General features: G+C 42.3%; 1 protein-coding gene across 1 annotated transcript; it reads right to left on the reverse strand.

The window, feature by feature from the left end:
• Positions 1–34714: 34714 nt before the first annotated feature.
• On the reverse strand, positions 34715–91548 carry LOC128685278 (uncharacterized). The gene is made up of 3 exons (XM_070083056.1): positions 91215–91548; positions 53490–53691; positions 34715–34947 (listed from the first exon to the last, which is right to left on the reverse strand). Exons 1-3 carry the CDS (start codon positions 91475–91477, stop codon positions 34732–34734), a joined length of 681 nt encoding a protein of 226 aa, XP_069939157.1. The 5' UTR covers positions 91478–91548; the 3' UTR covers positions 34715–34731.
• Positions 91549–121148: the final 29600 nt, after the last annotated feature.

The following is a 121148-nucleotide window of genomic DNA, read 5'->3' on the forward strand; positions in this document are numbered from 1 at the left end:
GGGTGGTGGGAAGGCAGTGTGGGTGGTGGGGAAGGCAGCATGGGTTTGTGTAAACATGATTTGTGAACAATCTAATGATAACATTGTTTGTGCGTTATTGTGTTGCATACAACGAGTGGATATATATACATGTACATTACGTATTATATTGGTCTCACAGGCCACAAAAGTTATTTGAAAAAATAAAATATTAGAAAAGAAAAGAAAAAAATAGAATGGTAAAAATAATATTACCAAGTGAGCAGCAGTCACTGATGTTGCCGTAAGCAGTTCACTTTCTGTCAACTTTACGCCTCTATATCTCGGTAAGTACTGATCGCAAAATTTTTTTTTCCTTTAAAACAATAAGAAAAATATTCTCAAGATTTTGGCAAGAAAAAATTTTTTTTTTTCCGAATAATTTTTGACACTGAGGGCAACTTTGTGATCAGGGGCTTCAACAGTGAAAGGGGTAAAGTGCAGGCACTGTACTTCCCACCTCTAGGACTCAAGTCTGGCTAACTGGTTTTCCTGAATCCTTTCACAAAATAATACCCTGCTCACACTCCAACAGCTCATCAAGTTCCAAAAACCATTTGTCTCCACTCACTCCTATCTTAACATGCTCACACATGCCTGCTGTTATGCCCAAGCTCCTTGCACACAAAACCTCTTTTAACCACTCCCTCCATCCCTTCCTAGGACAACCCCTTATTCCTTCCCTCCACTACATATTTATTCACCTTCCTAGTCATCCTATTTTCCTCCATCCTCTCTAAATGACTAAACTGCCTCAACAACCCATCCTCAGCCCTCTGAATAATACTTTTAGTAACTCCACACCTCCTAATTTCTACATTACGGATTCTTGGCATAATATTTACGGCACACATTGCCCTTAGACACAACATCTCCACTGGCTCCAGCTTCCTCCTCGCTGCAACATTCGCAACCCATTTTTCACACCCATGTAAGAGTGTTAGGTAAGACACATATGCAACAGTTAGGTATCTTTATTTCGAAACGTTTCGCCTACACAGTAGGCTTCTTCAGTCGAGTACAGAAAAGTTGATAGAAGCAGAAGATACTTGAAGACGATGTAATCAGTCCATCACCCTTAAAGTTTTGAGGTGGTCAGTCCCTCAGTCTGGAGAAGAGCATTGTTCCGTTGTCTGAAACAATATGAAGTTGAAGTGACAGAATGGGGCCTTATATAGTGCCAGGAGGTGAGACGTAGGTTGCTATGGGAGGGCAGGTCCCTCTCAAACCCAGCCGTTCTCACCCAGCCGTCTCACCTCCTGGCACTATATAAGGCCCCATTCTGTCACTTCAACTTCATATTGTTTCAGACAACGGAACAATGCTCTTCTCCAGACTGAGGGACTGACCACCTCAAAACTTTAAGGGTGATGGACTGATTACATCGTCTTCAAGTATCTTCTGCTTCTATCAACTTTTCTGTACTCGACTGAAGAAGCCTACTGTGTAGGCGAAACGTTTCGAAATAAAGATACCTAACTGTTGCATATGTGTCTTACCTAACAATCTGTCGGTATTTTATACCATTTTAATGTTCATTCTGTCAGACACTGCAACACAAGGGTATCTTGGTACAGACAATCAACTTCGACAACCTCTACTAGTGAGAACGGCTGGGTTTGAGAGGGACCTGCCCTCCCAAAGCAACCTACGTCTCACCTCCTGGCACTATATAAGGCCCCATTCTGTCACTTCAACTTCATATTGTTTCAGACAACGGAACAATGCACTTCTCCAGACTGAGGGACTGACCACCTCAAAACTTTAAGGGTGATGGACTGATTACATCGTCTTCAAGTATCTTCTGCTTCTATCAACTTTTCTGTACTCGACTGAAGAAGCCTACTGTGTAGGCGAAACGTTTCGAAATAAAGATACCTAACTGTTGCATATGTGTCTTACCTAACAATCTGTCGGTATTTTATACCATTTTAATGTCCATGTAAGAGTGTTGGTACTGCTATACTCTCACACATTCCCTTCTTTGCCTCAATAGATAATGGATAACAGATACCTCAATGCACCACCCATCTTTTTACTTCATCAATTTTATGGTTTACCTCAGCCTTCATAAACCCATCTGAACACATTCACTTCTTTCATATTCCCTCCCTCCAATCTGACATCCAATTTTTCCTTGTCTAATTTGTTTGATACCTTCATCACCTTACTCTTATCTCTGTTCGCTTTCAACTTTCTGCCTTTACATACCCTCCCAAACTCATCCACTAACAACTGAAACTTCTTTTCAGAATCTCCCAAAAACACAGTATCATCAGCAAAAAGTAACTGTGTCAACTCCCATTTTGTATTTGAATCTGCATAATTTAATCCCACCCTCTCCCCAAGACCCTAGCATTTACTTCTTTTACAACCCTATCCATAAACCACCATGGTGACATTACACATCCCTGTCTAAGACCTACTTTTACTGGAAAGTAATCTCAGTCTCTCCTTTATTACCTCATCAGAGTTATTTATATAGATTGTGAACAACAAAGAAGGTGAGACTGCAAGACATTATTTTCAATGCTATTTATGTAGATATGGTTTGACAAGTTCTATGGAGCTTAACTCATTTTCTTAGCTAAGTCTTATTTCTCCCACTCCCTCCCTCAGCCTTATATAATAACTGTTTTCCTTCATCTCTCTCTCCATTAACATATACTGATATTGACCTCAATGAACACCACTATACCACTCAACAAGAGATCCATATCTGTTAAGAACATATGAATTTCTTTTAATTTCCTAATTAGAAAAATTAATAAGAATTAGATACAGATCATCATCATCCTAGTCTGCTTTTCAAGATATAACAAGTTTCTATGTTGTTTAGCTCCTCGAGGAAGGTTTCCTGATGGTGGTGAGGGACTCATGAGCCAGTGAACTGGACTTGTCCTCCCCTTCCATTGCCTCGTATTCCCCAAGCATAATACGATCTCTATGCATTTATAGATTCCCCTATATAAAATAATACTCTTATGAGTTGAAGCTCTAGTGTAATATACTATACAATTAACATTACAAACATATTTCACTATGGAATAAATGTTAAATACCATACTACACTAAACAATAAACATTATGTTAATATTATATTTTTCTGTCTCATAAACATGCTAGATAACAGGGATATCTTGCTACTCCTACTTACACTTTGGTCACACTTCACAGACACGCACATGCATATATATATATATATATATATATATATATATATATATATATATATATATATATATATATATATATATATATATATATATGCATATATATATATATGCATATATATATGCATATATATATTATTTTTTTTTTTTATTATCACACCGGCCGATTCCCACCAAGGCAGGGTGGCCCGAAAAAGAAAAACTTTCACCATCATTCACTCCATCACTGTCTTGCCAGAAGGGTGCTTTACACTACAGTTTTTAAACTGCAACATTAACACCCCTCCTTCAGAGTGCAGGCACTGTACTTCCCATCTCCAGGACTCAAGTCCGGCCTGCCGGTTTCCCTGAATCCCTTCATAAATGTTACTTTTCTCACACTCCAACAGCACGTCAAGTATTAAAAACCATTTGTCTCCATTCACTCCTATCAAACACGCTCACGCATGCCTGCTGGAAGTCCAAGCCCTTCGCACACAAAACCTCCTTTACCCCCTCCCTCCAACCCTTCCTAGGCCGACCCCTACCCCGCCTTCCTTCCACTACAGACTGATACACTCTTGAAGTCATTCTGTTTCGCTCCATTCTCTCTACATGTCCGAACCACCTCAACAACCCTTCCTCAGCCCTCTGGACAACAGTTTTGGTAATCCCGCACCTCCTCCTAACTTCCAAACTACGAATTCTCTGCATTATATTCACACCACACATTGCCCTCAGACATGACATCTCCACTGCCTCCAGCCTTCTCCTCGCTGCAACATTCATCACCCATGCTTCACACCCATATAAGAGCGTTGGTAAAACTATACTCTCATACATTCCCCTCTTTGCCTCCAAGGACAAAGTTCTTTGTCTCCACAGACTCCTAAGTGCACCACTCACTCTTTTTCCCTCATCAATTCTATGATTCACCTCATCTTTCATAGACCCATCCGCTGACACGTCCACTCCCAAATATCTGAATACGTTCACCTCCTCCATACTCTCTCCCTCCAATCTGATATTCAATCTTTCATCACCTAATCTTTTTGTTATCCTCATAACCTTACTCTTTCCTGTATTCACCTTTAATTTTCTTCTTTTGCACACCCTACCAAATTCATCCACCAATCTCTGCAACTTCTCTTCAGAATCTCCCAAGAGCACAGTGTCATCAGCAAAGAGCAGCTGTGACAACTCCCACTTTGTGTGTGATTCTTTATCTTTTAACTCCACGCCTCTTGCCAAGACCCTCGCATTTACTTCTCTTACAACCCCATCTATAAATATATTAAACAACCACGGTGACATCACACATCCTTGTCTAAGGCCTACTTTTACTGGGAAAAAATTTCCCTCTTTCCTACATACTCTAACTTGAGCCTCACTATCCTCGTAAAAACTCTTCACTGCTTTCAGTAACCTACCTCCTACACCATACACTTGCAACATCTGCCACATTGCCCCCCTATCCACCCTGTCATACGCCTTTTCCAAATCCATAAATGCCACAAAGACCTCTTTAGCCTTATCTAAATACTGTTCACTTATATGTTTCACTGTAAACACCTGGTCCACACACCCCCTACCTTTCCTAAAGCCTCCTTGTTCATCTGCTATCCTATTCTCCGTCTTACTCTTAATTCTTTCAATTATAACTCTACCATACACTTTACCAGGTACACTCAACAGACTTATCCCCCTATAATTTTTGCACTCTCTTTTATCCCCTTTGCCTTTATACAAAGGAACTATGCATGCTCTCTGCCAATCCCTAGGTACCTTACCCTCTTCCATACATTTATTAAATAATTGCACCAACCACTCCAAAACTATATCCCCACCTGCTTTTAACATTTCTATCTTTATCCCATCAATCCCGGCTGCCTTACCCCCTTTCATTTTACCTACTGCCTCACGAACTTCCCCCACACTCACAACTGGCTCTTCCTCACTCCTACAAGATGTTATTCCTCCTTGCCCTATACACGAAATCACAGCTTCCCTATCTTCATCAACATTTAACAATTCCTCAAAATATTCCTTCCATCTTCCCAATACCTCTAACTCTCCATTTAATAACTCTCCTCTCCTATTTTTAACTGACAAATCCATTTGTTCTCTAGGCTTTCTTAACTTGTTAATCTCACTCCAAAACTTTTTCTTATTTTCAACAAAATTTGTTGATAACATCTCACCCGCTCTCTCATTTGCTCTCTTTTTACATTGCTTCACCACTCTCTTAACTTCTCTCTTTTTCTCCATATACTCTTCCCTCCTTGCATCACTTCTACTTTGTAAAAACTTCTCATATGCTAACTTTTTCTCCCTTACTACTCTCTTTACATCATCATTCCACCAATCGCTCCTCTTCCCTCCTGCACCCACTTTCCTGTAACCACAAACTTCTGCTGAACACACTAACACTACATTTTTAAACCTACCCCATACCTCTTTGACCCCATTGCCTATGCTCTCATTAGCCCATCTATCCTCCAATAGCTGTTTATATCTTACCCTAACTGCCTCCTCTTTTAGTTTATAAACCTTCACCTCTCTCTTCCCTGATGCTTCTATTCTCCTTGTATCCCATCTACCTTTTACTCTCAGTGTAGCTACAACTAGAAAGTGATCTGATATATCTGTGGCCCCTCTATAAACATGTACATCCTGAAGTCTACTCAACAGTCTTTTATCTACCAATACATAATCCAACAAACTACTGTCATTTCGCCCTACATCATATCGTGTATACTTATTTATCCTCTTTTTCTTAAAATATGTATTACCTATAACTAAACCCCTTTCTATACAAAGTTCAATCAAAGGGCTCCCATTATCATTTACACCTGGCACCCCAAACTTACCTACCACACCCTCTTTAAAAGTTTCTCCTACTTTAGCATTCAAGTCCCCTACCACAATTACTCTCTCACTTGGTTCAAAGGCTCCTATACATTCACTTAACATCTCCCAAAATCTCTCTCTCTCCTCTGCATTCCTCTCTTCTCCAGGTGCATACACGCTTATTATGACCCACTTCTCGCATCCAACCTTTACTTTAATCCACATAATTCTTGAATTTACACATTCATATTCTCTTTTCTCCTTCCATAACTGATCATTTAACATTACTGCTACCCCTTCCTTTGCTCTAACTCTCTCAGATACTCTAGATTTAATCCCATTTATTTCCCCCCAGTGGACCCCCGCATAACGATGGCATCACATAGCGATTTTTTCGCATACCGCTTACTTTAATCGCAAAATTTTTGCCGCGCATACCGATTAAAAACCCGCTCACCGATTTTCGTCCGAGACGCGTCCAATGTGCGCCCTCACTCAGCCTCACATGTGCCGCCCGTGCCATTGTTTACCAGGCAGCCTCCGCGCTAACATCCAAGCATACACTCGGAATATTTCGTATTATTACAGTGTTTTCGGTGGTGTTTCTGGAAAATAAGTGACCATGGGCCCCAAGAAAGCTTCTAGTGCCAACCGTACACCAATAAGGGTAAGGATACCCATTGAAATTAAGAAAGAGATCATTGATAAGTATGAAAGTGGAGTGCGTATTGCCGACCTAGTCAAGTTGTACAAGAAACCCCAATCAACCATCGCTACTATTGTGGGCACCAAAAAGACAATCAAGGAAGCTGTTCTTGCCAAAGGTTTAACTGTGTTTTCGAAACAAAGATCGCAAGTGATGGAAGATGTTGAGAGACTCTTATTGGTGTGGATAAATGAAAAACAGCTAGCAGGAGATAGCGTCTCTCAAGCGATCATATGTGAAAAGGCTAGGAAGTTGCATGAGGATTTAATTAAAAAAAGGCCTGCAACTAGTGATGATGTGAGTGAATTTAAGGCCAGCAAAGGTTGGTTTGAGAGATTTAAGAAGCGTAGTGGCATCCATAGTGTGATAAGGCATGGTGAGGCTGCCAGTTCGGACCACAAAGCAGCTGAAAAATATGTGCAGGAATTCAAGGAGTATATAGAAACTGAAGGACTGAAACCTGAACAAGTGTTTAATTGTGATGAAACAGGCCTGTTCTGGAAGAAAATGCCAAGCAGGACCTACATTACTCAGGAGGAAAAGGCACTCCCAGGACATAAGCCTATGAAAGACAGGCTTACTTTGTTGATGTGTGCCAATGCTACTGGTGATTGCAAAGTGAAGCCTTTATTAGTGTATCACTCTGAAACTCCCAGAGCGTTCAGGCAAAAGAATGTCCTCAAGGATAATTTGTGTGTGCTGTGGAGGGCAAACAGTAAGGCATGGGTCACTAGGGAATTTTTCTATAACTGGTTACACCATGCATTTGCCCCCAATGTGAAAGATTACCTAACTGAAAAGAAATTAGAACTTAAGTGCCTCCTGGTGTTAGACAATGCCCCTGGTCATCCTACAGACGTGGCAGAGCGACTTTATGGGGACATGAAATTCATTAACATCAAGTTTTTGCCTCCTAATACCACTCCTCTCCTGCAGCCCATGGACCAGCAGGTTATTTCCAACTTCAAGAAACTGTACACAAAAGCTCTGTTTGAAAGGTGCTTTGTAATGACCTCAGAAACTCAACTGACTCTAAGAGAGTTTTGGAGAGAGCACTTTAATATCCTCAATTGTGTAAACCTTATAGGTAAGGCTTGGGAGGGAGTGACTAAGAGGACCTTGAACTCTGCTTGGAAGAAACTGTGGCCAGAATGTGTAGACAAAAGGGATTTTGAAGGGTTTGAGGCTAACCCTGAGAGGATTATGCCAGTTGAGGAATCCATTGTGGCATTGGGAAAGTCCTTGGGGTTGGAGGTTAGTGGGGAGGATGTGGAAGAGTTGGTGGAGGAGGACAATGAAGAACTAACCACTGATGAGCTGATAGATCAACTTCAAGAGCAAGAGGCCAGACCTGGGGAAACTGGTTCAGAGGAGGGGAGAGAGAAATTGAAGAAGTTGCCTACTACAAAGATAAAGGAAATCTGTGCAAAGTGGCTTGAAGTGCAAACCTTCATGGATGAAACTCACCCTCACACAGCTATTGCAAGCCGTGCTGGTGACTATTACACTGACAATGTTGTGAAACACTTTAGGGAAGTGATAAAGGAACGAGAGGTACAGGCCACTATGGACAGATATCTTGTGCGAAAGAAGTCCAGTGACTCTGAAGCTGGCCCTAGTGGCATTAAAAAAAGAAGGGAAGTAACCCCAGAAAAGGACTTACTACCTCAAGTCCTAATGGAAGGGGATTCCCCTTCTAAACACTAACACACTCTCTCCCCTCCTCCCATCCCATCAATCATCACCAGATCTTCAATAAAAGTAAGTGTCATGTAAGTGTGCATGCCTTTTTCAGTTTGTGTGTATTAAAATTAATATTTCATGTGGTAAAAAAAATTTTTTTTTCATACTTTTGGGTGTCTTACACGGATTAATTTTATTTCCATTATTTCTTATGGGGAAAATTCATTCACATAACGATTATTTCGCATAACAATTACCCCTCTTGCACGGATTAAAATCGTTAACCGGGGGTCCACTGTATATATATATATATGTATTTATAATATATATATATATATATATATATATATATATATATATATGTATATATATATATATATATATATATATATATACATACATACATACATACATATATTGGCAGTTTGGAGGGATATGTTGTGTATCTTTATACGTATATGCTTCTAAACTGTTGTATTCTGAGCACCTCTGCAAAAACAGTGATAATGTGTGAGTGTGGTGAAAGTGTTGAATGATGATGAAAGTATTTTCTTTTTGGGGATTTTCTTTCTTTTTTGGGTCACCCTGCCTCGGTGGGAGACGGCCGACTTGTTGAAAAAAAAAAAAAAAAAAAATATATATATATATATATTATAGTAGGTTGGTAGACAGCAACCACCCAGGGAGGTACTACCGTCCTGCCAAGTGAGTGTAAAACGAAAGCCTGTGATTGTTTTACATGATGGTAGGATTGCTGATGTCTTTTGTCTGTCTCATAAATATGCAAGATTACAGGCATGTCTTGCTACTTCTACTTACACTTAGGTCACACTACACATACATGTACACATTTATTTATACACACTCATCTGAGTTTTCTTTGATTTTATCTTAATAGTTCTTGGTCTTATTAATTTTCCTTTTATATCCATGGGGAAGTGGAATAAGAATCTTTCCTCCGTAAGCCATGCGTGTTGTAAAAGTCAACTAAAATGCCGGGAACAATGGGCTAGTAACCCCTTTTCCTGTAAAGATTACTAAAAAGAATAAGAAGAAGAAAATTGTTTTCTTTCTTTTTTGGGTCACCCTGCCTCGGTGGGAGACAGCCGACTTGTTGAAAAAAAAAAAATATATATATAAATATATATATATATATATATATATATATATATATATATATATATATATATATAGATAGGTAGTAGGTTGGTAGACAGCAACCGCCCAGGGAGGTACTACCGTCCTGCCAAGTGAGTGTAAAACGAAAGCCTGTAATTGTTTTACATGATGGTAGGATTGCTGGTGTCCTTTTTTCTGTCTCATGAACATGCAAGATTTCAGGTACGTCTTGCTACTTCTACTTACACTTAGGTCACACTACACATACATGTACAAGCACATATATACACACCCCTCTGGGTTTTCTTCCTAGTTCTTATTCTTGTTTATTTCCTCTTATCTCCATGGGGAAGTGGAACAGAATTCTTCCTCCGTAAGCCATGCGTGTTGTAAGAGGCGACTAAAATGCCGGGAGCAAGGGGCTAGTAACCTCTTCTCCTGTATATATTACTAAATGTAAAAGGAGAAACTTTCGTTTTTCCTTTTGGGCCACCCTGCCTCGGTGGGATACGGCCGGTGTGTTGAAAGAAAGAAAATATATATAAATATATATATATATAAATATATATATATATATATATATATATATATATATATAAATATATATATATAAATATATATATATATATATAAATATATATATATATATAAATATATATATATGTAGGTAGTAGGTTGGTAGACAGCAACCACCCAGGGAAGTACTACCGTCCTGCCAGATGACTGTGAAACAGAAACCTGTAACTGTTTTGCATGATGGTAGGATTGCTGGTTTCTTTTTCTGTCTCATAAACATGCTAGATAACAGGGATATCTTGCTACTCCAACTTACACTTTGGTCACACTTCACAGACACGCACATGCATATATATATACATACATCTAGGTTTTTCTCCTTTTTCTAAATAGCTCTTGTTCTTCTTTATTTCTTCTATTGTCCATGGGGAAGTGGAAAAGAATCTTTCCTCCGTAAGCCATGCGTGTCGTATGAGGCGACTGAGGTGCCGGGAGCAATGGGCTAGTAACCCCTTCTCTTGTAGACATTTACTAAAAAAGAGAAGAAGAAAAACTTTATAAAACTGGGATGCTTAAATGTGCGTGGATGTAGTGCGGATGACAAGAAACAGATGATTGCTGATGTTATGAATGAAAAGAAGTTGGATGTCTTGGCCCTAAGCGAAACAAAGCTGAAGGGGGTAGGGGAGTTTCAGTGGGGGGAAATAAATGGGATTAAATCTGGAGTATCTGAGAGAGTTAGAGCAAACGAAGGGGTAGCAGTAATGTTAAATGATCAGTTATGGAAGGAGAAAAGAGAATATGAATGTGTAAAGTCAAGAATTATGTGGATTAAAGTAAAGGTTGGATGCGAAAAGTGGGTCATAATAAGCGTGTATGCACCTGGAGAAGAGAGGAATGTAGAGCAGAGAGAGATATTTTGGGAGATGTTAAGTGAATGTATAGGAGCCTTTGAACCAAGTGAGAGAGTAATTGTGGTAGGGGACCTGAATGCTAAAGTAGGAGAAACTTTTAGAGAGGGTGTGGTAGGTAAGTTTGGGGTGCCAGGTGTAAATGATAATGGGAGCCCTTTGATTGAACTTTGTATAGAAAGGGGTTTAGTTATAGGTAATACATATTTTAAGAAAAAGAGGATAAATAAGTATACAAGATATGATGTAGGGCGAAATGACAGTAGTTTGTTGGATTATGTATTGGTAGATAAAAGACTGTTGAGTAGACTTCTGGATGTACATGTTTATAGAGGGGCCACAGATATATCAGATCACTTTCTAGTTGTAGCTACACTGAGAGTAAAAGGTAGATGGGATACAAGGAGAATAGAAGCATCAGGGAAGAGAGAGGTGAAGGTTTGTAAACTAAAAGAGGAGGCAGTTAGGGTAAGATATAAACAGCTATTGGAGGATAGATGGGCAAATAAGAGCATAGGCAATGGGGTCGAAGAGGTATGGGGTAGGTTTAAAAATGTAGTGTTAGAGTGTTCAGCAGAAGTTTGTGGTTACAGGAAAGTGGGTGCGGGAGGGAAGAGGAGCGATTGGTGGAATGATGATGTAAAGAGAGTAGTAAGGGAGAAAAAGTTAGCATATGAGAAGTTTTTACAAAGTAGAGAAAAATAGAGAGGTTAAGAGAGTGGTGAAGCAATGTAAAAAGAGAGCAAATGAGAGAGTGGGTGAGATGTTATCAACAAATTTTGTTGAAAATAAGAAAAAGTTTTGGAATGAGATTAACAAGTTAAGGAAGCCTAGAGAACAAATGGATTTGTCAGTTAAAAATAGGAGAGGAGAGTTATTAAATGGAGAGTTAGAGGTATTGGGAAGATGGAGGGAATATTTTGAGGAATTGTTAAATGTTGTTGAAGATAGGGAAGCTGTGATTTCGTGTATAGAGCAAGGAGGAATAACATCTTGTAGGAGTGAGGAAGAGCCAGTTGTGAGTGTGGGGGAAGTTCGTGAGGCAGTAGGTAAAATGAAAGGGGGTAAGGCAGCCGGGATTGATGGGATAAAGATAGAAATGTTAAAAGCAGGTGGGGATATAGTTTTGGAGTGGTTAGTGCAATTATTTAATAAATGTATGGAAGAGGGTAAGGTACCTAGGGATTGGCAGAGAGCATGCATAGTTCCTTTGTATAAAGGCAAAGGGGACAAAAGAGAGTGCAAAAATTATAGGGGGATAAGTCTGTTGAGTATACATGGTAAAGTGTATGGTAGAGTTATTATTGAAAGAATTAAGAGTAAGACGGAGAATAGGATAGCAGATGAACAAGGAGGCTTTAGGAAAGGTAGGGGGTGTGTGGACCAGGTGTTTACAGTAAAACATATAAGTGAACAGTATTTAGATAAGGCTAAAGAGGTCTTTGTGGCATTTATGGATTTGGAAAAGGCGTATGACAGGGTGGATAGGGGGGCAATGTGGCAGATGTTGCAGGTGTATGGTGTAGGAGGTAGGTTACTGAAAGCAGTGAAGAGTTTTTACGAGGATAGTGAGGCTCAAGTTAGAGTATGTAGGAAAGAGGGAAATTATTTCCCAGTAAAGGTAGGCCTTAGACAAGGATGTGTGATGTCACCGTGGCTGTTTAATATATTTATAGATGGGGTTGTAAGAGAAGTAAATGCGAGGGTCTTGACAAGAGGCGTGGAGTTAAAAGATAAAGAATCACACATAAAGTGGGAGTTGTCACAGTTGCTCTTTGCTGATGACACTGTGCTCTTGTGAGATTCTGAAGAGAAGTTGCAGAGATTGGTGGATGAATTTGGTAGGGTGTGCAAAAGAAGAAAATTAAAAGTGAATACAGGAAAGAGTAAGGTTATGAGGATAACAAAAATATTAGGTGATGAAAGATTGGATATCAGATTGGAGGGAGAGAGTATGGAGGAGGTGAATGTATTCAGATATTTGGGAGTGGACGTGTCAGCGGATGGGTCCATGAAGGATGAGGTGAATCATAGAATTGATGAGGGGAAAAGGGTGAGTGGTGCACTTAGGAGTCTGTGGAGACAAAGAACTTTGTCCTTGGAGGCAAAGAGGGGAATGTATGAGAGTATAGTTTTACCAACACTCTTATATGGGTGTGAAGCATGGGTGATGAATGTTGCAGCGAGGAGAAGGCTGGAGGCAGTGGAGATGTCATGTCTGAGGGCAATGTGTGGTGTGAATATAATGCAGAGAATTCGTAGTTTGGAAGTTAGGAGGAGGAGTGGGATTACCAAAACTGTTGTCCAGAGGGCTGAGGAAGGGTTGTTGAGGTGGTTCGGACATGTAGAGAGAATGGAGCGAAACAGAATGACTTCAAGAGTGTATCAGTCTGTAGTGGAAGGAAGGCGGGGTAGGGGTCGGCCTAGGAAAGGTTGGAGGGAGGGGGTAAAGGAGGTTTTGTGTGCAAGGGGCTTGGACTTCCAGCAGGCGTGCGTGAGCGTGTTTGATAGGAGTGAATGGAGACGAATGGTTTTTACCTGGAGTTTACCTGGAGAGAGTTCCGGGGGTCAACGCCCCCGCGGCCCGGTCTGAGACCAGGCCTCCTGGTGGATCAGAGCCTGATCAACCAGGCTGTTGCTGCTGGCTGCACGCAAACCAACATACGAGCCACAGCCCGGCTGATCCGGAACTGACTTTAGGTGCTTGTCCAGTGCCAGCTTGAAGACTGCCAGGGGTCTGTTGGTAATCCCCCTTATGTGTGCTGGGAGGCAGTTGAACAGTCTCGGGCCCCTGACACTTATTGTATGGTCTCTTAACGTGCTAGTGACACCCCTGCTTTTCATTGGGGGGATGGTGCATCGTCTGCCAAGTCTTTTGCTTTCGTAGTGGGTGATTTTCGTGTGCAAGTTCGGTACTAGTCCCTCTAGGATTTTCCAGGTGTATATAATCATGTATCTCTCCCTCCTGCGTTCCAGGGAATACAGGTTTAGGAACCTCAAGCGCTCCCAATAATTGAGGTGTTTTATCTCCGTTATGCGCGCCGTGAAAGTTCTCTGTACATTTTCTAGGTCGGCAATTTCACCTGCCTTGAAAGGTGCTGTTAGTGTGCAGCAATATTCCAGCCTAGATAGAACAAGTGACCTGAAGAGTGTCATCATGGGCTTGGCCTCCCTAGTTTTGAAGGTTCTCATTATCCATCCTGTCATTTTTCTAGCAGATGCGATTGATACAATGTTATGGTCCTTGAAGGTGAGATCCTCCGACATGATCACTCCCAGGTCTTTGACGTTGGTGTTTCGCTCTATTTTGTGGCCAGAATTTGTTTTGTACTCTGATGAAGATTTAATTTCCTCATGTTTACCATATCTGAGTAATTGAAATTTCTCATCGTTGAACTTCATATTGTTTTCTGCAGCCCACTGAAAGATTTGGTTGATGTCTGCCTGGAGCTTTGCAGTGTCTGCAATGGAAGACACTGTCATGCAGATTCGGGTGTCATCTGCAAAGGAAGACACGGTGCTGTGGCTGACATCCTTGTCTATGTCGGATATAAGGATGAGGAACAAGATGGGAGCGAGTACTGTGCCTTGTGGAACAGAGCTTTTCACCGTAGCTGCCTCGGACTTTACTCTGTTGACGACTACTCTCTGTGTTCTGTTAGTGAGGAAATTATAGATCCATCGACCGACTTTTCCTGTTATTCCTTTAGCACGCATTTTGTGCGCTATTACGCCATGGTCACACTTGTCGAAGGCTTTTGCAAAGTCTGTATATATTACATCTGCATTCTTTTTGTCTTCTAGTGCATTTAGGACCTTGTCGTAGTGGTCCAATAGTTGAGACAGACAGGAGCGACCTGTTCTAAACCCATGTTGCCCTGGGTTGTGTAACTGATGGGTTTCTAGATGCGTGGTGATCTTGCTTCTTAGGACCCTTTCAAAGATTTTTATGATATGGGATGTTAGTGCTATTGGTCTGTAGTTCTTTGCTGTTGCTTTACTGCCCCCTTTGTGGAGTGGGGCTATGTCTGTTGTTTTTAGTAACTGTGGGACGACCCCCGTGTCCATGCTCCCTCTCCATAGGATGGAAAAGGCTCGTGATAGGGGCTTCTTGCAGTTCTTGATGAACACAGAGTTCCATGAGTCTGGCCCTGGGGCAGAGTGCATGGGCATGTCATTTATCGCCTGTTCGAAGTCATTTGGCGTCAGGATAACATCGGATAGGCTTGTGTTAATCAAATTTTGTGGCTCTCTCATAAAAAATTCATTTTGATCTTCGACTCTCAGTCTGGTTAGCGGCTTGCTAAAAACTGAGTCATATTGGGACTTGAGTAGCTCACTCATTTCCTTGTTGTCATCTGTGTAGGACCCATCTTGTTTAAGTAGGGGCCCAATACTGGACGTTGTTCTCGATTTTGATTTGGCATAGGAGAAGAAATACTTTGGGTTTCTTTCGATTTCATTTATGGCTTTTAGTTCTTCCCGCGATTCCTGACTCCTAAAGGATTCTTTTAGCTTAAGTTCGATGCTTGCTATTTCTCTGACCAGTGTCTCCCTACGCATTTCAGATATATTGACCTCTTTTAGCCGCTCTGTTATTCTTTTCCGTCGCCTGTAAAGGGAGCGCCTGTCTCTTTCTGTTTTACATCTACTCCTCCTTTTTCTTAGAGGAATAAGCCTTGTGCATACATCGAGTGCTACCGAGTTAATCTGTTCTAGGCATAAGTTGGGGTCTGTGTTGCTTAGTATATCTTCCCAGCTTATATCGGTTAGGACTTGGTTTACTTGGTCCCACTTTATGTTTTTGTTATTGAAGTTGAATTTGGTGAATGCTCCCTCGTGACTAATCTCATTATGTCGGTCTGGGGCTCCGCGCATACATGACTGAACCTCAATTATGTTGTGATCTGAGTATATTGTTTTTGATATGGTGATATTTCTTATCAGATCATCATTGTTAGTGAAGATGAGGTCTAGTGTATTCTCCAGTCTAGTAGGCTCTATTATTTGCTGGTTTAAATTGAATTTTGTGCAGAGATTTAAAAGCTCGCGTGAGTGTGAGTTTTCATCAGAGCTGCCTCCTGGTGTTATTACTGCAACAATATTATTTGCTATATTCCTCCATTTTAGGTGCCTTAAGTTGAAATCCCCCAGGAGCAAGATGTTGGGTGCAGGAGCTGGAAGGTTTTCCAGACAGTGGTCAATTTTTAACAGCTGTTCCTGGAATTGCTGGGATGTTGCATCCGGAGGCTTGTAGACTATCACAATGACTAGGTTTTGGTTCTCGACCTTTACTGCTAAAACTTCCACTACATCATTTGAGGCATTTAGCAGTTCTGTGCAAACAAGTGACTCTGCAATGTACAGGCCAACCCCCCCCTTTTGCCTGTTCACTCTGTCACATCTGTATAGGTTGTAACCTGGGATCCATATTTCGTTGTCCAAGTGATCCTTTATGTGGGTCTCAGTGAAAGCCGCGAACATTGCCTTTGCCTCTGCAAGCAGTCCACGGATGAAAGGTATTTTGTTGTTTGTTGCTGGCTTTAGACCCTGTATATTTGCAAAGAAGAATGTTATCGGACTGGTGGTATTGTTGGTACTGGGGGGGGATTTTTTTTCCGGCATTAGTATCTGTATCTGTTGGTTTGGAGTGGAGGCCATCGACTGTGGTTCCACTCCAGGAATGACTGGATTTGGTGTACGATTTCTGCCATTTCCTGCCAGTTTTTTTTCCTTCCTGGCACTAAAAAACCTCTCCCTCTTGAGTGGCTGTGGCTACCCAGGTTTTCCCATGGCCTGGATGTTTTGTATCTTTTTGTCCCCTTTAGATGGTATGCCTGGCAATTTAAGTTATAGCACAGTCTTTCCTGTACTGAAGAGGTACACAGTTCAGGGTGAAAAAGCTTACAGGAAGGGAGTTTGCATTTTCCTTTTGTCATATGGGCATGGCATTTTCTAGGGTGGTCATAGTTGCACGTCCCATCTGTTTTTCCAGATTTCCCATGCCAGCAGATACCAAGTGCATAGTATGTGCACAGGCTTGGTTTCCGTTTGCCTTGGGTTTCTGTGACTGTATTCCCTGTTGGTGCATGTTTCCCTGTCTTACTTCTATCCTCCCTAGCACCAACAATGGAGCTCCCACCATTTGTTTTTGGTAATATATCCTCACTATTGCTAGTGGAGTCCTCTTGTTTGCTATTTCCTGCGGTATTTCTAGTTTGCAATATTGGTTTTATCTTATCTTTGACTACACTTGTTTCCCTACTATGGCTCCTGTCCCCTATGAGGTCATTCATATGTATTCCTTCCTGCGTATAATTCCCGACTACCTGGACAAAATCTCCAGCTTCACCATTACTGTCTCCCAGGACAGCATCTCCAGCTTCCCCAGTACTGTCTCCCAGGACAGCATCTCCAGCTTCACCATTACTGTCTCCCAGGACAGCACCTCCAGCTTCACCATTACTGTCTCCCAGGACAGCACCTCCAGCTTCACCATTACTGTCTCCCAGGACAGCACCTCCAGCTTCCCCATTACTGTCTCCCAGGACAGCACTATCAGCCCCCCATTTACTGACTACCAGGACATCATCTCCAGCCTTACAGTTTCTGACTACATGGCCAGTATCAAGGGCAGTACCATTCAGCCCGGACTTTTTATGTTCCCATCTGTTGTAGAAAGCTTCCAGGTTTTCTATGAAAGCAGCTTTGATGTTGACCTCTTTTAATACCCTTGTGATTTTAGTCCACAGATTTATCTCATTTGGGCATACCCAAAAACACTTCCCTGTTTTAATACTGCTTGTAGCTAGTTCTTGGATATCTGCACAAGGGGCGTGACACCAATTTCCACAGAAATGACAATTTATGCATGTGGAAGCCCGTTTGTTTGACTGACCACAGACTACACACAGCTTCATAATGATTTGAATGGTTGATTTACTGCAATTCTACTAGCAACCTCTTGAATATTCTATTAATAACCTGCTAGGTGGTGCACAACGAAACCGTTTGAAACCAGTCCAGGGTTCGGACCAGTCAAGGGTTCGGACCAGTCAAGGGTTCGGACCAGTCAAGGGTTCGGACCAGTCTATCTGATCTGATCAGTGGGTCACTTATTTAAACCATACTGGTCGGTGATTTGAGCTAACACATGAAGGATCTACTGGAAATTATCTACCCGAGTAATATGTGATTTGATTGATACAAAAGTATAACTTGCGTGTTGAAGAGCCGGTGACTGCTGGCACTCCTACAATGACGAACGGTCGAGCCTCCACCTTTGTTTATCAATCGCTGTATCTAGCTTCTCTATTTTTTTTTTTTTTTTCCGTCTCCACCACAATAAATGCTATATTATCACTATAGTTGACTGGTGCAAATTTTGGAGGAAGGGCGCTTTTTCTGTAGTAATAATTGCTTCTCGTTGTGTATATTGCGACCGCTGGTAACTACAGGTTATATGAAATTCACAGTAACGTCTGGTATTTCAAGAAAAAGAAACTAATGAAAGTCACTCCACTCCACTAAGTACCATTATAATACTGGTTAGTTGCTACTACAACACTGTATTCTGCTATTCACTGGTATCACTAGATTATATGCGAGTACACTAGCAGGCCAGTAAGATTATTAAAAACAGCTGACCTGTGGTAAGTTTCTGGCGACTTCTGGCACCTGCCTCTATAGGCTTATCACTTCATTTACAAATTCACCTGTTTTCAAATGACACTTTAGCCTTTATCATCAATATACTAGGGAGCCACTGTAGTATACACTATACACTATGTATACTCAATGCTTTCAGGGAGACTTTCTTTCCTCTGACACAAAGTTCAATATTATTATTTTTCCACACGGGACAGGCCTATGATTCCCCTCTGGCAGTAAACTCTGTTAGGTAGTGCACACAATTCTCCTTTTTTTACTCAGTATATAATGTTTTCCGCCCAAGATTGGTTCCAGGCGTTAGGTAATGTATTTAAAAAAAAAAAGTTTGATTGGGTCACAGGTTAGACATTTATGAGATACAATAATGAGAAACATTTATGAGATACAATTTATATTTTTTTTTTTTTATTTATTATCACACCGGCCGATTCCCACCAAGGCAGGGTGGCCCGAAAAAGAAAAACTTTCACCATCATTCACTCCATCACTGTCTTGCCAGAAGGGTGCTTTACACTACCGTTTTTAAACTGCAACATTAACACCCCTCCTTCAGAGTGCAGGCACTGTACTTCCCATCTCCAGGACTCAAGTCCGGCCTGCCGGTTTCCCTGAATCCCTTCATAAATGTTACTTTGCTCACACTCCAACAGCACGTCAAGTATTAAAAACCATTTGTCTCCATTCACTCCTATCAAACACGCTCACGCATGCCTGCTGGAAGTCCAAGCCCCTCGCACACAAAACCTCCTTTACCCCCTCCCTCCAACCCTTCCTAGGCCGACCCCTACCCCGCCTTCCTTCCACTACAGACTGATACACTCTTGAAGTCATTCTGTTTCGCTCCATTCTCTCTACATGTCCGAACCACCTCAACAACCCTTCCTCAGCCCTCTGGACAACAGTTTTGGTAATCCCGCACCTCCTCCTAACTTCCAAACTACGAATTCTCTGCATTATATTCACACCACACATTGCCCTCAGACATGACATCTCCACTGCCTCCAGCCTTCTCCTCGCTGCAACATTCATCACCCACGCTTCACACCCATATAAGAGCGTTGGTAAAACTATACTCTCATACATTCCCCTCTTTGCCTCCAAGGACAAAGTTCTTTGTCTCCACAGACTCCTAAGTGCACCACTCACTCTTTTTCCCTCATCAATTCTATGATTCACCTCATCTTTCATAGACCCATCCGCTGACACGTCCACTCCCAAATATCTGAATACGTTCACCTCCTCCATACTCTCTCCCTCCAATCTGATATTCAATCTTTCATCACCTAATCTTTTTGTTATCCTCATAACCTTACTCTTTCCTGTATTCACCTTTAATTTTCTTCTTTTGCACACCCTACCAAATTCATCCACCAATCTCTGCAACTTCTCTTCAGAATCTCCCAAGAGCACAGTGTCATCAGCAAAGAGCAGCTGTGACAACTCCCACTTTGTGTGTGATTCTTTATCTTTTAACTCCACGCCTCTTGCCAAGACCCTCGCATTTACTTCTCTTACAACCCCATCTATAAATATATTAAACAACCACGGTGACATCACACATCCTTGTCTAAGGCCTACTTTTACTGGGAAAAAATTTCCCTCTTTCCTACATACTACAATTTATGTGATACAATTATTCAGTATTTATTTAGTTGTGGGTGAGTAAGTGATTTTTGAGAAGAGACTTGAATTTATAAACAGCTCATGTTTATTTTATATTCACAGGTAGTGAATTCCAGATTTTAGGACCTTTTATGTGCATTGAGTTTTTGCATAGCGTGAGGTGGCCACGAGGAACATCAAAGAGTGATCTGTGCCTTGTGTTATGGTCATATGTTCTGTTGAGGTTGGTAAGGAGATGTTTGAGGGGAGGGTTTATATCAGAGTTAAGTGTTCTATGTATGTAGTAGGTGCAGTAATAAGTATGGTTGTTTTGTATGGTGAGTAGGATTAGTGTTTTGAATATTGGTGGAGTGTGCTGCCTGTAGTGGGAATTTGTTATCATTCTGACTGCAGCCTTTTGTTGGGTAATTAATGGTCTGAGATGGTTTGTTGTTGTTGAGCCCCATGCACAAATTCCATAGGTGAGATAGGGGTAAATAAGTGAGTGATATAGGGCCAGGAGGGCTGACTGTGGAACATAGTAACGTATCATTGATAGTATGCCTACGGTCTTGGAAATTTTTTGGAAATTTTTTGTATATGTGTTTGAAATTTGAGTCTATTATCAAGGTGGATTCCTAAGAATTTTCCCTCTGTGAGTTTTGTGACAGGTGATCATTATGTTAAGAGGGATGTCTGTAGCTGTTACCAAACTGAATGAAGTAGGTTTTGTCAATGTTTAGAGTAAGTTTGTTAGTCCTTATCCAGGTAGATATTTTCTGTAATTCGGTATTTACAGTATTGGCTAGCGTGACTGGGCTCGGGTGAGAGAAGATGAATGTAGTGTCATCTGCAAATAGTGTAGGTTTGAGTAGTTGTGATGCATTTGGTAGGTCATTTATGTATATGAGAAAGAGAAGAGGGCCTAGGACACTTCCCTGTGGGACACCAACTGTAATTGGCTGTGCGGAAGAGTTTGCCCCGTTTGTGTACACATATTGGCTTCTGTTGCTGAGGTAAGACTTTAGTTAGTTGAGGGAGCGCCCTCTTATACCATAGTGCGACAATTTTATATAGAGCAAGTCATGGTCAACTGTATCAAAAGCTTTACGTAAGTCAATGAAGATCCCCAGTGGGACTTCTTTTTTCTCTATTGCAGTATATATGTGTTCTAGCATGTGTATAATAGCATCGTTAGTATTTTTATTAGGCCTGAGCCCAAATTGACAGGGGTTGAGTACGTTGTTTGAGATGAGGATGGAATAGATTCACTTATGAATTAATTTTTTGAAGATTTTAGAGAGAGGGTGTAAGTTGGATATTGGCCTATAGTTATTCAAGTCTGTTTGGTCTCCTCCTTTATGGATCAGGGTGACCCTTGCTATTTTGAGAACTGTAGGGAAGGTAGAGGATTCTATGGATTTGTTAGTGTTGCGATAATTGATGATAGCACTTGTCACACTTTTTTGTATATAAAGGGTGGTAAGGTATTTAAATCTTCTGTCTTCTTTTTTAGTGTGTTGATAATAAGTGAGACTTCAGTAGGGTTAATCGGAGCTAGGAACAGTGCGTTCGGGCAGTTGCCAGTAAGGTAGTCATTGGGTGGGGTATCTGAGCTTGGGATTTTATTGGCAAGGTTTTTTCCTATAGTGGAGAAGAAATTATTGAGTCTGTTTGCCGTTTCAGTTGGTGGGAGTTGGGGGTTCATCTGGTTTTGTTAATTCAATTTTGCTATTTCATGATATCTTTTTTGTTCCTAGAATTTCTGATAGGGTTTGCCAGGTCTTTTTTATGTCACCTCATAAGTTGGACAATCTGTTCTCATAATACAATTTTTTAGCCCTTCTTATCAGGCTGGTTAGGATTGACGAGTAACGTTTTGCTTGGTCTCTGGTTATGTGACCAATTCTATACTGTTTTTCGTATAGGTGCTTTGTATTTATGGATTTGAGGATGCTGGGTGTTAGCCAGGGACTGTTCAGTCTCTTAGCTGTCATCTGTTTAGCTTTTTGGGGGGCAGTGATTGTTATAGAGGTATTGGGTCTTTTTTAGAAAATTATTAATACATTCGTCAATATCTGTATAGATTTCTAGCTCAGTGTGCCAGTCAATGTTTGTCACTGCTGCTGTGAAGTTATTAATGACTGCCTCATTGTGAAGTCTGAAAGTGACTTTAGTAGTGTCTTGAGGTAATTTGCCAAGATTTGTTATGAGGAAGGTAGGGTAGTGATCTGTGGTATTGTCTGTGATTATGCCTGATTTTTAAGGGGATATAGTGTTGGTCCAGATGTGGTCTAGTAGGGAAACACTAAGTGATCTTTGTTCATGCGTGCATCAGTTATCATACTCCCTAGGTTTTCACTAAAACGGCTAATGTTTGACTGTGGAACTCTGTAGATGTTTATCAATGTGAGAGGTTTTTGTAGGTATCTGGATTTGAATTTAGCTATTTTAAATTCCCCATGTTCATCCCTTGTGCAAGTATTAGTGATACATTCTAGTTGGTCTGTGTAGTACATAGCTGTGCCACCCCCTTTTTGATCTGGCCTACAGTTGTGTATGGCTGTGTAACCAGGAATGGCATAAACATCTGTAGTATCAGGCTTTAGCCAGGTTTCGGTGAGAGTAATGATGGATATAGGCATGCAGGGAATTTAGTAATGCTATGAGATCATCGTAATGTTTACTTAAAGATCTGATATTGTAGTTAAAGACAGTTATGTTGTTGTTGGCTCTGAGAAGTGCCTTTGATTGTTCTGCTGTGTAGTAATTACAGTTACTGTTTGATTCATTTAAGTCATTCAATAAGAGGTTGGTATCAGGATCAATGCTTGTTATCATAAGATTCATAGTGAATCTAGAGTTAGAATTAAGTATAAGACAAAGTAAATATTCTAAAGCTATAAAATAGCACCTGAATTATTTTAACAAATGTAAAAATTTGAGCTAAGGTAGTTATTTAAAGCTAAAATAAAGGAGACAATATAAAAGGGACTAAAAAAATTTGTGGTGAACAAATAAAGTGGTAATCAAATAAATGAGCTAGGGAATATAATGGCAAAATAGTGAACTCTCCTGTATAAATTACTAAATTTAAAAAGAGAAACTTTTGTTTATATGCTGAGAAATAGGAAAAAAAACTTCAATTTTTTTGTGTGACAATCAAGGGTAATAGAATGTCTACACTGGGGCTAAGCTTAAGGGGTGGTTATCTGGATGGAAGGGGAGCCAGGAGACTTGTTTTGAAGTAGCATTATTATTACTATTTTTATCTGGAGGAGCTATAAGAGGATGAGGGAATATTTGCAGAGGCTGAAACCCCCCAAGCCTTCCAACTGGTAGTGTTACTGTATATAGGAGAGGCCTGGGGACATGATTAATGAACAGAGAGAAGATTATCTTAGTGGCTGGAATGCCTACAGTGTTTCACTGTTTTAAACTGAAATTTGTTGAATTCTGTATGAAATTGGCTAAATGACCAACTTCTGGGTGCTTCTTAGGATAAATCTGATAAATGAATGGATTGTGCCTGCATTTTTCTGTATTATGTTAAATTTTTTAATTTCTTAAAATTTCTGTACCATTTTAGGAGATAAAATAACTATTTTCAAAAAAAAAGTTGACACAGAAGGGGGTTTTCAATTTGGGGGGTGTCAACAGTGAAAGGGGGGGTAGGCAATACTGAGTAGGAAGACTTACGCTTCATGTAGCAACTACTGTAACACTTATGATCCATAAAATGCCATAACTCAGAAATCCTTCAGTCCCAACCATTTCAAATGTGAGATGTACTATTGCATATTATTTTTTTTTATTTTTATTATCATGGGGAAGTGGAAAAGAATCTTTCCTCCGTAAGCCATGCGTGTCGTATGAGGCGACTAAAATGCCAGGAGCAATGGGCTAGTAACCCCTTCTCCTGTATATATTTACTAAAAAAGAGAAGAAGAAAAACTTTATAAAACTGGGATGCTTAAATGTGCGTGGATGTAGTGCGGATGACAAGAAACAGATGATTGCTGATGTTATGAATGAAAAGAAGTTGGATGTCCTGGCTCTAAGCGAAACAAAGCTGAAGGGGGTAGGAGAGTTTCAGTGGGGGGAAATAAATGGGATTAAATCTGGAGTATCTGAGAGAGTTAGAGCAAAGGAAGGGGTAGCAGTAATGTTAAATGATCAGTTATGGAAGGAGAAAAGAGAATATGAATGTGTAAATTCAAGAATTATGTGGATTAAAGTAAAGGTTGGATGCGAGAAGTGGGTCATAATAAGCGTGTATGCACCTGGAGAAGAGAGGAATGCAGAGGAGAGAGAGAGATTTTGGGAGATGTTAAGTGAATGTATAGGAGCCTTTGAACCAAGTGAGAGAGTAATTGTGGTAGGGGACCTGAATGCTAAAGTAGGAGAAACTTTTAGAGAGGGTGTGGAAGGTAAGTTTGGGGTGCCAGGTGTAAATGATAATGGGAGCCCTTTGATTGAACTTTGTATAGAAAGGGGTTTAGTTATAGGTAATACATATTTTAAGAAAAAGAGGATAAATAAGTATACAAGATATGATGTAGGGCGAAATGACAGTAGTTTGTTGGATTATGTATTGGTAGATAAAAGACTGCTGAGTAGACTTCAGGATGTACATGTTTATAGAGGGGCCACAGATATATCAGATCACTTTCTAGTTGTAGCTACACTGAGAGTAAAAGGTAGATGGGATACAAGGAGAATAGAAGCATCAGGGAAGAGAGAGGTGAAGGTTTATAAACTAAAAGAGGAGGCAGTTAGGGTAAGATATAAACAGCTATTGGAGGATAGATGGGCTAATGAGAGCATAGGCAATGGGGTCGAAGAGGTATGGGGTAGGATTAAAAATGTAGTGTTAGAGTGGTCAGCAGAAGTTTGTGGTTACAGGAAAGTGGGTGCAGGAGGGAAGAGGAGCGATTGGTGGAATGATGATGTAAAGAGAGTAGTAAGGGAGAAAAAGTTAGCATATGAGAAGTTTTTACAAAGTAGAAGTGATGCAAGGAGGGAAGAGTATATGGAGAAAAAGAGAGAGGTTAAGAGAGTGGTGAAGCAATGTAAAAAGAGAGCAAATGAGAGAGTGGGTGAGATGTTATCAACAAATTTTGTTGAAAATAAGAAAAAGTTTTGGATTGAGATTAACAAGTTAAGAAAGCCTAGAGAACAAATGGATTTGTCAGTTAAAAATAGGAGAGGAGAGTTATTAAATGGAGAGTTAGAGGTATTGGGAAGATGGAGGGAATATTTTGAGGAATTGTTAAATGTTGATGAAGATAGGGAAGCTGTGATTTCGTGTATAGGGCAAGGAGGAATAACATCTTGTAGGAGTGAGGAAGAGCCAGTTGTGAGTGTGGGGGAAGTTCGTGAGGCAGTAGGTAAAATGAAAGGGGGTAAGGCAGCCGGGATTGATGGGATAAAGATAGAAATGTTAAAAGCAGGTGGGGATATAGTTTTGGAGTGGTTGGTGCAATTATTTAATAAATGTATGGAAGAGGGTAAGGTACCTAGTGATTGGCAGAGAGCATGCATAGTTCCTTTGTATAAAGGCAAAGGGGATAAAAGAGAGTGCAAAAATTATAGGGGGATAAGTCTGTTGAGTTAGGTAGTAGGTTGGTAGACAGCAACCACCCAGGGAGGTACTACCGTCCTGCCAAGTGAGTGTAAAACGAAAGCCTGTAATTGTTTTACATGATGGTAGGATTGCTGGTGTCCTTTTTTCTGTCTCATGAACATGCAAGATTTCAGGTACGTCTTGCTACTTCTACTTACACTTAGGTCACACTACACATACATGTACAAGCACATATATACACACCCCTCTGGGTTTTCTTCTATTTTCTTTCTAGTTCTTATTCTTGTTTATTTCCTCTTATCTCCATGGGGAAGTGGAACAGAATTCTTCCTCCGTAAGCCATGCGTGTTGTAAGAGGCGACTAAAATGCCGGGAGCAAGGGGCTAGTAACCTCTTCTCCTGTATATATTACTAAATGTAAAAGGAGAAACTTTCGTTTTTCCTTTTGGGCCACCCCGCCTCGGTGGGATATGGCCGGTGTGTTGAAAGAAAGAAGTCTGTTGAGTGTACCTGGTAAAGTGTATGGTAGAGTTATAATTGAAAGAATTAAGAGTAAGACGGAGAATAGGATAGCAGATGAACAAGGAGGCTTTAGGAAAGGTAGGGGGTGTGTGGACCAGGTGTTTACAGTGAAACATATAAGTGAACAGTATTTAGATAAGGCTAAAGAGGTCTTTGTGGCATTTATGGATTTGGAAAAGGCGTATGACAGGGTGGATAGGGGGGCAATGTGGCAGATGTTGCAAATGTATGGTGTAGGAGGTAGGTTACTGAAAGCAGTGAAGAGTTTTTACGAGGATAGTGAGGCTCAAGTTAGAGTATGTAGGAAAGAGGGAAATTTTTTCCCAGTAAAAGTAGGCCTTAGACAAGGATGTGTGATGTCACCGTGGTTGTTTAATATATTTATAGATGGGGTTGTAAGAGAAGTAAATGCGAGGGTCTTGGCAAGAGGCGTGGAGTTAAAAGATAAAGAATCACACACAAAGTGGGAGTTGTCACAGCTGCTCTTTGCTGATGACACTGTGCTCTTGGGAGATTCTGAAGAGAAGTTGCAGAGATTGGTGTATGAATTTGGTAGGGTGTGCAAAAGAAGAAAATTAAAGGTGAATACAGGAAAGAGTAAGGTTATGAGGATAACAAAAAGATTAGGTGATGAAAGATTGAATATCAGATTGGAGGGAGAGAGTATGGAGGAGGTGAACGTATTCAGATATTTGGGAGTGGACGTGTCAGCGGATGGGTCTATGAAAGATGAGGTGAATCATAGAATTGATGAGGGAAAAAGAGTGAGTGGTGCACTTAGGAGTCTGTGGAGACGAAGAACTTTGTCCTTGGAGGCAAAGAGGGGAATGTATGAGAGTATAGTTTTACCAACGCTCTTATATGGGTGTGAAGCGTGGGTGATGAATGTTGCAGCGAGGAGAAGGCTGGAGGCAGTGGAGATGTCATGTCTGAGGGCAATGTGTGGTGTGAATATAATGCAGAGAATTCGTAGTTTGGAAGTTAGGAGGAGGTGCGGGATTACCAAAACTGTTGTCCAGAGGGCTGAGGAAGGGTTGTTGAGGTGGTTCGGACATGTAGAGAGAATGGAGCGAAACAGAATGACTTCAAGAGTGTATCAGTCTGTAGTGGAAGGAAGGCGGGGTAAGGGTCGGCCTAGGAAAGGTTGGAGGGAGGGGGTAAAGGAGGTTTTGTGTGCGAGGGGCTTGGACTTCCAGCAGGCATGCATGAGCGTGTTTGATAGGAGTGAATGGAGACAAATGGTTTTTAATACTTGACGTGCTGTTGGAGTGTGAGCAAAGTAACATTTATGAAGGGATTCAGGGAAACCGGCAGGCCGGACTTGAGTCCTGGAGATGGGAAGTACAGTGCCTGCACTCTGAAGGAGGGGTGTTAATGTTGCAGTTTAAAAACTGTAGTGTAAAGCACCCTTCTGGCAAGACAGTGATGGAGTGAATGATGGTGAAAGTTTTTCTTTTTCGGGCCACCCTGCCTTGGTGAAGACCTGTTTGTGTGCTCTTGAGTGCTGACCTATACTTAACTCTGTGAAGAAGTGTCTTGTTTGCTCCCGTGGACTGAACCAAGATGCCCTCCATCGAGCAACTTTACCAGCAACTTAAGGAAGAATTGAGGGCAGCGAAGATGGAGATACGGCGATTGACCGAGGAAAACAAGAGGATTCGTAGTAGTCCTCCTGTTTCGAGTCCTCAGGTCAAGAAGGGATCGTGGTCAGTGGTTGGACAGCAGGGGACGATGAAGTTGACGATCAAGAAGACGAATGGAAAGCCAGAAACGATGAAGAAGAAAGAGACTGCTGTGGAAACTCCCGTGGAAACCTCCAACGCATTCTTGGTGCTACCCGACGAATGTGAGTCTACTACTGGGATCGTCACGACGAACGACAACAAGGAAGGTAAGAATATTGTTGTTGTTGGGGATAGCCAGGTTAGATACATGGATAGGGCATTCTGCTTGAAGGACAGGAGTAGGAGACAAAGGGTATGCTTTCCTGGGGCTGGGATGGAGGACATTGTTAGCCGGCTTGACAACATCATGAACGGTAATGGGATCAATCCTATTATTTGCCTCAGTGCTGGAGGCAATGATGTAGGCAAGCGTAGAAGTGAGGATTTAGTTAGAAAGTTCAGGACAGCTATAGACATGATTAGGAAGAAGGGGGGGCACCCTGTTATATGTGGCATTTTGCCAAGAAGAGGTGTTGGTAATGAATGGTTGTCCAGAGCAATTGGTATTAATTGTTGGCTGGATAAACACTGTAAGGATAATGCAGTACCATTCATTGACAACTGGGACAACTTCTATGGCCGAAATGACATGTATGCCAGGGATGGGGTTCACTTATCCAGGGCAGGTGTGGGTTTTCTTGCTAACTCAGTTGAGGGGGTTGTTAGGACTTTAAACTAGGATTAGTTAGAGGTATGGGTTTAGAAATGATTAATAATGAGTATGGATATATTGACTTATGCTCTGATATTAATCTTAATGGTAACTGTCATGGAGTAACTCTGGGTAATGATAATTTCAGAAATTGTGTAAAAACAAAGATGAATAGGAAAAATGTGCAGAAGAAAAAACATATGATGGTATTTTATGCTAACAGTCGAAGTGCAAGAAATAAAATTAATGAACTACGTTTGGTAGCATGTGCTGGGAACTTTGATATCATTGCATTAACTGAAACGTGGTATGATTTAAAGAGTCGGGATATGACTGCTGAGTGTAATATTCAGGGATTTAAGTTGTTCAATGTGGATAGATGTAATGGGAAGGGGGAAGGAGTTGCATTGTATGTTCGAGAAAATATTAATTGTTGCATAAAAACAGGTATAAAAATAGATGGAGCAGTAACAGAGTCTGTTTGGGTAGAGTTCGTGGAGGGTCAAGAAAAACTAATTCTAGGTGTAATATACCGACCTCCAGGCTTGGACCACGATAGAGGGAGACTTCTTTGGGACAAAATTGTTAGGGCTTCTGGACACAGTAACGTAGTCATAGTAGGGGACTTTAACTTTAGCCAAATTGACTGGAATTCTTTGACAGGTAATCTAGAGTCCAGTGACTTCATGGAAACAGTTCAGGACTGTTTTCTGAAACAGAGTGTAACTGAGCCTACCAGGGGTAATAATTTGCTAGACCTAGTCTTGTCAAATAAGGAAACACTCGTGAATAATCTGGAGATCACTGAAGAGCTTGGCGCAAGTGATCACAAATCCATCACCTTTAGCATTAATTGGGAATGCAAGAATAATGATAATACAGTAAAAATCCCTGATTTTCGTTCTGCCGATTATAATGGACTTAGGGAACATCTGTCTAATCTTGATTGGGGTTATCTAGCTAATGATTTTATTGGTGATAATCATACTTATGAATATGAAGGGATCTGCTTTTATGATTGTTTTCTTAATAATGTACACAGTGCCCAGAGTATATACATTCCCAAGAGAGAAATTAGGTCTAATAATAACGATCCCAAATGGGTTAACAGGAGGCTAAAGCATCTATTAGGGGAGAAAAGGGGAATTTATAGGCGCATCAGAAGAGGAGAGGTTAACCTTACTGACCAATATGTTCAGCTTAAAAGAGAAGTAAAAAAGGCGATTAGAAAGGCTAAACGTGACTATGAAATTAGAGTTGCTAATGAATCAAAGACTAATCCAAAGGGGTTCTTTCAAGTGTATAGGACGAAGGTGAAGGAAAAAGTAGGACCTCTGAAATCTGGGAATGGACAGCTGACGGATAATGAACTGGAAATGTGTTCCTTATTTAATGACTATTTTTTGTCAGTTTTTACACAGGAAGATGTAAATGAGATTCCAGTAATTAACAATTATTTGGTTCCTGATGAATTTAAGTTAACTAATATTACTGTCACGAGGGACATGGTTATTAAACAGATAGACAAACTGAAACAAAATAAGTCCCCGGGACCCGATGAGTTGTTTTCAAGGGTACTTAAGGAATGCAAGATGGAGCTTAGTCAGCCATTAACGAGTGTATTCAATGCGTCCATCCTTACCAGTGTTGTGCCAGAGTTGTGGAAGATGGCTAATGTGGTTCCTATATTCAAATCAGGGGATAAGTCCACTCCTTCAAATTACCGTCCAATAAGCCTGACATCTATAGTGGGCAAGTTATTAGAATCAATTATAGCTGACATTATCAGAAGTCACCTTGAAGAGCATAACTTGATAAATGAATCTCAGCATGGATTCATGAGAGGTCGTTCCTGCCTGACAAACTTACTGACGTTCTTCAATAGAACATTTGAGGCAGTTGACAGTAATAAGGAATATGATATTGTTTATTTGAATTTTAGTAAAGCCTTCGACAGAGTACCTCACAAGAGACTCTTAAGAAAAGTGGCAGCTCATGGTATAGGAGGTAAAGTTCTAGCATGGATTGAGGCATGGCTTACCAATAGAAAGCAGAGAGTTACCATTAATGGAGTGAAATCTGAATGGGGATTAGTCACTAGTGGCATTCCACAAGGATCAGTTTTAGGCCCTCTCTTGTTCATAATTTACATTAATGACCTTGATGAAGGGATTACTAGTGACATGAGTAAGTTTGCTGATGATACAAAGATAGGCCGTATAATTCACTCTGAGGAGGATATCAATGAACTCCAGGACGATTTGAACAAATTAATGTCTTGGTCTGAGAAATGGCAGATGAAGTTTAATGTGGATAAGTGTAAGGTACTTGCCCTTGGTAATGAAAATAACCCTCGAAGCTATAATCTAGGTGAAGTAGAGCTTGGTCATACAGAATGTGAAAAAGACTTGGGAGTCATGGTAAGCAGAAATCTAAAGCCAAGACAGCAGTGCCTCAGTGTGCGCAACAAGGCCAACAGATTACTTGGATTTATCTCAAGAAGTATAAGTAACAGAAGTCCAAAAGTTATTTTACAGCTCTATACATCACTAGTGAGGCCTCATTTAGATTATGCTGCTCAGTTTTGGTCCCCTTACTACAGGATGGACATAGACTCATTAGAGAACATACAGAGAAGAATGACTAAAATGATTTACTGTGTAAGGAACCTCCTGTATGAAGATAGACTTAAAGCCTTAAATCTCCACTCTCTGGAGAGGCGTAGAATGAGGGGAGATATCATTGAAGTGTATAAGTGGATGACGGGCATAAACAAGGGAGACATTAATAAAGTACTGAGGGTGTCGAACCAGGTAAGAACCAGGAATAATGGATTTAAGTTGGATAAATTTAGATTTAGAAAGGACATAGGTAAGTACTGGTTTTCTAACAGAGTTGTAGATGCGTGGAACAGTCTTCCCAGTGGGGTGATAGAGGCTAGGACCTTGGGTAGCTTTAAGAAGAGACTGGACAAATATATGAGTGGGAGGGGCTGGGTTTGATTGGTGTTTGGGGGTGCTGGAGTTGTTTCTTGAGTAGCTCTAGGTAGTTGTCGTTTTGATAAGGACCTGCCTCGTATGGGCCAGTAGGCCTTCTGCAGTGTTCCTACATTCTTATGTTCTTATAATAAAAAAAAAATTATCACACCGGCCGATTCCCACCAAGGCACTGCAATGGATCAGGGAATACTTGTCAGGAAGACAGCAGCGTAAATAACAAAAAGGCACAATACCGTGACTGGAACAATACACAAATAACCCGCACATAAAAGAGAGAAGCTTACGACGACGTTTCGGTCCGACTTGGACCATTGACAAAGTCACACTAACAGAGGTGGAGCAGGACGGCTATATATAGGCAGGAAGAGGTGGTAGTAGTAGTAGTAGTAGTAGTACAAGAATTGTATATAATACCGACAGGATGAAATTAAGACACATGCACAACGCCCGGGCATCCCCATCGTAGACGTTTCGCCATCCAGCCAGCCACTGGATGGCGAAACGTCCACAACAAAGACAACCAGATGCCACACATGTGTCTCAATTTCAACAGTAGTTGTAATAGAAGAAGAAGAGGTAGTAGTAGTGGTAGCGGAAGAAGTGGGAAATAAGGAAGACGAGCCAGTCAAATACAAAGGAAGGGGAGCACTGCAAGAGAGCTAGATACCCACAGAGGGAGAGCAAGCGCACAGAGGTGCGTGAAAGGGGAAGTGGTGAAATAAAATAAATGAAGAAGGAACAGAAACACGAGACAGGAGAGAGAAAGACAACCCAGAGGAGAAAAGGAGAGAGGAAAGGGGAAGAGGAAGAAGAAAAAGAAAAAGAAAAAGTGAGGATTCAGGTTAAGTCACGGGTGTTCTGAAGTTTGGAGCATTTTACAATGTAGTGGGAGAGGAAGTCATCTACAGAGACGAAGCCAGGGCTAAGGTTCATACAAGGAAAGTTGTGTATTAGAGAGGATTCAACTAGACGGCGACTGTTCGAGTTGGAAGTAGGGAAGACAGTTTTAGCAGAAGACCAGTCAATAGGATGGCTATGATCTCTGACGTGACAGAAAAGAGCATTGTTAGTGTCGGCAAGCCTAACACTATTTTTGTGCTCCCTAAGTCTGTCAGAAAGAGATCGACCAGTTTCTCCGAAGTATTGAAGAGGACAGGAGGAGCAAGAAATAGAGTAGACACCAGGAACATCTGTAGAGGGAGGAGAGGTATGAACGAGATTAGTGCGAAGAGTGTTAGTCTGGCGGAAGGTAAGCTTAATGTCTAAGGGACGGAGAGAATTGTTGAGATTAGAAAGACCGGAAATGTAGGGAAGGCAGAGGATAGAAGAGTTCCCATGAGTAGAGAGTTTGGGAGAGAAGAAATTGCGTTTAGCACGTGAGAGGGCAGAGTCTATGAAATGGGAAGGGTAGCCAAGTACAGTGGCATGTACATTCACTACTTTTCCTATCATGCTTCTCCTGTCAAGAAAAGTGTTCTTATCTCCCTCTTTCTCCATGCCCTCTGCATCTGTGATCCTCAGTTCCTTCCAGCAGAAATTTCCACTCTTCATAATTCGTTCTCCCGTCTTGGCTACCCTTCCCATTTCATAGACTCTGCCCTCTCACGTGCTAAACGCAATTTCTTCTCTCCCAAACTCTCTACTCATGGGAACTCTTCTATCCTCTGCCTTCCCTACATTTCCGGTCTTTCTAATCTCAACAATTCTCTCCGTCCCTTAGACATTAAGCTTACCTTCCGCCAGACTAACACTCTTCGCACTAATCTCGTTCATACCTCTCCTCCCTCTACAGATGTTCCTGGTGTCTACTCTATTTCTTGCTCCTCCTGTCCTCTTCAATACTTCGGAGAAACTGGTCGATCTCTTTCTGACAGACTTAGGGAGCACAAAAATAGTGTTAGGCTTGCCGACACTAACAATGCTCTTTTCTGTCACGTCAGAGATCATAGCCATCCTATTGACTGGTCTTCTGCTAAAACTGTCTTCCCTACTTCCAACTCGAACAGTCGCCGTCTAGTTGAATCCTCTCTAATACACAACTTTCCTTGTATGAACCTTAGCCCTGGCTTCGTCTCTGTAGATGACTTCCTCTCCCACTACATTGTAAAATGCTCCAAACTTCAGAACACCCGTGACTTAACCTGAATCCTCACTTTTTCTTTTTCTTTTTCTTCTTCCTCTTCCCCTTTCCTCTCTCCTTTTCTCCTCTGGGTTGTCTTTCTCTCTCCTGTCTCGTGTTTCTGTTCCTTCTTCATTTATTTTATTTCACCACTTCCCCTTTCACGCACCTCTGTGCGCTTGCTCTCCCTCTGTGGGTATCTAGCTCTCTTGCAGTGCTCCCCTTCCTTTGTATTTGACTGGCTCGTCTTCCTTATTTCCCACTTCTTCCGCTACCACTACTACTACCTCTTCTTCTTCTATTACAACTACTGTTGAAATTGAGACACATGTGCGGCGTCTGGTTGTCTTTGTTGTGGACGTTTCGCCATCCAGTGGCTGGCTGGATGGCGAAACGTCTACGATGGGGATGCCCGGGCGTTGTGCATGTGTCTTAATTTCATCCTGTCGGTATTATATACAATTCTTGTACTACTACTACTACTACTACTATATACACAATTCTTGTACTACTACTACTACTACTACTACTACTACTACTACCACCTCTTCCTGCCTATATATAGCCGTCCTGCTCCACCTCTGTTAGTGTGACTTTGTCAATGGTCCAAGTCGGACCGAAACGTCGTCGTAAGCTTCTCTCTTTTATGTGCGGGTTATTTGTGTATTAGGGCTTGAAGGATTTATCTTTTATTGTGCTGTTAAAATGGTTTTAAATTTACTAAACTATGATAAGGCAGTAAAAATTTGCTTAAGCATACCATATAATTAATCTATTATGAATTTATCAAACAAATTTTTGTATATTTTATATGCAGTAGAGAAAACAAAATTGTTAAGAGCTGTAGCACTCCAGGATTAAGCACATTTACAGTACATGGTGATGATTTGGTGCTTTTCCTCAGTTCTCAAACAAACCTTCATTGGTAAATATTATTCCAATTTGGTAGGGGAATGAAAAAAATATATCATCAGCCACAACAGCCAGATCCAGTCTTTGTTTCAAGGAGAGACGAGCGAAGTTTCTTTGTATTTCTTCTAGAGTTGGTTTTGTAATCAGCTCATGAAGAGCCTCAAAATTACCCTTGGATAACTCACTGGAAACATGCACCAAAGCCTGAAAAAGTTCAAGAAGAAATGACAGTACATATCATTAGCAATGAATCAATGCAGTATCATTAACTGACAACTGCTTGTTAAACCTATTCACAAAATTTATTACACTATATGTGCACTCAGTTCCTTACTTTGAAATACACCAAAGCTGAATTTTGAATATGTCACAGTATTTTCTTACTACATTCTTAAGCTTGAATATTTGTAATTCAGCAATTTTCATTAATTTTCACATCAATTCTTAGACCTATAATCACACTCCATTAAAAAAAAAAATTATAACTAGACAAATCTTATTTCCATCTAGTGCAGTGTAACATAAAGCAAGGCATTGTTAAACAGCAGCAGAAAGCAGACTCTGATTCTCACAACTCAGCAGGTAGTATTACAGAGTAAGTGCACGAGCCTGCTATGTTTTTTTTTTTCGACAAACTGGCAATATCCCACCGAGGCAGGGTAGCCCAAAAAGAAAAATGAAGGTGTCCCTCTTTACATTTAGTATTTTATACGGGAGAAGGGGTTACTAGCCCCTTGCTCCCGGCATTTTAGTCGCCTCTTACGGCATGCATGGCTTACAGAGGAAGAATTCTGTATCACTTCCCCATGGAGATAAGTGGAAATAAACAAAAACAAGAAACTAGGAAGAAAACTGAAGAAAACCCACAGGGATGTGTATATATATGTTTGTACATGTATGTGTAGTGTGACCTAAGTGTAAGTAGAAGTAGCAAGGCATACCTAAAACCTTGCATTTTTTTTTTATGTTTTTTATTAACACATCAGCCATTTCCCACCAAGGTAAGGTGGCCTGAAAAAGAAAAACTTTCACCATCATCTATTCCATCACTACAATTATAAAACTGCAGCATTAGCACCCCTCCTTCAGAGTGCAGGCACTGTACTTCCCATCTCCAGGACTCAAGTCCGGCCTGCTGGTTTCCCTGAATCCCTTCATAAGTAACAAAAAAAGGCACAATACCGTGACTGGAACGATACACAAATAACCCGCACATAAAAGAGAGAAGCTTACGACGACGTTTCGGTCTGACTTGGACCATTGACAAAGTCACACTAGCCAGAAGTGGAGCAGAATGGCTATATATAGGCAGGAAGAGGCGGCGGCGGCGGCGGCGGCGGCGGCGGCGGCGGCGGCGGCGGCGGCGGCGGCAGCGGCAGCGGCGGCGGCGGCGGCGGCGGCGGCGGCAGCGGCAGCGGCAGCGGCGGCGGCGGCGGCGGCGGCGGCGGCGGCGGCGGCGGCGTCGGCGGCGTCTGCGGCGGCGGCGGCGGCGGCGGCGGCGGCGGCGGCGGCGGCGGCGGCGGCGGCGGCGGCGGCAGCAGCAGCAGCAGCAGCAGCAGCAGCAGCAGCAGCAGCAGCAGCAGCAGCAGCAGCAGCAGCAGTAGCAGCAGTAGTAGTAGTAGTACAAGAATGGTATATAATACCGACAAGGTGAAAATTAAGACACATGCGCAACATCCGGGCATCCCTATTGTAGACGTTTCGCCATCCAGCCAGCCACTGGATGGCGAAACGTAAACAACGAAGACAACCAGATGCCGCACATGTGTCTTAATTTCATCAGTAGTTGTAGTAGTAGTAGTAGTAGTAGTAGTAGTAGTAGAAGAGGTAGTAGTAGTGGTAGAAGTGGGAAATAAGGAGGACGAGCCACTTCTACCACTACCACTACTACTACCTCTTCTACTACTACTACTACAACTACTGATGAAATTAAAACACGTGTGGCGTCTGGTTGTCTTCGTTGTGGACGTTTCGCCATCCAGTGGCTGGCTGGATGGCGAAACGTCTACGATAGGGATGCCCGGGTGTTGCGCATGTGTCTTAATTTCACCTTGTCGGTATTATATACCATTCTTGTACTACTACTACTACTACTACTACTACCCCCACCTCTTCCTGCCTATATATAGCCGTCCTGCTCCACTTCTGGTTAGTGTGACTTTGTCAATGGTCCAAGTCGGACCGAAACGTCGTCGTAAGCTTTCCTCCTAGGCTGACCGCCACCCCGCCTTCCCTCCACTACAGATTTATACACTCCTGAAGTCATTCTATTTTATTCCAGCCTCTCTACATGTCCGAACCACCTCAACAACCCCTCCTCAGCCCTCTGGATAGTATTTTTGGTAATTCTGCACCTCCTCCTAATTTCCAAACTATGAATTCTCTGCATTATATTCACACCATACATTGTCCCCAGACACGACATCGCCACTGCCTCCAGCCTTCTTGCTGCAACATTCACCAATCATGCTTCACACCCATATAAGGGCAATGGTATAACTATACTCTCATACATTCCATGGACAAAGTTCTTTGTCTCCACAGACTCCTCAGTGCACCACTCACCTTTTTCCCTTCATCAATTCTAATTCACCTCATCTTTCATAGATCCATCTGCTTACATATCCACTCCTAAATATATGAATACATTCACCTCCTCCATACTCTCTCTCTCCAATCTAATATCCAATTTTTCATTACCTAATTTTTTTTTTATCCTCATAACCTTACTCTTTCCTATATTCACTTTTAATTTTCTTTTTTTACATACCCTACCAAACTCATTCACCAACCTCTATGTTTTTTTATTTTTTTATTATCACACTGGCCGATTCCCACCAAGGCAGGGTGGCCCGAAAAAGAAAAACTTTCACCATCATTCACTCCATCACTGTCTTGCCAGAAGGGTGCTTTGCACTACAGTTTTTAAACTGCAACATTAACACCCCTCCTTCAGAGTGCAGGCACTGTACTTCCCATGTCCAGGACTCAAGTCCGGCCTGCCGGTTTTCCTGAACCACTTCATAAATGTTTCTTTGCTCACACTCCAACAGCACGTCAAGTATTAAAAGACATTTGTCTCCATTCACTCTTACCAAACACGCTCACGCATGCCTGCTGGAAGTCCAAGCCCCTCGCACACAAAACCTCCTTTACCCCCTCCCTCCAACCTTTCCTAGGCCGACCCCTACCCCGCCTTCCTTCCACTACAGACTGATACACTCTTGAAGTTATTCTGTTTCGCTCCATTCTCTCCACATGTCCGAACGACCTCAACAACCCTTCCTCAGCCCTCTGGACAACAGTTTTTGTAATCCCGCACCTCCTCCTAACTTCCAAACTACGAATTCTCTGCATTATATTCACACCACACATTGCTCTCAGACATGACATCTCCACTGCCTCCAGCCTTCTCCTCGCTGCAACATTCATCACCCATGCTTCACACCCATATAAGAGCGTTGGTAAAACTATACTCTCATACATTCCCCTCTTTGCCTCCATGGACAAAGTTCTTTGTCTCCACAGACTCCTAAGTGCACCACTCACCCTTTTCCCCTCATCAATTCTATGATTCACCTCATCTTTCATAGACCCATCCGCTGACACGTCCACTCCCAAATATCTGAATACATTCACCTCCTCCATACTCTCTCCCTCCAATCTGATATCCAATCTTTCATCACCTAATCTTTTTGTTATCCTCATAACCTTACTCTTTCCTGTATTCACTTTCAATTTTCTTCTTTTGCACACCCTACCAAATTCATCCACCAATCTCTGCAACTTCTCTTCAGAATCTCCCAAGAGCACAGTGTCATCAGCAAAGAGCAACTGTGACAACTCCCACTTTATGTGTGATTCTTTATCTTTTAACTCCACGCCTCTTGCCAAGACCCTCGCATTTACTTCTCTTACAACCCCATCTATAAATATATTAAACAACCACGGTGACATCACACATCCTTGTCTAAGGCCTACCTTTACTGGGAAATAATTTCCCTCTTTCCTACATACTCTAACTTGAGCCTCACTATCCTCGTAAAAACTCTTCACTGCTTTCAGTAACCTACCTCCTACACCATACACTTGCAACATCTGCCACATTGCCCCCCTATCCACCCTGTCATACGCCTTTTCCAAATCCATAAATGCCACAAAGACCTCTTTAGCCTTATCTAAATACTGTTCACTTATATGTTTCACTGTAAACACCTGGTCCACACACCCCCTACCTTTCCTAAAGCCTCCTTGTTCATCTGCTATCCTATTCTCCGTCTTACTCTTAATTCTTTCAATAATAACTCTACCATACACTTTGCCAGGTATACTCAACAGACTTATCCCCCTATAATTTTTGCACTCTCTTTTATCCCCTTTGCCTTTATACAAAGGAACTATGCATGCTCTCTGCCAATCCCTAGGTACCTTACCCTCTTCCATACATTTATTAAATAATTGCACCAACCACTCCAAAACTATATCCCCACCTGCTTTTAACATTTCTATCTTTATCCCATCAATCCCGGCTGCCTTACCCCCTTTCATTTTACCTACTGCCTCACGAACTTCCCCCACACTCACAACTGGCTCTTCCTCACTCCTACAAGATGTTGTTCCTCCTTGCCCTATACACGAAATCACAGCTTCCCTATCTTCATCAACATTTAACAATTCCTCAAAATATTCCCTCCATCTTCCCAATACCTCTAACTCTCCATTTAATAACTCTCCTCTCCTATTTTTAACTGACAAATTCATTTGTTCTCTAGGCTTCCTTAACTTGTTAATCTCACTCCAAAACTTTTTCTTATTTTCAACAAAATTTGTTGATAACATCTCACCCACTCTCTCATTTGCTCTCTTTTTACATTGCTTCACCACTCTCTTAACCTCTCTCTTTTTCTCCATATACTCTTCCCTCCTTGCATCACTTCTACTTTGTAAAAACTTCTCATATGCTAACTTTTTCTCCCTTACTACTCTCTTCACATCATCATTCCACCAATCACTCCTCTTCCCTCCCGCACCCACTTTCCTGTAACCACAAACTTCTGCTGAACACTCTAACACTACATTTTTAAACCTACCCCATACCTGTTCGACCCCATTGCCTATGCTCTCATTAGCCCATCTATCATCCAATAGCTGTTTATATTTTACCCTAACTGCCTCCTCTTTTAGTTTATAAACCTTCACCTCTCTCTTCCCTGATGCTTCTATTCTCCTTGTATCCCATCTACCTTTTACTCTCAGTGTAGGTACAATAAAAAGTGATCTGATATATCTGTGGCCCCTCTATAAACATGTACATCCTGAAGTCTACTCAACAGTCTTTTATCTACCAATACATAATCCAACAAACTACTGTCATTTCGCCGAACATCATATCTTGTATACTTATTTATCCTCTTTTTCTTAAAATATGTATTACCTATAACTAAACCCCTTTCTATACAAAGTTCAATCAAAGGGCTCCCATTATCATTTACACCTGGCACCCCAAACTTACCTACCACACCCTCTCTAAAAGTTTCTCCTACTTTAGCATTCAGGTCCCCTACCACAATTACTCTCTCACTTGGTTCAAAGGCTCCTATACATTCACTTAACATCTCCCAAAATCTCTCTCTCTCCTCTGCATTCCTCTCTTCTCCAGGTGCATACACGCTTATTATGACTCACTTCTCGCATCCAACCTTTACTTTAATCCACATAATTCTTGAATTTACACATTCATATTCTCTTTTCTCCTTCCATAAAACCTCTATGTTTATGAGACAGAAAAAGACACCAACAATCCTACTATCATGTAAAACAATTACAAGTTTCTGTTTTACACTCACTTGGCAGGACGGTAGTACTTCCCTGGGCAGCTGCTGTTTACCAAGCTACTTCCTAGGGCTATCTTGGTTTATTCTAACAATATTTCTCTCTCATTAATTTGCTGTTTTTCACTAGTTTCTCTTGCTGATCCTGCTGCTACACTTGGTTATCACTTCATCAGCCAACTTCCATCTCTTGCTGGTCTAAGAACTGATTTTAATGGTGTTATTAACCCTTTGACTGTTGCGGCAGTATATATACGTCTTACGAGGTACTGTGTTTGACGTATATATACTCATAAATTCTAGTGGCTTCAAATCAAGGAGAAAGCTGGTAGGCCCACATGTGAGAGAATGGGTCTGTGTGGTCAGTGTGCACCACATAAAAAAAATCCTGGAGCACGCAGTGCATAATGAGAAAAAAAAAAACTCCAACTGTTTTTTTAATTAAAATGCCGACTTTGTGGTCTATTTTCGTATAGTATTTAAATTCAAATTAAAATTCAAAGTTTATTCTCTATAAGGATTACAATGCTGAGTTTACAGAATTTGGTTATTGTGTGGTTTACATGTAGTAAAATAATAATTACAGAGTATACCACTAGAACACCTAGCATGGCTAGGCATTTCGGGCAGACTTGGATTAAATCTTAAATTTAAAATATTACAAATTATGAGGTAAGTTGGTATTATGGCTAAGTGACTAAATACTAGTTTGTGAGTTTAGCAATGTGAATGCTTTTGTTTTGGCACAATACATAGTTTCAGTATTGGAGTATCACAGGCCAACTTATGACTAGTTAGGATTCATTATTTTAAGATTGAGATTGATATTTCTGTTTATGGTCAAATGGGTGAGTGAGTGTAAGTGAGAACCACCAGGTGGTATTCGTGTAATTAGTTGACAGGGTGTATCAGGGAGATAAGATGTTTTCTAATGGTAGTTTTGAAGGTGATGAATGTGTCTGCAGTTCTAGAGTTTTCAGGTAGGGTGTTCCAGATTTTAGGGCCTTTGACACACATTGAATTTTTGTAAAGGTTTAGTCGGACACGGGGAATGTCAAAGAGATGTTTGAGTCTGGTGTTATGCTTGTGGGTTCTGTCACAACTATCAAGAAAGCGTTTTAGGTCAAGGTTAATATTGGAATTTAAGGTCCTGTAGATGTAGATTGCACAGTAGTAAGTGTGGATGTACTGAACAGGGAGTAAGTTTAGATCTATGAAGAGTGGGGGGGAGTGTTGCCAGGGATGGGATTTAGTGATTATTCTTACTGCGGCTTTTTGTTGGGTTATTATTGGCTTTAGGTGTGTTGCTGCAGTTGAACCCCAAGCACAGATAGCATAGGTGAGGTATGGATATATAAGTGAATGGTACAGTGTGAGAAGGGCAGTTTGCGGCACGTAGTATCGTATCTTGGAGAGGATCCCAACCGTCTTGGATACTTTTTTGGTTATGTGTTGGATATGGGTGCTGAAATTCAGGTTGTTGTCGAGGTATAGGCCTAGGAATTTGCCCTCATTATGCCTGGCAATTAGAGTGTTGTCGATCTTAATGTTAATTTGTGCAACTCCTGCTCTGCTACCAAACATAATGTAGTAGGTTTTGTCAGTGTTAAGCGTAAGTGTATTGGCTGTCATCCAAGTCGATATTTTGATCAGCTCCTCGTTAACAATGGTGTTGAGGGTGGCAAGATTAGGGTGAGAGATGACATAAGTCGTGTCGTCAGCAAAGAGAATGGGGTTCAGGTGTTGAGATACGTTTGGAAGATCATTGATGTATATGAGGAAGAGCAGGGGACCAAGGACACTTCCCTGCGGAACTCCAGTATCAAGTGGCCGTGTTGTTGATGCTGTGTCTTTAATGGTGACATACTGATACCTATTAGTAAGGTAAGATTTGAAATATGCAAGCGCATGGCCTCTTATACCGTAATGGTCAAGTTTGTGGAGTAGGATGCCGTGGTCTACTGTGTCAAAAGCTTTTCTTAGGTCAATAAAAATTCCTAGTAGATATTCCTTATTTTCCAATGCTGCGTAAAGCAGATCTAGCATTTTTATGATTGCATCGTTAGTGCTTTTATTTTTCCTGAATCAAAATTGGCAGGGGTTGAGTATGTTTTGTGCCGTTATAAATGAATATAGTCTCCTGTGCATGAGTTTCTCAAAGATTTTGGATAGCAATGGTAAGTTTGATATTGGCGTATAGTTGTTTAACCCTTTCAGGGTCCAAGGCCAAAATCTGAAGTGGTGCCCCAGTGTCCAAGAATTTAAAAAAAAAAATTGTTATTTTTTCTTATGAAATGGTAGAGAATCTTTTTGTGAAGGTAATAAAACAAAAAGTACGAAATTTGATGAAAAATTGACGAAATTATGCTCTCGTGAATTTTGATGTGTCAGCGATATTTACGAATTGGCGATTTTGCCGACTTTGACTCCCATTTTAGGCCAATTACATTATTCCAGTCGACCAAATTCTTAGCTATTTCACTAGTATTACTTCTATTCTATCGATTGAGCACAAGAAATCGCCAAGTCAACCATTTCAACTACAAAATAAAGTGACCGGAAATTGGTAATTTGGCCAATTTAACACAAAGTTCAAAATATTCCAATTTCAAAATAGGGTCCAGAATAAACAATGTATGTATTCCTGGCACTAAACTAACATTTCCTCTGTTCATTAGTTATGTTTTGAGGCTTTACAAATAAATTCCATTTTGAATTTTTATTCACATAATGAATTTTTATTCACACCAAAAAATAGAAGATTTACTGTTATGCAATATTGTAATAATTGTATAAATATCATCACCACATTTGTGAATGTATATTAGACCCACCAGCTGGCGTGTATAAGACGTGTGAGGTCGTTTGTTTACTCTTGAACATCGGCAAAAATTTAACATTTCCGCCACTTTGAGCTCAGTTTCAAGCCATTTCCAGTGCTAACACCAATCAAAATTATCTCTATTTCTGTGATATGTTTACCTGGAGTTTACCTGGAGAGAGTTCCGGGGGTCAACGCCCCCGCGGCCCGGTCTGAGACCAGGCCTCCTGGTGGATCAGAGCCTGATCAACCAGGCTGTTGCTGCTGGCTGCACGCAAACCAACATACGAGCCACAGCCCGGCTGATCCGGAACTGACTTTAGGTGCTTGTCCAGTGCCAGCTTGAAGACTGCCAGGGGTCTGTTGGTAATCCCCCTTATGTGTGCTGGGAGGCAGTTGAACAGTCTCGGGCCCCTGACACTTATTGTATGGTCTCTTAACGTGCTAGTGACACCCCTGCTTTTCATTGGGGGGATGGTGCATCGTCTGCCAAGTCTTTTGCTTTCGTAGTGGGTGATTTTCGTGTGCAAGTTCGGTACTAGTCCCTCTAGGATTTTCCAGGTGTATATAATCATGTATCTCTCCCTCCTGCGTTCCAGGGAATACAGGTTTAGGAACCTCAAGCGCTCCCAATAATTGAGGTGTTTTATCTCCGTTATGCGCGCCGTGAAAGTTCTCTGTACATTTTCTAGGTCGGCAATTTCACCTGCCTTGAAAGGTGCTGTTAGTGTGCAGCAATATTCCAGCCTAGATAGAACAAGTGACCTGAAGAGTGTCATCATGGGCTTGGCCTCCCTAGTTTTGAAGGTTCTCATTATCCATCCTGTCATTTTTCTAGCAGATGCGATTGATACAATGTTATGGTCCTTGAAGGTGAGATCCTCCGACATGATCACTCCCAGGTCTTTGACGTTGGTGTTTCGCTCTATTTTGTGGCCAGAATTTGTTTTGTACTCTGATGAAGATTTAATTTCCTCATGTTTACCATATCTGAGTAATTGAAATTTCTCATCGTTGAACTTCATATTGTTTTCTGAAGCCCACTGAAAGATTTGGTTGATGTCTGCCTGGAGCTTTGCAGTGTCTGCAATGGAAGACACTGTCATGCAGATTCGGGTGTCATCTGCAAAGGAAGACACGGTGCTGTGGCTGACATCCTTGTCTATGTCGGATATAAGGATGAGGAACAAGATGGGAGCGAGTACTGTGCCTTGTGGAACAGAGCTTTTCACCGTAGCTGCCTCGGACTTTACTCTGTTGACGACTACTCTCTGTGTTCTGTTAGTGAGGAAATTATAGATCCATCGACCGACTTTTCCTGTTATTATTTTAGCACGCATTTTGTGCGCTATTACGCCATGGTCACACTTGTCGAAGGCTTTTGCAAAGTCTGTATATATTACATCTGCATTCTTTTTGTCTTCTAGTGCATTTAGGACCTTGTCGTAGTGGTCCAATAGTTGAGACAGACAGGAGCGACCTGTTCTAAACCCATGTTGCCCTGGGTTGTGTAACTGATGGGTTTCTAGATGCGTGGTGATCTTGCTTCTTAGGACCCTTTCAAAGATTTTTATGATATGGGATGTTAGTGCTATTGGTCTGTAGTTCTTTGCTGTTGCTTTACTGCCCCCTTTGTGGAGTGGGGCTATGTCTGTTGTTTTTAGTAACTGTGGGACGACCCCCGTGTCCATGCTCCCTCTCCATAGGATGGAAAAGGCTCGTGATAGGGGCTTCTTGCAGTTCTTGATGAACACAGAGTTCCATGAGTCTGGCCCTGGGGCAGAGTGCATGGGCATGTCATTTATCGCCTGTTCGAAGTCATTTGGCGTCAGGATAACATCGGATAGGCTTGTGTTAATCAAATTTTGTGGCTCTCTCATAAAAAATTCATTTTGATCTTCGACTCTCAGTCTGGTTAGCGGCTTGCTAAAAACTGAGTCATATTGGGACTTGAGTAGCTCACTCATTTCCTTGTTGTCATCTGTGTAGGACCCATCTTGTTTAAGTAGGGGCCCAATACTGGACGTTGTTCTCGATTTTGATTTGGCATAGGAGAAGAAATACTTTGGGTTTCTTTCGATTTCATTTATGGCTTTTAGTTCTTCCCGCGATTCCTGACTCCTAAAGGATTCTTTTAGCTTAAGTTCGATGCTTGCTATTTCTCTGACCAGTGTCTCCCTACGCATTTCAGATATATTGACCTCTTTTAGCCGCTCTGTTATTCTTTTCCGTCGCCTGTAAAGGGAGCGCCTGTCTCTTTCTGTTTTACATCTACTCCTCCTTTTTCTTAGAGGAATAAGCCTTGTGCATACATCGAGTGCTACCGAGTTAATCTGTTCTAGGCATAAGTTGGGGTCTGTGTTGCTTAGTATATCTTCCCAGCTTATATCGGTTAGGACTTGGTTTACTTGGTCCCACTTTATGTTTTTGTTATTGAAGTTGAATTTGGTGAATGCTCCCTCGTGACTAATCTCATTATGTCGGTCTGGGGCTCCGCGCATACATGACTGAACCTCAATTATGTTGTGATCTGAGTATATTGTTTTTGATATGGTGATATTTCTTATCAGATCATCATTGTTAGTGAAGATGAGGTCTAGTGTATTCTCCAGTCTAGTAGGCTCTATTATTTGCTGGTTTAAATTGAATTTTGTGCAGAGATTTAAAAGCTCGCGTGAGTGTGAGTTTTCATCAGAGCTGCCTCCTGGTGTTATTACTGCAACAATATTATTTGCTATATTCCTCCATTTTAGGTGCCTTAAGTTGAAATCCCCCAGGAGCAAGATGTTGGGTGCAGGAGCTGGAAGGTTTTCCAGACAGTGGTCAATTTTTAACAGCTGTTCCTGGAATTGCTGGGATGTTGCATCCGGAGGCTTGTAGACTATCACAATGACTAGGTTTTGGTTCTCGACCTTTACTGCTAAAACTTCCACTACATCATTTGAGGCATTTAGCAGTTCTGTGCAAACAAGTGACTCTGCAATGTACAGGCCAACCCCCCCCTTTTGCCTGTTCACTCTGTCACATCTGTATAGGTTGTAACCTGGGATCCATATTTCGTTGTCCAAGTGATCCTTTATGTGGGTCTCAGTGAAAGCCGCGAACATTGCCTTTGCCTCTGCAAGCAGTCCACGGATGAAAGGTATTTTGTTGTTTGTTGCTGGCTTTAGACCCTGTATATTTGCAAAGAAGAATGTTATCGGACTGGTGGTATTGTTGGTACTGGGGGGGGATTTTTTTTCCGGCATTAGTATCTGTATCTGTTGGTTTGGAGTGGAGGCCATCGACTGTGGTTCCACTCCAGGAATGACTGGATTTGGTGTACGATTTCTGCCATTTCCTGCCAGTTTTTTTTCCTTCCTGGCACTAAAAAACCTCTCCCTCTTGAGTGGCTGTGGCTACCCAGGTTTTCCCATGGCCTGGATGTTTTGTATCTTTTTGTCCCCTTTAGATGGTATGCCTGGCAATTTAAGTTATAGCACAGTCTTTCCTGTACTGAAGAGGTACACAGTTCAGGGTGAAAAAGCTTACAGGAAGGGAGTTTGCATTTTCCTGTTGTCATATGGGCATGGCATTTCCTAGGGTGGTCATAGTTGCACGTCCCATCTGTTTTTCCAGATTTCCCATGCCAGCAGATACCGAGTGCATAGTATGTGCACAGGCTTGGTTTCCGTTTGCCTTGGGTTTCTGTGACTGTATTCCCTGTTGGTGCATGTTTCCCTGTCTTACTTCTATCCTCCCTAGCACCAACAATGGAGCTCCCACCATTTGTTTTTGGTAATATATCCTCACTATTGCTAGTGGAGTCCTCTTGTTTGCTATTTCCTGCGGTATTTCTAGTTTGCAATATTGGTTTTATCTTATCTTTGACTACACTTGTTTCCCTACTATGGCTCCTGTCCCCTATGAGGTCATTCATATGTATTCCTTCCTGCGTATAATTCCCGACTACCTGGACAAAATCTCCAGCTTCACCATTACTGTCTCCCAGGACAGCATCTCCAGCTTCCCCATTACTGTCTCCCAGGACAGCATCTCCAGCTTCACCATTACTGTCTCCCAGGACAGCACCTCCAGCTTCACCATTACTGTCTCCCAGGACAGCACCTCCAGCTTCCCCATTACTGTCTCCCAGGACAGCACTATCAGCCCCCCATTTACTGACTACCAGGACATCATCTCCAGCCTTACAGTTTCTGACTACATGGCCAGTATCAAGGGCAGTACCATTCAGCCCGGACTTTTTATGTTCCCATCTGTTGTAGAAAGCTTCCAGGTTTTCTATGAAAGCAGCTTTGATGTTGACCTCTTTTAATACCCTTGTGATTTTAGTCCACAGATTTATCTCATTTGGGCATACCCAAAAACACTTCCCTGTTTTAATACTGCTTGTAGCTAGTTCTTGGATATCTGCACAAGGGGCGTGACACCAATTTCCACAGAAATGACAATTTATGCATGTGGAAGCCCGTTTGTTTGACTGACCACAGACTACACACAGCTTCATAATGATTTGAATGGTTGATTTACTGCAATTCTACTAGCAACCTCTTGAATATTCTATTAATAACCTGCTAGGTGGTGCACAACGAAACCGTTTCAAACCAGTCCAGGGTTCGGACCAGTCAAGGGTTCGGACCAGTCAAGGGTTCGGACCAGTCAAGGGTTCGGACCAGTCAAGGGTTCGGACCAGTCTATCTGATCTGATCAGTGGGTCACTTATTTAAACCATACTGGTCGGTGATTTGAGCTAACACATGAAGGATCTACTGGAAATTATCTACCCGAGTAATATGTGATTTGATTGATACAAAAGTATAACTTGCGTGTTGAAGAGCCGGTGACTGCTGGCACTCCTACAATGACGAACGGTCGAGCCTCCACCTTAGTTTATCAATCGCTGTATCTAGCTTCTCTATTTTTTTTTTTTTTTTTTCGTCTCCACCACAATAAATGCTATATTATCACTATAGTTGACTGGTGCAAATTTTGGAGGAAGGGCGCTTTTTCTGTAGTAATAATTGCTTCTCGTTGTGTATATTGCGACCGCTGGTAACTACAGGTTATATGAAATTCACAGTAACGTCTGGTATTTCAAGAAAAAGAAACTAATGAAAGTCACTCCACTCCACTAAGTACCATTATAATACTGGTTAGTTGCTACTACAACACTGTATTCTGCTATTCACTGGTATCACTAGATTATATGCGAGTACACTAGCAGGCCAGGAAGATTATTAAAAACAGCTGACCTGTGGTAAGTTTCTGGCGACTTCTGGCACCTGCCTCTATAGGCTTATCACTTCATTTACAAATTCACCTGTTTTCAAATGACACTTTAGCCTTTATCATCAATATACTAGGGAGCCACTGTAGTATACACTATACACTATGTATACTCAATGCTTTCAGGGAGACTTTCTTTCCTCTGACACAAAGTTCAATTATTATTATTTTTTCCACACGGGACAGGCCTATGATTCCCCTCTGGCAGTAAACTCTGCTAGGTAGTGCACACAATTCTCCTTTTTTTACTCAGTATATAATGTTTTCCGCCCAAGATTGGTTCCAGGCGCTAGAGGGATGTATCGTATAGGATTGATGACACAAATTAAAGTTCTAGCACGTAAGAGCGACCGTGAAAACACCAGAAAACCGGGAGCACAACGAGGCATGCTGACACGCTGACACGCTGACAGGGTGCACGAGTTTCTCAAAGATTTTGGATAGCAATGGTAAGTTTGATATTGGCCTACAGTTGTTTAAATCTGTGGGTCACCACCTTTATGTATTGGTGTAACCCTTGCCATCTTGAGTAGTTTCGGGAAGGTGCTAGTTTCTAGTGACTTGTTAAAAAGTAATGAGATAGCATGTGAGAGGACATGGGCCGCTCTCTTGTACAATAATGGTGGGACATGAGACAGATTCCCTGAGTTATTTTTAAGTGACTTTATAATCTCGGTGACTTCCGTGGGCTCAGTTGGAGCAAGATAGAAGGAATTTGGGAAATTCTCATCTAGGTAGTCCCCGGCATGGGCATTGGTACGTGGGATTTTATTGGCGAGATTAGAACCTATGGTTGAGAAGAAGTCGTTTAACTTGTTAGCTATGTCAGAGGAATGCAGTGGTGTTTCATTAGGTTTAGTTAGGACAATATTCTTGGTTTTTTCAGTTTGTGGGTCCCTAGAATCTGAGAGAGTGTTTTCCAGGTCTTTTTTATATCTCCTCTTGTGTCAGTGAATCTACTGGAGTAGTACAGTTGTTTGGCTTTCTTTATTACTTTGGTGAGGACTGATGAATAGTGTTTAAGAATATCTTTGTGTATTAGGCCCTGTGTATATTGCTTTTCATATTGGTGTTTCTTATCAATGGATTTTAGAATGGTGCTGGTTAGCCATGGGCAACCAAGCAGTTTGTTTGTGATCTGTTTCGTTTTTATAGGACAATGTTTGTTGTATAGTCTAAGTAATTTGTTAAGAAAAATGTCTGTCCAGTCATCAATACCATTGGCCTTGGAGAATTCTGTAGGCCAGTCAACAGTCTCTAGGTCAGCTGTGAAATTCCTTATTGAGGCCTCATCATGGAGTCTAAATGAAACTTTGTTGTATTCAAGTGGTGGTTTACTAATGTTTGTCAAGAGGAAGGTAGGGTAGTGATCTGTAGTGCTATCTGTGATTATCCCTGATTTAAGGGGGGCTAGTATATTGGTCCATATGTGGTCTATCATGGTTGCACTTGTTTCAGTGAGCCTGGTTGGTTTAGTTATTGTTGGTATGAGAAGTGTGTTGTTCATATTGTTGATGAAATCAGTTACAGGCTGATCATCTAGTAGGCCAAGGTTAATGTTGAAGTCTCCAGCTAAGAGAAGGTGGTGCTTATTCATTTGTCTGTTTGTTATTAGTTCCTTTAATTTCTCACTGAAATTTGGGATGTTTGTGTGGGGTATCCGGTAAATGGCACTGATTGTTATAAGCGTCTAAAGGTTTTTTACAGTAAAATTAGCAAAAATGTATTCTCCATATTCATCACTAAAGCAAGTGGTGCTAATACAAGATAATTGGTTAGAGTAATAGATTGCAATACCACCCCCAACTTGGTATTGTATCCTGGTTGTATTCTCATTTTCTTGGTCTCATTTGATAGAATGCAGTTGTGGATTGCTGTGTATCCTGGTGCTAATCACCTGTTTGTCTTGCTGACTCAAGTGTTCTTGATGGTGTAACCTTGTTTGCTAGTCAACCTATCTAGCTGGTCTAGACACTGCTTTCCTTCAGCTAGGGCAAATGCTGTTTCTGTCCCATTCTCAAGTCCTTCCTTACATGATCTCTAGCTGTTCACACCAAATGTGTTCTGGTGTACAGGTAGTCTTACATTGCTTGCACCAGAGGAGACAGGAAATTAATGCTTAATACATCTGCATGTAACAGAAAAGCATACACTGGTAAATAAAGGTCTCAAGTTTATTTCCAGGTCTCAGGAATTTCTGGCATCCTTTATCTACTACAGTATTTGGTATACCCTGGATGAGCACATTTAACACTATCTATTAAGTCTGTATTTTCAGTTATCTCCTGACTTTTCTGGTACATGTTAACTTCCTCTTCTTGTTAGTATATCCTTTACCTGGAGTCTACCTCAAGTGAGGCTGGACACTTTGCCCACACCTTCTTCCAATGAACTTGATCTTTAGTATCCTGATGTTTGTTGTCTTGGTTTATTTGTAATAGTGTTTTCGTTGTCATCAGTACTGACTTCAGTTTTCATAGTTTAAGGTATTTTCCACCATTTTATTTGGCCTTCAGCAACTATTATTTTGACCATCTGGTAGCCTCTTTGTTTTTTCTTTTATCAACTCTTAGTCATGATATGGTCAGCTATGAAGAAGGCATGTTTGGAAGAAAGATAAAGTACAATCACCAGGACGTGTTTACTGTAAACATTTCAACCGTAGGATTAAGGAGTGCCAGAGTGAGGGGTGATTAAGGGCTCAGGACCATAACATTTCCAATAAACGTCTTAGTGATTACATTTTGTGTCGTTCTTCACCAACATGTACTTTTATATCCTGGAGGCATGTATACATGGAGCTGAAACAGTAAGGAGAAATCCTTGAAAGTCTTGAAGAAGTCAAGTAACCCATCCTCTTGTCTGTTTTTGGCCTGAGTTGCCTTCAGTGGGGTTGTTTCATTGCTCTACCTAACTGTTACAAGAACTTCAGTGAGACTCTTCTTTGGGGTATATCACTACATCTTAATCTACAAACTTCTAAATACCAACACACCTTAGGAGGAAGGTAGAAGTGACATATCCTGTTTGAAAGGTCAATCTTAGTTACTGCAACATCCTACTCTACTGTTGCCAGTCTGACATCTACCTTTATTATTATTTAAATGTACTAAAATTGTCTGAATTTTTACATCATTTTATCAACTTTATTTTTCTAATAATAGTTTTCATAAGAAAAATTCCCCCCAGACACTGTGTAAGATAGGGCATGTTTCCTTAAGGCACCTACTGTCCATGTTCACCTATCAGTAAAATAGGTACCAGGGTATTAGTTGACTACTGTGAGTCACATCCTAGGACAAAGCTGCTCTAATCTGCCCAAAATGCTCTGAATATATAACAGTATGTCAGTGATGTCAGCTAGGCCTGTATACCTTGTAAATGTACTTGTAAAAATAAAGATTATTATTATTAAGTACGTAGTCTATTAGTATTAGGTTAAGTCTGCCCGAAATGCCTCGGCAAGATAGTGGCTTTCTTTGCTCAAATCATATTATGATATGTAGACACATATTGTAACCTTTGCAAAGAAATAAATATTTTATTTATTTATTTATTTAACCCTTTCAGGGTCCCCAGGTCCTCTCCCAGACTTGTTCTCAGGGTCGCCCAAATTTCAGAAAAAAAAATTATTTTTTCTTATGAAAAGATAGAGAATCTTTTCCCGATCATAATGACACCAAAAGTATGAAATTTGATGGAAAACTTACAGAATTATGCTCTCGTGAAGCTAGCGGTCTCGACGATGTTTACGCATCCAGTGTACTAGTCGACAAAAATCATAACTATTTCTCTAGAACTCCATTTTTTCTATCGAATGAGTACAAGAAATCACCCATTTACTGATTTCAGCTATCCAATACAGTGGTCAGAATTTAGCAATTTTGCCAATTTCACACAAATTTCAAAAGACGCCAATTTCCAAATAAGGTCCAGAATAAACAAGAAAGACATTCCTGGCACTAAAACAAGATTTCCTCTGTTCATTAATCACGTCCCCACGCCCCTCTTACACTCTTTTGCTTTCCACTTTGAATTTTTATTCTCACAAAAAAATAGAAGATTTACTGTTATGCAGACTACTGCATTAGTGTAAAAATGGTATAAATAATACCAGCGCACTTGTGAAAGAATATTAGACTCACCAGTTGATGTGTATTGGACGCTTAACATGATTTGTTTACTTTTGAACTTTGGTAAAAATCGAACATTTCTACTAATTTGAGCTCAATTTCAAGGTACTTTTCATTGTAAAACCAGTCAAAATCATCTCAATTTCTGTTATATGTCTTCTATTCAAGAAAATGAGACCAGGAAAACTAGAATACAACAATAAATACCATACAAAAATACAGTGCAAAGTCGCTGTTTTAATCCAAAAACACGGTCAATTTTTTTTTCTCATTACGCACTGTGTGCTGCAGGATTTTTTTTATACTGCGCACACTGACCACATAGACCCATTCTTTCATATGTAGGCCTACCAGCTTTCTCTCACTAGATTTGAGGGCGCTAGAATTTAGGCGTACTAGTACGTCAAAAACCCTGGTGCCTAAGCCGTACTAGTAGGGCCGAAACCCTGAAAGGGTTAAGGAACCTCCCTCGAAGGGGAAGTTCGCATCCTGAAATTTTGTTCGTATCCAGAAGCAAAAAATTGACTAAATGACGGTTCGTATCCTGAAAATTTCGCATGGTGGGGCATTTGTAAGCCGAGGTTCCACTGTAATAAAGAAGAAACTCTAAAACCATGTGGGGGGTAAACAATGCATGGGGAAACTAAAAAATTATTCCCCTAATATTAGACTCACCTGAATAGCTCCAGTTTTAAAGGAAGATAAGGAAAATTCTTGATCCAAGTAGCGGTGAATAATGAGGTTAGCAAATATCCAGTTACGAACTGTGTGCCAGAGACTGGGCCATATGACCCAGGGAACATCCATGAGTTGCAGTGTGGTCTTCTGGGCCTCAGGCTTCCCATCTCTCTCAATACCTCGGCTACCTTTCCCTGCTCTAGAAAATATATTGCCTCAAATCGAATGGAGGTAAAAGTGTCACAAAATTTATAATTATAGAAAACCCAGAGTTAACAGATTTTGGAATGTGGGATAAAATTTGATGGATCAACTGATTCATAAACAACAGTCTGCTGTTGTCCATTACTATTATGATTAAAACACTATTTCCTGCCCAATGTCTTTATGTATACATACACACCATTATACAACAAAATAGTCACACTAAAGTTGTCAACAGTCTATTGTTTTGAAACAGTTTCACAGAAAACTCACTCTCTAACTCTAACTCTCTCTCTCTCTCTCTAACTCTCTCTCTCTCTCTCTCTCTCTCTCTCTCTCTCTAACTCTCTCTCTCTCTCTAACTCTCTCTCTAACACTAACTCTCTCTCTCTCTCTCACACACACACACACACACACAAGTACTAACTGTAAGATAAAGCTCATGGAGCAGGGAGAGGGAGGACCTAGTAGCAGTCAGTGAAGAGGCGGGGCCAGCATCTGAGTCTCGACCCCTGCAACCACAATTAGCTTAGGTGAGTACACACACACACATGCACACGACTGGACCTTATGTTCACCCTGAGTAGCTCAGACATTGTTGACATCACATATGAGAGGCCCCTCGGAGCTAGTGACCATGTACAGTGGACCCCCGCCTTACGATATTATTACATTCCAGAAGTCTGTTCGGGTGCTGTTACTGACCGAATTTGTTCCCATAAGGAATATATTGTTAATTAGATTAGTCCATTTCAGACCCCCCAAAAATACACATACAAAAGCACTTACAAAAATACACTTACATAATTGGTTGAGTTGGGAGCTGATCGTAAGGCGAGGGTCCACTGTAGTTCTGAGTTTTGATTACATAGTAGAGTTACAGGTGGAGAGGGTAACAGGATTCAAATGGGAAAAGTCAAACTATAAAAGGGGGGACTACACAGGTATGAGGAACTTCCTGCAGGAGGTGTGGTGGGACAGAGAAATGGTAGGAAAGCCAATAAATGAAATGATGGAATATGTACCAACAAAATGCAAAGAGGCAGAGGAAAGGTTTGTTCCCAAGGGCAAAAGAAACAATGGGAAGACCAAAGCAAGTCCTTGGTTTACCTGAAGGCACAGGGAGGCAAAAAATAAGTGCATTAGAGAATGGAAGAGGTATAGAAGGCAAAGGACCCAGGAAAACAAGGAGATCAGTCTAAGAGCCAGAAACGAATATGCACAGATAAGGAGGGAGGCCCAGCGACAGTACAAAAATGACATAGCATTGAAAGCCAAGTCTGACCCAAAACTGCTGTTTAGCCACATTAGGAGAAAGATGACAGTCAAAGACCAGGTGATCAGGCTGAGGAAAGTAGGTGGGGAACTCACAAGAAATGATCAAGAGGTGTGCGAGGGGCTCAACATGAGATTTAACCCTTAAACTGTCCAAACGTAGATCTAAGTTTTTTCAACATCTGAAAGTATGTAAAAAAACGTAGATCTTTTTATTTTTTTACATTTGTAAATGTGTAAAAAAAACTTTGATCTACGTTTTTTTTGTTATATTTGAAAATATGTAAAAAAACATAGATCTACTTTTGGAGCACTATGCATATGAATGTAAATCTGTTTGAACAGTTTAAGGGTTAAGGAAGTATTCACAGTGGAGACAGGAAGGAATCTGGGAAGAGAGGACAGAGGGGGACACCAACAGGGAACAGACCAACAAGTGCTGGATGATATGCACACAACTGAGGAAGAGATGAAGAAGCTGCTTAGTGACCTTGATACCTCAAAGGCAATGGGACAGGACAACATCTCCCCGTGGGTCCTCAGGGAGGTAGCAGATATACAGTGGACCCCCGCCTTACGATGGCATTGCGTTATGTTAAATCCGCCATACGATACATTTTAACGCAAAAATTTTGCCTCGCCTCACACTAAAAAACTCGCCTTACGTGATTCGTACATGACGCGTCCCACATGTGGCCTCAGCGCCAGTGTTTACAAGCCAGCCAGTGCGGTTGCATCTACACATACATTCGGTACATTTCACATTATCCCAGTGTTTTAGTGCTTGTAACTGCAAAATAAATCACCATGGACCCCAAGAAAGCTGCTAGTGCCATCCCTGTGGTAAAAAGGGTGAGAATAGTATGGAACTGAAAAAAGAGATTAAGGAAATGTGTGCAAAGTGGGTTGAACTGCAAACCTTTAAGGATGAAAATCACCCTCACACAGCTATTGCAAGCCATGCTGGTGACTATTACAATGACAATGTTGTGAACCACTTTAGACAAATCATAAAGGAATGAGAGGTACAGAGCTCTATGGACAGATATGTTGTGCGACAGAGGTCCAGTGACTCTCAAGCTGGTCCTAGTGGCATTAAAAGAAGAAGGGAAGTAACCCCGGAAAAGGACTTGATACCTCAAGTCCTAATGGAAGGGGATTCCCCTTCTAAACAATAACAACTTCCACACTCTCCCCTCCTCCCATCCCATCAATCATCACCAGATCTTCAATAAAGGTAAGTAGCATGTACAGTGGTCCCTCATTTTTCGTAGTTCTCGGGAATCATAGATTTCAGAAATCATAGGGATATTTTCGTATAAACATGGGCTCGCTAATCATAGGTTGACTCGCGAATAGTACGTTGTTCGTCCGGGATGCGTATGTACGGTGTGAGCTGGGGTGGCCTCCTTACCCAGCCAATCTGGCATTGTTTACCAGTGAGCGAAGGTCCCCTCACGTGCTCCTACGAAATATTTCATAATATTCTACTCAGGCATGCGTGAGCGTGTTTGATAGGAGTGAATGGAGACAAATGGTTTTTAATACTTGACGTGCTGTTGGAGTGTGAGCAAAGTAACATTTATGAAGGGATTCAGGGAAACCGGCAGGCCGGACTTGAGTCCTGGAGATGGGAAGTACAGTGCCTGCACTCTGAAGGAGGGGTGTTAATGTTGCAGTTTAAAAACTGTAGTGTAAAGCACCCTTCTGGCAAGACAGTGATGGAGTGAATGATGGTGAAAGTTTTTCTTTTTCGGGCCACCCTGCCTTGGTGGGAATCGGCCGGTGTGATAATAAAAAAAAAAAAAAAAATAATAAAAGTACTAAATAAGCTACCATGGCTCCAAAGAAAGCTCCTAGTGCCAATCCTGTGGTACAGAAGGTGAGAAATACGATTGAATTTAAGAAAAACAATGTTTCACAGGTGCTTGACTGTGACCACAGACACTCACTTGACCCTAAGGGAATTTTGGAGAGAACACTTCAGCATCCTCCATTGCATAACCCTTATAGGTATGGCTTGGGAGGGAGTGACTACCAGGACTTTGAACTCTGCTTGGAGAAAATTGTGGCCAGATTGTGTCGACAAGAGGGATTTTGAAGGGTTTGGGACTGACCCTGTTGAGTCTATGTCTGTTGTTAAATCAATTTTGGCACTGGAAGTTCCATGGGGTTGGATGTGAGTTTGGAGGATGTGGAAGAGTTGGTGGAAGACCACAATGAAGAGCTCACCACTGAGGAGCTGCAAGAGCTTCAGCAGGAACAGCAACAGATCGCAGCTCAGAATCTTGCTGCAGAGGAAGAGGAAGAGAGATGGAAGAAGGTGCCTTCTTCAGAAATTAGAGATTTTTGCTATGTGGGGTAAGATGCAAAGCTTTATGGAGAAACATCACCCTGACAAGTTTGTTGCAAGCCATGTTGGCAACATGTACAGTGACAAAGTCTTGGGCCATTTTAGGGAAGTGTTAAAGAGACGCCAGAAACAGAGCTCTCACCACAGTTATTTTGCGAGACAGGACTCCAGTGACTCTCAAGGTGGTCCTAGTGGCATTAAGAAACAGAGAAGAGAAGCAACCCCAGAAAAGCAATTGGTACCTGAGGTGTTGCTGGAAGGGGAATCCCCTTCCAAACTGTAAACAATCCAATCTCTCTCCTCCTCCAGTCTCCAATAAAGGTAAGTGTTATGCTGTTAATGTTTCATTCATCATTTCCCATTGTACTGTTTATGTACTACATCTATATTTCATGTAAAAATTTTTTTTTTAATACTTCTGGGTGTCAGGAACGGATTAATTATATTTACATTATTTCTTATGGGGAAAATTGATTCGCAAATCGTAGATTTCGATAATAGTAGCAACTCCAGGAATGGATTAACCACGAAAACGAGGGACCACTGTATTCTGTTCTTAGTAGAGTATTAACTGTGCATGTCTTCAGTTTGTGTGTATTAAAATTAATATTTCATGTGGTTAAATTTTTTTTTCATACTTTGTGGTGTCTTGCACAGATTAATTTGATTTCCATTATTTCTTATGGGGAAAATTAATTCGCCTTACGATAATTTCGGCATACGATGAGCTCTCAGGAACAGATTAATATTGTAAGGCGAGGGTCCACTGTACTGTGTGTGCCATTAACCACAATCTTCGACACATCCCTTGAAACTGGGCAACTACATGAGGTATGGAAGAATGCAAATATAGTTCCCATTTTTAAAAAAGGAGACAGAAAAGAGGCACTAAATTACAGACCAGCGTCACTAATGTGTATAGTATGCAAAGTCATGGAGAAGATTATCAGGAGGAGAGTGGTGGAGCACCTGGAACGGAACAAGATTATAAACGACAACCAGCACGCATTCATGGAAGGCAAATCCTGTGTCACAAACCTTCTGGAGTTTTATGACAAAGTTACAGAAGACAGACACGAGAGAGAGGGGTGGGTTGATTGCATTTTCTTGGACTGCAAGAAGGCCTTTGACAAAGTTCCTCACAAGCGACTAGTGCAGAAACTAAAGGATCAGGCGCGTATAACAGGAAGGGCACTGCAATGGATCAGAGAATACCTGACAGGGAGGCAACAAAGAGTCATGGTACAGGATGAGGTATCACAGTGGGCACCTGTGACAAGCGGGGTCCCTCAGGGGTCGGTCCTAGGACCAGTGCTATTTTTGGTATATGTGAACGACATGATGGAAGGGATAGACTCAGAGGTGTCCCTGTTTGCAGATGATGTGAAGTTAATGAGGAGAATTAAATCAGATGAGGATCAGGCAGGACTTCAAAGAGACCTGGACAGGCTGGACATGTGGTCCAGTAACTGGCTTCTTGAATTCAACCCTGCCAAATGCAAAGTCATGAAGATCGGAGAAGGGCAAAGAAGACTGCAGACAGAGTATACACTAGGTGGTCAAAGACTGCAAAGTTCACTCAAGGAGAAAGATCTTGGGGTGACCATAACACTGAGTATGTCTCCGGAGGCACACATCAACCAGATAGCTGCTGCAGCATATGGGCACCTGGCAAACCTGAGAATAGCCTTCCGATGCCTTAGTAAGGAATTGTTCAAGACACTGTACACTGTGTACATCAGGCCCATACTGGAGTATGCAGCACTAGTTTGGAACCCACACCTTGTCAAGCACATCAAGAAATTAGAGAAAGTGCAAAGGTTTGCAACAAGGCAAGTTCCGGAGCTAAGGGGAATGTCCTACAAAGAAAGGTTAAGGGACATCAGACTGACGACATTGGAGGACAGGAGGGTTAGGGGAGACATGATAACAACATACAAAATACTGCATGGAATAGATAGGGTAGACAGAGACAGGCTGTTCCAGAGAGGGGACACAGAAACAAGGGGTCACAATTGGAAGCTGAAGACTCAGACGAGTCAGAGGGATGTTAGGAAGTATTTCTTCAGTCACAGAGCCATCAGGAAGTGGAATAGCCTAGCAAGTGTAGTGGAAGAAGGAACCATACACAGCTTTAAGACGAGGTATGACAAAGCTCAGAAAGCAGAGAGAGAGAGGACCTAGTAGCGATCAGTGAAGAGGCAGGGCCAGGAGCTGAGTCTTGATCCCTGCAACTACAATTAGGTGAGTACACACACACACACACACACACACACACACACACACACACACACACACACACACACACACACACTAGTCCCAGAGCTAAGAGGTATGTCCTACGAGGAGAGGTTAAGGGAAATCAACCTGACGACACTGGAGGACAGGAGAGATAGGGGGGACATGATAACGACATACAAAATATTGAGAGGAATTGACAAGGTGGACAAAGACAGGATGTTCCAGAGATTGGACACAGTAACAAGGGGACACAGTTGGAAGCTGAAGACACAGATGAATCACAGGGATGTTAGGAAGTATTTCTTCAGCCACAGAGTAGTCAGTAAGTGGAATAGTTTGGGAAGCGATATAGTGGAGGCAGGATCCATACATAGCTTTAAGCAGAGGTATGATAAAGCTCACGGCTCAGGGAGAGTGACCTAGTAGCGATCAGTGAAGAGGCGGGGCCAGGAGCTCGGACTCGACCCCCGCAACCTCAACTAGGTGAGTACAACTAGGTGAGTACACACACACACGTTCCAGAGATGGGACACAGAAACAAGGGACCACAATTGGAAGTTGAAGACTCAGATGAGTCAAAGGAGTGTTAGGAAGTATTTCTTCAGTCACAGAATTGTCATGCAGTGGAAGAGCCTAGTGAAGAGGCAGGGCCAGGAGCTATGACTCAACCCTGCAACCACAAATAGGTGAGTACAAATAGGTAAGTACACACACACACACACACACACACACACACACAAACTACAAGAAAAGGGGGACTACACAGGAATGAGGAACTTCCTGAATGGGGTTCAGTGGGACAGAGAACTGGCAGGGAAGCCAGTTAATGAGATGATGGAATACGTAGCAACAAAATGCAAGGAGGCTGAGGAGAGGTTTGTACCCAAGGGTAACAGGAATAATGAAAAAGCCAGGATGAGCCCATGGTTTACCCAAAGGTGCAGGGAGGCAAAAACCAAGTGTGCTAGGGAATGGAAGAAATATAGAAGGCAAAGGACCCAGGAGAATAAGGAGAGCAGTCGCAGAGCCAGAAACGAATATGCACAGATAAGAAGGGAGGCCCAAAGACAATATGAAAATGACATAGCAGTGAAAGCCAAATCTGACCCGAAACTGTTGTACAGCCACATCAGGAGGAAAACAACAGTCAAGGACCAGGTAATCAGGCTAAGGAAGGAAGGAGGAACATAAGAACATAAGAACATAAGAACATAAGAAAGGAGGAACACTGCAGCAGGCCTGTTGGCCCATACTAGGCAGGTCCTTTACAATTCATCCCACTAACAACATTTGACCAACCCAATTTTCAATGCCACCCAAGAAACAAGCTCCGATGTGCAAGTCCCTCTCAAATCCAACCCCTCCCACTCATGTACTTATCCAACCTAAATTTGAAACTACCCAAAGTCCCAGCCTCAATAACCCAACTAGGTAGACTGTTCCACTCATCAACTACCCTATTTCCAAACCAATACTTTCCTATGTCCTTTCTAAATCTAAACTTATCTAATTTAAATCCATTACTGCGGGTTCTCTCTTGGAGAGATATCCTCAAGACCTTGTTAATATCCCCTTTATTAATACCTATCTTCCACTTGTACACTTCGATCAGGTCTCCCCTCATTCTTCGTCTAACAAGTGAATGTAACTTAAGAGTCTTCAATCTTTCTTCATAAGGAAGATTTCTAATGCTATGTATTAATTTAGTCATCCTACGCTGAATGTTTTCTAACGAATTTATGTCCATTCTGTAATATGGAGACCAGAATTGAGCTGCATAATCTAGGTGAGGCCTTACTAATGATGTATAAAGCTGCAGTATGACCTCTGGACTTCTGTTGCTTACACTTCTTGATATAAATCCCAGTAATCTATTTGCCTTATTACGTACGCTTAGGCATTGCTGTCTTGGTTTAAGGTTGCTGCCTACCATAACCCCCAAGTCCTTTTCGCAATCTGTATGGCTAAGTTCTATATTATTTAACTTATAAGTGCTAGGGTTATGGACACTCCCGAGCTTCAGAACCTTGCATTTATCTACATTGAACTGCATCTGCCACTTTTCTGACCAAGAGTAGAGTTTGTCTAAATCCTCCTGAAGTTCCCTAACATCTACGTTTGAATCAATTATCCTACCTATCTTCGTGTCATCGGCGAATTTGCTCATATCACTAGTAATTCCTTCATCAAGATCATTGATATATATTATAAACAACAACGGGCCCAAGACTGATCCCTGTGGAACGCCACTTGTTACTGATCCCCACTCGGATTTAACCCCATTTATGGACACTCTCTGCTTCCTGTCTGTGAGCCATGATTCGATCCACGAGAGCACTCTTCCCTCAATGCCATGAGCTGCTACTTTCTTCAACAGTCTTTGGTGTGGAACTCTATCAAATGCCTTACTAAAATCTAAGTAAACAATATCAAATTCTTTATCGTGGTCAACAGCCTCAAAAGCTTTACTGAAGAAAGTTAATAAATTAGTTAGACAAGACCGGCCTCTTGTGAATCCATGCTGAGTATCATTAATCAAGCTATGCTTATCGAGATGGCTTCTTATAATCTCAGCTATAATTGACTCTAGTAATTTGCCTACAATTGAGGTCAGGCTTATTGGGCGGTAATTTGACGGTAATGCCTTGTCCCCTGTTTTAAAAATAGGAATTACATTAGCCATCTTCCACATATCAGACACTACACCTGTTTGAAGAGATAAATTAAAAATATTAGTTAATGTTTCACAGACTTCCATTTTGCATTCCTTTAGAACCCTTGAAAAAACCTCATCAGGACCCGGTGACTTATTTTGCTTCAGTCGGTCTATCTGCTTCACAACCATTTCACTAGTGACTGTGATGTTACATAATTTATCTTCTTCTGGCCCACTATAAAAATTAATTACCGGAATATTATTAGTGTCTTCCTGTGTAAAAACCGAGAGAAAATAATTATTTAAAATCGAGCACATTTCATTCTCTTTGTCAGTAAGATGCCCATAGTTATTTTTAAGGGGACCTATCTTATCTCTGACTTTTGTTCTATATACCTGGAAAAAACTTTTTGGGTTAGTTTTAGAATCCCTAGCAACTTTAATTTCATAGTCCCTTTTAGCTTTTCTTATCCCCTTTTTAATGTCCCTCTTAATGTCAATATACTGATTCATAAGATGACCCTCGCCTCTTTTGATACGCCTATAAATTCCTTTCTTATGCCCTAGTAGATATTTCAGCCTATTATTCATCCACTTTGGGTCATTTCTATTTGATCTAATTTCTTTATAAGGGATAAATGTTCTTTGAGCAGCATGTATTGTGTTTAGAAAACTGTCATATTGATAGCTCTCTTCGTTACCCCAGTCAACAGATGATAAGTGTTCTCTAAGCCCATCGTAATCTGCTAAGCGAAAATCTGGGACTGTTACTGAGTTATCCCTACTATCATACTTCCATTCAATTCTAAATGTAATTGATTTGTGGTCGCTAGCACCCAGTTCCTCTGAAACCTCTAAATTATTAACAAGGGATTCATTGTTTGCCAGAACTAAGTCAAGCAGGTTATTACCCCTTGTAGGTTCTGTCACAAACTGCTTCAAAAAACAATCCTGAACTACTTCTAAGAAGTCGTATGATTCTAAATTCCCAGTCAAGAAATTCCAATCAATATGACTAAAGTTAAAGTCTCCTAGAATTACTACATTATCGTGCCTTGTGGCCCTAACAATTTCCTCCCATAGTAGTCTTCCCTGGTCCCTATCTAAATTTGGGGGACGGTATATCATACCTAAAGTTAATTTTTCATGCCCCTCTGAAAATTCTATCCAAACAGACTCTGTATGTGTTACTTCAGACTTAATACCCGTTTTAATGCAACAGTTCAAGCGATCTCGGACATACAATGCCACCCCACCCCCCTTCCCGATACTTCTATCTACTTGGAACAATTTGAAACCCTGAATGTGACATTCTGCAGGCATGTCCCGACTTTTTGAATTAAACCACGTCTCAGTAATGGCAAATACATCTATGTTACCTGCACTAGCAACTAGTCTCAACTCGTCCATCTTATTCCTAGCACTGCGACTATTTGTGTAATATATACTTAAGGACCCTCCTTTCTCTTTATCATTCCTGCTCCTTTCTGTTATTCCACTAAACCTATTACTGTCCTTGTCAATTTGTGCCACTGGCTTTCCGATATCCACCTCATTTTGCCTATTACTAGTTCTCCTAGTACTCATATTACTACCCTGAGACTTCACAGTTTTCCTGCAAAAACCCATACCACTAACTATTCCTAGTTTAAAGACCTAACAGCTCCCTCCACTGCATTGGCCAGTGCTCCCACCCCACACCTAGATAAGTGAACCCCATCCCTGGCATACATGTCATTTCTGCCATAGAAGAGGTCCCAGTTGTCAATGAATGTTACCGCATTTTCCTTACAGTATTTGTCCAGCCAGCAATTGACACCAATTGCTCTGGACAACCATTCATTTCCAACACCTCTCCTTGGCAAAATGCCACATATGACAGGTTTCCCACCCTTCCTCCTAATTGTCTCTATTGCTGACCTATACCTGCTAATCAGGTCCTCACTCCTACGTCTGCCAACATCGTTGCCTCCAGCACTGAGACAGATAATAGGATTGCTCCCATTACCTCTCATGATGTCATCCAGACGGCTAACAATATCCTTCATCCCTGCCCCAGGAAAACACACTCTCTGCCTCCTACAACAAGAAATGACCATGAAGTATGTGAGGAACTCAACAAGAGATTCAAAGAAGTGTTCACAGAGGAGACAGAAGGGGCTCCAGAAAGACGGAGAGGTGGGGCACACCACCATGTGCTGGACACAGTGCACACAACCGAGGAAGAAGTGAAGAGGCTTCTGAGTGAGCTAGATACCTCAAAGGCAATGGAGCCAGATAACATCTCCCCATGGGTATTGAGAGAGGGAGCAGAGGCGCCATGTGTACCCCTAACAACAATATTCAATACATCTATCGAAACAGGGAGATTGCCTGAGGCATGGAAGATGGCAAATGTAGTCCCAATCTTTAAAAAAGGAGACAGACATGAAGCATTAAACTACAGACCAGTGTCACTGACATGTATAGTATGCAAAATCATGGAGAAGATTATCAGAAGAGTGGTGGAACACCTAGAAAGGAATGATCTCATCAACAGCAGCCAACATAGTTTCAGGGACAGGAAATCCTGTGTCACAAACCTACTGGAGTTCTATGACATGGTGACAGCAGTAAGACAAGAGAGAGAGGGGTGGGTGGATTGCATATTCTTGGACTGCAAGAAGGCGTTTGACACAGTTCCACACAAGAGATTCAAAGTTTCAAAGTTTATTCTCTATAAAGATTACAATGTTGAATTTACAGAATTTGGTTGTTGTGTGGTTTACATGTAGTTAAATAATGATTACAGAGTGTACCACTAGAACGCCTAGCATGGCTAGGCATTTCGGGCAGACTTAGTTTAATTCTTTATTTTAAAATATTACAAATTATGAGGTAAGTTGGTATTATGGCTAAGTGACTAAATACTAGTTTGTGAGTTTAGCAATGTGAATGCTTTTGTTTTGGCACAGTACATAGTTTCAGTATTGGAGTATCATAGGATTCATTATTTTAAGATTGAGATTAATATTTCTGTTTATGGTCAAATGGGTGAGTGAGTGTAAGAGTGAACCACCAGGTGGTATTCGTGTAGTTAGTTGATGGGGTTTATCAGGGAGATAAGGTGTTTTCTAATGGTAGTTTTGAAGGTGATGAATGTGTCTGCAGTTCTAGAGTTCTCAGGTAGGGTGTTCCAGATTTTGGGGCCTTTGACATACATTGAATTTTTGTAAAGGTTTAGTCGGACATGGGGAATGTCGTAGAGATGTTTGTATCTGATGTTATGCCTGTGGGTTCTGTCACAACTATCAAGAAAGCATTTTAGGTCAAGGTTGATATTGGAGTTTAAGGTCCTGTAGATGTAGATTGCACAGTAGTAAGTGTGGATGTACTGAACAGGGAGTAAGTTTAGATCTATGAAGAGTGGGAGGGTGTGTTGCCAGGGATGGGATTTAGTGATTATTCTTACTGCAGCTTTTTGTTGGGTTATTATTGGCTTTAGGTGTGTTGCTGCAGTTGATCCCCAAGCACAAATAGCATAGGTGAGGTATGGATAAATAAGTGAGTGGTATAGTGTGAGAAGGGCATTTTGCGGCACGTAGTATCGTAGATTTGGTGCAAAAACTGGAGGACGAAGCAGGGATAACAGGGAAGGCATTACAATGGATCAGGGAATACTTGTCAGGAAGACAGCAGCAAGTAATGGTACGTGGCGAGGTGTCAGAGTGGGCACCTGTGACCAGCGGGGTCCCACATGGGTCAGTCCTAGGACCAGTGCTGTTTCTGGTATTTGTGAACGACATGACGGAAGGAATAGACTCTGAGGTGTCCCTGTTTGCAGATGACGTGAAGTTGATGAGAAGAATTCACTCGATCGAAGACCAGGCAGAACTACAAAGGGATCTGGACAGGTTGCAGACCTGGTCCAGCAATTGGCTCCTGGAGTTCAATCCCACCAAGTGCAAAGTCATGAAGATTGGGGAAGGGCAAAGAAGACCGCAGACGGAGTAGTCTAGGGGGCCAGAGACTACAAACCTCACTCAAGGGAAAAGATCTTGGGGTGAGTATAACACCAGGCACATCTCCTGAAGCGCACATCAACCAAATAACTGCTGCAGCATATGGGTGCCTAGCAAACCTCAGAACAGCATTCCGACATCTTAATAAGGAATCATTCAGGACCCTGTACACCGTGTATGTTAGGCCCATATTTGGAGTATGCGGCACCAGTTTGGAACCCACACCTAGCCAAGCATGTAAAGAAACTAGAGAAAGTGCAAAGGTTTGCAACAAGACTAGTCCCAGAGCTAAGAGGTATGTCCTACGAGGAGAGGTTAAGGGAAATCAACCTGACAACACTGGAGGACAGGAGAGATAGGGGGGACATGATAACGACATACAAAATACTGAGAGGAATTGGCAAGGTGGACAAAGACAGGATGTTCCAGAGATTGGACACAGTAACAAGGGGACACAGTTGGAAGTTGAAGACACAGATGAATCACAGGGATGTTAGGAAGTATTTCTTCAGCCACAGAGTAGTCAGTAAGTGGAATAGTTTGGGAAGCGATGTAGTGGAGGCAGGATCCATACATAGCTTTAAGCAGAGGTATGATAAAGCTCACGGTTCAGGGAGAGTGACCTAGTAGCGATCAGTGAAGAGGCTGGGCCAGGAGCTCGGACTCGACCCCCGCAACCTCAACTAGGTGAGTACAACTAGGTGAGTACACACACGTACACACACACATACATTGCATACATGCACTCATTTGCTTCATTTTCCCATTGTACTAAGAACCAGTTACCCCAATGATCAGTTCTTGGAAAACTTTTCAAGAATTTTGTCCAGAACTGAGCACAACAGGAAGACAATAATACCGGGAGACTTAAATATCTGTTATCAACAGCAAAATACGGCTATGTAATGGGTATAAGCAATTTCTAGGATTAAATAGTTACATTTAACTAATTAATACACCAACCCAGATGACACAGTTCTCATTCACTATACTCGGCCACATACTCTGTAACCGCTCTGATAACATTAGTCAGTCAGGCGTCATTGCCACAAATCTTAGTGATCATTTCATCACTTGTTGCACCAGGAAAATCTTGAGGGAATGAATAGGTGTACACATGACAAGAAAAATGAGGTCAACTAGAAGCAACAGTAATGAAGCACTGGTAAAGAGGCTACACAACTGTGACTGGATGGTTATGTATTAAGTTTCACCTACGTAAATGATGCCTGGAAAACATTCAAAACCATGTTCACTGTCATCCTTGATAATATTGCAGCAGTTAAAGAGGTTAGGATTAAACTAAGAACTGATCCCTAGATAACTGCTGAGATATTTGATAATATCAAATTCAGGGATCAGTTGCTAAAAAAGATTTAAGGTAAACAGACAGGATATTGCAGATTTCAATGAATTCCAAGGGGTAAGGAACAGAGTGCAGAGGCTTATTAACCCTTTGACTGTTTTCGACGTATAAATACGTCTTACGAGCCAATGTTTCTGACGTATATATACTCAATAATTCTAGCGGCTTCAAATCAAGTGGGAGAAAGCTGGTAGGCCCACATGTGAGAAAATGGGTCTGTGTGGTCAGTGTGCACCACATAAAAAAAATCCTGCAGCACACATTGCGTAATGAGAAAAAAAAAACTCTGATCGTTTTTTTGGAATAAAACGCCGACTTTGAGGTGTATTTTCGTATAGTATTTATCGTTGTATTCGCGTTTTCATGGTCTTAGGTGATAAAATGGAAAACATATTACAGAAATAGAGATGATTTTCATTATTTTTACGATGAAAACGACCTTGAAACTGAGCTCAAAGTAGCGGAAATGTTCGATTTTTACCAATGTTCAAGAGTAAATAAATCACACCACATGTCCAATACACGTCAACTGGGGAGTCTAATATTCTTTCACTAGTGCACTGATATTATTTATACCATTTTTACAATAATGCAGTCGTCTGCATAACAGTAAATTTTGTATTTTTTTGTATGAATAAAAAATCAAAATAGAAAGCAATAATAATATAAGAGGGGCCTAGAGATGTGACTAATGAACAGAGCATATGTTATTTTAGTGCCACGAATGTCTACCTTGTTTATTCTGGACCCTATTTTGAAATTGGCATCTTTTTTATTTTGCGTGAAATTGGCCAAATTGCCAATTTCTGACCACCATATTGGGTAGTCCAAATTAGTAAAAGGGAGGTTTCTTGTACTCAGCTGATAGATAAAATAAAGTTCTAAAGAAATAGCTATGAGTTTGGTCAACTGGAACAATGGAATTGGCTGAAAATTGGGCTCAAAGTCGGCGAAATCGCCGATACGCATATGTCGCCGAGACCGCTAACTTCGCGGGAGCATAATTCCACGAGTTTTCGACCAAATTTCGAACTTTTGGTGTCATTACCATCGGGAAAAGGTTCTCTATCATTTCATAAGAAAAAATATTTTTTTTTTTTTTCAAAAATTGAGCGACATAGAATGACAGTTTCAGAGAGGGGCCTGAAACAGTCAAAGGGTTAAAAGACCAAAGGCAAGGCACTACTGCTCAAGAATTGAAGAATACAAGAATAACCCAAGAAAGCTCTGGCAACAACTAAAAGAGCTAGGGTATAACTATAAACCCATAGATAGATCTAATGTAGTGTAAATATCGATAATGAGGTATGCCATGAAATGACTAAAATGGCAGATCATTTTAATTTATACAGTGGCCCCTCAGTTATTGGCCATTCCGCTTATTGGCCAACTCACTTATCAGCCGGTTTTTCGGCTTCCAGTTATTGGCCGTTATTTTGCTTATCAGCCGTATGGTACGCGTCAACCTGCCACTGTCAGCTGCTCATGCATCAGTCTGGCTTTGTCTCTGGGTGAGTGAGGAAGCTTCTGCTCATTCATCCAAACATTTTGCTGCAATCCATTGTTTTTCGTGGTTACTGATTAAGTGCAACTGTGAAATAAGTAACCATGGCCCCAAAGAAAGTTCCTAGTAAAGTTCCTTTGGTAAGGAAAGTGAGAAACATGATGGAATTAAGAAAGAAGTTGTTGAAAAGATTGAGAGTGGTTTTTGAGTGCTAGAACTTGCCAGGATGTATGGGAAAAACAAATCAACAATCACTTCTTTCCTAGCAAAGAAAGAACAAATCATGGAAGCTGATGTGGGAAAAAGAGTAAATGTGCTAACAAAAGGTCACCGATAATGGAAGATATGGAGTTGCTGTTGGTTTTATGGATCACCGAAAAATAATTAGCAGGAGATAGTGTTGTGGAGTCAATGATTTGTGAGAGGATTTAAGAGGCATAGTGGCATACACAGTGTGGTAAGGCATGGGGAGGCTGCAAGCTCTGAAAAGTGTGTGACTGAAAAATTTGTGTAGGAATTCAAGGGATATGTAGAGGTTGAAGGATTCCTCCCCAACAAGTGTTTAATTGTGATGAAACAGGCCTCTTTTGGAAGAAAATGCCAAAGAGGACTTACAATGCACAGGAGGAAAAAGCACTGCTAGGACACAAGCCTTTTGTTTTATGGTAATGCTAGAGGGGATTTCAAAGTGAAGCCTTTAACCCTTTGACTGTTTATGTCGCACATATACGTCTTACACGCCACTGTTTCTGATTCTGATGTATTTATACGCGTAAATTCTAGTGGCTTCAAATCAAGCAGGAGAAAGCTGGTAGGCCCACATGTGAGGGAATGGGTCTGTGTGGTCAGTGTGCACCACATAAAAAAAATCCTGCAGCACGCAGTGCGTAATGTTTTTTTGGATTAAAACGCCGACTTCGAGGTGTATTTTCTTATAGTATTTATCATTGTATTCCCGTTTTCATGGTCTCAGATGATAAAATGGAAAATATATTATCGAAATAGAGATGATTTTCATTACTTTCATGATGAAAACGACCTTGAAATTGAGCTCAAAGTAGTGGAAATGTTCGATTTTTACCAAAGTTCAGGAGTAAGCAAATCACACCACACGTCTAATACACGTCAACTGGGGAGTCTAATATTCTTTCACTAGTGCACTGATATTATTTATATCTTTTTACAATAATGCATTAGTCTGCATAACAGTAAATTTTGTATTTGTTTGTATGAATAACAAATCAATATACAAAGCAATAGTAATATAAGAGGGGCCTAGAGACGTGACTAATGAACAGAGGATATGTTATTTTAGTGCCAAGAATGTCTACCCCTATTTTGAAATTGGCATCTTTTTTAATTTGCGTGAAATTGGCCAAATTGCCAATTTCTGACCACATTATTGGGTAGTTCAAATCGGTAAATGGGATGTTTCTTGTACTCAGCTGAGAGAAAAAATGGAGTTCTAAAGAAATAGCTATGAGTTTGGTCAACTGGAACAACGGAATTGGCCAAAAACAGGGCTCAAAGTTGGTGAAATTGCCAATGCGTATATGTCGCCGAGACCGCTAACTTCGCAGGAGTGTAATTCCGTGAGATTTCGACCAAATTTTGTACTTTTGGTGTCATTACCATCATCGAGAAAAGATTCTCTATCATTTCATAAGAAAAATAATTTTTTTTTCCCAAAACTTTTGCGACATAGAATGACAGTTTCAGAAAGGGGCTTGCGACAGTCAAAGGGTTAATGGTGTATCACTCTGAAAATCCCAGAGCATTCAAGAAAAACAATGTTGTCAAGAATAGATTGTGTGTACCTTTACCTTTGATATACCTTTGAAGAATTTCGAGAGTATATCTACTCTCTGAGCCTGGCCATGGGCCAGGCTCGTCTGGTGCTCGCCTGGTCAACCGGGCTGTTGCTGCTGGAGGCCCGCTCCCCCACATAGCCATCACAGCCTGGTTGATCTGGCACCTGGTGAAGATACTTGTCTAGTTTCCTCTTGAAGGCTTCAACACTTGTTCCAGCAGTGTTTCTGATATCTTCTGGTGAGATGTTGAAAAGTCTGGGACCCTGGATGTTGATACAGTGTTCCCTTATTGTCTCCACCGCACCCCTGCTCCTCACTGGGTTTATTTTATACTTCCTCCCATATCTCTCACTTCAGCATGCTGTTATGGCAGTGTGCAGATTTGGGACCAAGCCCTCGAGTACCTTCCAGGTATATATTATCATGTACCTCTCTCTCCTCCGTTCCAATGAGTACATGTTCAAGACTTGCAGGTGTTCCCAGTAGCTTAGGTGCTTTACTGGCTCAATGTGAGCCGTAAACGATCTCTGTATTTGTTCCAGCCCCGATATTTCTCCTGCCCTGAATGGGGCCATCAGCATTGAGCAATATCCTAAGTGAGGGAGCACTAGCGATTTGAAGAGTGTCACCATCGGCATTGTGTCCCTTGTTTTGAAAGTTCTCAATACCCACCCAGTCATTCCTGGCTGTTGTGATCTTTGTTTTGTTATGGTCTTTAAAAGAAAGGTCCGCTGACATAATTATTCCTAGGTCTTTTACGTGTTCCTTACGTTCTATTTGATGACCCTCTTGAGTTTTGTATATAGTGCTCCTTTTCAGTTCTTCATTCTTTCCATACCTAAGCAGCTGGAACTTATCACCATTGAACGTCATGTTGTTTTCCACTGCCCACTGGAAAACCCTGTTTATGTCTTCCTGTACTTTCTCAGTGTCCTCTACCGTAGTGACTTTCATGCTTATTTTAGTGTCATCTGCAAATGATGATACAAAAGTGTGCCGGGTGTTTTTGTCTATGTCTGCTATGAGGATGAGGAACAGCAGAGGTGCCAGGACAGTGCCTTGGGGCACTGAGCTTTTGACCTCGCTGATGCTGGATCTTGCCCTGTTCACTACCACTTTTTGTGTTCTGTGTTAGGAAACCGAAAATCCATCTGCCTACCTTCCCTCTAATGCCCATGGCCTTCATTTTGTGCGCTATCATTCCATGATCGCATTTGTCAAATGCCTTTGCAAAATCTGTGTAAATCACATCTGCGTTTTGGTCATCTTCCAGTGCCTCCGTAATTCTGTCATAATGGTTCAGCAGCTGTGACAGACATGATCGTCCTGCTCTAAAACCATGCTGGTTCAGGTTATGTTGGTTATGCTGGTCCATGAAATTTGTAACCTGCCGTCTCATCACTCTTTCGAAGATTTTTATGATGCGAGAGGTTAGGGCTACTGGTCTGTAATTTTTAGCTAGTGCTCTACTGCCTCCCTTGTGCAAAGGAGCTATGTCTGCACTCTTTAAGGCCTCCGGTATTTCACCTAGATCAAAGCTCTTTCTCCAAAGAATACTGAGGGCTCGTGCTAGTGGTACTTTGCACTTCTTTATAAATAGAGCATTCCATGAATCTGGTTCAGGTGCTGAGTGAGTGGGCATGTTTTCCATTTCTTTTTCGAAATCTATGGGATTTGTACTAATGTCAGTTAGTTGGTCTGTGCGGCCTTCTTCTGGAGTGGAAAATATTTCTGCATTTTCTACCTTGCTGTCATTTAGTGGGTTGCTGAACACCGACTCATACTGCTCTTTAAGGATTTCACTCATTTCCTGTTCATCATCAGTATATGAGTCTCCTCTCAGTAGTGGTCCAATTCTACAGGTAGTTCTTAGCTTGGATTTTGCATAGGAATAGAAATATTTTGGGTTTCTTGCAATATCCTGTATGGCCTTTTGTTCCCTTTGTACTTCTTCTGTGAGGTATGACATCCTAAGTTTTTGCTCTAATTCAGTGATCTTTCTGCTAAGTCTTTCTTTCCTCTGTTATAGCATATTTGTATTTTTAAGCAGTTCACTAACCTGTTTTCTTCCTCTGTACCATCTCCTATGCTCTCTCTCTCTATCTGATCTTCCTCTGGGTTTCCTCAATGGTACATGTTTCATTCATACTTTGTATGCTTCTGTATTCAGCTTCTCTAGGCACTGGTGGGGATTTAGGGTGCTCATGTCTGATTCCCAGGGTATGTCTGATAGCTCTTGGTTTATTTTTTCCCAGTTAATTCTATGGTTGTTAAAATTAAATTTACTGAACATCCAGTCTCTAACTTTAGCGATGCAGTTTCCTACCCCTGAGTTAATACTAGTTTGAACCTCTATGATGTTATGATCAGAGTAAATAGTTTTGGAAACTGTTATGTCTCTGATCAGTTTCTCGTTGTTTGTGAATATCAAATCCAGAGTATTTTTATTTCTAGTGGGATCAATTACATGTTGGTTTAAAGAGACTTTTCACAAAACCTCATTATTTCCCTGGTATGTACCTGTTGAGCCAGGGTGTTTCCCGGGGATATTTCTTATGTGATGTGAAAAGCTAATAATGAGGCATAGGTCACAAGGCATATTTTCAAAAAATGGGTCAATGATGTGTTTGGCCCCAGTGTGAAAAAATACCTCTTAAGAACATAAGAACATAAGAACGAAGGAACACTGCAGAAGGCCTACTGGCCCATGCGAGGCAGGTCCAAGTCTCCTACCGGCTTAAGCCAATGCACCCAACCTAGTCAGGTCAGGTCACATTGACTTAAGGGAGGAACACGGCAACCGACCTGGTAGCACAAGCTATCAGGTCCAACTCACACCCACCCACATCCACTCATGTATTTATCCAACCTATTTTTAAAGCTACACAACGTTCTGGCCTCTATAACTGTACTCGGGAGTTTGTTCCACTCATCCACAACTCTATTACCAAACCAGTACTTTCCTATATCCTTCCTGAATCTGAATTTTTCCAACTTAAAACCATTGCTGCGAGTCCTGTCTAGGCTAGATATTTTCAGCACACTATTTACATCCCCTTTATTTATTCCTGTCTTCCATTTATACACCTCAATCATATCCCCCCTAATTCTACGTCTTTCTAGAGAGTGCAGATTCAGGGCCCTTAGTCTATCCTCATAGGGAAGGTTTCTGATACATGGGATCAACTTTGTCATCCTCCTTTGTACATTTTCCAGAGAATTTATATCCATCCTGTAATACGGTGACCAAAACTGTGCAGCATAATCTAAATGAGGCCTAACCAAGGATGTATAGAGTTGAAGAACAACCTGAGGACTCCTATTATTTATGCTTCTTGATATGAAGCCAAGGATTCTATTAGCTTTATTGCGAACACTTATGCACTGTTGTCTTGGTTTCAGATTACTGCTAACCAGAACTCCTAAATCTTTTTCGCAATCCGTAATATTAAGATCTACATTATTTAGTTTATATGTGGCATGGTTATTGTCCTGTCCAACATTTAGAACTTTGCATTTGTCTATATTAAACTGCATCTGCCACTTCTCCGACCACTGCATCAGTCTATTCAAATCTTCCTGGAGTGCTCGAATGTCCTCGTCAGAATGAATTCGACGGCCTATTTTGGTGTCATCAGCAAACTTGCCGATGTCGCTCTTTATGCCCTCATCTATGTCGTTTATGTAGATTGTGAACAGCAGGGGGCCCAACACTGACCCCTGTGGAACACCGCTCGTAATGCTTCCCCACTCTGATTTCTCCCCATTTATGCAAACTCTCTGCTGCCTATTTGTCAACCATGCCTCTATCCAGGAAAAAATTTCTCCTCCTATTCCATGTGCTTTAATTTTCCTCAATAGGCTCTGATGTGGGACCCTGTCAAAAGCCTTACTGAAGTCCATATACACAATATCATATTCATTACCATGATCTACCTCCTCAAATACCTTAGTGAAAAAAGTTAATAAATTCGTAAGGCAGGAACGCCCCTTTGTAAAACCATGCTGAGATTCGTTGATTAATTTATGCTTTTCAAGGTGGCTATGAACTGCCTCGGCAATTATTGATTCCATAAATTTTCCCACTATGGAGGTTAGGCTTATTGGTCTATAGTTCGAAGCTAAGGACCTGTCACCTGTTTTGAAAATAGGTATCACATTTGCCATTTTCCACTTATCTGGCACCATGCCCGTTTGTAGTGATATGTTGAAAAGATTAGCCAAAGGTGTGCTAAGCTCCTCTTTACATTCCTTTAGAACCCTGGGGATTTGTTAGGTTTTAATTTATCTATTTGCCTAAGGACCATGTCACTCGTGACCCTAATCGTGCACAGTTTATTCTCGTCCTGTTCTACATGATTTATCATTACTGGAATATCGCTGGTATCCTCCTGTGTAAAAACTGAGAGGAAGTATGTGTTAAAAATTCTACACATTTCCTTATCACTGTCAGTGAGCTGACCCGAGGAACTTTTGAGTGGGCCTATCTTGTCCCTGATCTTACTTCTGTATACCTGAAAGAATCCTTTTGGGTTAGTCTTCGATTCTCTTGCAACTTTAACCTCATAATCTCTTTTTTCTTTTCTAATTCCCTTTTTTATTTCTCTCTTTAACTGAATATATCGATTTCTTAATTGCCCCTCTCCTCTTTTGATTTGCCTATATATGCCTCTCTTTTGACCAATCAGATATTTTAATCTATTGTTCATCCATTTAGGATAATTTTTGTTTGATCTGATTTCCCTATTTGGAACATAATTTGACTGAGCAGCTAGAACTATGCCCTGGAAAGCATCATATCGGCAACCATCACCACCTACCTGACCTTTAGTCAGGTCATTCCAGTTCAGCCCACCTAAGTAATTTTTCAGTCCTATGCAATCAGCCAAGCGAAAGTCAGGGACGGAGACTTGATTGCCATTATTAGGGGAATTCCATAATATATTAAAACTGAGTGATTTGTGATCACTTTCCCCAAGCTCATCATTAACCTCAAGATTATTAACTAGTGTTTCCCTACTGGCAAGAACCAAGTCAAGGAGGTTATTTCCCCTAGTAGGCTCTGTCACAAACTGTTTTAAAAAACAATCCTGGATCGTATCAAGAAAGTCACCTGACTCTAAATTTCCTGTCAAATTGCTCCAGTCAATCTGTCTATAGTTGAAATCTCCCATTAGCACAACATTTTCGTATGTAGATGCCTTACGAATTTCGTCCCATAGAAGTTTACTGCACTCCCTATCAAGATTTAGGGCCCTGTAAATCACACCCAAAATTAGTTTTTCTTGGCCCTCGAGAAATTGTAACCAAACAGATTCAGTGGCTGATGCTTCTAATTTAATATCTTGTCTAACACAACAATTTAAATTGTCTCTGACATACATTGCTACTCCACCACCTTTCCTGTTGACCCTGTCAGTGTGGAATAATTTATAGCCTTGTATGTGACATTCAGAGGGCATCTCTCTATCTTTCAGATTGAGCCAGGTCTCTGTTATAGCAATAATATCTATGTTTCCTGCACTTGCAATTAATCTTAGCTCATCTATCTTATTTCTTACACTCCTGCTATTAGTATAGTAAACCTTAAGGGAGCTAGTCCCTTGCTGCCCTCTGCTATCCCCCTTTGTTTGCTGACCTGATCTATTGTCTTTATTTATAACTTCATGCTGAATGCCTTTTATACATTTACTGTTTCCAACCCTAGTGTTGCAACCTGCTTGTTTCCCACACACACCCATACCTCTATCTTTCATCAGTTTAAAATCATAGGCATTTCACCAATGGCCTTCTCAATCGAGTCTGCAAGTGCTACCACCCCTGCCCCAGAGAGATGTACCCCATCCCTTGCATACATATCATGTTTGCCATAAAAGTTGTTCCAGTTGTCAATGAATGGGATTGCAAGTTCCTTGCAGTATCTGTCTAGCCAGCAATTTACACCAATTGCCCTAGACAACCATTCATTTCCTACTCCCCTTCTAGGCAAGATGCTACATATGATTGGGATCCCTCCCCTAGACTTAATGAAATCTATAGCTGACCTGTACTTATCTAGCAGCTCTTCTCTCCTACCCTTCCCAATATCATTTCCACCAGCACTGAGACAGATAATGGGCTTGTTCCCATTACCTGACATGATATTATCCAGCCTGTTGACTATGTCCCCAACACCAGCTCCAGGGAAGCACACTCTATCTCTCATCTTCTTATTCCTGTTACAAAAAGCACGGTCAATATATCTTACCTGAGAGTCACCAACCACAAGAATGCGCTTACCTCCATTAGCAGGGGCAGTAGTACCCTTACCTTCACTGGCCACTGAAATACATTCATCCTGAAGAACAGAGAAGCGATTTCCTACCTTCAGATCTTTACTCTTAACTTTCCTTACTCTGATGCGCCTCCCATTACTGTGAACCACTCGCCACTTGTAGCAGGTGCTGGGCTGCACCTCACTGCTGGTAGCCGTTGCTACCTCCCCAACTACAGCCTCCTCACAGCGAGAGACAGACTGCACCTCACTGCTAGAAGCCTCATTCCCCACAACTCCAGCCACCTCACACTCTCTCCCAGACCCATTGAGGTGGACCTTCAGCCTCCTAATCTCCTCCTGGAGAAGCAAGACCTCCTCCTTCAACTCTCCAACCTCAATTTTTAAAACACTGCAGAAGCAAGCCATGCTTTGTAACCGTCCACGCTAATCCCCAAAGCAGCTCAGGGTCTGTGACCTCACGTGACGACTGACCACTGACCACACACTGGAAATGAAATTGCCACTCAAGTGCCTCCTGGTACTGGACAATGCTCCTGCTTATCCTCCAGACTTGGAAGACCAATTGTTTAGGGACTTCCGTTTTATAACAGTGAAGTTCTTGCTTCCTAATACCACTCCTCCCATCCAGCCCATGGACCAGCAGGTCATTTCTAACTTCAAAAAACCCTACACAAAAGCAGTGTTTCAAAGGTGCTTTGAAGTGACCTTGGACACTGACTTGACCCTAAGAGAGTTCTGGAGGAATCACCTCAATATCCTTCATTGCACAAGCCTTATAGGTAAGGCCTGGCAGGGAGTGACTTCCAGGACTTTGAACTCTACTAGGAGAAAATTGTGGCCAGATTGTGTCCAAGAGAGGGATTTTGAAGGGCTTGGGGCCGACCCTGAGGACCCTACGCCTGTTGTGGAAAGTATTGTATCACTGGGGAAGTCCTTGGGGTTGGATGTGAGTGGCGAGGATGTGGAAAAGTTGATGGAGGACCACAGGGAAGAGCTAACCACTGAAGAGCTGCAAGACCTTCAACTGGAACAGCAACAGACTGCAGCCGAGGAAATTGCTCCAGAGGAGGAGGAAAAGAGAGGGGAGAAGGTGCCTTCTTCAGTGATTAAGGATATGTGTGCAAAGTGGAATGAGTTGCAAAGTTTTGCTTAAAAGTATCACCCTGACCAAGTTGAAACAAGCCATATCTGCAACATGTTCAGTGACAAAACCTTGTCCCACTTCAGGGAAATCTTAGATGCCAAAACAGACCTCTCTGGACAGATTTTTTGTGTGACAGTGGTCCAGTGACTCTCAAGCTGGTCCTAGTGCCATTAAAAGACAAAGAAGGGAAGTAACCCCGAATAAAGACTTGATGCCTGAAGTCTTTATGGAGGGGGATTCCCCTTCCAAACAATAAATCCTCCCTCTCTCCTCCTCCCTGTCTTCCATAAGCCAACAAGATTCTTCAATAAAGTTATGTAATAGTGATTTAAATGTACATTTATTTATTTTATTTAGTTCTCATTGTTTTGTGTATGAAAAACTATAAATAATCTTCAAAAAATGTATTTTTTGTTAATATTTTTGGGTGTCTGGAACAGATTAATTTTATTTACATTAATTCTTATTGGAAATATTATTTCGGTTTTCGGCCATTTTGGTTTTAGGCTGACCTTCTGGAACAGATTACGGCCGATAACTGAGGGTGCACTGTACTATACAACTGTTGCATCAACACTAGTAAGTAAACTGCCAACACATATTAAACTAATAAAGGTGTCACCCCAAACAATTGACAACAAGTAAGTGTATCTTATGATTTCATGTGAAAAGAACTCAGAAAGTTAAACCCAACTAAAAGCACCAGTCCAGATAACACACTGATTAAGTTTCTAAAAGATAGTGCCTCTGAATTGCCAATTCCCATTGCTCACATAATAAATTTGTCCTTTACCACCAATACTGTTATGGAGGGGTTCAGGAGGCCAGAGTTATTCTTATCTTCAAGAAAAATAGTAGGTCTGACATCAGCAACTACAACCTCTCCTCACTTAGTGATGTACTCGTTTACAGACGCCTCAAACTTACGACGGGCTCTCTGACCACTATGCATACCTTAATAATGTATATATTAGAGGTGATTTCCTCTATTCATTTCAGTTTACAGTACACTATAGGTAGTAGGTTGGTAGACAGCAACCACCCAGGGAAGTACTACCGTCCTGCCAGATGACTGTGAAACAGAAACCTGAAACTGTATCGCATGATGGTAGGATTGCTGGTTTCTTTTTCTGTCTCATAAACACGCTAGATAACAGGGATATCTTGCTACTCCTACTTACACTTTGGTCACACTTCACAGACACGCACATGCATATATATATATATACATACATCTAGGTTTTTCCCCTTTTTCTAAATAGCTCTTGTTCTTCTTCATTTCTTCTATTGTCCATGGGGAAGTGGAAAAGAATCTTTCCTCCGTAAGCCATGCGTGTCGTATGAGGCGACTAAAATGCCGGGAGCAATGGGCTAGTAACCCCTTCTCCTGTAAACATTTACTAAAAAAGAGAAGAAGAAAAACTTTATAAAACTGGGATGCTTGAATGTGCGTGGATGTAGTGTGGATGACAAGAAACAGATGATTGCTGATGTTATGACTGAAAAGAAGTTGGATGTCCTGGCCCTAAGCGAAACAAAGCTGAAGGGGGTAGGGGAGTTTCAGTGGGGGGAAATAAATGGGATTAAATCTGGAGTATCTGAGAGAGTTAGAGCAAAGGAAGGGGTAGCAGTAATGTTGAATGATCAGTTATGGAAGGAGAAAAGAGAATATGAATGTGTAAATGCAAGAATTATGTGGATTAAAGTAAAGGTTGGATGCGAGAAGTGGGTCATAATAAGCGTGTATGCACCTGGAGAAGAGAGGAATGCAGAGGAGAGAGAGAGATTTTGGGAGATGTTAAGTGAATGTATAGGAGCTTTTGAACCAAGTGAGAGAGTAATTGTGGTAGGGGACCTAAATGCTAAAGTAGGAGAAACTTTTAGATAAGATAAGATAAGATAAGATTTTGTTCGGATTTTTAACCCCGGAGGGTTAGCCACCCAGGATAACCCAAGAAAGTCAGTGCGTCATCGAGGACTGTCTAACTTATTTCCATTGGGGTCCTTAATCTTGTCCCCCAGGATGCGACCCACACCAGTCGACTAACACCCAGGTACCTATTTGCTGCTAGGTGAACAGGACAATAGGTGTAAGGAAACGTGTCGGAATTTCCACCCGCCGGGAATCGAACCCGGGCCCTCCGTGTGTGAAGCGGGAGCTTTAGCCACCAGGCCACCGGGCCTGGTGTGGTAGGGTGTGGTAGGTAAGTTTGGGGTGCCAGGTGTAAATGATAATGGGAGCCCTTTGATTGAACTTTGTATAGAAAGGGGTTTAGTTATAGGTAATACATATTTTAAGAAAAAGAGGATAAATAAGTATACAAGATATGATGTAGGGCGAAATGACAGTAGTTTGTTGGATTATGTATTGGTAGATAAAAGACTGTTGAGTAGACTTCAGGATGTACATGTTTATAGAGGGGCCACAGATATATCAGATCACTTTCTAGTTGTAGCTACACTGAGAGTAAAAGGTAGATGGGATACAAAGAGAATAGAAGCATCAGGGAAGAGAGAGGTGAAGGTTTATAAACTAAAAGAGGAGGCAGTTAGGGAAAGATATAAACAGCTTTTGGAGGATAGATGGGTTAATGAGAGCATAGGCAATGGGGTCGAAGAGGTATGGGGTAGGTTTAAAAAGTAGTGTTAGAGTGTTCAGCAGAAGTTTGTGGTTACAGGAAAGTGGGTACGGGAGGGAAGAGGAGCGATTGGTGGAATGATGATGTAAAGAGAGTAGTAAGGGAGAAAAAGTTAGCATATGAGAAGTTTTTACAAAGTAGAAGTGATGCAAGGAGGGAAGAGTATATGGAGAAAAAGAGAGAGGTTAAGAGAGTGGTGAAGCAATGTAAAAAGAGAGCAAATGAGAGAGTGGGTGAGATGTTATCAACAAATTTTGTTGAAAATAAGAAAAAGTTTTGGAGTGAGATTAACAAGTTAAGGAAGCCTAGAGAACAAATGGATTTGTCAGTTAAAAATAGGAGAGGAGAGTTATTAAATGGAGAGTAAGAGGTATTGGGAAGATGGAGGGAATATTTTGAGGAATTGTTAAATGTTGATGAAGATAGGGAAGCTGTGATTTCGTGTATAGGGCAAGGAGGAATAACATCTTGTAGGAGTGAGGAAGAGCCAGTTGTGAGTGTGGGGGAAGTTCGTGAGGCAGTAGGTAAAATGAAAGGGGGTAAGGCAGCCGGGATTGATGGGATAAAGATAGAAATGTTAAAAGCAGGTGGGGATATAGTTTTGGAGTGGTTGGTGCAATTTAATAAATGTATGGAAGAGGGTAAGGTACCTAGGGATTGGCAGAGAGCATGCATAGTTCCTTTGTATAAAGGCAAAGGGGACAAAAGAGAGTGCAAAAATTATAGGGGGATAAGTCTGTTGAGTATACCTGGTAAAGTGTATGGTAGAGTTATTATTGAAAGAATTAAGAGTAAGACGGAGAATAGGATAGCAGATGAACAAGGAGGCTTTAGGAAAGGTAGGGGGTGTGTGGACCAGGTGTTTACAGTGAAACATATAAGTGAACAGTATTTAGATAAGGCTAAAGAGGTCTTTGTGGCATTTATGGATTTGGAAAAGGCGTATGACAGGGTGGATAGGGGGGCAATGTGGCAGATGTTGCAGGTGTATGGTGTAGGAGGTAGGTTACTGAAGGCAGTGAAGAGTTTTTACGAGGATAGTGAGGCTCAAGTTAGAGTATGTAGGAAAGAGGGAAATTATTTCCCAGTAAAAGTAGGTCTTAGACAAGGATGTGTGATGTCATCGTGGTTGTTTAATATATTTATAGATGGGGTTGTAAGAGAAGTTAATACGAGGGTCTTGACAAGAGGCGTGGAGTTAAAAGATAAAGAATCACACATAAAGTGGGAGTTGTCACAGTTGCTCTTTGCTGATGACACTGTGCTCTTGGGAGATTCTGAAGAGAAGTTGCAGAGATTGGTGGATGAATTTGGTAGGGTGTGCAAAAGAAGAAAATTAAAAGTGAATACAGGAAAGAGTAAGGTATGAGGATAACAAAAATATTAGGTGATGAAAGATTGGATATCAGATTGGAGGGAGAGAGTATGGAGGAGGTGAATGTATTCAGATATTTGGGAGTGGACGTGTCAGCGGATGGGTCTATGAAGGATGAGGTGAATCATAGAATTGATGAGGGGAAAAGGGTGAGCGGTGCACTTAGGAATCTGTGGAGACAAAGAACTTTGTCCTTGGAGGCAAAGAGGGGAATGTATGAGAGTATAGTTTTACCAACGCTCTTATATGGGTGTGAAGCATGGGTGATGAATTTTGGAGTGAGGAGAAGGCTGGAGGCAGTGGAGATGTCATGTCTGAGGGCAATGTGTGGTGTGAATATAATGCAGAGAATTCGTAGTTTGGAAGTTAGGAGGAGGTGTGGGATTACCAAAACTGTTGTCCAGAGGGCTGAGGAAGGGTTGTTGAGGTGGTTCGGACATGTAGAGAGAATGGAGCGAAACAGAGTGACTTCAAGAGTGTATCAGTCTGTAGTGGAAGGAAGGCGGGGTAGGGGTCGGCCTAGGAAAGGTTGGAGGGAGGGGGTAAAGAAGGTTTTGTGTGCGAGGGGCTTGGACTTCCAGCAGGCGTGCGTGAGCGTGTTTGATAGGAGTGAATGGAGACGAAGGGTTTTTAATACTTGACGTGCTGTTGGAGTGTGAGCAAAGTAACATTTATGAAGGGGTTCAGGGAAACCGGCAGGCCGGACTTGAGTCCTGGAGATGGGAAGTACACTGCCTGCACTCTGAAGGAGGGGTGTTAATGTTGCAGTTTAAAAACTGTAGTGTAAAGCACCCTTCTGGCAAGACAGTGATGGAGTGAATGATGGTGAAAGTTTTTCTTTTTCAGGCCACCCTGCCTTGGTGGGAATCGGCCAGTGTGATAATAAAAAAAAAAAAAATATTGCATAAACATTTAAAAACATACCAGAAATGTTATAAATGGTGTAAAGGTAACATTAAAACAATATCAAAGATGATTGACACAAACTCACTACTGTTATAGTATGCTCCTCATTTAGCGACAAATTTGTTTAGCGATGTGGTCTTAATAATGGAACTCCGTCATTAAGTGAGGAGAGGCTGTATAGCCCTGTTAGTATATTCAGTGTGATGTCCAAAATTCTTGAGAAGGCAGTGTACTGTCAAGTAATTATCTTAATGACAAAAACATTCTTCATAGTTACCAATCATGTTTCAGGAGATCTTACTCGACCGACACCTCCCTATTTAGTCTGACAGACTACCTGAGAAGTCAAATGTCACTAGGGAATCTCATAGGTATGGTGACCCTAGGCTTGCAAAAGGCCTTTAATATGGTGAATCATAATGAATTATGCAAGAAACTTCAAGTTATCAGCATAGGTTCTGTAGACTGGTTTATGTCATACCTGAGCAACAGGAAAGAAATTGTGAAGATCAACAACACATTCAGAATCCCTGCCAACAGCATGTGGGGTTCCCCAAGGTAGCATTTTGGGTCCCTTACTGTTCTTATGTTATATGACTGACGTGCCCATCATTGTCAAGTGTAAGCTTCTGTTGAATGCAGCTGACAGTGCTTTGTCAGTGTCAGGTAAAGACCCCACAAGATAGAACTAATGAACTGTCACTAGAACTAGAGCCCTGCAGCAAACAGTTAGTAGACAACAAATTATCATTATAACTCAGGAAAACAGAAGCCATACTCTTTGGAATGAAAAATAAACTGAATAGGGTAAATAATTTTAATGTTCAGTGTAATGAGGAAACCATCACTTCAGTATCTTCAGTGAAATATTTGGGAATCCCCTTTGACCCAAGAATGTCAGGAGAACTGATAGGGAACAGTGTAGTAAAGAAAGTGAATGCCAGACTGAAGTTCCTCTACAGACTGGCAGTGTCTACCTACTGAGGCTAAGAGGACCCTATGTCTAGCTCTCATACAATGCCATGCAGATTACTCTTGCTCTTACTCTGGATATGCTGAATGTTGAAGACAGAGTAAAACAACTGAAATTAAATCATGTTTGTAAAATTGCTCACAAGCAGGGTCCAAAATATCTTGCTGCCAAGCTTGTCAGGGTGTGGAACCAAAACAAGTTTAGCACTAAGGGAAGCAAACACAACTTTATAGTACCCACAGTAGGTGGTCAGGTTTCAAACACCTTTTATCGAACACCAATAAAGGAGTGGAACAGACTGCCTGCACATGTCAAAGCCTGTCACACCATGAGCCAGTTCAGGCAGACAGCTAAAAGGTACTTAATGAATGAAGCTACAAAAAGGGAGGAAAGTGATTTCTTGTATAGTTAACATTCGTGTACCTAATACTGTAACATTCATGTACATATTACTGTGATCCTTTCCTTAATGTTAATGTAAATAACTCTGTTTACTCCTAATAAATCTCCTTGTACTGTAACTGCTTTTCACATAGTTGAGTTACTTAGCATTTTTTAACTGTTAATATTTAAATTATATGATATTACAAGGACCCCAGTAGAAATAAGTCACTTTGTCTGACTTTTTTGGGTTATCCTAGGTAACCTACACATATGCTGTTATGTAAACCAGGAATATACCTGGAGAGAGTTCCGGGGGTCAACATTCCTGCGGCCCAGTCTGTGACCAGGCCTCATGGTGGATCAGGGCCTGATCAACCAGGCTGTTACTGCTGGCCGCACGTAATCCAACGTACGGACCACAGCCCGGCTGGTCAGGTACTGACTTTAGGTGCCTGTCCAGTGCCTGCTTGAAGACAACCAGGGGTTTATTGGTAATCCCCCTGATGTATGCTGGGAGGCAGCTGAACAGTCTTGAGCCCCTGATACTTATTGTGTTGTCTCTTATTGTGCTAGTGGCACCCTTGCTTTTCATTGGGGGGATGTTGCACCGTCTGTCGAGTCTTTTGCTTTCGTAGGGAGTGATTTTTGTGTGCAAGTTTGGTACTAGTCACTCTAGGATTTTTCAGGTGTATATAAACATGTATCTCTCCCTCCTGCATTCTAGGGAGTATAGGTTTAGGAACTTCAAGACTTCCTAGTAATTGAGGTGGTTTATTGCAGTTATGCTTGCCATGAAGGTTCTTTGTACATTTTCTAGGTTAGCAATTTCACCTGCCTTAAAAGGTACTGTTCATGTGCAGCAATATTGCAGCCTAGATAGAACGAGCAACCTGAAGAGTGTCATCATGGGCTTAGCATCCCTGGTTTTGAAGGTTCTCATTATCCATTCTGTCATTTTTCTAGCAGATGCGATTGATATAATGTTATGGTCCTTGAAGGTGAGATCCTTCGACATGATCACCCCTAGGTTTTTGACATTAATTTTTCGCTCTATTGTGTAGTTGGAATTTGTTTTATGCTCTGATGAAGTTTTAATTTCCTCAAGTTTTCCATATCGGAGTAATTGAAATTTCTTTTCATTGAACTTCATATTGTTTTCTGCAGCCCAAAGATTTGGTTGATGTCCACCTGGAGTCTTGCAGTGTCTTCAACGGAGGACACTGTCATGCAAATTCGAGTGTCATCTGCAAAGGAAGACACGGCACTGTGGCTTATATCCCTGTCTACGACAATTTATGTAAGTGTACATATTTGTGTGTACCTGTACCTGAATAAATACTTACTAACACATGTGCATACACATATACAGGCAGTGGTCATGTTCCAAGAACTGTTGCAGCCTGTGGAAGTCCCTGAAGCATGGTTCTATACATAACGGAGCTTTACACTGCATACGCATAAAACCGTATCTCTGCACTTTACATTTTACTGCCGTCTTGATGTACGAGCACAGACATAACATGTTAACTAAGCTGCTTGCTTCTTGTCTGTAGGAGGAAATGTTGGCTTGGTTGGCAATGCTCTAGTCTCACACACACACTGTGTTTGTGGTTCAATCCCTGGCATGGGTGGAAATGTTGGGCATGTTTCCTTACACTTGCTGTTCCTATTCACCTAGCAGTAAGTAGGTACCTGGGTGTTAGTCAGCTTTTGTAGGTCACATCCTAGCAGATAAGATTGAAGGACCCCAATGGAAATAAGGCAGACAGTCCTCGATGATGCACCGACTTTCTTGGAGCCTTTTAAGGCAGGTGAAATTGCTGACCTGGAGAATGTACAGAGAACATTCACAGCACTGGGAATGGTTGAAGCTCCTTGACTTGTATTCCCTGTAATGCAGGCAAGAAAGATACAGGGTAATATACACTTTGGAAATTCCTAGATGGATTAGTACCAAATTTGTACACAAAAATCACTCCCTACGAAAGCAAAAGACTCAGGAGGCAGTGCAACATCCCCCCTATGAAAAGCAGGGGTGCCCTGAGTACACTAAGAGACAACACAATAAGTGTCACTGGCCCAAGACTGTTCAACAGCCTCCTAGCATACATAAGGGGTATTACCAATAGACCCCTGACTATCTTCAAGAAGCTGGACAAGCACCTGAAGTCAGTATCTGAGCAGCCGGGCTATTACCTGGAGAGAGTTTACATGGAGAGAGTTCCGGGGGTCAACGCCCCCGCGGCCCGGTCTGAGACCAGGCCTCCTGGTGGATCAGAGCCTGATCAACCAGGCTGTTGCTGCTGGCTGCACACAAACCAACATACGAGCCACAGCCCGGCTGATCCGGAACTGACTTTAGGTGCTTGTCCAGTGCCAGCTTGAAGACTGCCAGGGGTCTGTTGGTAATCCCCCTTATGTGTGCTGGGAGGCAGTTGAACAGTCTCGGGCCCCTGACACTTATTGTATGGTCTCTTAACGTGCTAGTGACACCCCTGCTTTTCATTGGGGGGATGGTGCATCGTCTGCCAAGTCTTTTGCTTTCGTAATGAGTGATTTTCGTGTGCAAGTTCGGTACTAGTCCCTCTAGGATTTTCCAGGTGTATATAATCATGTATCTCTCCCTCCTGCGTTCCAGGGAATACAGGTTTAGGAACCTCAAGCGCTCCCAATAATTGAGGTGTTTTATCTCCGTTATGCGCGCCGTGAAAGTTCTCTGTACATTTTCTAGGTCGGCAATTTCACCTGCCTTGAAAGGTGCTGTTAGTGTGCAGCAATATTCCAGCCTAGATAGAACAAGTGACCTGAAGAGTGTCATCATGGGCTTGGCCTCCCTAGTTTTGAAGGTTCTCATTATCCATCCTGTCATTTTTCTAGCAGATGCGATTGATACAATGTTATGGTCCTTGAAGGTGAGATCCTCCGACATGATCACTCCCAGGTCTTTGACGTTGGTGTTTCGCTCTATTTTGTGGCCAGAATTTGTTTTGTACTCTGATGAAGATTTAATTTCCTCATGTTTACCATATCTGAGTAATTGAAATTTCTCATCGTTGAACTTCATATTGTTTTCTGCAGCCCACTGAAAGATTTGGTTGATGTCTGCCTGGAGCTTTGCAGTGTCTGCAATGGAAGACACTGTCATGCAGATTCGGGTGTCATCTGCAAAGGAAGACACGGTGCTGTGGCTGACATCCTTGTCTATGTCGGATATAAGGATGAGGAACAAGATGGGAGCGAGTACTGTGCCTTGTGGAACAGAGCTTTTCACCGTAGCTGCCTCGGACTTTACTCTGTTGACGACTACTCTCTGTGTTCTGTTAGTGAGGAAATTATAGATCCATCGACCGACTTTTCCTGTTATTCCTTTAGCACGCATTTTGTGCGCTATTACGCCATGGTCACACTTGTCGAAGGCTTTTGCAAAGTCTGTATATATTACATCTGCATTCTTTTTGTCTTCTAGTGCATTTAGGACCTTGTCGTAGTGGTCCAATAGTTGAGACAGACAGGAGCGACCTGTTCTAAACCCATGTTGCCCTGGGTTGTGTAACTGATGGGTTTCTAGATGCGTGGTGATCTTGCTTCTTAGGACCCTTTCAAAGATTTTTATGATATGGGATGTTAGTGCTATTGGTTAGTAGTTCTTTGCTGTTGCTTTACTGCCCCCTTTGTGGAGTGGGGCTATGTCTGTTGTTTTTAGTAACTGTGGGACGACCCCCGTGTCCATGCTCCCTCTCCATAGGAAAAGGCTCGTGATAGGGGCTTCTTGCAGTTCTTGATGAACACAGAGTTCCATGAGTCTGGCCCTGGGGCAGAGTGCATGGGCATGTCATTTATCGCCTGTTCGAAGTCATTTGGCGTCAGGATAACATCGGATAGGCTTGTGTTACTCAAATTTTGTGGCTCTCTCATAAAAAATTCATTTTGATCTTCGACTCTCAGTCTGGTTAGCGGCTTGCTAAAAACTGAGTCATATTGGGACTTGAGTAGCTCACTCATTTCCTTGCTGTCATCTGTGTAGGACCCATCTTGTTTAAGTAGGGGCCCAATACTGGACGTTGTTCTCGATTTTGATTTGGCATAGGAGAAGAAATACTTTGGGTTTCTTTCGATTTCATTTATGGCTTTTAGTTCTTCCCGCGATTCCTGACTCCTAAAGGATTCTTTTAGCTTAAGTTCGATGCTTGCTATTTCTCTGACCAGTGTCTCCCTACGCATTTCAGATATATTGACCTCTTTTAGCCGCTCTGTTATTCTTTTCCGTCGCCTGTAAAGGGAGCGCCTGTCTCTTTCTGTTTTACATCTACTCCTCCTTTTTCTTAGAGGAATAAGCCTTGTGCATACATCGAGTGCCGCCGAGTTAATCTGTTCTAGGCATAAGTTGGGGTCTGTGTTGCTTAGTATATCTTCCCAGCTTATATCGGTTAGGACTTGGTTTACTTGGTCCCACTTTATGTTTTTGTTATTGAAGTTGAATTTGGTGAATGCTCCCTCGTGACTAATCTCATTATGTCGGTCTGGGGCTCCGCGCATACATGACTGGACCTCAATTATGTTGTGATCTGAGTATATTGTTTTTGATATGGTGATATTTCTTATCAGATCATCATTGTTAGTGAAGATGAGGTCTAGTGTATTCTCCAGTCTAGTAGGCTCTATTATTTGCTGGTTTAAATTGAATTTTGTGCAGAGATTTAAAAGCTCGCGTGAGTGTGAGTTTTCATCAGAGCTGCCTCCTGGTGTTATTACTGCAACAATATTATTTGCTATATTCCTCCATTTTAGGTGCCTTAAGTTGAAATCCCCCAGGAGCAAGATGTTGGGTGCAGGAGCTGGAAGGTTTTCCAGACAGTGGTCAATTTTTAACAGCTGTTCCTGGAATTGCTGGGATGTTGCATCCGGAGGCTTGTAGACTATCACAATGACTAGGTTTTGGTTCTCGACCTTTACTGCTAAAACTTCCACTACATCATTTGAGGCATTTAGCAGTTCTGTGCAAACAAGTGACTCTGCAACGTACAGGCCAACCCCCCCCTTTTGCCTGTTCACTCTGTCACATCTGTATAGGTTGTAACCTGGGATCCATATTTCGTTGTCCAAGTGATCCTTTATGTGGGTCTCAGTGAAAGCCGCGAACATTGCCTTTGCCTCTGCAAGCAGTCCACGGATGAAAGGTATTTTGTTGTTTGTTGCTGGCTTTAGACCCTGTATATTTGCAAAGAAGAATGTTATCGGACTGGTGGTATTGTTGGTACTGGGGGGGGATTTTTTTTCCGGCATTAGTATCTGTATCTGTTGGTTTGGAGTGGAGGCCATCGACTGTGGTTCCACTCCAGGAATGACTGGATTTGGTGTACGATTTCTGCCATTTCCTGCCAGTTTTTTTTCCTTCCTGGCACTAAAAAACCTCTCCCTCTTGAGTGGCTGTGGCTACCCAGGTTTTCCCATGGCCTGGATGTTTTGTATCTTTTTGTCCCCTTTAGATGGTATGCCTGGCAATTTAAGTTATAGCACAGTCTTTCCTGTACTGAAGAGGTACACAGTTCAGGGTGAAAAAGCTTACAGGAAGGGAGTTTGCATTTTCCTGTTGTCATATGGGCATGGCATTTCCTAGGGTGGTCATAGTTGCACGTCCCATCTGTTTTTCCAGATTTCCCATGCCAGCAGATACCGAGTGCATAGTATGTGCACAGGCTTGGTTTCCGTTTGCCTTGGGTTTCTGTGACTGTATTCCCTGTTGGTGCATGTTTCCCTGTCTTACTTCTATCCTCCCTAGCACCAACAATGGAGCTCCCACCATTTGTTTTTGGTAATATATCCTCACTATTGCTAGTGGAGTCCTCTTGTTTGCTGTTTCCTGCGGTATTTCTAGTTTGCAATATTGGTTTTATCTTATCTTTGACTACACTTGTTTCCCTACTATGGCTCCTGTCCCCTATGGGGTCATTTATATGTATTCCTTCCTGCGTATAATTCCCGACTACCTGGACAAAATCTCCAGCTTCACCATTACTGTCTCCCAGGACAGCATCTCCAGCTTCCCCATTACTGTCTCCCAGGACAGCATCTCCAGCTTCACCATTACTGTCTCCCAGGACAGCACCTCCAGCTTCACCATTACTGTCTCCCAGGACAGCACCTCCAGCTTCCCCATTACTGTCTCCCAGGACAGCACTATCAGCCCCCCATTTACTGACTACCAGGACATCATCTCCAGCCTTACAGTTTCTGACTACATGGCCAGTATCAAGGGCAGTACCATTCAGCCCGGACTTTTTATGTTCCCATCTGTTGTAGAAAGCTTCCAGGTTTTCTATGAAAGCAGCTTTGATGTTGACCTCTTTTAATACCCTTGTGATTTTAGTCCACAGATTTATCTCATTTGGGCATACCCCAATGTACATCGGTTTAATGTGGGGCAAGCAGTAACAGCTTGGCTGATCAGGCTCTGATCCACAACGAGGCCTGGTCACAGACCGGGCCGCGGGGGCGTTGACCCCAGAAACCCTCTCCAGATTATCTTAAGTAGCTAACCCCCCAGCTTAAAAATCCCAACAAATCTTTTCTTTACTGCCCCCCCCCATGGGGTACATAAAATATACTAACTCACCTATAACTGCGATGCTGTTTGGTATTAGTTGTAAATATCAAGGCAGAACTTTGTGCTAGAAGTGAAGAACTTGAAGCACTTGTACGGGGACAAAGTCTGCTGCTGTATATCACTTTACATGTAATTTGACTTGCCAACTTCGTGACATGGTAACTTGGTCTTATATTTACACTGGCAAACCTTTTAGGTGTATCCTTCAGAACATTTACAGCATATAATCCCCTAGATAACTGAAGTAGTGGAGTTCTGAATAAGTAATACATTCTTTCTTTTCTTTGTTTGGTTTATCAGGGCCACTGACAACATGAGCCGTACCCAGCCCGGCTTCTCCATGATACAATACAATACAAGATTTAGATTTTGCCACCGAAGTGTCTAGTTTATTGTGCACCCCAAATCCATCCTGTGGACGGTAGCGCAAAAGAATATGGATACACAAAATACACAAATAATCCACACATAAAAGAGAGAAGCTTACGACGACGTTTCGGTCCGACTTGGACCATTTATTTATTTATTTATTTATTTCCAATTTGTGCACACATACAGAGGTACAAAAAAAATACAGATAAGAGCAGTATGCCAAAGCCACTTATACTATGCATAGCATTACGGGCTGGCTTAAAATTAACTTAAGATTAACTAAGCAATGATTATTATTATTATTATAATCAAAAAGAAGCGCTAAGCCACAAGGACTATACAGCGCTGCTACTAAGCAATGATGAAATCAGTGATAAAACATTAATGTAAACAGATAACTATAAAGCACAAGTGAGTATTACAAAGACAGGTCATATGGTTGCATTCAGTTAGGTAGTGATTCTGTTAGGTAGTGTATTTAAAAAATAATAAAGTTAGATTGGGTTTTAGGTTTAACATTTATGTGATATAATTGTGAGAAACATTTAAGATATACAATTTATAATGTTCAGTTATTCAGTATTTATTTGGTTTTGGGTGAGTAAGTAATCTTTGAGAAGAGACTTGAATTTATAAACAGGTTGTGTTTCTTTTATATTTACAGGTAATGAATTCCAGATTTTAGGGCCTTTTATGTGCATTGAGTTTTTGCATAGTGTGAGATGGACACGAGGAACATCAAAGAGTGATCTGTGCCTTGTGTTATGGTCATGTGTTCTGTTGAGGTTGGCAAGGAGATGTTTGAGGGGAGGGTTAATATCAGAGTTAAGTGTTCTATGTATGTAATAGGTGCAGTAATAAGTATGGATGTTTTGTATGGTGAGTAGGTTTAGTGTATTGTATATTGGTGGAGTGTGCTGCCTGTAGTGAGAATTTGTTATCATTCTAACTGCAGCCTTTTGTTGGGTAATTAGTGGTCTGAGATGGTTAATTGTTGTTGAGCCCCATGCACAAATTCCATAGGTGAGATAGGGGTAAATAAGAGAGTGATATATTTATTGATACACAAAAGGCCCCGGAAATATAAACACAAATGCAGTATAATGTGATCCTTTATTGACTACGTTTCGCCCACACAGTGGGCTTTTTCAAGTCACAAACAGAACTACCTGGGGTGGAAGGAACGCGAGTATTTATAGTCCGGTTCAGAATGCTGAGGCCCCGGAACTAGGCCCCAAAGGGTTAACAGGTGTACATATGGATTTTTATTTATCTACATATCTATAATTCACTTATCTGTTACATGCAAATTTAGGAAATTTGCTTATTATATAAGAGATAAGATAAGATTTCGTTCGGATTTTTAACCCCGGAGGGTTAGTCACCCAGGATAACCCAAGAAAGTCAGTGCGTCATCGAGGACTGTCTAACTTATTTCCATTGGGGTCCTTAATCTTGTCCCCCAGGATGCGACCCACACCAGTCGACTAACACCCAGGTACCTATTTGCTGCTAGGTGAACATGACAACAGGTGTAAGGAAACGTGTCGAAATGTTTCCAACCGCCGGGAATCGAACCCGGGCCCTCCGTGTGTGAAGCGGGAGCTGTCTGTCTGTATTCCTCAACAAGTGGACAATTAAGCACATAGTGTTCAAGACAGTGACCATATGCTTGATCACATAATTTACATTTAGTTTGATCATCATTTGTGTGTGTGTCTGCCAAACTGCCAGAAGTACTTGTAACCAAGCCTAAGAGGCCTGTTCGGCAATTAATTTTTTGGGGTTTGTTTTCTGTCCGATTTCCTCCAGTTTTGGTGCACAAGACGAAGTACTTTCTCTAATTACTGTAAATATTTGTCAATAAGATACCTCAAGCAACAACTGAGAAAAGACTGATTTACTGAAAAAGCCCTTTGGCAGGTCACTTCTCCTATATGAGACGACGTAAGGTTGTTTGGACACTTGGTGCCGAGAAAACAATGCTAGTACGAATTTTGGGTAAATTTCCTGTCCTCTAAATATCTTATCTTCATTTCACAAAAAAATAAAGTTTGTTAGTACTTGGAATGTTGAAAAAAAATCTTCCCTTTACTCCCACATAAATCCCAAAATATTTGGAATATTTGCAAAAAAATTCAAAGCAAATTAGAGAAATCATTATTTTACAATTTCTGTGAACATTATTCCACTTAATTAAGTAATAAAGGAGAAGTGAAGCGACACAAGTGAATAAGTTACTTCCGAGATATTGGCCTGGAGCGCCGGCTGGTCCCCCGTCTCGAAAAAAAAAAAAAAAATCCGCGAAAATCGCGTTTGTTTCGGTGTATTTCTTAGTAAACTGATGTTCTAGCGCAGTTATCCTCTTCAAAATACCGTTTTCTCTTACTCAAAGACGACATGGAGAGGAGTAACTCATTTATATCGAAATATTCCCGATGGTCTCTTCGCCATATAGTAGCCTATTTTATTCAGTCTAGAGTATATAACATGTTTGTATGTTATTTATAGTGTTTATTATTTCATATTAGATCAATTCTGATAGATAAATAAGCCATAGAGTTGATATATAAGCTGATATAAGTGTAATAATGAAGTGATTTCTCCTGGCTCTCTGGAGCGGGAGTACTGCCGAGTGTTCACAGATGGTGCCTGATTGGCTGGCACTCTACGGATAAACTCCGCCTACTCTTATATGATGCCAAATAGTCAAATATTATATTAGGAGAATAATGCAAAAAAAAGCGATAAAAAAAACAAGGAAAAAATTCCAAAAAATATATGGGCTGTGAGCAGACGTGCTACCCATATCGCCGTCACCATACCTGATATAAATGACTATAATTTCTTGCTTTAATTCCTACTACACAGCAAATGGTTAGTAGACAACAAACTATCATTACACCTGGAGTTTACCTGGAGAGAGTTCCGGGGGTCAACGCCCCCGCGGCCCGGTCTGTGACCAGGCCTCCTGGTGGATCAGAGCCTGATCAACCAGGCTGTTACTGCTGGCTGCACGCAAACCAACGTACGAGCCACAGCCCGGCTGGTCAGGAACCGACTTTAGGTGCTTGTCCAGTTCCAGCTTGAAGACTGCCAGGGGTCTGTTGGTAATCCCCTTTATGTGTGCTGGGAGGCAGTTGAACAGTCTCGGGCCCATGACACTTATTGTATGGCCTCTTAACGTGCTAGTGACACCTATGGAAAATTTTCTAGGGTGCTTACCTGTATGTACCTCAACATTATATACATACCAGTAATCTCATTGGGAGACAACCATATTGTTTACCGTAGTCACCCCGTGTAGACATGTGAGAAAACTTAACCACCCCTGGTCGCGGCAAGTGGTTCCTTCAACCTCACAATCTTATCCATATCTATCCGAGACCAGTATGGATTGGATAGCACCCACAAGTACGGTGCTACTAATTAATTGTGGACTGTATAGATTATATTAGTTTAGCTGAATGAAGGGGGGGGGGGTAGGATACACCTGGATACATCCATCAAGGAAAAACATTTGTACATAATCCCCCCCAGTACCAACAATACCACCAGTCCGATAACATTCTTCTTTGCAAATATACAGGGTCTAAAGCCAGCAACAAGCAACAAAATACCTTTCATCCGTGGACTGCTTGCAGAGGCAAAGGCAATGTTCGCGGCTTTCACTGAGACCCACATAAAGGATCACTTGGACAACGAAATATGGATCCCAGGTTACAACCTATACAGATGTGACAGAGTGAACAGGAAAAAGGGGGGGGTTGGCCTGTACATTGCAGAGTCACTTGTTTGCACAGAACTGCTTAATGCCTCAAATGACGTAGTGGAAGTTTTAGCAGTAAAGGTCGAGAACCAAAACCTAGTCATTGTGGTAGTCTACAAGCCTCCGGATGCAACATCCCAGCAATTCCAGGAACAGCTGTTAAAAATTGACCACTGTCTGGAAAATCTTCCAGCTCCTGCACCCAACATCTTGCTCCTGGGGGATTTCAACTTAAGGCACCTAAAATGGAGGAATATAGCAAATAATATTGTTGCAGTAATAACACCAGGAGGCAGCTCTGATGAAAACTCACACTCACACGAGCTTTTAAATCTCTGCACAAAATTCAATTTAAACCAGCAAATAATAGAGCCTACTAGACTGGAGAATACACTAGACCTCATCTTCACTAACAATGATGATCTGATAAGAAATGTCACCATATCAAAAACAATATACTCAGATCACAACATAATTGAGGTTCAGACATGTATGCGTGGAGCCCCAGACCGACAAAATGAGACTAGTCACGAGGGAGCATTCACCAAATTCAACTTCAATAACAAAAACATAAAGTGGGACCAAGTAAACCAAGTCCTAACCGATATAAGCTGGGAAGATATACTAAGCAACACAGACCCAAACTTATGCCTAGAACAGATTAACTCGGTGGCACTCGATGTATGCACAAGGCTTATTCCTCTAAGAAAAAGGAGGAGTAGATGTAAAATAGAAAGAGACAGGCGCTCCCTTTACAGGCGACGGAAAAGAATAACAGAGCGGCTAAAAGAGGTCAATATATCTGAAATGCGCAGGGAGACACTGGTCAGAGAAATAGCAAGCATCGAACTTAAGCTAAAAGAATCCTTTAGGAGTCAGGAATCGCGGGAAGAACTAAAAGCCATAAATGAAATCGAAAGAAACCCAAAGTATTTCTTCTCCTATGCCAAATCAAAATCGAGAACAACGTCCAGTATTGGGCCCCTACTTAAACAAGATGGGTCCTACACAGATGACAGCAAGGAAATGAGTGAGCTACTCAAGTCCCAATATGACTCAGTTTTTAGCAAGCCGCTAACCAGACTGAGAGTCGAAGATCAAAATGAATTTTTTATGAGAGAGCCACAAAATTTGATTAACACAAGCCTATCCGATGTTATCCTGACGCCAAATGACTTCGAACAGGCGATAAATGACATGCCCATGCACTCTGCCCCAGGGCCAGACTCATGGAACTCTGTGTTCATCAAGAACTGCAAGAAGCCCCTATCACGAGCCTTTTCCATCCTATGGAGAGGGAGCATGGACACGGGGGTCGTCCCTCAGTTACTAAAAACAACAGACATAGCCCCACTCCACAAAGGGGGCAGTAAAGCAACAGCAAAGAACTACAGACCAATAGCACTAACATCCCATATCATAAAAATCTTTGAAAGGGTCCTAAGAAGCAAGATCACCACCCATCTAGAAACCCATCAGTTACACAACCCAGGGCAACATGGGTTTAGAACAGGTTGCTCCTGTCTGTCTCAACTACTGGATCACTACGACAAGGTCCTAAATGCACTAGAAGACAAAAAGAATGCAGATGTAATATATACAGACTTTGCAAAAGCCTTCGACAAGTGTGACCATGGCGTAATAGCGCACAAAATGCGCGCTAAAGGAATAACAGGAAAAGTCGGTCGATGGATCTATAATTTCCTCACTAACAGAACACAGAGAGTAGTCGTCAACAGAGTAAAGTCCGAGGCAGCTACGGTGAAAAGCTCTGTTTCACAAGGCACAGTACTAGCTCCCATCTTGTTCCTCATCCTCATATCCGACATAGACAAGGATGTCAGCCACAGCACCGTGTCTTCCTTTGCAGATGACACCCGAATCTGCATGACAGTGTCTTCCATTGCAGACACTGCAAGGCTCCAGGCGGACATCAACCAAATCTTTCAGTGGGCTGCAGAAAACAATATGAAGTTCAACGATGAGAAATTTCAATTACTCAGATATGGTAAACATGAGGAAATTAAATCTTCATCAGAGTACAAAACAAATTCTGGCCACAAAATAGAGCGAAACACCAACGTCAAAGACCTGGGAGTGATTATGTCGGAGGATCTCAACTTCAAGGACCATAACATTGTATCAATCGCATCTGCTAAAAAAATGACAGGATGGATAATGAGAACCTTCAAAACTAGGGAGGCCAAGCCCATGATGACACTCTTCAGGTCACTTGTTCTATCAAGGCTGGAATATTGCTGCACTCTAACAGCACCTTTCAAGGCAGGTGAAATTGCCGACCTAGAAAATGTACAGAGAACTTTCACGGCGCGCATAACGGAGATAAAACACCTCAATTACTGGGAGCGCTTGAGGTTTCTAAACCTGTATTCCCTGGAACGCAGGAGGGAGAGATACATGATTATATACACCTGGAAAATCCTAGAGGGACTAGTACCGAACTTGCACACGAAAATCACTCACTACGAAAGCAAAAGACTTGGCAGACGATGCACCATCCCCCCAATGAAAAGCAGGGGTGTCACTAGCACGTTAAGAGACCATACAATAAGTGTCAGGGGCCCGAGACTGTTCAACTGCCTCCCAGCACACATAAGGGGGATTACCAACAGACCCCTGGCAGTCTTCAAGCTGGCACTGGACAAGCATTTAAAGTCAGTTCCTGATCAGCCGGGCTGTGGCTCGTACGTTGGTTTGCGTGCAGCCAGCAGCAACAGCCTGGTTGATCAGGGTTGATCCACCAGGAGGCCTGGTCACAGACCGGGCCGCGGGGGCGTTGACCCCCGAAACTCTCTCCAGGTAAACTCCAGGTAAACTTACCAGATATTCTCTGGTGGTCACTTGATGTAGCTGGATCACTCATAACCTATCCAATTACAACATAACCTAACTGGCCAGCATCAGTCTGTTATAACTAGAAGGGTTACTTAACTGTGGGTGATTGATACTCCTTATTTCCTCCATTCACCATCTCATTTCGAAGTCCTGCTACACCGACACGGTTCTTATTCCGGCAGGACGAGGTATCCGTCGGTTCGTCCCGGTTTAGAAGTCGTGATTCCATAAATCTTCATTATCCCCGGTACGAGTCACACATTCACTCGGAGCAGGGCGATCTATTTCACATCCCGCATTCTCTTAACTCAACGTTATTATCATTAATTACATTACAATTCACAAGACGATTTAATGTCTCATAATTATTATACACATTAGAGATCACTCCATTAAGATCTGAGACCGATGAGTGATGATTAAACCAAGGGTAATTTTCCCCAGGACACAGTCCATAGTGACGCGCCAGTCACCTGGTCCTACCCTTATTCACTCATTTTACCACTTTATTACGGTGGTCCCGTAAATCACGTTCCCTCACTCTCCACCAGGAACAGTTACGACACTTCCTATTATGAAATGAGGCCTATATTAATCCTTAGGCCGCCGTGAATGCCAATTTCGTGGTTCCATGCTTTCCCAGCCTCCTCACCACATTCATAACACTCCCGCCTCCCCTGGCCCGAGTCGCCCCCAAACCCCCGCACATCCGCGCATGCGCAAAGGGAACTCTTGGTTCTACTCTATTTTCAAATACATTTTTGACCCATATAGACACATTAAACACCTATTAGGCACTATAGTTTCGGAAAATTAAAATATTTTCCACACTGCGGCCGGGCGGAGGTCGTTGCTAGACGACTTACATAATGTGGAGTACAATTTTCCCATCTTCACTGGCCACCTGGCTTGGGAACTCCAACATTGATATTTACATAATCACCCATTAATTCTTTCCACCTGTTAACTCCTCAGGTAGGGCTCCATCCAAAGCACACTCAAGCCTCCATGCTTCTGGTATTAACAATTTCCCTCTTATTGTAAGGTATGACACTAAGTCTATCCTCTCGGGGCTAATTTGTTGGGCATACTGGAATTATGAGACTTTACAATAACAAGTCTCTCAGTATCCCAAGTCAGCCCCAGCACATTACTGCATATAGGCACCAACTCCATGGCCATCCATATTTATTGAACCCTCAAAATGGACTAATTAGTGTTCCATTCTCTCAGGGGCATAAGCCTATGCTCCCTGGATTAATTTATTGGGCATACTGGAATTATGAGACTTTAACAATAACAAGTCTCTCTCAGTATCCCAAGTCAGCCCCAGCACATTACTGCATATAGGCACCAACTCCATGGCCATCCATATTTATTGAACCCTCAAAATGGACTAATTAGTGTTCCATTCTCTCAGGGGCATAAGCCTATGCTCCCTGGATTAAGTTATTGGGCATACTGGAATTTTGAGACTTTAACAATAACAAGTCTCTCTCAGTATCCCAAGTCAGTCCCAGCACCTTACTGCATTATTTCATTAACCCCTTTACATATCCTCATTAGTTCCTCTTCAGTTGACGTCACACCCGGAAATTGTCCACATAAGATTATTTACCCAATTACTTCGCTCAGTGGACCACCTGTGCACTTAAGGTGTGCATTTATCGTCGCCTGAAGTAAGAACAATTTATTATTTAACTGTTTATTAATTATATCATTATAAGCAGTCAACAATTTTGGTGTCTTGCTCAGTTCGCAGAGCTGGGCCCTTTAACTGTCCATACGCCATCCTATAATTAGTAGGTAATTCTGGACGGTCGAGCTTCCACGGAAGTCGCACCCAGTAATGTCCAGATTCACATTTAACATCCTTCAGGTATTGTTCCTGAGTAAAGGAATCATTTGGACTTAACTCATTTATATTAATCCCCATGCTGTCCAGCTCCCACAAATTAGACTGGTTCAACATCATTCTCGATAGAAGAATACTTGTACTGGGTTGACCTTTTATGAGCAAGACACCGTGACGTATTCACTACTTCTAGTCATTATTACTAGGCGGTAGTCTGCCATATAGTACATGGCCCGTACCAGTGTTGAGGAGAGTGACGCCGCATGCTTTTGGATTTATGCCCTTTATCCTGAATTATTACATCCAGTACCGGCAAGGCTACCTCAGCTAGGCCATCATTATTGCCATTAGCTGCAACCTTTACATCAGTCACTGTAGTGTCAGGGTTATTAACATTATCATTATTGTCACCATTATTATAAGAATCACATACAACCCTGCACATAACTGTATGGTGCTTTCCCTTGTTACATTGATAGCAACTGTTCAATTTGGTATGACAATCCTTTACATTATGATTGTCTAGACATCTGATAAATCTGTCAAGTTCTTTCATTCTTTCCACTTTAATATCCCATGAATTACAGGCATTACAATTTTTAGTGAAATGAGTACCCTGGCAGAAGAGGCAGTCTCTCTTTTCCTTGCCTGACCTCTTATTAACTGGGTTACACTTACTGAGGTACTTATTCCTCTTACCTTGATGTGAGGAACCACTATTACTGATTCCTGACTTGATATGTGCCTATTTAACTCTTAACTATGATTATTACCACTGGGATTATTTTTCCCTTTTGAGACTTGACAGATACTTCAGTCATTATGTGTTATATCCTTAGAACTGTTTGGCTGACTGGTCTGCAATTGAACAATTAATTCCTGCCGACCTAGTCTGATTTCCTCCAGACCGTACTCTGGAGGTTTTGGCAAACCCACCCTTTGCATTAATAGGTTGATCAACTGCCTGGCTTACACCCTTTAATTTATTCAAAGCCTTACTTTTACAAGACAGTTTTTCTTCCAATTCGTAATGTTGATTAATTAAAACATTCATTTCCATTCCATCTGCACAATTCTCTAGCAGATCTCTTTCACAGTCTTTAAACCACAATTTGTACCAATCAAATCTACTCTCTAAAGCATCTAAATATAACTTTAATTCATTAGGGTTCACGGTTCTTTGATTCACTAAATCAAATGCCTTCGTCACATGGCTTTTAATAGCCTGTAATGATGCTTTAATTACTCTAAATTTCACGGACTTGTCAGCCACATTAACTCCATTAGATCCAGTCATGGTTAGATAATTATTAATCACTGATTATACAACTTAAGTAGGTGCCTTATAAGAGTAATTCTTGCACTTTACTCTTGTATAAATCCTAGCCACCCATGTGCTAGCAATTTATTGGGCTAATTATCATCCACCACACGATCGATTAAACTTGTGTACCCTATACCCACTTCCTTCAATCAGTCACTTAATTATTAAGTAATTAATTCAATTAATTTTTTCCACTGATTGCATCCGGTTCGAAGGACCAGCGGGCAGATATGGAAAATTTTCTAGGGGTGCTTACCTGTATGTACCTCAACATTATATACATACAAGTAATCTCATTGGGAGACAACCATATTGTTTACCGTAGTCACCCCGTGTAGACATGTGAGAAAACTTAACCACCCCTGGTCATGGCAGGTGGTCCCTTCGACCTCACAATCTTATCCATATCTATCCGAGACCAGTATGGATTGGATAGCACCCACAAGTACGGCGCTACTAATTAATTGTGGACTGTATAGATTATATTAGTTTAACTGAATGAAGGGGGGGTAGGTTACACATGGATATACCCATCAAGGAAAAACACTTGTACATAATCCCACCACTTACCAGATATTCTCTGGGGGTCACTTGATGTAGCTGGATCACTCATAACCTATCCAATTACAACATACTTAACTGGCCCGTATCAGTCTGCTATAACTAGAAGGGTTACTTAACTGTGGGTGATTGATACTCCTTATTTCCTCCATTCACCATCTCATTTCGATGTCCTGCTACACCGACACGGTTCTCATTCCAGTAGGAAGAGGTATCCGTTGGTTTGTCCCGGTTTAGAAGTCGTGATTCCGTAAAACTTCACTATCCTCGGTACGAGAATCATGCTTTCACTCGGAGCAGGGCGATCTATTTCACATCCCGCATTCTCTTAACTTAATGTTATTATCACTGATTACATTACCATTCACAAGACGATTAACGTCTCATAATTATTATACACGTTAGAAGTCACTCCATTAAGATCTGAGGCCGATGAGTGAGGATTAACTCACGGGTATTTCCCCTGGACACACACCATGGCTGCGCACCAGTCACACCCGGTCGAACCATTATTCACTAATTTTACCACCTTATTACGGTGGTCCCGTGAATCACGTTCCCTCACTCTCCACCAGGAACAGTTATGACACTTCCTATTATGAAATGAGGCCTATATTAATCCTTAGGCCGCCGTGAACGCCAATTTCCTGGTTCCATGCTTTCCCAGCCTCCTCACTACATTCAAAGCACTGCCGCCTCCTCGTACCCCAGTTCGACCTATACCCCCGCACATCCACGCATGCGCAAAGGGAACTCTTGGTTCTATCCTATTGTCAAATACATTTTTGACTCATATCGACACATTAAACACCTATTAGGCGCTATAGCTTCGGAAAATCAAAAAATTTTCCACATAGATAGTCTTTTTAGTATGATAATAAGATGTTATCTTCATTATAGAATAATAAGAAAATATTATAACCTTTATATAATAATAAGGTAAGAGGACCCCAATGGAAATAAGTCACTCTGTTTGGCTTTTTTGGGTTATCCCAGGTTCTCTACACATATGCTGCTATGTATGATAATTCTATGTAACTGTATTTGTGTATACCTGAATAAACTTACTTACTTACTAACATTGATTGTTGTACCATCGTTTTGCCAAAGAGTTAAGCTATTTTTTTGTATGAATAACTCAATTTCCATAATTTTTCTATTTTTTTTTTTTTTTGAAGCGCACGAAAAATTGCCCTACTGGCCCCAAAGCCTGGCCACTATAACATCAGTCAGTCTGTTCATATTGCAAGTTGCTCCATAAACATACTTATCTACATTCATGTTATCATAGTGGGTTATAGATCTACTTAGGCTTCTAACTGCGCTCCTATAACAATCATTTTCATTACTTACTTCTCTCCTAATATTATTCCTAATGCTAGACACAGATATACCAAAGTTATATTCTGCATTCTCCTTCTGGGTACTCTTCTTGGCAAACATATCAACATTAATTCCTTTGTGGCCCGGTGGCCTGATGGCTAAAGTTCTCGCTTCACACACGGAAGGCCCGGGTTCGATTCATAGAACATAAGAACATAGAACAATAAGAAGGAACACTGCCGCAGGCCTACTGGCCCATGCACTTCTCAGAGCCAACAACAACATAACCGTCTTTAACTACAATATCAAATCTTTAAGCAAACATTACGATGACCTCATAGCATTACTTAATTCCCTGCATGCCAGTATATCCGTCATTACTCTCACCGAAACCTAGCTAAAGCCTGATACTACAGATGTATATGCCATTACTGGTTACACAGCCATACACAACTGTAGGCCAGTGTGACAGAACCCACAGGCATAACACCAGACACAAACATCTCTACGACATTCCCCGTGTCCGACTAAACCTTTACAAAAATTCAATCTATGTCAAAGGCCCTAAAATCTGGAACACCCTACCTGAGAACTCTAGAACTGCAGACACATTCATTACCTTCAAAACTACCATTAGAAAACATCTTATCTCCCTGATACACCCCGTCAACTAACTGCACGAATACCACCTGGTGGTTCACACACTCACTCACCCATTTGACCATAAACAGAAATATTAACCTCAATCTTAAAATAATGAATCCTATGATACTCCAATACTGAAACTATGTGCTGTGCCAAAACAAAAGCATTCACATTGCTAAACTCACAAACTAGTATTTAGTCACTTAGCCATAATACCAACTTACCTCATAATTTGTAATATTTTAAAATTAAGAATTAAACTAAGTCTGCCCGAAATGCCTAGCCATGCTAGGCGTTCTAGTGGTACACTCTGTAATCATTATTTAACTACACAACACAACAACCAAATTCTGTAAACTCAGCATTGTAATCCTTATAGAGAATAAACTTTGAACTAATCCTTGCACAATTATGATTAGTTTGTTTTCAGTAACAAATGATGCGGCCTCTCAGCTAAATTTAGCAATAGAATATAATTAAAATTGTACAGTACTGAATATGTTTTATATTAGACATAATATTATGGTGTGCTCGGTAGGCAGCGTACTTAGCTCACACACTGAGCATCCATGGTGTGGTCCCCGGTATGGGTGGAAACGATGGGCATGCTTCCTTACACCTGCCGCCCTTGTTCACCTAGCAGTAAGTAGATACCTGGGTATTAGTTACCTTACACTTGCTGTCACTGTTCACCTAGCAGTAAGTAGGTACCTGGGTGCTAGTGAACTGGTGTGGGTTGCATCCTGGGGGGGGGGGTTTAGTATACCTTAGATGGGGTTTTCAAATGAGCTGAGGTGGAATAACAGCTCTTAACCTGTAAAACTGATTTGTGTAAAAACAAATTTAACGAAACCCACCTAATCAACCTAAAACAACTTAACCTTGCTCCGCCACCTGTTATTACGTCTGCTGCGTCTTTGTTAACGTTCACCGTGATTGGCCAGGATGCAATACTAAGTCTTGATTGGCTCTGATGTGCCAAAAAAAAAAATATATAATATTTTCTCTATTGTCTCCCAAAATAACAACATTCCTAAGAAATAACTGTTGATCTTGAACGCATCGTAAAATAAAAAGTAATGTCTGATTTCCACTGAGGAGCAGCCTTCAATTATATCTTTTTTTTTTAATAATGTTGGTAGAATTAACGACAATATGTTAGGTAAAAGGACATATGTGCAACTAATGTGACATACTGTGGCAACGTTTCGTTCTCCAGGAGCTTGACAAAGCTCCTGGAGTGAAACTGCCACATTAAAATGTCGCATTAGTTCCACATGTCCTTGTATCTAACCCCTTTTTTTTGGTCGGTCAAGGTTTATGCAAATTTGGTCTTTATCACACGTAAGTAAACACTATTATAAAATATTAAAATACCCAATGTTTACCTAATTGCTGGGTTGAAGAGTTAAGACGGTCCATGGGTCGTATATACTTATTTTTATTAAGAGTACCAAGGAGTTCAATGATTATTATAGTTACATATAAGAATATGTACTAAACCTGTAGGGGGTCACACACAGCCTGGGAAATAAAAGGTAATCACGGCTCATCCAAGCTAGGAAAAGTAGCTCCACTTCCTCAGGTTTAAGCTGAATCACAAAAGGAAAGTTTAGAATGAATAAAACACCTGCAAAATTGAGTGACTTTATTGCTAAAACTTTTCGCCTGAACAACAGAATTCTTCAGTCAATGATTAAGACACTTGTACAACATTTGGGTATTTTTACTGTGCACACGTTTCGCCAGTAAGTGGGTTCATCAGTCCAGTAGAGGTGAATGGTGAAAAATGAGTTTGAGGTAATCAGTCCCCTCAGCATTGAGCAGTCGGATACCCAAGTGTCTTAATTATCAACTTGTTAGTTCTCTGAACCATTTATCTACAATTCTACAGTCGAATATAGGTGAATACAGCACTGTAGACAAAAGATATTTTGATGCAGTCAGTCAGTTACCCTTCGAGGGAGGTGGGCAGACTTGAGGGGTGGACCCCAATGGAAATAAGTCAGTCTGACTTTTTTGGGTTATCCCAGGTTCCCTACACATATGTTGCTATGTATGATAATCTACATAACTGTATTTGTGTATACCTGAATAAACTTACTGACCACCCAGTCAAAACTGTCTCGGCAGAAGCCTGTTGTGCAGGCGTAACGTTCAGGTATTTTATTAAAGATGCCCATGAGCTGCACGTGTTTTATTCAATAACTTGTATATCATCAACTGCAGAAGGGTCAGTGAATCAAATAAACCTTTAATCATCGCCAAGGTTAGAGAAGATTTTGTTCGGATTTTTAACCCCGGAGGGTTAACCACCCAGGATAACCCAAGAAAGTCAATGCGTCATCGAGGACTGTCTTATTCCCATTGGGGTCCTTCAGGACGCATTACAACCGGCCTTTTTTTTTTTATTTTTCAACCGATTTATTTTATTTTTGTTGTACTTTTAGAGGTGCATATGTAGAAGCATGTGACAAAGTTTCAGTATGATTGGCCAACAAACAACAGAGAAAAAAATATAAACATAATTTTTATATATGGCAGCACGACCTGACAAATTGGCACTACGAGTGGCACTTCCGACATTCCCAACTGTTAGAATACAACTAGCACGACATTTTAACATAGCCATTTCATCTAATATATCTTATTATCAAGTTAAAAAAAATACATTTGACAGAATTTTTGGCATTCGCCAAAATATCTACCTTTTAACCCCGCATAAAATAAAAAATATTTGAGATATTCCAAAAAAATTTACGTCTCAATTTCAAACACACTTTGTTTTATATTGTCTGTGAAAATCATTTCAATACAATCATTAATAATGGAGTTATGGAGCGAAATAAGTGAATAAGTTACTTCCGAGATATAGGCCTAGAACGTCGGCCGGCCTACCGTCTCAAAAAAAAATTTTTTTTTGCGCGGAAATCGTGTTTTTCGGTGTATTTCTTAGTAAACTGATGTTCTAGTGCAGTTATCCTCTTCAAAACACCGTTTTCTATCACTCACATACCAAACAATAGAACAAGGGGACGAGGAGTAACTCATTTATATCGAAATATTGCTGGTGGACTCTCGCTATATTATGGCCTACATCGCCGCCACCATACCTGATATAAATGACTATAATTTCTTGTAGAAACGTTGTAGAACATTGATTCTTGTACCATTGTGTTGCCAAAGAGTTAAGCTATTTTCTGTATGAATAACTCATTTTCCATATTTTTTCGATTTTTTGGTGTATTTAGGCTCAGACTCGGCGGCCTGCCTCCTGTTCAGTCTTGCTCCCCAGGACGCGACCCACACGAGTCGACGAACACCCAAGTACCAACTTGCTTACTAGGTGAACAAGGACAGCACGTGTAGCTCTATCGCTAGCGCACTCAGCTCACACACTGAGGTCTGGAGTTCGAATCACTGGTACGGTTGGGAAACATTAGGACGTATTTCCATAAGACACCTGCTGTCCCTGTTCACCCATCAGTGTAAAATGGGTACCTGGGTGTTAGTCGACTGGTGTGGGTCGCATCCTGGGACAAAACTGACCTAATTTGCTCGAAATGCTCTGCATAACAAGCGGCTTTCTATATAGTAGGATGTCAGCTATGCCTATATACCTTGTACCTGTAGAAATAAAGATATATTAATGTGTCCACCCAGCAGGGAATTGAACCACGGACACTCGGTGTGTGAGACGAGAGCGTTGCCTACCAGGCCATGGAACAGTATAGGTACTAAGAATTTACTTTAATCACTACTCGAGGACTTGGTATCCTTGACTAGTGATGAACAAGTAACATAACAGCCTCAGTGACCTTCAGCCGTCCTACTTTTCTCTACAGCCATAGAAAGTAATAACGGTCGGTCTGCCCTTCTACTCCCGAATTATTATTGCATTCGTAGAGATTATTATTATTATTATAATCAAAAAGAAGCGTTAAACTACAAGGGCTATACAGCGCTGCATTCGTAGAGAGAAGGCCAAAACCATTGGGGTCATATTGCGCCTGGGGAAATGGGAGGAAATCAGGCTCGATTCAAGGAATGGAAGGCCATATAAAATTATTTGGGTCAAGAACCCCTTCACCAGCGTCAAAGAACCTCCCATATGGGGTCTGTTCCTGAAAACTTGCATCTTTGCTGTGAGTTTGTGCTTCTTCCCCCTTAAACAGTTCCTCTCACACGCTGCTGCTGTGTATGATGATGGCTCAAAGGTCTCGTAAAGAATAAAAATCCACAATACCGTGGCTGGAACGTAAAACTAGATGAGCTGAACACCTCTCCAGGCTCAGGGACTGACCACCTCAAAACTTCAAGATATTTCGGTCTGTCCTGTACCACTGTCAAGTCACAACTGAAGCAAGGAAAAGTAGAGGATAAACGACACTACTGGAAGGGACGGGGAAAGAAGGGTGTGGTAGGAGTAGTAGTAGTAGTTATAGTAGAATTAGTCTCCTCAAGGGAGGTTTCTTGATGCTGGTGGGGGGCTCTTGATCTAAGGAATTAGATCTGTGCTCTAATTCCCTGAATCAAGCCTGTATAATCTCTACTGGTTTAGCACTCCCCATAATAATAAAAGTAGAAGCAGCAGTAGTAGTAGCAGGGCCAAACCGATCGGACCGATTGCTCCCAATTGGGCCCCTCGCTTAAGGGGGCCCCGCACTAGAATGTAATTTACTCTCGGCTTGTCATGTACACACAAAATGAAGTAAAAAAAAGAATATCTGAAGAAAGGAGTTTTTTCCAAGCTGAAACTGATCAAAACTTACTTGAGATCATCAATTCAGCAAGAATGTTTGAACAGTATGGCGATTATGTCCATTAAATCTGAAATTAGCAGGAGTTTAAACTTCGACAATTGTTTTTTTTACTTGTGGGCTTACATGTATGCAATATTATATTAAAATGTAGCTTACATCTGTTTGGTCTATTAACTTGCATGCATTTTTTTAGGCGCAGTTTTATTGCTTTCCATACATGGCCCCTCAAGGGAGGTTCCTTGACGTTGGTGAGGGGCTCTTGATCTAGGGAATTGGATCTGTGCTCCAGTTCCCTGAATTGAACCTGAATACCTTCCATTCCCCCATATGCGCTGTATAATCCTACGGGTTTAGCGCTCCCAATGATTATAATAATAATAATTTCCATACATGGGGGGACCCACCAAGATTAAGGACCCCAATGGAAATAATAGACAGTCCTCGATGACACACCGAATCCTGGGTGGCTAATTATACATGGGGCCCACCAAAATTATTCCCAATTGGGCCCCACACTTCCTGAAGCCGGCTCTGAGTAGCAGTACATAAAAGAGAGCATTGCGGGAGATCTATTAGCGCTCTGTCGGTAGAACTAGTGATAAGAGTAATGAAAGCGAATTACATCTGAAGGTGGTGATGGAAATAACTCAATACTTGTCCGTAAGGAGGCAGAGAAGAACAATGGCATGTACATTCGCTACGTTTCTGACTGTTGCTCCTTCTGTCAAGAAAAAGTGTCCCGTGGCCTGGTAGGCAAAGCTCTCGCTTCACACATTGAGTGTCTATCGTTCAATCTCCGGCAAGGGTATAAATGTTGGATAAGTTTCTTTACACCTGCTGTCCCTGTTCACCTAGCAGTAAGTAGGTAACTGGGTGTTAATCGATTGTTGTACCCACAACAAACAAGACTGAAGGACCCTAATGGAAATAAGACAGTCCTCGATAACGCACTGATACTCTTATGTTTCGTACCAGATCATTATTAGTGAAGATAGGGTCAAGTGTATTTTCCAGTCTTGTTGGCTCCCCTATCTGCTGGCTTAAGGTGAATTTGTTGCTTATTTAATTGTTCATGTGTATGTTGAAGAATTGAGACACTTATGCAACATATGGGAGTCTTTATTAAAGAAACGTTTCGCCACACAGTGGCTTCATCAGTCCAATACAAAGTAGAAATAAGTAAGGAGAGGAGATTGAGGTAATTAGTCCCTCAGCCTGGAATCGATGTGTTCAGTCCACTGTGTGGCGAAACGTTTCTTCAATAAAAATTCTCATATGTTGCATAAGAGTCTCAATTCTTCAACTTGTCGGTTTTCAAAACCATTTATCACATGTGTATGTGAATTTTCATCTGAGCTGCCTCCTGGGGTTATATCGGCTAAAACATTATTGACACATTCCATCAAATTTATGTCTGCATAAATAACTCATTACCAGTGTGACCGGATATAACACGTAAATAGTTCATTACCACTGTAACTTGTCTATCTATCAAAACTGCGGCCCAGTCCTTGGATCCATTATGTACCTCTGTAATCCTTTGACTACCGCCAACAGGATGAGTATGGGGTGTGCCTGGAGAGAGTTCCGGGGGCCAGTGCCCCCGCTGCCCGGTCTGTGACCAGGCCTCCTGGTGGATCAGGGCCTGATCAACCAGGCTGTTACTGCTGGCTGCACGCAATCCAACAACAGCCCGGCTGGTCAGGTACCGACTTTAGATGCTTGTCCAGTGCCTGCTTGAAGACAGCCAGGGGTCTATTGGTAATCCCCCTTATGTATGCTGGGAGGCAGTTGAACAATCTTGGGCCCCTGACACTTATTGTGTTGTCTCTTAACGTGCTAGTGACACCCCTGCTTTTCATTGGGGGGATGTTGCATCGTCTGCCGAGTGTTTTGCTTTCGTTGTGAGTGATTTTCGTGTGCAAGTTTGGTAGTAATCCCTCTAGGATTTTCCAGGTGTATATAATCATGTGTGTTAGGTAAGACACATATGCAACAGTTAGGTATCTTTATTTCCATAGTCTGAAACAATATTGTTTCAGACTATGGAACAATGCTCTTCTCCAGACTGAGGGACTGACCACCTCAAAACTTTAAGAATGATGGACTGATTACATCGTCTTCAAGTCTCTTCTGCTTCTATCAACTTTTCTGTACTCGACTGAAGAAGCCTACTGTGTAGGCGAAACGTTTCGAAATAAAGATACCTAACTGTTGCATATGTGTCTTACCTAACAACCTGTCGGTATTTTATACCATTTTAATGTTCATTTAATCATGTATCTTTCCCGCCTGCGTTCCAGGGAGTACAGGTTCAGGAACTTCAAGCGCTCCCAGTAAATGAAGTGTTTTATCTCATATATGCGCGCCGTATGTTAAGCTAATCTCCAGAAGATACAAAAAAAATATTTAAAACCTATTTGACTGTTAATATCCAATCACGCTTCGCATTCAGAGCTGTGTCGATGAATAAGATACATGTGCAACACCACTATTGAGAGGCATTTCGCCTGCATAGCAGGCTTTATTTATATAATACAGATTGATCAAATTTACTGTGCAGGCGAAATGTATCTCACAAAGATACCCAGGTGTTGTACATATATCTCATTCATCAACTTGTTGGTGTTATACATTTGATCTAATGATGCTGACTGTGTCACTTCAGCAGACACATAAATAGCCATTTACTGAGTCACTGAACATTCTAGTATTCAGAGTATGAACTTGCTGACTCCTCTGCAAGGCTTCGAGGTTTACCATCATCAAATCTTCTAATCTCCCGCAGGGGGATTTCCTTTTTTTTTCAACCTTTTTTTTTTTCCAGTACTGTGTGATTGTTGATTATAGTAAAATTCTAATTGCCATTCTGGTCATCCTCCTTTAATTCATCGATGTTTGCTAGTGGAAACTGTGCTCTTGTGTATTGGATGAAAAACATTTAATATGAAATAGTAATCACGGAGGTTTAAAACCCAAAGAAACCTAAGCAATGTCGCTTATTTCCACTGAGGTTACAACAGTAGAATAATTTCTACGTACCTGTTTACTGCGAGATGAACAGAGGCAGCAGGTGTTAGGAGTTTACCTGGAGAGAGTTCCGGGGGTCAACGCCCTCGCGGCCCGGTCTGTGACCAGGCCTCATGGTGGATCAGGGCCTGATCAACCAGGCTGTTACTGCTGGCTGCACGCAATCCAACGTATGAACAACAGCCCGGCTGGTCAGGTACCGACTTTAGGTGCTTGTCCAGTGCCTGCTTGAAGACAGCCAGGGGTCTATTGGTAATCCCCCTTATGTATGCTGGGAGGCAGTTGAACAGTCTTGGGCCCTTGACACTTATTGTGTTGTCTCTTATCGTGCTAGTGACACCCCTGCTTTTCATTGGGGGGATGTTGCATCGTCTGCAGAGTCATTTGCTTTCGTTGTGAGTGATTTTCGTGTGCAAGTTTGGTACTAATCCTTCTAGGATTTTCCAGGTGTATATAATCATGTATCTCTCCCGCCTGCGTTCCAGGGAGTACAGGTTCAGGAACCTCAAGTGCTCCCCATAATTGAGGTGTTTTATCTCCGTTATGCGCGCCGTGAAGGTTCTCTGTACATTTTCTAGGTCAGCAATTTCACCTGCCTTGAAAGGTGCTGTTAGTGTGCAGCAATATTCCAGCCTAGATAGAAGAGATTTGCACATACCTCACACCTTGTCCAGGGTTTGACCTGGGTCCTTCCTTTGGATGCGATTCACAACAGCCGATTAACACCCAAAAATCTATCTACTGCTGGGTGATTAAGGTCACGTGTAAGGGGCCTTTCAGTATTTGGTGACTCTCCCAGGAATCGAACACTACCCCTTTTATTTGTGATTATTAACGCGTTACAACTGAACAAAATTTCCTCAACCACTCCTCTCTGGAAAACCTTAGGGATTTTATGTGCACATAGGCCTATTCTATCAGTGCATAAGAGTTTGTAGGTCTACATAACTGCCCAAACATTCGCATTATCCTAACTTTGGGAACTATAATTGCATTTCTGTGAAAAATGTGAATAAATTCCTTAAACATGTGGATGAAATTAAGACACAGATGGATATTTTAAAAAGTATTTCGACGAACTAGTGTCGTATTAGCTAGAAAATACAGAAGTTCATGTCATGAAGGGTCAATATTCACCTTTCTGTTTTTCACAATCCTTCGTATCCCACACTATAACGTCATTGGAGTAAATCGTCGAGTAATACATTTTTCTTCTGTTTTGAAAATTATAAAATTACTCACACATGAGTTAATAAAAAGAAATAAAGTTACTATTAAATGTCATGGATAATAAACTCTTTCAAAAGTTATAAGTTGGAAGTGATGGCGGATACGAACACCGCGACACCAGAGCAGCAACAACATGGTAATTCTCTTTGTTCCTGCACAATATTATTTATTTCTCCTTCGTAATGAGCAAGTAGCCTATCAACGGTACATTACACATGTGTATGATGCATCTCTCTGTGCATTTGACATGGTGATACTGTAGTCGGTATGTCAGCGTGTTAGAAGAATTGGAAGGAATGGTGAGGTGTGGGTCCCTGGTGACCACTCCCTAGGTGTGGGTCCCTGACGAGGTGTGGGTCCCTGGTGAGGTGTGGGTCCCTGGCGAGGTGTGGGTCCCGGGCGAGGTGTGGGTCTCTGGGGAGGTGTGGTTCCTTGGTGAGGTGTGGTTCCCTGGTGAGGTGTGGGTCCCTGGCGAGGTGTGGGTCCCTGGCGAGGTGTGGGTCCCTGGTGAGGTGTGGGTCCCTGGTGAGGTGTGGGTCCCTGGCGAGGTGTGGGTCCCTGGCGAGCTGTGGGTCTCTGGCGAGGTGTGGATCCTTGGTGAGGTGTGGGTCCCTGGCGAGGTGTGGATCCTTGGTGAGGTGTGGGTCCCTGGTGAGGTGTGGGTCCCTGGTGAGGTGTGGGTCCCTGGTGAGGTGTGGGTCCCTGGTGAGGTGTGGGTCCCTGGTGAGGTGTGGGTCCCTGGTGAGGTGTGGGTCCTTGGTGAGGTGTGGGTCCCTGGTGAGGCGTGGGTCCCTGGAGAGGTGTGGATCCTTGGTGAGGTGTGGGTCCCTGGTGAGGTGTGGGTCCCTGGTGAGGTGTGGGTCCCTGGTGAGGCGTGGGTCCCTGGTGAGGTGTGGGTCCCTGGTGAGGTGTGAGTCCCTGTTGAGGTGTGGGTCCCTGGTGAGGTGTGGGTCCCTGGTGAGGTGTGGGTCCCTGGTGAGGTGTGGGTCCCTGGCGAGGCGTGGGTCCCTGGCGAGGTGTGGGTCCCTGGTGAGGTATGGGTCCCTGGCGAGGTGTGGGTACCTGGCGAGGTGTGGGTCCTTGACGAGGTGTGGGTACCTGGCGAGGTGTGGGTACCTGGTGAAGTATGGGCTCCTGGTGAGGTGTGAGTACAAGACAAGGTATGGGCTCCTGGCAAGGTGTGGGTTCCCCTGGGAAGGAGTGGGTCCCTGGTGAGGTGTGCATCCCTGTCGAAGTATGGTTCTCTAGCATGGTGTGGATCCCTGGCAGGGTGTGTTCTTGCAAGGTATGGTTCTCTAGCAAGGTGTGTCTCCCCTGCAAGGTATGGTTCTCTAGCAAGGTGTCTCTCCCCTGCAAGGTATGGTTCTCTAGCAAGGTGTGTCTCCCCCGCAAGGTATGGTTCTCTAGCAAGGTGTGTCTCCCCTGCAAGGTATGGTTCTCTAGCAAGGTGTGTCTCCCCTGCAAGGTATGGTTCTCTAGCAAGGTGTGGGTCCCTGCAAGGTATGGTTCTCTAGCAAGGTGTGGGTCCCTGCAAGGTATGGTTCTCTAGCAAGGTGTGGGTCCCTGCAAGGTATTGTTCTCTAGCAAGATGTGTCTCCCCTGCAAGGTATGGTTCTCTAGCAAGGTGTGTCTCCCCTGCAAGGTATGGTTCTCTAGCAAGGTGTGTCTCCCCTGCAAGGTATGGTTCTCTAGCAAGGTGTGTCTCCCCTGCAAGGTATGGTTCTCTAGCAAGGTGTGGGTCCCTGCAAGGTATGGTTCTCTAGCATGGTGTGTCTCCACTGCAAGGTATGGTTCTCTAGCAAGGTGTGTCTCCCCTGCAAGGTATGGTTCTCTAGCAAGGTGTGGGTCCCTGGCAAGGTATGGTTCTCTAGCAAGGTGTGTCTCCCCTGCAAGGTATGGTTCTCTAGCAAGGTGTGTCTCCCCTGCAAGGTATGGTTCTCTAGCAAGGTGTGGGTCCCTGCAAGGTATGGTTCTCTAGCAAGGTGTGGGTCACTGCAAGGTATGGTTCTCTAGCAAGGTGTGTCTCCCCTGCAAGGTATGGTTCTCTAGCAAGGTGTGTCTCCCCTGCAAGGTATGGTTCTCTAGCAAGGTGTGTCTCCCCTGCAAGGTATGGTTCTCTAGCAAGGTGTGTCTCCCCTGCAAGGTATGGTTCTCTAGCAAGGTGTGGGTCCCTGGCAAGGTATGGTTCTCTAGCAAGGTGTGGGTCCCTGGCAAGGTATGGTTCTCTAGCAAGGTGTGGGTCCCTGGCAAGGTATGGTTCTCTAGCAAGGTGTGTCTCCCCTGCAAGGTATGGTTCTCTAGCAAGGTGTGTCTCCCCTGCAAGGTATGGTTTTCTAGCAAGGTGTGGGTCCCTGGCAAGGTATGGTTCTCTAGCAAGGTGTGGGTCCCTGGCAAGGTATGGTTCTCTAGCAAGGTGTGGGTCCCTCGCAAGGTATGGTTCTCCAGCAAGGTGTGTCTCCCCTGCAAGGTATGGTTCTCTAGCAAGGTGTGGGTCCCTGGCAAGGTATGGTTCTCTAGCAAGGTGTGGGTCCCTGGCAAGGTATGGTTCTCTAGCAAGGTGTGGGTCCCTGGCAAGGTATGGTTCTCTAGCAAGGTGTGGGTCCCTGGCAAGGTATGGTTCTCTAGCAAGGTGTGGGTCCCTGAAAAGGTATGGTTCTCTAGCAAGGTGTGTCTCCCCTGCAAGGTATGGTTCTCTAGCAAGGTGTGTCTCCCCTGCAAGGTATGGTTCTCTAGCAAGGTGTGTCTCCCCTGCAAGGTATGGTTCTCTAGCAAGGTGTGTCTCCCCTGCAAGGTATGGTTCTCTAGCAAGGTGTGTCTCCCCTGCAAGGTATGGTTCTCTAGCAAGGTGTGTCTCCCCTGCAAGGTATGGTTCTCTAGCAATGTGTCTCCCCTGCAAGGTATGGTTCTCTAGCAAGGTGTGGGTCTCTGGCAAGGTATGGTTCTCTAGCAAGGTGTGTCTCCCCTGCAAGGTATGGTTCTCTAGGAAGGTGTGTCTCCCCTGCAAGGTATGGTTCTCTAGCAAGGTGTGTCTCCCCTGCAAGGTATGGTTCTCTAGCAAGGTGTGGGTCCCTGCAAGGTATGGTTCTCTAGCAAGGTGTGGGTCCCTGCAAGGTATGGTTCTCTAGCAAGGTGTGGGTCCCTGCAAGGTATGGTTCTCTAGCAAGATGTGTCTCCCCTGCAAGGTATGGTTCTCTAGCAAGGTGTGTCTCCACTGCAAGGTATGGTTCTCTAGCAAGGTGTGTCTCCCCTGCAAGGAATGGTTCTCTAGCAAGGTGTGTCTCCCCTGCAAGGTATGGTTCTCTAGCAAGGTGTGGGTCCCTGCAAGGTATGGTTCTCTAGCAAGGTGTGGGTCCCTGCAAGGTATGGTTCTCTAGCATGGTGTGTCTCCCCTGCAAGGTATGGTTCTCTAGCAAGGTGTGTCTCCCCTGCAAGGTATGGTTCTCTAGCAAGGTGTGGGTCCCTGGCAAGGTATGGTTCTCTAGCAAGGTGTGTCTCCCCTGCAAGGTATGGTTCTCTAGCAAGGTGTGTCTCCCCTGCAAGGTATGGTTCTCTAGCAAGGTGTGGGTCCCTGCAAGGTATGGTTCTCTAGCAAGGTGTGGGTCCCTGCAAGGTATGGTTCTCTAGCAAGGTGTGTCTCCCCTGCAAGGTATGGTTCTCTAGCAAGGTGTGTCTCCCCTGCAAGGTATGGTTCTCTAGCAAGGTGTGTCTCCCCTGCAAGGTATGGTTCTCTAGCAAGGTGTGTCTCCCCTGCAAGGTATGGTTCTCTAGCAAGGTGTGGGTCCCTGGCAAGGTATGGTTCTCTAGCAAGGTGTGGGTCCCTGGCAAGGTATGGTTCTCTAGCAAGGTGTGGGTCCCTGGCAAGGTATGGTTCTCTAGCAAGGTGTGTCTCCCCTGCAAGGTATGGTTCTTTAGCAAGGTGTGGGTCCCCTGCAAGGTATGGTTCTCTAGCAAGGTGTGTCTCCCCTGCAAGGTATGGTTCTCTAGCAAGGTGTGTCTCCCCTGCAAGGTATGGTTCTCTAGCAAGGTGTGGGTCCCTGCAAGGTATGGTTCTCTAGCATGGTGTGTCTCCACTGCAAGGTATGGTTCTCTAGCAAGGTGTGTCTCCCCTGCAAGGTATGGTTCTTTAGCAAGGTGTGGGTCCCTGGCAAGGTATGGTTCTCTAGCAAGGTGTGTCTCCCCTGCAAGGTATGGTTCTCTAGCAAGGTGTGTCTCCCCTGCAAGGTATGGTTCTCTAGCAAGGTGTGTCTCCCCTGCAAGGTATGGTTCTCTAGCAAGGTGTGGGTCCCTGCAAGGTATGGTTCTCTAGCATGGTGTGTCTCCACTGCAAGGTATGGTTCTCTAGCAAGGTGTGTCTCCCCTGCAAGGTATGGTTCTTTAGCAAGGTGTGGGTCCCTGGCAAGGTATGGTTCTCTAGCAAGGTGTGTCTCCCCTGCAAGGTATGGTTCTCTAGCAAGGTGTGTCTCCCCTGCAAGGTATGGTTCTCTAGCAAGGTGTGGGTCCCTGCAAGGTATGGTTCTCTAGCAAGGTGTGGGTCCCTGCAAGGTACGGTTCTCTAGCAAGGTGTGTCTCCCCTGCAAGGTATGGTTCTCTAGCAAGGTGTGTCTCCCCTGCAAGGTATGGTTCTCTAGCAAGGTGTGTCTCCCCTGCAAGGTATGGTTCTCTAGCAAGGTGTGTCTCCCCTGCAAGGTATGGTTCTCTAGCAAGGTGTGGGTCCCTGGCAAGGTATGGTTCTCTAGCAAGGTGTGGGTCCCTGGCAAGGTATGGTTCTCTAGCAAGGTGTGGGTCCCTGGCAAGGTATGGTTCTCTAGCAAGGTGTGTCTCCCCTGCAAGGTATGGTTCTCTAGCAAGGTGTGTCTCCTCTGCAAGGTATGGTTTTCTAGCAAGGTGTGGGTCCCTGGCAAGGTATGGTTCTCTAGCAAGGTGTGGGTCCCTGGCAAGGTATGGTTCTCTAGCAAGGTGTGGGTCCCTCGCAAGGTATGGTTCTCCAGCAAGGTGTGTCTCCCCTGCAAGGTATGGTTCTCTAGCAAGGTGTGGGTCCCTGGCAAGGTATGGTTCTCTAGCAAGGTGTGGGTCCCTGGCAAGGTATGGTTCTCTAGCAAGGTGTGGGTCCCTGGCAAGGTATGGTTCTCTAGCAAGGTGTGGGTCCCTGGCAAGGTATGGTTCTCTAGCAAGGTGTGGGTCCCTGAAAAGGTATGGTTCTCTAGCAAGGTGTGTCTCCCCTGCAAGGTATGGTTCTCTAGCAAGGTGTGTCTCCCCTGCAAGGTATGGTTCTCTAGCAAGGTGTGTCTCCCCTGCAAGGTATGGTTCTCTAGCAAGGTGTGTCTCCCCTGCAAGGTATGGTTCTCTAGCAAGGTGTGTCTCCCCTGCAAGGTATGGTTCTCTAGCAATGTGTCTCCCCTGCAAGGTATGGTTCTCTAGCAAGGTGTGGGTCTCTGGCAAGGTATGGTTCTCTAGCAAGGTGTGTCTCCCCTGCAAGGTATGGTTCTCTAGCAAGGTGTGTCTCCCCTGCAAGGTATGGTTCTCTAGCAAGGTGTGTCTCCCCTGCAAGGTATGGTTCTCTAGCAAGGTGTGGGTCCCTGCAAGGTATGGTTCTCTAGCAAGGTGTGGGTCCCTGCAAGGTATGGTTCTTTAGCAAGGTGTGGGTCCCTGCAAGGTATGGTTCTCTAGCAAGATGTGTCTCCCCTGCAAGGTATGGTTCTCTAGCAAGGTGTGTCTCCACTGCAAGGTATGGTTCTCTAGCAAGGTGTGTCTCCCCTGCAAGGTATGGTTCTCTAGCAAGGTGTGTCTCCCCTGCAAGGTATGGTTCTCTAGCAAGGTGTGGGTCCCTGCAAGGTATGGTTCTCTAGCAAGGTGTGGGTCCCTGCAAGGTATGGTTCTCTAGCATGGTGTGTCTCCCCTGCAAGGTATGGTTCTCTAGCAAGGTGTGTCTCCCCTGCAAGGTATGGTTCTCTAGCAAGGTGTGGGTCCCTGGCAAGGTATGGTTCTCTAGCAAGGTGTGTCTCCCCTGCAAGGTATGGTTCTCTAGCAAGGTGTGTCTCCCCTGCAAGGTATGGTTCTCTAGCAAGGTGTGGGTCCCTGCAAGGTATGGTTCTCTAGCAAGGTGTGGGTCCCTGCAAGGTATGGTTCTCTAGCAAGGTGTGTCTCCCCTGCAAGGTATGGTTCTCTAGCAAGGTGTGTCTCCCCTGCAAGGTATGGTTCTCTAGCAAGGTGTGTCTCCCCTGCAAGGTATGGTTCTCTAGCAAGGTGTGTCTCCCCTGCAAGGTATGGTTCTCTAGCAAGGTGTGGGTCCCTGGCAAGGTATGGTTCTCTAGCAAGGTGTGGGTCCCTGGCAAGGTATGGTTCTCTAGCAAGGTGTGGGTCCCTGGCAAGGTATGGTTCTCTAGCAAGGTGTGTCTCCCCTGCAAGGTATGGTTCTCTAGCAAGGTGTGTCTCCCCTGCAAGGTATGGTTCTCTAGCAAGGTGTGGGTCCCTGGCAAGGTATGGTTCTCTAGCAAGGTGTGGGTCCCTGGCAAGGTATGGTTCTCTAGCAAGGTGTGGGTCCCTCGCAAGGTATGGTTCTCTAGCAAGGTGTGGGTCCCTGGCAAGGTATGGTTCTCTAGCAAGGTGTGGGTCCCTGGCAAGGTATGGTTCTCTAGCAAGGTGTGGGTCCCTGGCAAGGTATGGTTCTCTAGGAAGGTGTGGGTCCCTGGCAAGGTATGGTTCTCTAGCAAGGTGTGGGTCCCTGAAAAGGTATGGTTCTCTAGCAAGGTGTGTCTCCCCTGCAAGGTATGGCTCTCTAGCAAGGTGTGTCTCCCCTGCAAGGTATGGTTCTCTAGCAAGGTGTGTCTCCCCTGCAAGGTATGGTTCTCTAGCAAGGTGTGTCTCCCCTGCAAGGTATGGTTCTCTAGCAAGGTGTCTCCCCATCAAGGTATGGTTCTCTAGCAAGGTGTGGGTCTCTGGCAAGGTATGGTTCTCTAGCAAGGTGTCTCCCCTGCAAGGTATGGTTCTCTAGCAAAGTGTGGGTCCCTGCAAGGTATGGTTCTCTAGCAAGGTGTGTCTCCCCTGCAAGGTATGGTTCTCTAGCAAGGTGTGTCTCCCCTGCAAGGTATGGTTCTCTAGCAAGGTGTGGGTCCCTGCAAGGTATGGTTCTCTAGCAAGGTGTGGGTCTCTGGCAAGGTATGGTTCTCTAGCAAGGTGTGTCTCCCCTGCAAGGTATGGCTCTCTAGCAAGGTGTGTCTCCCCTGCAAGGTATGGTTCTCTAGCAAGGTGTGTCTCCCCTGCAAGGTATGTTTCTCTAGCAAGGTGTGGGTCCCTGGCAAGGTATGGTTCTCTAGCAAGGTGTGTCTCCCCTGCAAGGTATGGTTCTCTAGCAAGGTGTGTCTCCCCTGCAAGGTATGGTTCTCTAGCAAGGTGTCTCCCCATCAAGGTATGGTTCTCTAGCAAGGTGTGGGTCTCTGGCAAGGTATGGTTCTCTAGCAAGGTGTCTCCCCTGCAAGGTATGGTTCTCTAGCAAAGTGTGGGTCCCTGCAAGGTATGGTTCTCTAGCAAGGTGTGTCTCCCCTGCAAGGTATGGTTCTCTAGCAAGGTGTGTCTCCCCTGCAAGGTATGGTTCTCTAGCAAGGTGTGTCTCCCCTGCAAGGTATGGTTCTCTAGCAAGGTGTGTCTCCCCTGCAAGGTATGGTTCTCTAGCAAGGTGTGTCTCCCCTGCAAGGTATGGTTCTCTAGCAAGGTGTGTCTCCCCTGCAAGGTATGGTTCTCTAGCAAGGTGTGTCTCCCCTTCAAGGTATGGTTCTCTAGCAAGGTGTGTCTCCCCTGCAAGGTATGGTTCTCTAGCAAGGTGTGTCTCCCCTGCAAGGTATGGTTCTCTAGCAAGGTGTGTCTCCCCTGCAAGGTATGGTTCTCTAGCAAGGTGTGTCTCCCCTGCAAGGTATGGTTCTCTAGCAAGGTGTGTCTCCCCTACAAGGTATGGTTCTCTTGCAAGGTGTGTCTCCCCTGCAAGGTATGGTTCTCTAGCAAGGTGTGTCTCCCCTGCAAGGTATGGTTCTCTAGCAAGGTGTGTCTCCCCTGCAAGGTATGGTTCTCTAGCAAGGTGTGTCTCCCCTGCAAGGTATGGTTCTCTAGCAAGGTGTGGGTCCCTGGCAAGGTGCAGGTCTCTCATGGTGTGAATTCCTGGGAAGGTGAAAATTAATTATAATACCCTATTTCTGAGAATTTTTTTTTTTTAAGATTGTGCTAT

The sequence above is a fragment of the Cherax quadricarinatus genome, chromosome 8 (genome assembly GCF_038502225.1).
Source record: "Cherax quadricarinatus isolate ZL_2023a chromosome 8, ASM3850222v1, whole genome shotgun sequence".
In the NCBI taxonomy this organism is placed as follows: domain Eukaryota; kingdom Metazoa; phylum Arthropoda; class Malacostraca; order Decapoda; family Parastacidae; genus Cherax; species Cherax quadricarinatus.

Bases quoted from the DNA above. Each gene is read 5' to 3' on its own strand.
- LOC128685278 (XM_070083056.1), bottom strand. From the start codon at position 91,477: ATGTATTACTTATTCAGAACTCCACTACTTCAGTTATCTAGGGGATTA. The intron at 53,692-91,214 runs GTGAGTTAGTAT...TATATTTTCTAG, and splicing joins AAACAGCATCGCAGTTATAG to AGCAGGGAAAGGTAGCCGAG. The intron at 34,948-53,489 runs GTGAGTCTAATA...GAACTTTTTCAG, and splicing joins TTAAAACTGGAGCTATTCAG to GCTTTGGTGCATGTTTCCAG.